Genomic DNA, 144179 nt, shown 5'->3' on the forward strand with positions numbered 1-144179 from the left:
TGCACTCCAAGTCAAAGACCTGCGGGGCAGATGCCACCTGAGCATCAGTAAGGAACCCACCAGGCCCTCTATCTACTTGGGCTTCCAAAAGACCCAGTAAATGCTGTGGACAAAAGAATATTGAGGATCTACTGCATGTTCCTTGGGTCGCAGGCCAACCAGCTTATCAATAAATATTATACATGCACCAGAAACCTGGACACGCAAACCATACCTGGACCCTAAACCACAATTGTCACCTGCCTGGACCTGCTACCTGATCTGACATTTAACAACCTGACCCATGAACCATGAAAGTTGCTGCAAACCAGAAGTGACATCATCACACACCACAAGTGACATCATCAGAAGGGACAGGAAAAAAAAGATAGAAATAAAATAGGAGACAGCGTAAAATCCCTGTTGCCCCACACCCACACAGTGCTACCAACAACGCACAAAAATAACTGCTTTTTGCTGGTAACATGACCCAATGCAGGACTTTACCATGTGACGTCATTTTAGCAGCAGGTAAATTGCATGGAAGTCATATATTGTACCCTGATACTCCCTAGAAAAAGAGTGAGCGACACAAGAACTGTGCTGCATGTGACGGGTCTGCAGCATGTGGATACTACACATTCCACTAATGCATACATGTTATGTCTGTAATGTCTGTAATCTAAAAGAGGGATAGAGCTGCTCTCCGGGTGTTCCCAAGCATTAGAAAATGATATTAGGCAATGATACAGTATATTCGAAACATGTTTTCCTATAGGGCTACAACACCGCATTCTACAATAACCATGTTCTTATTGTTACTTTCCACCAACAAGTTGTCCTGTTTGCAGAAACACATTGTCTTACATGCTCAGCCTGTTACATTCCTTAAATGACTTGGATCCTACAGTGAGAAGAGGATTAATGTATAACCACAAACCAGTTGCTTCCTTTTAAACCAGCAAATATTTCAAACCCCCCCACCAACATGAGGGTGAGCCATCTGTAATGTGTCTGGGATGATCTATGTCTAATTATTTGAGGACCTTCATTCCTCAGCTCGGAATCCTGCAGACAGTGTTAAGCTTGTGATCAAATTCCCAAACAGCATATATAGGATCAGAGATAAGAGAGTGAGAAATATTAAGCAACTGAGTGATCATATTATGGCCAGAGACAGACGTCACATTGCTGTCCCTGCAATAACGTGTCGGCTCCAATGCATGGTTAAAGATCAAATAGGAACAATCACTAGGAGAGAGAGATTATTTGTATGAACTTGAGTTAAAACATGGATGCCCAACCTTTTGTTGACCTTCAGGTTTTAGCCTCCACTAGGGGAGTAAAAAATAGCTGTTTGAATACTTGTGCATAATAAAGGGGCCACAAGAGGAGCATCATATGGTATTTGGACCAAGCTACAAATATGTGATCTTTAGGAACACCTAGTCCAAGGACTCAGAGGTAGGCTATTCAAGTTCAAATAAAGAAATCACAACTGGAGATGGTTCTAAGTCCAGGCCGAGACAACAAAGGACGTGGGCTTAAAACCAATACAAGTCCAAGACAATGAAATGTCAGGTCAACTTCATGACCATGTATGAGACTGTCTTACATAGGTTACATGGTCTTGTATTTACTACAAGTCTGACAAGACTGAATCCATCATAATATGGTGTTCATAATGGTACTGACATCAAGACGTGTATCCACCACAACTTCACTGCTTTAGCAAAGGAAGCCAGGCTCTTCCTTCTGGACAGGGATAACAATGTGATGAGACCATGGTGTTCCATGGAGCTTTGGTATCCAAGGCAAGGGAGGCTATCTGTGTCCGCTCCACCATGGTCCCACCGCACAATCGCCCTTGACAGGAAGAGTTGTGGGTGTACACAGATCTCTATCATGGAGATCAGCACAACAGACTTTTGGCACCCAAGGCAAGGGAGGCTATCTGTGCCCACCCCACCATGGCTTCACCGCATAATTACCTTTTCTGGAAGAGTTGTCGGTGGACACAGATTTCTATCATGGAGATCAGCACAAAAGAGCTTTGACACCCAAAGTAAGGGAGGCTATCTGTGCCCACCCCACCATGGTCCCACCACTCAATTACCCTTGTCTGGAAGAGTTGTGGGTGGACACAGGTCTGTTTCATGGAGATCAAAGCTTTGGCACCCAAGACAAGGATAGCTATTGGTGCACCCACCAAGGACACACCAAACAAAAACCAGGTCACACAGGAAGGGTTAGAAGAGACAAGAAGCAGTTCTAATGTTAAGCAGCTGTTCACAGCACAATTAAGAACTTATTTGGAACTGCAGCCCTTCCATTCTAGAAATGGACTTTAAAGTACATGGTCACAGAATAGTTTCCGATGGCAACAAATGAGTACTGTCAGAGCATGCTGGGAGCTGTGCCTCATATTCCTGCTCTCTCTTGTATGCAAAAAAAGAACAATACCATGACAAGAGATCTATGGCTTCTAGAAAGTTTAGGGACAAAAGAAACATTCTGTACGGTATCCTGGATAACTGAGTCAATCCCCATGGTCTCCTGAAATCTCAATAGCAGGGTCAGAGCAATAACTAAAAATGGACCGAGATGCACATTATATTCACTAGCAGTTAGCTCACACATGTGAATTAGTCACGGGCTACTCAGTCCAACTTGTACATGTATGTGAATGAGACATGGAGTAATCTGTACATACAGTATATGTGAATTTTGTGTAGACAGGTAACTACAGAGGAAGCAGATCCAGGAGGTATAGGGGCCCCATAAAGCCCACATTTCAAAATATCTTGCATGCCTCCCAACAGTTGAAAAAGGAAAGCGGGACAAAAACTTTTTGGCCATGCCCATTTTATAACTACACCCCCTAAATACCATGTCCCAAATTTGGCAGGTTATGAAAGCTTGAACACATGTCTGTGGTTTGTATTTGTTATTACAGTTTTACTAATGAAAGTGCATTGCCCTTTAAAGGGGTTGTTCATCTTTAAGTTATCTTTTAGTATGATGTAGAGAGTGATTTTCTAAGATAAAATGCAATTCGATTTAAGTTTTTATTATTGGTGGTTTTTGAATTATTTAGCATTTTATTCAGCAGCTCTCCAGTTTGCAATTTCAGCAGTCTGGTTGCTAGAGTCCAAATTACCCTAGCAACCATGCATTGCTTTAAATAAGAGACTGGAATATAAATAGGAGAGGCCCGAATAGAAAGATGAGTAATAAAAAGTAGCCATAACAATACAATTGTAGCCTTACAGAGCATTGGATTTTAGATGGGGTCAGTGACCCCTATTTGAAAGTTGGAAAGCATTAGAAAAAGAAGGCAAATAATTAAAAAAATAAATAAATAAATAATGAAGACCAATTGTAAAGTTGCATATAATTAGCCTTTCTATAACATACTAAAAGTTAACGTAAAGGTGAACCACTCCTTTAAGCTACTAGTCTCAGTTCTCCCAAGAGACCTGCTTATCTTAAATAGTTACAATTGTTTCTTTGCAGCTGCTGTGTGTTCTAGGCTCTCTGCCAAAAAAAACCTCTTATTTTAAGTTGCAGAAACTTTGTATTAGTGATGTGCGGGTCGGATCTAATGACGTCATAGATCTCTAAAGTTAGAAATATAATAGTCTGCATCACACAGAACTCTAATGATGTCATACAGAATCCTCAAGTCAGAAATATAATATTCTACATCAGACAGAATTCTTATGACATCATACAGAATCCTAAAGTCAGAAATATAATATTCTACATCAGACAGAACTCTAATGATGTCATACAGAATACTTAAGTCCGAAATGTAATATTCTACATCAGACAGAACTCTAATGATGTCATACAGAAAACTTAAGTCCGAAATGTAATATTCTACATCAGACAGAACTCTGATGTGATACAGAATCCTAAAGTCAGAAATATAATATTCTACATCAGACAGAACTCTAATGATGTCATAGAGAATACTAAAGTCAGAAATATAATATTCTACATCAGACAGAACTTTAATGATGTCATAGAGAATCGTAAAGTCAGAAATGTAAAATTCTACATTAGAAAGAACTCTAATAATGTAATAGAGAATCGTAAAGTCAAAAATATAAAATTCTACATGAGACAGAACTTTAATGATGTAATAGAGAACCGTAAAGTCAAAAATATAATATTCTACATCAGACAGAACTCTAATGATGTCATAGAGAATCCTTAAGTCAAAAATATTATATTCTACATCAGACAAAACTCTTATAATGTCATGCAGAATCCTTAAGTCAGACATACAATACTCTACATCAGATATAACCCTAATGATGTCTTAGAGAATCCTACAGTCAGAAATATAATGTTCTAGGTGACACATAACTTTAATGATGTCATAGAGAATCCTAAAGTCAGAAATATAATGTTCTAGGTGACACATAACTTTAATGATGTCATAGAGAATCCTAAAGAAAATAAAATTCTACATCAGACAGAACTCTAATAATATAAAACAGAACCCTAAAAGCTGGCAGCCAATCCAGCCCTGTAGATGCAGCAGGGAAGCATCACGTGTAGCCCATAGGGGGGATTGAGAAAGTGTGGGAGTGAGGGAAGGGTCCCTGCAGCAGCAGCAGGACAAAGGCTCAGCCCGGATTTCACAAGACCCCCCGACACCCAAAGCACAAAGTGAAGGCAGAAAGCGCCCAAAGCAGCGGAGTTTCAGTAAAGATCCGGGAAACTTACAGCAAAGCGCCGCAAAGTAGCCGAGAAAGATCGCACAGGCTGGAGACCGCATCCTCTGAGTCCGTTAGATGAGCGAATAAGCGCAGATGGATTCGCAGTCGCAGGCAGAAGAGTAATAATGAGAGGGGCAGGCACCTTGCTTTGTAACGGGGAGGTCTGGTCATGCTGAGGAATGTGCGCAGCTCTAGCGCCCCCTGTCTGCAGCGCTGCTAAATAACTCGCCCCCAACCACTACTTGCTGCTCATCCCATAATATCCCCTCCCTGGAATCGCTCCCATCTCAGCACTGGCTGAAGTGTGAAAGAACATGTATTTATAAACCTGCACTTCCATTCTTCTACATCGACTATTCTGCTCCAAAAACACTGGATACAAAACTGAGTTTGATATTGTGATTTGATCAACCTGTGGCCCTCCAGCTCTTAAACTACAAATCCCAGCATCCCCTGCTGTCCTCTTGATGTCTTTTAGTGGGAGTGCAGTGGTGCAGCAAACCAACAGAGATTATTTAGTACTGGCATCAAATCCCTGACCCAGGGAGCTTACAATCCCTATCATATTCACTATGGGCAATTAAACTGCCTATATATTTTTGTAGTGTGGGAAGAAACCTATGCAGACACATACAAACTCGTCTGGAATTTAATTGAGGACCCAGCACTGCCACTGAGCCACCATACTGCCCAATCAGGGTTGACTGGGGGGTTGGGCAGGCCCGGACTGGCAATTGGTAGGTTCTGGCAAATGCCAGAGGGGCTGCTGTAAGTAGAGTTTCCACCTGTAGGGTTGATCCCAATCTTATTAATAGTGAAAAAAGATAAATATATAGGAATGACGGTATTTTTTCCAGAAAATGTGGCAACCCTAGCTGTAAGATGCCATAGAAAGTGACTATTAAGTGGGCTGGTGGGGGACTGTTTTGGCCTCTTGAACTTGGAATGCCAGGGCCTATTTTGACTCCCAGTCCAGACCAGGTTCAGGGTCCAATGGGGCTGCCACCTCAGGGGCCCCTACAGGCCTTCAGGGGCCCCAGGCAATATCCAATGCTGCAACTCTCCCTCCCCCATACATACCTTTAACTTATGTCTTAACTCAGTGGCCAAGATTGGGGAGGTCAATGGGAGCATGGCAAGTGCCAGGGTGCAGGTAGGGTTGCCAACTGGCCGGTAAAAATGATGCTTGATGCCAATGTTATTAATAGGAAAAAACTGCAAGACTATAGGAAGGGCAGTATTTTTTTCCAAAAAAGTGTCAACCCTAGGTGCAGGTCTGGGTCGGCGGGAGCCCACTGGGTCTTTTCCCAGTGTCCTGGGACTCAGGGGCTTCAGGGCCCCCCCCAGCCGCAGGTTCCCCTCCCCCCCCGAACATACCTTTTTCCTGCTCCCGACTGGGGCCAGGGAGGAGAGGCCGGGGCAATGGCAATAGCAGGTCTGGGCCAGCGGAGCCCAGAGAGCCCACCAGGTTTTTCCCCAGTGTCCCGCCAGCCCAGTCCGACCCTGTTCCCAATTCTCCAAAAGATATGTTAGAAATCTGGATTTACATATTCAAATCTGCGCAAAATACATGACATTATCTAGATATAATATTGTCATCTTTAGCTGTCCTGAACATGACCAGTGTTCCCTTTAAGCCACAAACGTGTGTGTGTTGTCGACATAACAACCCGTGTGCCATTGCCCTTAAAGAATTTGCCCTCCCCACAATCCCCGCACACATTGCGTAACATATTTGACATTTTGGTGGGGGGGGAATCCCTTTCTGCCAATTTCACTTTCCTGAGCTCAGTTTTTGTCATTGCCACAGATTTATCTGTTTAGCAGGAAAAGAATTGCAGTGGCTTCAATGTGGGCTGCAGAGTGACTTTAAAAGTAATGCAGAATCGGAAGCGCCCAATATCCACTGGGACCTGTAGACTAGAGAGGAGCCCCCTAAATATGACTCGGGCACTAAACATGTTAAAGGAGCAGCTGCACAGAGATCCCAATACTGTTCCCCCACTGCTGATTCACATAAACACAATATAAATGGCAATGGTAGTTACTGTTCATCTCATTTATAGCTATTCGTTGAACTACCCATAAGCTTATAATTACACATATATATTTTCTTAATGTTATATGCTTCCCCTGCTCTTTTTCTGTTAATGTCAGTGGCTCACCCTTGTCCCACCCATCCCCCTCTCCCCCCAACAAATGTACAGGAGCTGGTGGAGCAGAGCTTTCCAAGGAGGGGCCTGTAATCCCAACAGTACAGGAGATGCCTTCCCCAACAGCCACGCTCCCCCACTGCTCATGATTACTAAAGTTCACTGAAGGGCAAAAGCCTTATCTCTCCCTCCCTCCCATATGGAAAGCAGTGGTACTAGCAGACACCCACCAATTCATTTCCACAGCACTGACTTCCAGTTATCCCCCAGTATACAGTCTAACAGAAAACAGACTTAAAGGGATACTGTCATGGGAAAAAAATGTTTTTTTTTTCAAAAACAATGCTCCTGCAGAATTCTGTACTGAAATCCGTTTCTCAAAAGAGCAAACAGATTTTTTTATATGTAATTTGAAATCTGACGTAGGGCTAGAGTTGCCACCCGGCCGGTATTTTACCGGCCTGGCCAGTAAAACACCTGCAATTTACCGGCAATGTAGCTGCCGATAAATTTGTAATACACCTATAAAAAACCCGTGGCCTGCCCCCAGCCTGGTCAAAACGACCTTTTTGCTGCCGGCTTTTGGCCAATTGTGCTCTGTGGCTCCGCCCCCTTTGACGTCATGGCCTGTCCAGCCAATCAAGTACTGTGGCCCGCCCCCTTTTCGTCACAACCCGCCCCCTTTGACGTCATGACCTGTCCTTTATTTCCACCCTCTCCACCGGCCAGTGGAAACTTTATTATTTATTGTCAGTTTTCCAGCTGCCCCCAGTCACGTGACTTGTGGTCTGATAAAGTCAGTCACTCTTTACTGATGTACCGCAAGCTGGAGTGCAGAGCCGGGCCAACCCGGCCAGGCGCCCTAGGCAACCTGGCTGGCCACGGCGCCAGCTTAGTGTTTGCTCAATTGCGCATGCGCGAACCTACGTGCCAGCGCGCATGCGCGAATGTACGCGCATGCGCACAAGCACATTTAAACGTAAATTACCAGGGGCAGCCAGGGAGACACAGGACCGGACATGGGGTAGGCGAAAGAGCAGGTACGTGCCTGGCGCCCCCTCAGCTTTGTGCCCTAGGCACGTGCCTACTCTGCCTACCCCTAGTTCCAGCCCTGCTGGAGTGATATCACCCCCCCTCCCTCCCCCCCCCCAGCAGCCTAACAACCGAATAGAGATGTCGCGAACTGTTCGCCGGCGAACTTGTTCGCGCGAACATCGGGTGTTCGCGCTCGCCGGAAGTTCGCGAACGTCGCGCGACGTTCGCCATTTTGGGTTCGCCATTGTTGGCGCTTTTTTTTGCCCTCTCACCCCAGACCAGCAGGTACATGGCAGCCAATCAGGAAGCTCTCCCCTGGACCACTCCCCTTCCCTATAAAAACCGAAGCCCTGCAGCGTTTTTTCACTCTGCCTGTGTGTGCTGAAGAGATAGTGTAGGGAGAGAGCTGCTGCCTGTTAGTGATTTCAGGGACAGTTGAAAGTTTGCTGGCTAGTAATCGTTTTGATACTGCTCTGTTATTGGAGGGACAGAAGTCTGCAGGGGTTTGAGGGACATTTAAGCTTAGGTAGCTTTGCTGGCTAGTAATCTACCTTCTACTGCAGTGCTCTGTATGTAGCTGCAGTGGGCAGCTGTCCTGCTTCTGATCTCATCTGCTGACTGCTGCAATAACAGTAGTCCTTGTAAGGACTGCTTTTATTTATTTTTTTGTTGTTTTACTACTACTACTACTACTACTACTATAAGAGCCCAGTGCTATTAGTCTAGCAGTGTTGGGGAGTGGGACTGGTGTGCTAATCTGCTGCTCCTAGTAGTTCAGCAGCACCAACTTTAATTTTTTTTTTTAATATTCATTTTTTTTTATTTTACTTTTTTTTATTTTACTACCGCTGTAGTAGTGTATAAGTTGACCTTTTAGGCATTATTTGCCCTGTAGGCATTATTTGCACACTGTTTTCTTCAACCCGCCATCGAGCTGTGTGACCTTGTTCACATTCTGTCTAAATATCCATAATATTACCGTCTCCAGAAAAAACACCGGAGTCACTTTTTTCAAGCAGCCATAATATATTTTACGTAATCCGTATCCACCGCTGTAGTAGTGTATACGTTGGCCTTGTAGGCATTATTTGCACACTGTTTTCTTCAACCCGCCATCGAGCTGTGTGACCTTGTTCCCATTCTGTCTAAATATCCATAATATTACCGTCTCCAGAAAAAACACCGGAGTCACTTTTTTCAAGCAGCATTCATATATTTTACGTAATCCGTATCCACCGCTGTAGTAGTGTATACGTTGGCCTTGTAGGCATTATTTGCACACTGTTTTCTTCAACCCGCCATCGAGCTGTGTGACCTTGTTCCCATTCTGTCTAAATATCCATAATATTACCGTCTCCAGAAAAAACACCGGAGTCACTTTTTTCAAGCAGCATTCATATATTTTACGTAATCCGTATCCACCGCTGTAGTAGTGTATACGTTGGCCTTGTAGGCATTATTTGCACACTGTTTTCTTCAACCCGCCATCGAGCTGTGTGACCTTGTTCCCATTCTTTCTAAATATCCATAATATTACCGTCTCCAGAAAAAACACCGGAGTCACTTTTTTCAAGCAGCATTCATATATTTTACGTAATCCGTATCCACCGCTGTAGTAGTGTATACGTTGGCCTTGTAGGCATTATTTGCACAGTGTTTTCTTCAACCCGCCATCGAGCTGTGTGAGCTTGTTCACATTTTGTCTAAATATTGATAATATTATCGTCTCTAGAAAAACCACTTGAGTTACTTTTTTTCAAGCAGCATTCATATATTTTACGTAATCCGTATCCACCGCTGTAGTAGTGTATACGTTGACCTTGTAGGCATTATTTGCACACTGTTTTCTTCAACCCGCCATCGAGCTGTGTGACCTTGTTCACATTTTGTCTAAATATTGATAATATTATCGTCTCTAGAAAAACCACTTGAGTTACTTTTTTTCAAGCAGCATTCATATATTTTACGTAATCCGTATCCACCGCTGTAGTAGTGTATACGTTGACCTTGTAGGCATTATTTGCACAGTGTTTTCTTCAACCCGCCATCGAGCTGTGTGAGCTTGTTCACATTTTGTCTAAATATTGATAATATTATCGTCTCTAGAAAAACCACTTGAGTTACTTTTTTCAAGCAGCATTCATATATTTTACGTAATCCGTATCCACCGCTGTAGTAGTGTATACGTTGACTTTGTAGGCATTATTTGCACAGTGTTTTCTTCAACCCGCCATCTAGCTGTGTGTATTATCGTTTCCAGAAAAACCAACTGAGTTTTTTGTTGTTGTTGTTGTTTTTTTAAAAATAATGCCAGGCAAAGGCAGGCCGCCACGCAGAGGCCGTGCTAGGGGCCGTGCTGCTATGCAATCCTGTGGCCCTAGCAAATTGCCCAGTTTTAAAAAGCCAATGACCCTGAACTCCCAAAATGCTGAAGAGGTAGTTGACTGGCTTACACAGCACACCCCATCCTCTACCGTTTCTAACTTTACCACAACATCCTCCTCATCCTCCACTGCTATGGCCACCCCACGTAACACTTCCTCCACCACCGGTGCCCCTTCTTCACTGGGGTCAGAGGAGTTATTTTCCAATGAGTTTCTTGAACTGAGTAATGCGCAACCATTATTGCCAGAAGAAGATGAAGGAGATGAGGACCTTACACCAGATTTAATTCTGGCAGAGAACACGATAGAGATGGACATAATGAGTGATGAGGAGGAGGTCCCCGCTGCTGCTTCCTTCTGTGATGTGTCAGAAGAAATTGATGCATCTGAGGAGAATGATGATGAGGAGATTGATGTTTTGTGGGTGCCTAGTAGAAGAGAGCAAGAGGAGGGTAGTTCAGATGGAGAGACGGAGAGTCAGAGAGGCAGTAGGAGAATAAGACTTAGAAGAAGCAGGGAGGACAGCCCGCAGGGATCAGCAGGGCAACAACATGTATCGGCACCTGTGTTCAGCCGGCCAACGCACCCGCCATTGCCGCCAATACCGCCAACTCCGCCAACTTCTACTGTTACCGCCAGATCGCACACTTCCAAAAAGTCAGCAGTGTGGGATTTTTTTAATGTGTGTGCCTCTGACAAAAGCATTGTAATTTGCAATGAGTGCAGTCAGAAACTGAGCCTTGGTAAGCCCAACAGCCACATAGGTACAACTTCTATGCGAAGGCACATGAGCGGCAAGCACAAAGCACTTTGGGAGCAACACCTCAAAGGCAACAGGCAAACTAAAAGCCACACTCCTTCTGGTCCAGCATCTTACTGCTCTACCTCTGCTCTCCTTGACCCGTCTGAACCACCCTCCACTCCGCCTTCCACCTTGACCACCTGTTCCCATTCCCAGTCATCTGCCACCAGCCAAGTTTCTGTGAAGGCCATGTTTGAGCGTAAGAAGCCAATGTCTGACTGTCACCCCCTTGCCCGGCGTCTGACAGCTGGCTTGTCTGCACTCTTAGCCCGCCAGCTTTTACCATACCAGCTGGTGGACTCTGAGGCCTTCCGCAAATTTGTAGCAATTGGGACACCGCAGTGGAAGGTACCCAGCCGCAATTTTTTTTCTAAAAAGGGAATACCACACCTGTACCAACATGTGCAGAGCCAAGTTACCGCATCTCTGTCACTTAGTGTTGGGCCAAAGGTCCATATGACTACTGACGCATGGTCCTCCAAGCATGGTCAGGGCAGGTATGTCACCTACACTGCCCACTGGGTGAACTTGGTAATGGCTGGGAAGCAGGGAATGGGTAGCTCAACAACAACAGTGGAGTTGGTGTCACCGCCACGGATTGCACGCGGTTCTGCCACCACCTCTACTCCTCCATCGCTCTCTACCTCGTCTTCTTCTTCTTCTTACTCTGCTGCTGGGTCCTCCTTCTCCTCCTCCACACCTGTGCACCCCCAGCTCCCCCTAGGCTATTCGACGTGCCAGGTACGCCGTTGTCACGCTGTCTTGGGGATGACGTGCCTGGAAAGCAAAAACCATACCGGATCTGTACTCCTGTCATCTCTGCAGTCACAGGCCGATCGGTGGCTGACCCCACACCAACTGCAGATCGGAAAAGTGGTGTGTGACAATGGAAGCAATCTGTTGGCAGCGTTGAGACTAGGCAATTTAACACATGTGCCCTGCATGGCACATGTGTTAAATTTAATAGTCCAACGTTTTGTCTCCAAGTACCCAGGATTCCAGGACGTTCTCACCCAGTCCAGAAAGGTGTCGGCCCATTTCAGACGTTCCTACACAGCCATGGCACGCCTTGCTGACATTCAGCAGCGCTACAACATGCCAGTCAGGCGTTTGATTTCTGACAGCCAGACTCGCTGGAATTCAACGCTCCTTATGTTGGAACGTCTGCTGCAACAACAAAGGGCCGTCAACGAGTACCTTTTTGAACTGGGTGGTAGGACTGGATCTGCACAGCTGGGGATTTTTTTCCCCCGTTACTGGGTGCTTATGCGCGATGCCTGCAGGCTCATGCGACCTTTTGAAGAGGTGACAAATATGGTCAGTCGCACCGAAGGCACCATCAGCGACCTAATACCCTTCGCTTTCTTCCTGGAGCGTGCCGTGCGACGAGTGACAGATGAGGCTGTAGACCAGCGTGACGAGGAGCTGGAAGCGCACGATTTCTGGTCGGAATCACCAGAACGAACCCAGGCACCTGCTGCAACGCAGGGAGAGGTGCCAGAAGTGGAGTCAGAGGAGGAAGGTGGCTTTGTGGAGGAGGAGGAGGAGGACCAACAGGAGCAGGCTTCCCAGGGGGCTAGTGGTGACCTTTTGGGGACCCCTGGTCTTGTACGTGGCTGGGGGGAGGAGACCGTGGATGATGCAGTCCTTGATAATGAGGAAGCGGAGATGGATAGCTCTGCATCCAACCTTGTGAGAATGGGGTCTTTCATGCTGTCATGCCTGTTGAAGGACCCCCGTATCAAGAGGCTTAAGGAGAAGGACCTGTACTGGGTCGCAACGCTACTAGACCCTCGGTACAAGCATAAAGTGTCAGAAATGTTACCAACATACCACAAGTCCGAAAAGATGCGGCATTTACAAACCAGCCTGCAAAACATGTTGTACAATGCTTTTAAGGGTGATGTCACTTCAGGAACTCATCAACATTCCAGGGGCAGAGGTGCCAGTAATCCTGCCACGAGCACACCTGCAAGGACAAAGCCCTTTGGCCAGTCTGTAACGTCAGACATGCAAATGTTTTTCTGTCCAAGGCAGCGCCACAACCCTTCTGGATCCACCCTCAAAGAACGCCTCGACCGGCAGGTAGCGGACTACCTGGCATTAACTGCAGATATCGACACTCTGAGGAGCGATGAACCCCTGGACTACTGGGTGCGCAGGCTTGATCTGTGGCCAGAGCTGTCACAATTTGCCATGAACCTCTTGTCTTGCCCAGCCTCAAGTGTGCTCTCAGAAAGGACCTTCAGTGCAGCAGGAGGGATTGTAACTGAGAAGAGAACTCGCCTAGGTCACAAAAGTGTCGATTACCTGACCTTTATTAAAATGAATGAGGGGTGGATCTCGGAGGGTTACTGCACGCCGGAAGACTTGTTCTGACTTCTATGCAGCTGTCCTTCTCTTCAAGCCTCATGACTCCACACACAGCTGTCCTTTAGCGTCCTCCTCCTCCCTCCGCCACCGTTACAAACTAGGGTGCAAACCCTACTGGTTTAATTTTTTCTGGCCTCTGTGCTTCAGTGGCTGCAACCAAAAAAACTGGGCAAACAATGTCTACAAGGTCAACGTATGGCAAAAAATGACTATTTTCAGCATTTATATGGCATATTTTTTCTGGCAACTGTGCTTCAGTGGCTGCATCCAAAAAAATGCATATTTTCTGCATTTATATGGCATAATTTTTCTGGCCTCTGTGCTTCAGTGGCTGCAACCAAAAAATGCATATTTTCTGCATTTATATGGCATAATTTTTCTGGCCTCTGTGCTTCAGTGGCTGCAACCAAAAAAATTTATATTTTCAGCATTTATATGGCATAATTTTTCTGGCAACTGTGCTTCAGTGGCTGCGACCAAAAAAATGACTATTTTCAGCATTTATATGGCATATTTTTTCTGGCCTCTGTGCTTCAGTGGCTGCGGCCAAAAAAACTGGGCAAACAATGCCTACAAGGTCAACGACGTTGACCTTGTAGGCATTGTTTGCCCAGTTTTTTTGGCCGCAGCCACTGAAGCACAGAGGCCAGAAAAAATATGCCATATAAATGCTGAAAATAGTCATTTTTTGCCATACGTTGACTCAACGTATATGGCAAAAAATGACTATTTTCAGCATTTATATGGCATATTTTTTCTGGCAACTGTGCTTCAGTGGCTGCGACCAAAAAAATGCATATTTTCTGCATTTATATGGCATAATTTTTCTGGCCTCTGTGCTTCAGTGGCTGCAACCAAAAAAATTTATATTTTCAGCATTTATATGGCATAATTTTTCTGTCAACTGTGCTTCAGTGGCTGCGACCAAAAAAATGCATGTTTTCTGCATTTATATGGCATAATTTTTCTGGCCTCTGTGCTTCAGTGGCTGCAACCAAAAAAGTTTATATTTTCAGCATTTATATGGCATAATTTTTCTGTCAACTGTGCTTCAGTGGCTGCGACCAAAAAAATGCATATTTTCTGCATTTATATGGCATAATTTTTCTGGCCTCTGTGCTTCAGTGGCTGCAACCAAAAAAATTTATATTTTCAGCATTTATATGGCATAATTTTTCTGGCAACTGTGCTTCAGTGGCTGCGTCCAAAAAAACTGGGCAAACAATGTCTACAAGGTCAACGTATGGCGAAAAATGACTATTTTCAGCATTTATATGGCATATTTTTTCTGGCAACTGTGCTTCAGTGGCTGCGTCCAAAAAAACTGGGCAAACAATGCCTACAAGGTCAACGTATGGCAGTTGTTTAAAGAGAACAGTAGATTACTAGCCAGCAAAGCTACCTAAGCTAAAATGTCCCTCAAATCCCTGCAGACTTCTGTCCCTCCAATACAGAGCAGTATCAAGCAGATTACTAGCCAGCAAACTTACTATCATCTGTCCCTGAAATCACTAACAGCTCTCCCCCTACACTATCTCTTCCAAGCACACACAGGCAGATTTTTCAGATACATTTTTGCCCTTGATCCCCCTCTGGCATGCCACTGTCCAGGTCGTTGCACCCTTTAAACAACTTTAAAATCATTTTTCTGGCCAGAAATGTCTTTTCTAGATGTTAAAGTTCGCCTTCCCATTGAAGTCTATGGGGTTCGCGAACCGTTCGCGAACCGCTCGCGTTTTTGCGCAAGTTCGCGAATATGTTCGCGAACTTTTTTTCCGACGTTCGCTACATCCCTACAACCGAACAATGGGAAGGTAACCAGATTGCAGCTCTCTAACACAAGATAACAGCTGCCTGGTAGATCTAAGAACAACACTCAATAGTAAAATCCACAGGGCTGGATTTATATAGTGGGCACCCCTAGGCCCACTGCCGTTCATCGCCCCTGTCCCCTCCCCTTTATTCATGCAAATTTTCATCATCTGGATGATGAGCAATGGGGATTGGCGCATGGGAAATTTAAAAAATGATTGTATCTCCAGCACATCCCCAGTGTTTTTGAACCAATGTGGGTGTGGTTGGACAGCATGCTGCCCCCCTAAAATTCTGCTCTTGGCCCGGGCCTAGGTGGCCTTTCCACAAATCCGGGCCTGAAAATCCAGGTCCCACTGTGATACATTCAGTCACATTGAGTAGGAGAAACAACAGCCTGCCAGAAAGCAGTTCCATCCTAAAGTCCTGGCTCTTTCTGAAAGCACATGGCCAGGCAAAATGACCTGAGATGCACCTACACACCAATATTACAACTAAAAACAATACACTTATCGGTTCAGAAATGAAATTTTATATGGTAGAGTGAATTATTTGCAGTGTAAACAGTGTCATTTAGACAGGGGTGATCCTGGCCCCTCCGCCACCTGAGGCAGCAGCAGTTGCTGCTGCCCCCCTCCCCCCGAAAATCCTTCTTAAAGTACCAGGAGCAGCATTTTTGCTGCCCCTGGTACCTAGTGGGGCGCTGCCGCCTGAGGCGACAGCCTCAACCAGCCTCATTGGCGAAGCACCCCTGCATTTAGAAATAAAAACGACATCATAAAAATCATGACAGAATCCCTTTGAAATATTTGCAACTTTTCAGCATTCAGGAGAAGACATAAAGACCTATTGTTTAGCAAAGCCAATCTCATTGTTTGGCTGTAGGGACAATAATCAGATAATAATGGGGATCTATGAAGACTTATCGGCAGTAAATTGCTAAAATATTCTGCCCCACGGATAAAGGGAATGTTCACCTTCGAGTTAATTTTTTTGTATGACATAGAGACCTGATTTGAATAAGAGACTGGAATATGAATAGGAGGGGCCTGAATAGCAAGATGAGTAATAAAAGCAATAACAATAAATGTGTAACCTAAGGGCAGAGACACACAGGAAGATTCGGGGGGAATTTAGTCGCCCGGCTACTAATCTACCCTTCTTCAGGCTACTAATCTCCCCAAAAAGCCTTCCCGCCGGCTAGAATCTAAATCGGCGGTGGGATGGCAATCGGCTTCCCGAAGTTGCCCGAAGTTTCCTTGTGAGGCAATTTCGGACGACTTCGGAAAATGAAGCGTTCCGAGTGCCATCCCGTCGGAGATTTACATTCTAGCCATCCAGAAGGCAGTTCGGGGAGATAAGTCACCCAAAGAAGAAGCGTTTTGTCGCTGGGCGAACTACCTCCTGAAATAGCAGCGTGTGTCTCTTTGTTTTTTAGATGGGGTCAATGACACCCCCATTTGAAAGCTGGAGTCAGAAGAAGAAGGCAAATAATTAATAACAAACTATGAAAAATAAATAATGAAGACCAATTGAAAAGTTGTTTAGAATGTGCCATTCTATAACATACTAAAAGTTAACTTAAAGGTGAACCACCCATTTAAGCTGGTCTGGAGGGGCTGAATTACTATTTACAGATAGATTTACACAGGCACAGAATTTCCCACTATAGCAGCAAAGCAAAGCCAGCACTGATTCCACACAGGAGAATTAACAATAGATTTTCTCTGCTTGTCAGACAGATTAGTCAATAGTGTATGATACAAAGGGGAGAGAGGAGCTTTCTTTTTAAATCCCACTGCTTAAAGGTCAGAATGGTGTGAAAAGTGGATATTTTGTTCCTGAAAATCCTCACTTTGCCCTTTTTACTAAATAAGATTTTTTTTGCAGCAGCACAAAATGTTGTTTTTTTTTTTTTTAAAGGGGTTGTTCACCTTAAAATTAACTTTTAGTATGATATAGAGAGGGATATTCTGAGACAATTTGCATTTGGTTTTCATTTTTTATTATTTGTGGTTTTTAAGACATTTGGCTTTTTATTCAGCAGCTCTCAGTTTGCAGTTTCAGCAGTCTCTTTGAATAAGAGAATGGGATATGAATCAGAGAGGGTTAGAAAGATGAGTAATACAAAGTAGCAAATCAACGAAAATAAGCACGCACAAGTGCCTATGAATACGTATCACCTGATACGAAACGCGTTAGGACGCATACTTTTTAACAAGATGGAATAAAAGTTACAAGTTTTAACCTCTAAGGCCATGGCTGCAGGAGTGCGTGCTTATTTTCGTTGATTTGTATCGCCTAAGCTACGGGTTCGGGGCACGGCACCTGGCCAATTTGGGTGACCAGCTCTGCTGTTTTTCTACTAGATTGAAACAAAATTATACTTCCTTTCAAGTGACGGGCCTGGGGTTTGGACACCCAGGTCATCCCTTTCCACTCGGTGAGAATTACCAAGTGGCTTGCTTTCTGCTTTTTGTTACTTAACATTTGATAAGCAAGATTAAAATTGAGGTTGTTCTGTTAATATTTAATTGGTCCAAAGAGGGACTGGAGCCAGCAATTTCTTTCTTTTTGCATGTGTAATACAAAGTAGCAATACTAAATCCCCACTAGTTACCAGGGGCAAAATGCAGCTGTAATTTTAAGAAGCGAATTTCATTTTTTTGTACCGGAAATTAGACTCTTCTAGCGCACAATAGCTAGCCTCTGGGACCCCCCTGGACCCTTCCACCGGCGTTGTGAACCCCCCCTCGACCTCTCCAGCGCATAAAGGTGAATGTGCGGGGGAGGGGGGCGGCATGAAGACCTATTGAAAAGTTGCTTAGAATTTGCTATTCTGTAACACACTAAAAGTTAACTTTAAAGGTGAACCACCCCTTTAATTTTAAACACTGTATATTCATGCAATGCTGTAGAAATAAAATTACAATTATATTTAATTAAGAGATAATTTTTAGTTAAATTTTTTTGCCTGCTTAGACCTGGCATAATCTTATTGCAGTCAATCCTGAGGCTATCAGTGCTCATTGTTCTCACTGCGTGCCCATAGCAGCACCTTTCATATTTGCCCAGTCCGTGCCCCCGTATCAGCTTTACTCTGTTCAGCCAGCATCATCTGGCAGCCATTCTATGGGTTGCTTTTGTGCTATATATAGGATCCGTTATTCAGAAACCCGTTATCCAGAAAGCTCTGAATTATGGAAAGATCATGTCCCATAGACTCCATTATAATGAAACAATTCACATTTTTTTCTATAATAATAAAACAGTATCTTGTACTTGATCCATACAAAGATATAATTAATCTTTATTGGAAGCAAAACCAGCCTATTGGGTTTATTTAATATCTAAATGATTTTTTAGTAGAAGTGCGGAGATCCAAATTACGTAAAGACCCATTATCTAGAAAACCCCAGGTCCAGAGGATTCTAGATAACAGGTCCCATACCTATATAAAGGATAACATACCCCACTCTTTAGTGAGAGCATAGGGTTTTGAGTTATCTCAGTTCCTCCCACGACGTTCCCTTCTTCCTTTGTTATCAGCTTAGTCTAGGTCCTCTTTTCACTTGGACATTCCCCATCAGACGTCTCTTCACTTTCCCTCACTGATGTTCTTCATCACCTCATTCAGCAAGAGTAGGAAGATGATTGGAAATAGAATGCATCCTTTGCTCACTTCAGATTTCACTGAGAATGGATAACTGACTTTCCCTCGTAGACAATTCAGCATGTGCATAGTTCTTCAGCATCTTCCACATGTTACTCTTGAGGGAGTCGGTAGCCTTTTCAAAGTCTAGAGATTTTGCCATGAATTGGTTGCACTGTTCAGCAATGATCCAAAGTGATCTTTCTATGAATGTGAGATTGTGTCACGATCGACACCCAGAATCCAGAACCAATGCTAGGCTCCCTGGTCTCGGCTCTTGCTTCTGCCTTTAACAGCCGCCTTTCACCTCGGGAGGAGCCCTCGGCTGATTGGATGCCGCCAGGTCTTATTAAGAGAGGAGCCAAGCTAAGGGTTCTGTACGAGCAGAGGGGCATGATCTTTAGCAAAGTCTTTTGGGCAGAAAGTCACAGTTCAAGGAGCAGACAGAAAGCGTAGTCATAACCAGGCCGGGTCAGTGCAGGCAGAAAACAGGCAGAGGTCAAAGCCGGGAGATCAATCAAGAATGGTCGAGACAGGAACGGGTCGAAATACAGATGTCAGAAGAGGAACACTCAGGCAGGCAGGGTCAAAACAGGAATCAGAACACAGGAATACTCAGAATAGCACCCAGGAACTCTCACAAGATGAAACTAACAATGGCAACCAACACAGAACTGAAATCCCTTTAAATATGTTTGAATTTGGCGCCATTGCACGCTGACGTCATCATGCCAGCACCAATGCGCCTATAAATAAAGGGGATGCGCACCGTGCACGCACTAAGGAACCGGCACAGAAGAGGAAGGAAGGCAACGTGGCGGGTGTCCCCGTCGGCCCACTAGACCACCAGGGTGAGTGTTTCTCACAGATTGCTCTTGAAACCAGCATGTTCCTTGTACAGTCACTTCTCAACTTAACCTTTGATATGATTCAGGTATCCCACAGGTAAGTACTTTGCTTGGCATCAAGAGTAAGTTCATGCCCCTCCAATTGTGACAGTTTCAAGTGTCTACTTTCTTGACAGTTTCATCCTTGTCTCATGTTTTTTGGCTTGCTCAGAGATTACATTACATTGGCACCTCATTTATCCTGTCATGTGGTTTGGGGTTTTATACATGTAGATGATGGTGGCTGGTTGGACACGGCTACAGTTAGTAGCTATTGTTAAGGTTCAATTATTTGTCTAGGTTGACAGATAAGCATATCTTTACCTAATGTGACGACCCAAGATGAGATGGATGATCCGATTGCTTGCCTCTTGGACCAATTTGATTACATTAGAGGTCTAGGCAGAAGTGTTGGAGGAGGGTCACCCATGGCTTCATGCAGTCTTATCAGAATTTGCAAAACTGCCAGATAGACATCTATTTGATCAATTTGGCCTTTGCATTTTCCCCATCAAACTGAATTTGTCCCAATTTCCTATCAAACTGAATTTGGTCCAACGTGTGCAAGATTTATCAGATGAACTGTGGCTTTGTTTCATTGGTCTTCAACTTCATATTGCAGCAAAATATGTACTTTAATATTTAATAGACGTGAATATTAATTTCCATGCCCTTAGGTGTATAATTAAGTCTGAGCACTGGTCCATAGAAATCTGTAATGGATTTTCGATTGAAGTAAGGATGTGTGCTAATTGTATAGAAGCAGAGGTGTGTGCAAACACTGGCTGATCCGAGAGTCAGTGCAAAAAGGATTTCCCTGCTTGCTTGGCCAATGAGATGCCCATTTGGGTATATTTAATAATGGGAGGTAAGGTCAGATGGCTCAGAGCTTTGCACTTTTGCCTGTGCTAGGGTTGTATTGTATGCATGTCAATGGGATTTTAGATTGTAAGTTCTATTGGGCAGGGAATGATGTAAACAATGTAAACAATGTATAATGTGGTGTTGAAATGTGTTGGCACTACATAAATAAAGGAGATGTGTATTGTTACCAAAAACATTGAAGTATCTTTCTCACTTAGCCTTTGTTTGTTTACACTGATTATTCAGCGTCTTTGTATAAAAAGAAACATTATACAATTGTCAGCAGGGTAAAGTGCAGCATAAATGTGTTTTGGCACTGTATAAATAAGGGATAATAATAGCTGCTAATAATATCTGCTCACAGACTCATCAACTTGGAGCCGGACAACCTTGAGACTCCAATGGGCACCCTAATAGCCCCTATTATAATTCACTTCCAGATATCTAACACCTCTAGGAACTGTACAATTAATGTAATGCACAGTAGCGACGCTGCCCCTTGACTCCCGTTGCCCCAAGTGCATTTTCGGGCCAGAATTTTCTTTATGTGCACACTGACAGGCAGATGCCATTTCTCCAAGAGCTTAGTATCTGGTGCAGTTTGAAGTGTGTAATACACAAGGTAATACACAGAATATGGAAGACTTTCTCTTAAACAGTTGTAGTTTATTGCTGTGACTCCTTCATAACAGGTAGACAGCGGCACAACCTTTTCTCCTCACCTCTCCTCACCTCTCCTGCTGTCCCCTCCTCTATCACTGCCAGAATGGCTACCATATTTCCTGTTCCTGTTTGCTTTATTCACTCTTCAATACCAACAACTTTCATTCAATTTATGACTCACCTGCCTAGTGACCAAACTCATTATACATTAACCATTACTTAACAATTCCCATTTCACCCCTTACAAGTGAATTGGTGTTTTCTCCATCGGTGGTGAGGAGATGATGTCGGGGAAGGAGAACAGTATCTAGTCAACAGAGTAAAGCACATTAAGAGAAAACAGAGGATGGCACAAATGGCACATAAGGAGTGAGAAAGAAAAAGATGGAGAAAACTGGCAGATAAGTGAGGGCAGAGATGCCATCCACACTCCATGCTCTGCCTGTTTTGGAGGATTTCAGAGTATTTTATATGTGTTTCAGTGCTTTCAGTTGTGGTGAGCTGGGCGGCTGCCAGGTGCCCTTTTGGCAGTTGGGGCCCCAAGAGATGTAAAAATGCCATTTGCTGTTTGCAGGGGGGGTGGGTGGAAATTACAGGAGTGGGCAGCATTTCATTTGGACATAGTTGTATGGCCCTCCTCCCAGGGGCCCAGGTGACCAACAGGTACAGGTATGGGATCCAATATCTGGAAATCCATTATCCAGAAAGCTCAGAATTATGGAAAAGGCTATCTCGCATAAACTCAATTTTATCTAAATTCTTAGAAAAGATTTCCTTTTTCTCTGTAATAATAAAACAGTACCTTGCACTTGATCCAAACTAAGATATAATTAATCCTTATTGGTAGCATTTCCTTATTAGAAACAAAAACAGTACCTCCCAACTGTCCTGTTTTCAGAGGGACAGTCCCTCTTTTGACAGCTCAACCCGCAGTCCCTCGTTTGTACTGGAAAGTCCCGAATTTCTCTACAGCGAACAGCCAGAAAAAGAAACAATGTTTCTAACTTGATTTCTTTTTGGCAGAGAGCCCAGAACAGCCACAGTTGCAGATAAGATTCTTTTGTAACAATTTTGAGATAAACAAATAAGTAATTGTAACAATAACAGTACAAGATAACAGGTCTCTTGGGAAACGTTAGACTCACAGCTTAAAGGGCAATTCACCTTCATTAGCAAAACTGCAATAACTGAAAAAAACACAGAAATATGTTCAAACTTTCATAACCTGCCAAATTTTAAAAAAAGAACATGGTAATTAGGAGGTGTGGCCAAAAAAACGGGCATGGTCAAAAAAACTTTTGCCGCGATACGTGCACCAACGTTTTTGTCCCTCTTTTTATTCCCAAAATGTTGGGAGGTATGGAAACACATTAGGGGTCCATTACACAGCAGCCTCGTGTTTTTTAAATCAGTGGTTTTTACTTGAAGTAGTGTGCCCTCCATTTTTCTCTTTTTGGTCTTGGATAATCGCAGCTCGAGGAGCTCTGCATGAGTGGGGGCTGAATCCTCTGCAGTCTGTCTGTGACACGGGGAGGCAGATTTTTAGAGGTCAAAATTTGAATTCATGTGAGTTTTTTTAAAACTCTATTAAATTCGAATATACAGTACTTGAAAGTCGACTGGGGGGTTATTTATAAAAAAAATCTAATATCTAAAACTCGAATGACTCGAAAACTTTGAAAATTTTGAATTAGAAGAGAATTCGACTTAACTCAATTCGAATGTCAGGAAGGCTACTAAGATGTCCAAGAGTTCCTGGACCTCTCCATTGACTTATACAAGAACTCGGCAGGTTTTAGGTGGCAAATAGTCTAATTCGAGTTTTTAAAGGACCAGAGTATGATAAATCTTTAAATTCAAATTCAAATTAAAACTCAATTTCACAATTCAAATTTGAGAGTTTTGACCATGAAAAAAATTTGAAAATTCGAAATTTCAGTTCAGTCCCTTAATAAATCTGCTCCTTAGTGAAGGGGGAGGGGGGGGGTAAGTCTGAATTGTTTTGCTGATATATGTTTACATGATTTTCTAGCAGACTTATGGTATAAAGATCCAAATTATGGAAAGCTCCATTTCCAGAAAACCCAGGTCCCGAGCATTCTGTATAACAGGTTCCATATCTATATAATAATTGGGGCCCTGTTAAATTTGCAGGATGGTTCCTCATGAAGCCCTGGCTGCTTGTAAGTACATTTTGGCTGCAATTTCTGACAGTGAGGACTGGACAGATCAGGGGAGAGAAAGGAAGCTGTATATATGGTGGGTGACAGGCTGGAGGCCTTTTAGGATCAGGGCACACAGGCAGATGACACACCCAGTGACTTCAGGGCGACTGATCTCCGAAGTTCCCTCACGAGAAAACTTCGGACGACTTCGGAAAATGAATCACGCTGAGTGCCATCCCGCCAGCGATTTACATTTTAGCCGGTGGGAAGGCAGGGGAGGCAGTTCAGGGAGATTAGTCACCCCACAAATATACCCAGTGCTTTGCAAGGTAACAGTGAGAATAACACAATTAGTAAGAGGTCGCTGCCCCAAAGAGCTTACAACCTATTATGAAGAGGAGACAGAAACAAAATGGAAAGGGGAACATAACGGATTGTAAGACAATTATTCTACCGAGGACATTTCCCTTTAATCATATTGAACTAATAGAAAGAACATGCGTTATGCTAGAGTGGGCTGCATTACAAAGTTACCTCGATGCAGAAGTGGAGTGTACCATTCACACCTTGATTGATGATGGCTTTTAGAGAAAAGTATTGATTTATAGACACAACGAATGCCTTGGGGAGAGTAAGTAAAGATTAAAGAGTAAAGTAAAGAACCAATTGTCTGGGGTGTCGCCTTTACTGTGGATCCATTAACAAGTTCTTTTATATTTGCAGGCTAATAAAACAGTTTACATGCCAAGATATCAAGACGTGAAGGGATTAGAAATAGATGTCAATCCTGCTGCCTTCCAGGTGGTGTTGCTATAAATTGCATCTCCTTAATGGCTGAGCTGCAGTCTCTTTAAGGCTGCTGACGACTGCTGGGAGTTGTAGTTCAAACTACAGCATATTGCATTAAAGGGGTTGTTCACCTTTGATTTAACTTTTATTATGATGTAGAGAGAGATATTTTCAGACAATTTGCAATGGGGTTTCAATTTTTATTATATGTGGTTTTTAAGTTATTTAGCTTTTTATCCAGCAGCTCTCCTGTTTGCAGTTTAAATAATGTGGGTTGCTAGGGTCCAAATTACCCTAGTAACCATACATTTATTTCAATAACGAGACACTGAATATGAATAGATAGACGAGTAATAAAAAGTAGAAATAACAATACATTTGTAGCCTTACAGAGCATTTGTTTTTAAGATGGGGTCAGTGACCCCCATTTGAGAGTTGGAAAGAGTCATCAGAAAAAGGCAAATAAATCAGAAACTATAAAAAAAAAAAAATTAAGGCCAATTGAACAGTTGCTTAGAATTAGACATACTAAAAGTTAACGTAAAGGTGACCTTTAAGCAATAAGTAATGCATCTCTATGTGAAACACATAGGGGCATATTTATCAAGGGTTGAATTTCGAATTGAAAAAACTTCTAAATTTGAATTCAAAAATGTTTTTTTGGTCGAATAGGTCTGTTTTTGATCGAGTAGGACCGTATTCAGCCGAATTCAAATAGTTCGAATCGAAGGAATAGCACATTCGATCGAATTTGGTTCAAAGTTTTTCCCAAAAAAAGCTTTGATTTTTCAAAGTCTACCAATTGAGTCCAAATAGGTCATAGGAGGTCCCCCATAGGCTAAAACAGCAATTCGGCAGGTTTTAGATTGCGAATGGTCGAAGCTGAATTTTTAAAGAGACAGTATATGATAAATTTCGATATTCTAATTTTTTTCCCTATTCCCTAGTCGAAGTACACAAAAAATAACTCGAAATTCAAATCCACCTCGACCTTTGATAAATCCAGGGCCGGAACTAGGGGTAGGCAGAGTAGGCGCCCGCCTAGGGCGCAATCATGGGGGGGCACACTTTTAAGGGGAATTTTTTTTTTTGAACCCTGATTTTTAATAGTTTTTCAATTTTATAAACCGCCTGTTCCAACCCCCTCTTGCCCGTGATTCATACTGCGGGAAGAAGCACTCCAAACCTCCCGCTTGGTCAGTTGCTGGAACAGGTACATATTTGTGGGCAATATCTTGGCTGCTACTTTCACAGGTAAACAGATGATTTGGGGCAATATGATGGATATTTGGCTGCTGCTGGCACAGGTACAGATTGGGGGCAATATGAAGGATTGGCTGCTGCTGGCTCAATTATAATATAGGGCAATATGGTGGCTACTGGCACAAGTACACAGATGTTTGGGACAATTTGATGGATTTTTGGCTCCTGCTGACACAAGTTCAAATAAGGGGCAATAAGATGGATTTTTTTGGCTGCCACTGGTATAGGTACAGATTGGGGGTAACAATATGATGAACAGGTACAGATTGGGGGCTTGGGGTCAATCTGAGTGATTGACTGCCATTAGCTCAGTTACAAATGGGGGCAATATGATGGCTGCTGGCACAGGTACAGGGGGCAATATGAATGGTAAGGTGGGAAATGGTAATGCAGGACGGGATGGGGGGGGCACTGATTGAAGCCTTTGCCTAGGGTGCCAAAATACCTTGGCCCGGTCCTGGATAAATCTGCCCCATACTTGTTAGGCAGCAGTTATCCTTGTTTCTACTATTTACACCATTTCTGACAACAGGGGAGTAACTAAAGAGTAAGCAGACCCTGCGGCTGCATGGGGGACCCAGGAGATATAGGGGGCCCCATGACACCCTAATTAATAATCAATTTCAACATATTTTAGTAAAACAGGACAACCATGACCTGGACTGGCAATCTGTGGGTTCTGGCAAATGCCAGAGGGGCTGCTGTAAGGTCCCATAGACAGTCACCATCTAGTGGGCTGGTGCTGGTGGTCTTGGTGGAGGACTATTTGGGCCTTTGTAACTTGGAATGCCAGGGCCTATTTTGACTCCCAGTCCAGACCTACCTCTGTATATGTTGGGGGGTCGTAAAATTACTTTGCTGTGGGCCCAATAACTTCAAGTTACTCCACTGTCCGACATATTAATTTCACATAAAAGAAAATACCTTTCTTATTATCGCTTTTCCCAACAACCTGTCATACATACATACAGAAAGAACAGATTATTGTGAGGACTGATGGGGTATGTATCATTATTTCTCAGAAGCACTTAATCATATGGAAATAATGTCTTGTGCTGAAGGAAGCTGCATTATAATGTTACTCTCTATCACATGTAACTGATGAGCTTTTAGAAGGAAATATTGATTTGCAGATAGAACTAATGTCCTGGGAGTTGTAGGGCTCATTTATCAAGGCAGGGCAACCTACAACAAAAGTGGTGCAAATTGGAAATTAATTTTTTGCATTCACCTTACCCCTGTTCTAAATTCATGTTGCACTCGCAACATGGTTTAAAGTGGACCTGTCACCTACACATAAACAGCTGCAAAATGAAAGTCCTTTGCAAATTAAACATGAAAAACAAATTATTTTTTTCATTAAAACATCCATACCTGTTAAAAAGGTGTTTAAATATCTGAGCTGTCAATCAAATATTATCTGCCCCGCCTCTATGCCTGAGGCATAGAGGTGGGGCAGTCAATTACTTTCACTTTCCATTCAGCACTTCCTACATTTCAATGCACTTCTTACATTGCCCCTTCCCTCCCCAGGCCCTATAATTATGTAGGACACTGCGCATGGGCTTGAGGTTCACCGTTCTCGTGCTTACACAAGATTTTGGGGTGATTATCTAAATAATAGTGTCCTCAAAATGGATGCTGCCTGCTTGGTGTGATAGTGTAATTCCAAGAGTGAAGAAAACTAAATTTGAATAATAAATATAGTGTAAATAAAGCTTATTTTGCTCAACTAACATGATAGAAAAGAATTTGGAATTGTTTCTTAGGACGAGAGGTCCCCTTTAAAGAGTTGTATTGTTCTTGATTAGTTGTGTTGTATTGGATTTTTAATATGGTGCAAGGGGTAGAGAGTAGCTTGTAGAGCTTGGCCTAGAGACCAGAAGGACCCACCTGAGGACCTGAACCCCAGGGCACCACCACCACGCCTCCTGCACCATAGACCACCCCTCCTTCTCCTGGTAGCCCAATCCAAAGCTGTACATTAGTTCTTTCTGTATGGGCTCTAAGGGGCACAATGTTGCATCTCTTAGCATTCCAACACTTCCGCCCCTAGCATTGAAACATGAGCCATTTGGATTGTTAGTTCTACCTCTCATTTACCTAAGTTTTGAAGTTTTATACATAAATTATGTGTTTTACTTAAAAGGATAGATTTAAAGGAGAACTAAGCTTAACTACGTAGGCTAGAAATGTTGTACATTATGTTTGGGGCTTCTGTACCAGCCCAAGGCAACCACAACCCTATAGCAGTAAAGATTTGTTTCTCCAAAGATGCCCCAGTAGCTCCCCATCTTCTTTTCTGCTGATTCACTGCACATGCTCTGTGCTGCTGTCACTTACTGAGCTTAGGGACCCACTCACAATATACAGTACACACAGAATAGAAATGTCACAATATAAGACTGATTAGTAATTAATACAGATAATTACTACATGACAGCACAGAAACCAGTGCAATTAGCATCAGAATTTAATAATCAGCCCTGTAGCATCAGTTTATATTACAGGCCAACCTCATTTTCTGCTTGATAATTAGTGACGAGCCCTAAGCTTAGCTTCTCAACAGCTGCTCAGAGCCCACTGAGCATGTGAGTGTCACAGACACTTTCCAAGATGGTGACCCCCTGTGACAAGTTTGAAGTCCTGGATCATTGCCGCTATTTACAAGCTGAAGATTAAGGCTGGTGCCATAAATTCATTATATAAAATATGGCATTTTTAGCCATATTCATTTTGAGGATTTCGTAAACAGCTAACTTCATCCAAGTGCAGTTTTAACAAGTTTACAGATATTTTGACATATTCAGTCCCTGCACCAGTGGAACTTACAACTGCAGGTTAAAGCTCCCCATAGACGCGACGATTCTTCTTGCCCAACGACCAATTTTAGGGAAGTCCGACCAATCCTTTAAAATTATCGTGCGGTTAGTGGGATTCGCCTAGGGCGCCTGGCTGGGTTGGCCCGGCTCTGGTTTGTTCTATAAAATTTGTTACTTTTGCCCAAAATTTACCAATCAGTGGGCAGGTCCAGAAAGCATGTATGAATGTACCTGGGTTGTCTCCGCATTTAAAACATAGGTCATTTGGCATAAGACCCAAAAGAGTGAAGTCTCACTGGTGTAAGGTAAATTCTCTGTATTGTGCAATATTGTTTCAACATATCATTACTACCAATCACAGAGGGTAAGTATGAATGGATAATGTCCTCCCAGTCTTCGAATTCTATCTGCGGCATGTCAGATGCTCATTTAGTATAACTTTGTGCAAAACGGTAACCCCTCTACCTGTTGAGTGTGGAATAGATACGGAAGATTAGGCCCTTCTGGGCTTGTTTTGATTTTTTTTATATTTAATTTTGAAATCTGACATGGGGCTAGACATATTGTCAGTTTCCCAGCTGCCCCCAATCATGTGACTTGTGCTCTGATAAACTTCAGTCACTCTTTACTGCTGTACTGCAAGTTGGAGTGGTATCACCCCCTCCCTTTCTCCCCAGCAGCCTAACAACAGAACAATGGGAAGGAACACTTGTTGGGTTAGGAATGAAATTTTACATGGCAATGTAAACTGTGCTATTTAGAACTAAAAAAATACATCATAAAAATCATGACAGAATCCCTTTAAGCATCCATTCATAAAGAGGCGATACACTGTTCCATATGTTTAAAAATTAAATAAACATTTCATTTGCATAAGCAAAGCCAAGTTATGTTTTTCAAGCACAAGGAACATGAAAGAAATGTGAAGTCTGTTTTACCTACAAACTTTTGAAGAATATATCATTTTGTAAAGTTTGATTTTGTATATACATTTAAAAAAAAAAACTCACAAGCAGGCTAAAAAACAAAGTGATCATTTATCAGAAAGAAAGAAGCAAAGCCCATAGTTTGTTTCATTAGCCCGGGTTACCATGGTGGACCTAATGTAGGGTCAAAATGTTTGGATTAGAGGCAGTGACATTACAGCAGTGATCAGCTCCAGGTCTGCCACAATCTAAAACACAACAGAATGATTCGATTATTGCTGTAGGGCAACACAACCCTATACGGTTTCAATGTGTACATTTTCAACATATAAAAGCTTTTAGACCCTGTTTATATTCTTAGAGACGCTCGTCAATCCATTTGTATGAGAGACTATGAATAGCGGCTGCTATATTTAGTGGAATATGGTTGTAGTCTGATACTAGTTTACGTTATTTCAAGCGCTCAAACCTCTAGGTCGTTTTCATCCTACTGCCTTTAGCAAGACTTATTTACCATAAATGTTTTGTACATCTAGAGGCACGTTTATCAAGGGTCGAATTTCGAATTCATGTGAGTTTTTGAGAACTCCCATGAATTCGAAATTCGGCCAATCTAAATTTTTTATTAAAATCATCGAATACAACGAATTGTAACAACTCTAAAAACTCTAATCGAATTTGATTCGAATTATAAAGACTCAATTCGAATTTAGAAAACTTGAAATTCTCCGAAAAAAAAACTTGAATGTCAGGAAGGCTGCAAACTTCACCAAATTGATCCCTGGTGCTCTCCCATTGACTTATACAGTTATTCGGCAGGTTTTAGGTGGCGAATACTCAAATTTGAGTTCTTAAAGGGCAAAGAACCCAAATAAATCTCGAAATTCGAATTCGTATTAAAACTTGAATCGAGTTTTGGATAATTCACAATTTGAATTATTTGAGTTTTGACCAAAAAAATAAATTTGAAAATTTGAATTAGAATGTTAACTTTGACCCTTAATAAATCTGCCCCCTAGAGAAATATAGTTTTTAGTAAGTAAGCAACAAACAGAAACAGCTCTAGAGTCCATGTTACCATTTATATTTAACTTTTCTTGTCCTTAACCCCCCCTCCCGAAGTCCATCAGTATTAACAAGTTTACAGATATTTTGACATATTCAGTCCCTGCACCAGTGGAACTTACAACTGCAGGTTAAAGCTCCCCATAGACGCGACGATTCTTCTTGCCCAACGACCGATTTTAGGGAAGCCCGACCAATCCTTTAAAATTATCGTGCGGTTAGTGGGATTCGAACGATCGTACATCTTACGATTTTTCGGCCGACATCTGTCAGGAAATTGATCGGCCAAGTCAAAAAATCTTTGTCGGCCCCAGTGCAATCTATCTATGTTTGCAGGGCCAAGCAGGCAGCTCCCCTTTGTTTTCCTGGCAAATTGGTCTTTTTAGTTGATCAATCAACAACGGTCAATTCGTACGATCGTTCCGAGAAAATCGATTAACTTGCCTGTATGGTTTTGGAGTGTTGGAGGAAACCAGAGTACATAAGGGAACATGCAGGGATGGGGGTGAGAACATTCCAATTCATTGCAGATAGTACCCTGGCTGGACTCAAACCTATGACCTCAGTGCTGCATTGAAATCCACTGGCAAATATGCTGCCCAGATTCTTAAGAAATTACCTGGAAGCTCGGACTCCCATAGGAAAGAACCACAGTTCTTACTTATATTCAGGCTGCTCTACCAGGAATATCTGGAAGAACAATATGACCCTCCACCCAAATCTCGTTCCCCTCTTGTAGAAAATGCTCCACCTAGTGGGGTCTGCCCCACAATACAGGAACCAATGATTTAGCAGGTTTTAGCTGGTCAAGCAGCTTTGGCACCCAAAACAAAAGTCTAATCATGTTATAAAGCTGATATATAATATTGCTGGCTGGATTGACCACTGCTCCTAGCTGCCTGCCTACAGCCCATCCTCCTTCCTGGTCTCTACTACCACCTTGCCTGCTAATCCTAATACTCACAAATCCCTCTTTATTCAGACAGTATTCTCAAGTGAGTATTCTCAAAGAATCCCTGCGTAACAGTGCCACTGAACTCATCTAAATCTAATGCTCTGTAAGGCTACACATTTAGGGGCAGATTTATCAAAGGTCGAAGTGAAAATTAGAATTTAAAAAATTAGAATTTCAAGCTCATTTTTGTGTACTCCGACTAGGGAATAGTCCAAATTCTAAAAAAATTTGAAAATGAGAATTTCGAAATTTATCATGTACTGTCTTTTTAAAAATGTGACCGACCATTCGCCATCTAAAACCTACCGAATTGCTGTTTTTTTTGGGAAAAACTTTGAATTGAATTTGATCGAATGCGCTATTACTTCGATTCGTATGATTCGAATTTGAATATGGATCTATTTGATTGAAAACTGACCTATTCGACCAAAAAAACCCTTCATATTAATTTCGGTTGGTCTTTTTGAATTCGAATTTCGATGTTTTTCAAATTCGAAATTCTTTCTATTCAGGCCTCTCCTATTTATATTCCAGTATCTTAGTCATATCAATGCATGGTTGCTATTGCAATTTGGACCCTAGCAACCAGAAATTGCAAACTGGAGAGATATGCTAAATAACTTAAAAACCACAAATTATAAAAAATGAAAACCAATTGCATAGAGAGAATATCACTCTACATCATACTAAAAGTTAACTCAAAGGTGAACAACCACATTTGATATTTTCCCTCTGTTTTCAACCCCATAAAGTCCTCTTTTACCTGTGTTTAGTTGAAACGTATGAACCGTTGCCTCAGTGATAGAGTAAATATGAAGTCTGAGATATTCAGTATCCCCAGAAGATTAGAGAACTACGATGTACTGGTAATTACAGGAGAAAGTCCAAACCTTTCTTGTGATGTGCATGAACTAAAATTACGTTCCTATATGGCTTTCCTACCATCAAAACAAAGTTCCCTCTGTTCTATAATTATGGAAGCGAGCGCTCTGCATCCATATCAATCAAAGTAAGCCCTTCCACTAGCTGCAGCATTTATCCAAGCTACATAAACATAGAATGAGCTTTACTGTATGCAATGTGACACAGAACAGGAATCTAGTTCTAATGTTTAAGTCATTTCTCAGAAGGAGACAGCCTATTTAACATATTAACACAAACATCAAGAAGCTTATTTAAAGACATGGAGTTGCAGCACTTCACCTATTGGCTATAAAACGTACGTAGCTCAGATGGCCATGCGAGATGAGCACAGAAGCTGAAGCTTCTAAAGTATCGGACAGGGGGGTGTTATCAGTGTGCAGCATAGTAATTCATATTGAGTAGTGAAGCTTTTAACAACTTAATGCATGGTGCAAATTAATCTCTGTATTGCGTCTTTATAGAAACAAAATAAACTCAGTTTTTGTGATGAGCACATAAGATAAGAGATGGTTCCCTCGAAAATCATCATAATCTTGGACAAGTGACGATAGCAAGCCAAAAAGAACAGGTATAGGATCCCTTATTCCGAAACCGAAACCCGTTAAGGAAAGGCCGTCTCCCATTTTATTCAAATAATCCAAATTTGGACCCTAGCAACCAGAGAGATGATGACATTGTAAACTGGAGAGTGGCTGAATAGATTAAGATACATCACTCTGGAGAACCATAGCCATCAAACAAGTGATCCTTTATTCAATTGCACCGTGTTTCGGATCTACAGTAACTGATCCTTCCTCGTGTGCAGTGTTCACAATGTGCATAACCCAACATTCCAATTTAACACAATTATCCTACCAACAAGCATGTCAGTTCCAAAATATGGCCAGACTTTCTATGTTACACTAAAAGAATCTTCAAGCAGTACTGCCCTCCAGGGGCCTACTCCAATAATACACCATGAATCAAGGCAGTAGCTACAATAGTTTCTGTATAAACATTGTTGCAAGTGTTTCCTACCTGCTTCATTATGACATTATATTCAATGTAGCAAAAGTCCATTTTCCTGTAATAAAAATGTGTTTCATTATAAAAAGCATTTCAGACTGTGCGTATCATTTAAACCAAATGGTTATAGTGTATTGAGCATATCTATCCATTTTGCTGCACATTGCAATAAGAGTTTCTTTTTTTTTCCGGTCATCTCCTCTATTGGGTAATTTAACCTCTTCAAGTACAAGCCACATTAGACTAGCACTAGTATGTTTGTTTTCAAAAAAGTGTTTTCCCACAGGTGTTTACGTTTTTCATTTGTTAGGATTAAAATTGGTTATCGATCTCTTATGCTCATTAATCCTTATTCTCACCTTTCTGGAGGTTTGGCCCACATACATTTTACCACAAGGGCATTTTTTAGACCATATATTACATAGTCGGTGTTACATGTACAGTATTCTTTTACTGATATTTTTGTACCATTTAGTGGATGGGTCACAAAATCCCCTTTTGTAACTGAATTGCAGCAACAGCAATTGAGGCATGGAAACTTACCCAATGGTGATTGATTGTTCTCTGTATGGTCTTACTATTGGGGCCAAATATAGTGATGGGCGAATCTGACCCGTTTTGCTTCCCTGAAGATTTTTGAAACTGTAAAAAATCACCGAAATGCATTAAAGTCTATGGGAAACAAAATTTTGTGACATGCAACAATTTTTTTCAGCCATTTGAGTTTATGGGCATCATTTTATGGCGAAACTTGGGAAAAATTTTCACTCACTACTAGTGATCGATACTGTAGTTACTTTTATCTAGGCACAGTTGGGGGAGGTATGCAGTAATCCCCAAATCTGCACACATGAGACCATACTCTACGGGTGGTAGTACACCCAGGACTCTAAAGGTAAGGGCACACGGGCAGATTCACGAAGATTAGTTGCCACAGCGAAAAATCGCCTTTTTCGGGGCAACAATCTCCCCGAACCACCTTCTCCTACCTTCCCGCGGGCTATAATGAAAAATTGTCAGCGGGATGGCACTCATGGTGCTTGGTTTTCCGAAGTTGCCTCACGAGGAAACTTTGGTGGACTTCGGAAAACGAAGAAGTGAAGATTTGTTGCCGGGCCAACTAATCTCCCCGAATCTGCCCATGTGCTCTTACCCTAAATCTTTTAATCCTCTTTTGTGGAGCATCAGACAGCTCTCTAGCTAATCTGAGCCTATCTCTCACTCCTGGAGTGAGCTATTACAGACCTATCTTCACACTAACTTCACCTACTGTGCCTACCTCCGCCCAGAACCTAACCTGCACCCACTGTCCAGGAAAATGGAATCCCAAGAAAGAGTATGGTTGCCACCTCTCACCCATGCTTACTCTGGCGGGGCCTTGATGTAACTGGGACGGGCTGATTACGTGGTCAACTGCCATGTCAATCTCTGGGAATCATGACCGATTTTCCTAATTTGGAAAACTGGGCACGCAGTTTTGACCCAGACAGCCCTTCAAACATCTGGGCTGTCTGGGTCAAAACCGGACAGGTGGCAACCATAAGAAAAAGGCAGAGAGCATGTTGGTGTCCCTTTTTATAGAACAATGATATCTCTTTGCTGATTGTGAAACTGTCAGAAAAAAAAAATCTTTAACCCAGGACAGGAAAACAGATGCTCCCCTAGCTGTAATTTAAGACCCATTTAGCTGTCTAAAAATGAGGGGACTGTCTGAACAAAGGGTAAAACTAAATCTTCAGCCACCCTATATATAGTTTATGCTTTGCATGGCTGTACAGTACATTATAGGATAACATAAACAATATGAGAAACAGAAGCAACTGTCCTGTTATAACTGATTCCCACAGTGAATTATTTCATGTATATAATAAATATAGTTTGGAAAGTTGCTGGGTGCTCGCCTGTGTTTCCCGCTCAGGAGGCAGCTTTATTCTCAGAATTTCTCCTGAATTGGCTTGAATGGTACCCAGTGGCCCCTTTTAGTAAATAACTCATCAAGTGGGCATGATGTTCCTCTAAGTACACAGCAGAAAGTAGCCCCAAGTCATTCAGAATCAATACCTCCCAATGTTTGAATTATCAAACGAAGGAGAATTTAGATCACGCCTTGTTACGCCCAGTTACACCCACGCCCGGGATCCACCCACATCCCTCTATGGGGCAAATTCACTAAAGGACGAAGCGCCTAACGCTAGCGTTAATTCGCTAGCGTATCGCGTTTTCGTTAATTCGCAGATTCACTAACGGACACTGGTGTAAAATCGCTATTGTTACTTCGCACCCTTACGCCTGGCGAATTTGCGCAATGGACGTAACTACGCAAATTCACAGATGCGTGCATTTTTCTGAACGCTACCTTGTACGCCAGACTTCCTTCGCCACCTCAAAGTCCAAAGTAGCTGTAGCACACGATTCAGTTTTGTCAATGCAAAAATGCTAAACAGCATACAAGGCCCCCTGCGAAGAGCCAGTAATATTGCAACAAAGTCCAAAGTAGCTGTAGCACACGATTCAGTTTTGTCAATGCAAAAAGTGACTTTTATTGGCTCATTGCAAACTTCAAAAACATGGCAATGTTTCGAGCCGCACAGGGCCCTTTCTCAAGCGCCTTGAGAGACTGTGAAGGGGTCGGCAAGGAATAATCTAAGAGACTGACATTTTTTCATTGGGCTGCATTTTGTAAGCTTTATTGTTTTTATTAGCACCAGATACCTGAAAAGGTTGATGGAGTAACAGGTGAGCGCTCTAATTTTTTGTGTGGAATTCCTTCGCCACCTCAGACCGGGCGAAGTGCAATAGAGTAGATAGGGATTGCTTCAAAAAAAGTTAAAACATTTTCTAAGTCCCAAAAAACGCTGGTGTTTTTTCTTTTTGTATGGGTGATAGGCTGAAAAAAATCGAAAAATTTTTTTGGGCTACCCTCCTGCCCCCCTACATTTCCTAACTCATGGCAACTTAACTATACAGCGGGCACATGTGTAGGGCAAAATAAAAATTTTATTTGCTGTTTTGAAGGTTTCCCAGGCTTGTGTAGTGCTGCTACATATACCTCCATTGTAACTTCAATTTGGCGCCGTATGCAAGTGAATTAACGCTAGTGCAACTACGAATCTTAGTGAATTTGCCCTATGTGTCATACAGACACAGACACAGTACAATTATTTTATTTAAAAAAAACCCTTTTCAGAATATATATGTAGGGGAGAAGAGAAATCCTTCCCCTGCTTTTCTGTCTGTGACATCATTCAGCCCAGTAACAGGCTGGAGAGCGACCTGATTGGCTGGAGACCGCAGTGCATCCTGGGAGGAGAGGGTGTGCCAGACTGTGAAGCTGTGTGTGTAGGCCCTGCTGGATCTGTGAGGTGTGTAGGAGTGCAGAAAGAGGCTGTCTGACCCTGCCACGCTGCTAAAGCTTCAGAGGAGGAAAGTGCCATTGGTGAGAGTGATTCTGGAGAAGAGTTATTTGTGATTCCAATGTGATCTGCCTCTGAGAGAAAGCGCTGAGTAAATCCCTTGAAGAGAGGATTTGCCACAGGAAGACAGGCCTTGTGTAATTTTGCCTGCTACGTGGGAAGCTGCTATTTTCCAAGGGAAAAGGTACTCTGGGGAAAGGTAGCGCTACCAGGGGAATAAGAGCTCTGGGGAAAGGGACATTGCAATTTGAACTGTGTGCTTTTAACCCTTCCAGACAAGTGGGACTGTGATACTATAAGAACTGTGTTTGAACAGATAGTTAAAACCTAATAAGGATTTAGGTGGTGTCCCTTATATTCCCATACAGGCGTGACTTGTGTATTAGTTACTACTTTACAGTTTATATAAAGTTAAATATTGTTATCCGCAAAGTGTGTGTTTATTATTTCCTAGGGGATTCCTCTGAGGTAAGTTCCTCAGTGCTCCCTAGGTGGAGGCACTGCGCTGTGATTCCTAGTTCCCAGTACTTTTCGACTTGCAAAAGGGACTCAGGGCCCCTGAATTGCCAAGGAAGCTATTATTTAAAGGGACAGTAACCAAAATAGCGTTACATATAGGTTATAAAGCACAATTACTAGACTATACATCGGCTGAACTGAGGAATACATTGAACGATTATAAAATATAATAAAACTATATAAACGAGAAAGGGCTGGTGTTTGTTTACTCGCAGCAGCAACTTTCCAGTACAGTATATTTCGATTCAAAATGTTGCCTCCCACGCTATATAACACAGGAATAGCCCAAATATACAGTCAACACTGGTTTAATTTAAATGCATTGACGAATAAAATGGTTATTGTAGATATTTGCCCTTACCAAAAATGGCCGCCAAATTGTGCGTGATTTGTCACGTGGTGCCGTTGGTTTACGAATGACAGGGGAAAGCGCGCCATCTGGTGTCTTTGCGCAGCGCTGCTGATAGGGAACCAATAGCGTGGTTTCCATTTCCCTGTTGGTGGGGGAAGGATTTGGCGGAGGACGCACGTGTCTATGAGAAGTACTCTGGCTCTGAATGTCACTTTGGTTGGAGGAAGATTGTTGTTGCTGAGAAGCGGGATGAGCCTGAATATGGCAGGAAGATGCGCTGTGCGTGCGGCTTGTGGCAGTAAGTGCGGGGCATCGGGGTGGTCTCCTACACTCTGCTCCCGGCTTAGTAATAACTGTCCCATATCAGTCACATAGAGCTGTTTATAAAGGCCATTAGTTGTGCGAGTCCCCAACACTCCATAGCTGTATATTTTTGTGTTATCAGTTGTTAGATGGTAATATATTGTAATGCCTGGTGCCCCTTGTCCTGATTATATTATAAACCCCAATAAATGTAAATGAAATAATGGTGAACATAGGGACCCCCTGGTTAAATTTGGCAATTTGGCCAACCTCCATTACAAGGTTTATTAGAAAAGGCAGCTTCTCAAACTTGATCCAATGTAGACTATCCCCTTGTGCCCCATTAACACACACTGGGGTCTGGGGTTCATTTACAGATTGCCCCTTGCCCACTAATTTTCACGTCTCAATGACACATAAGTAAGGGCAGTGTCGGACTTGGACACCAGGGGCCCACCAATAAAACCTTAGACCAGGGGCCCACTCTCGGTACTATTATTCTTCATCTCCTTACTCAACCTCTATTCTCCTAGTTTGTTTTCTTTACATTCTGTAATCTATTATTTCATCTATGTGGCCTCTTTGTTCTCATAGAATAGGAAATGGCCATGAAATAGACCAAAAGTTTAGCAGCATGAGGCCCACTGACACCTGGAGTTTTCCTGGTATTCCAGTGCGCCAGTCCGACATTGAGTAAGGGGGCAGAATGGCAGATAAGGTTGCCACCCAGCCGGTAAAACACCTGCCACAGCTGGGACCAGTATTACAAATTTACTGTCAGTGTCGGACTGGGACACCAGGGGCCCACCAAAAAACCTTTGACCAGGGGCCCACTAAGTAATCTTAGACCAGGGGCCCACTCTCAGTACTATTATTCTTCCTCTTCTCACTCAACCTCTATTCCCTAGTCTCTTTTCTTTACATACTATAACCTATCATTCCATCATTTTAGTCTATTTGTTCTCATAGAAATAGGCCAAATATTTAGCAGCATGAGGGCCCACCGGTGTTATCCTGGTGGGCCAGTCCGACCCCGCCTGCAATGTAGTTCGTCGTTCAATCTGTACTACTTTGAAGTTCAGCCCCTTGCTTGCCCCCTTAAGCCATCGAACCTGCCCCAAACTTCACATTCCTCTTTTTTTTCTCCTTCCCTGATCCTCCAGCAATGCCTGTGATGTCATAGTTCTGGTCACCTCCCCGCCCCTCCTACATCACAGACCACCCCTTTTGTTGCCACCCCCCAGCGCTGGCCAGTGAGTTTGTGCCTACATACCTCTCTCTCATGAATACAAAGCTGCCAAACACAGGGAACACTGTATTCGTGGGGATGCAGACAGGTTTTTATTGCAATTTTTCAATTAATTACCTTCACGTGTTTAAAGGGGTTGAGATAACTTTTAGTATGATGTAGTGACTGATATTCTGAGACAATTTGCAATTGATTTACATTTTTTGTTATTTAAGGTTTTAGAGTTATTTAGCTTTTTATTCAGCAGCTCTTCAATTTGCATTTTAGCCATTCCATAACATACCAAAAGTTACCTGAAAGGGGAACCACCCCTTTAACTGGGAATCACCTACTTTATATTGCAATTTTCCTATGGCCCTCCCTAAGATCCCTGTTGCTCACCCCCAGCCTTGCAGTGCCACCTTCACCTCCCATAGGGTGTCTATTAAATTCAGGCTGAACACGTGAATACTGTTTATATTTATAGTTCCATTTATATGCTTTTTCTAAAGGAGAAATAAAGCTCAACTAAACCTTTAGCAGTAAAGATGTGTCTCCAAAGATGCCCCAGTAGCTCCCCATCTACTTTTCTGCTGATTCACTGCACATGCTCTGTGCTGCTGTCACTTACTGAGCTTAGGGACCCACTCACAATATACAGTACACATAGAATAGAAATGTCACAATATAAGACTGATTAAATACAGATAATTACAACATGGCAGCACAGAAACCAGTGCAACTAGCATAAGAATTTAAAAATCAGTTTGTAGCATCAGCTTATATTACAGGCCAACTTAATTTTCTGCTTGATAATTTACGACGCCCCCTAATCTTAGCTTCTCAACAGCTGCTCAGAGCCCACTGAGCATGTGAGTGTCACAGACACTTTCCAAGATGGTGACCCCCTGTGATAAGTTTGAAGTCCTGGATCATTGCTGCTATTGACAAGCTGAAACTTTAGACTGGTGCAATAAGTTTAGTATATAAAATGTGGCATTTGTAGCCATATTCATTTTAAGGGTTTAGTTCTCCTTTAATTCAAGGAAGTGCATCTTTGTAAGTTCAGAATGCGTTTGCCCTTTCGTATTTCTCCTTGGCTAATGATTGGATCTCACCGGTGATACATTAAAATGAGTGCACACAAGTTCCCTACAAGAATGAGATAGTATTGTAGTTATGGTTTTTCACTTAATGAAAATCTAATGCAGTGTTTCTCCCCCGTTTCTAGGATTTTACTCCACAGTTCCGGCTGCCAGACTCTCTACCGCCGAAATCTCCAAGATGCGCTCGGAGCTGTTTAACAAGGAGAAGGAGCGCCAGCTGTCTTTGAACCCACGCGTTGAGAAGATAGAAGTGAAGCATGTTGGGAAGCGGGATCATGGAGCTGTGGGCCTTATGAACAAAGGGCAGTCAACGCCGTATCATTGTGCCATGCGTAAGTTATACAGACACCGGACTGACAGATTGTTGGTGCTGTTATAGTGATGAGGGCATGTAAATGCGGGGAGCTGAATGTGGCTCCAGTGTGGGTAATAACGGGCACAGGCACCTTAGTCAGACACGGAGTTGCCTCTATTTCAATTTGAGGCACTTAGCTAAATTCATTGTGCAGACGCTCTGTTTTCTCCTTATAGGTTATAGTCTGGGTTTAAAATTCTTAGATAATATGAATTTATGGGGGGAATTAAAGGCACAGTTCACCTTCCAAACATTTTTTTTAAAGTTCAGTTTTTTTAATATTTTTTTTTATAGGGGAACTATCTTGAAAAATTTATATAAGCTTCCTCACAACAAAATAAGAAACTTTCTAAATACAATCAATTAAAAATTCTGCATTTTTTCTGAAATAATCAAGTTTATCTTCACTATCCCTCTCTCAGCATCTGTTTCTGTTCATTCTGTCTTCATTCAGCAGTTGGGTGTCAGATATTCATTGACAGATCCAATATATTTTATAGGGGGGCTTCCTTTCCTAGCAGATGTATTAGAGCTCACTCAAATAACTGATTCCAGCACAAATCCTGCATGTAGACAGATTTTAATAAGAGTCTAATACATCTTCTAGGCAAAAGGAGCCCCCCTATAAGATATATTGGATCATTCATCTGACACCCAACTCCTGAATGAAGAGATAATGAAGAGAAACAGATGCTGAGAAAGGAATAGTGAAGATAAACTTGATTATTTTAGAAATGGTACAGAATTAATTGATTGTATTTAGATAGTTTCTTATTTCAGCATGCTGAAGCTAATATTACATTTTTTGCGATAGTTCCCCTTTAAGTTAAAGGACATGTCAACCCCTACAACAAAAAATTTATCAGTGAAATGCCTCATAACATTGTTCACATACCAAGTATTCCAGTCCTTGAAAAGAGATCCGCTAAGCAGCTCTGTTGATTTCGGCTTCCTGCTTGTTTCCTGCACTATCTGCGTCTCTCCCCCCTCCCTTCGGAATGTGCGCTGTAGTTTGGCGATACGCACATGCGCTTTTGTGTAAAATAATCTAGCACATGCGCAGTTGAGTTTAATCAGCTTCGGCAAAATCTCTGAAGACACGCCTGTGTCTTCAATCTGCCAATAGAAAAATAGCGTTGGTGGTTGCTATAGGGACCTGATTCTGGCATGCTTTAACTCTCCGCTCCCCCACTTCCAGCACATATTTCTTCATGCTGACTGCAGCGAGCAAGAGCGGAGACATTAACTATCTCACTGCCACCAGGATAACTATGTAAGTTATCAGCAAGTCCAATACAGCATACTGTGCTTAATGAAATCCTCCTTTTATTTTTGTACAATTATATGTTTATTTCATTTAAAATTAATTTGTAAAGCCCTCATAAGTTCATGTAAGTGCATGCGCAATGCTAACAGGAAGAGCGCAACCCAGAAAAAATGGCCGCCGGGTTAATGAATGTGCAGGGAGGTGAACATTGCATCGGTGCAGGGAAGTGGAAGCGTTTTTCAATGCGAAAATAATGCGGTTCAACTGGGGTTAAGGTAGGCTACACAGACATTATAAAATTAAAAAACGGCTTGACATTTCCTTTAAACCATTTTCACCTATTCATGCTTCCAAGGGGCAGGGAAGTGATAACATCTATTAACATCAGCAGCTTGAGCCCCTACCGATCATGCTCACTCATAAAGTCAGCTGTTATACCAAAGAAATGTATCAACTAATGTAGCAGATTGCTTGAGTTTAGAGAGCTGGCATTGTAACTTACTGAACTAAGACTGGGAAATACCAGAGGGAGGCAATTAAAGCAACTTCAGTACATTTTTTAAAACCCCCCCCAAAAAATTCAAAACAGACAGCAATTAAATGCTTCCTCCATATTTTTTCCTGCTTCAAGCAAATTTACTCATGCAGATTTACAGTTTAAGGTTTTTTTTATGCATCTGAATATATTTTAATGAGCATGCCTCTAAGCTCATGTCCTAACTGATCCAATTTTCCACCATCAATTTACACATGAGAATTCATATCTGTTTTACAGCTGAGTCTTGTTTCTGTGCATTGTTTCAAAGGCAACATGGGAAGCAAGTGATTTGGTTGTTTGTTTTATTGGGCAAAAGTTGAACTTGTGTCTTTTTCTATATCTTAAAGAGTTTAATGCAGTGGCACATTCTTGTTTTTTTTACATAATAGGTCTCCTTTAAAGGGGTGGTTCACTTTTAAGTTAACTTTTAGGGGGTTATTTACTAAACTCCGAATGCAAAAATCCCGAAAAATAATTGATTTTTTTTTTAGTATATAACCGGACTTTTAAAAAATCACAAGTTTTTCGGGATACCTCGAGGATGGAAAAAGTCTGAATCAGAAAATCCGGCATCTCGGACCTGTCTAGGTTGTATATAATTCAATGGGAGAAGTCCCAATGCTTTTTTCATGTGCGCTGGGTTTTGCACAGTACCCCCGAAGATTTCGGAGGTTTCTGGGAAAAAGACATACAATATCTGAGTTTTCAGGTGGAAAATCCATGAAATTCAGATTTTTTCCTGAAAACCACATTTTCGGGACAATGTAATAAGAAACCAGCAGAAAAAAAATGTGCAGATTTAACCGGAGTTTTTGGTAGAACATGTTGAGATAAATTTGTTTTTTGATAAATAACCCCCTTAGTATGTTATAGAAAGGCCAATTCTAACCAACTTTTCAGTTGGCCTTTCTTTTATCTTTTTATAGTTTTTAATTTATTTGGCTTCTTCTTCTTCGGATTCTTTCCAGCTTTCAAATGGGGGCTACAAATGTATTGTTATGGCTACTTTTTATTGCTCATCTTTCTATTCAGGCCTCTCCTATTCATATTCCAGTCTCTTATTCAAATGAGTGCATGGTTGCTAGGGGAATTTGGACCTCAGCAACCTGATTGCTGAAACTGTAGACTGGAGAGCTGCTGAATAAAAAACTAAATAACTCAACAGCCGCAAATATTAAAAGATGAAAGCCAATGGCAAATTGTCTCAGAATATCACTCTCTACGTCATTCTAAAAGTTAATCAAAGGGTGAATGCCTTTTTTAAATGACCTATGAACTTGATCGGGTTCTTAGATTGTAAGCTCCTCTGAGTGAAGTGTAGTGAATGTTAATTTACATTCCAAATCACCCTTCCATAAACTTTAAGGAACATTGACACCAAAAAAATTAAAGTGGTTAAACTTATTTCATAGGTACTGATTCCCTGCACTAATGTTTGCTTGAGAAACACTATTATAGTTTACTTGATCTGCTGTGCAGCCACAGGGGAAGCCAATCTAAGTGAAAACTGAGAACAATCCCTTGAGCACTGCACCACCCTCTCTGCCAAGGATCCTGTTTTCCCTTTCCTGGACCTGTGTAGTAAAGTTACAATTCTAAATCATGTCATCTAAGAAATATTTCTAAAATACAATTATCACCCAAGGTGCTTGAAAGACTCTAATTCAGTTTCTCACATTGATAACTGTAACTCTGTATTAACTGGCTTCACGAACTGTCACTTCTCCAGTCCATAATGAACACTTCTGTTAGACTTATGCACTCCCTGCACTGACTTCCACTACCTTTCAGAATAATATTCAAATTAATGACTCTGACATTCATAGCACTTCTTAAAGGGCATGTAAAGGCAAAAAAATAAAATCCCATTTTTACTTTCTTTAATGAAAACGAAACCTATCTCCAATACACTTACTTTAAAAAATGTGTAGCGTTTTTATATGAAACCTGACTGTATGCAGTGAAATTCTCCCTTCATTTACTGCTGTGGATAGGAATTGTCAGATGGTCCCTAACTGCTGAGCAGGGAAACAATCATACTTATGAACAGCAGGGGGAGCCCCCGCCTTACTTCCCAGCCATGCAGAACTCAAGCAGCTTTGCTGATGACGATCCCTAAGCAGCCCAGACCACACTGAGCATGTGCACAGTCTTAGTCTTGCAAAGATGTTTAACAAAGTTACAAGATGGTGACCCCCTGTAGCCAACTTTGAAAGCAAAAATGATTTGTTTGATTAGGCTTGCGGTGCAGTAAGTTCATGTTTATATTTAGTATACAAAATACAGCATTTCTAGCCTTATTCTATTTTAGACTTTACATGCCCTTTAACTATGCCCCGCCCCACATCTCTGAACTCACCTCTAGATACTCACCCAACCGCTTACTATGCTCCTCTATGACCTGTCTCTCAACTCTTCTCTCATTACCTCCTCACGTATTCACAGTCAAGACTTTGCTAGGGCTGCACCCAATTTCTGGAATTCTCTCAAATGTTTTCTCCGACTCAAAAAAATCTCTTAAAGGGGTGATGCACCTTTGAGTTAACTTTTAGTTATTATAGAATGGCCAATTCTGAACAACTTTTCATTTGGGCTTCATTATTTATTTATTTTGTATAGGTTTCTAATTATTTGACCCCTTCTTCTGACTCTTTCCAGCATTCAAATCGGGATCACTGACCCCATCTGAAAACAAATGTTCTGTAAACTACAACTGTATTATTATTGCTACTTTTTATTGCTCATCTTTCTATTCAGACCTCTCCTATTCATATTCCAGTCACTTAAAGGAGAACTAAAGCTTTTCTAAAGAAGTAGGTAGAAATGTTGTACATGAGGTTTTGTGCTTAAAGGGGAAGGAAACCTAGTTGGCGCAAAAACCCTCCCCCCTCCCGTGTGTTTCCCACCCTCCCTCCTCCCCCTGGCCTACCCGTCCCGCTGGGCAAATGCCCCTAACTTGTTACTTACCCTTCTGCGCAGGTCCAGTCCAGGGAATTCACAGACGACATCTTCTTCCACGCGATCTTCTTCCTGCTTTGAACGGCGTTTTGGCGCATGCGCAGTAGGATCATTTCGCCGGTACGGATCTACTGCACATGCGCCAAAAGTCACAATGTACTTTTGGCGCATGCGCAGTAGATCGTACTAGCGAAATGCTCCTACTGCGCATGCGCCGGTCAAAGCAGGATGGTTGGTTTCAGATAGTTCCCCAGAAATAAAGACTTTCTCCAATTACTTTCTATTTTCTATGTGTGACCGTTTCTTCCTAATATTGAAATGTAAAGTTTAATTTTCACCTTCTTTTGTCTTTCTAATCTAAAGCGGATATGAGTGTGGGGGGGGGGGGGTGGTCGCCGACTCTGTAACTGTTCTAAATCAATACATTTCTAATCTTTGTCCCTGCAAAGCAGAATCCCTGAGTTTCATTACAGGCAGCTGTTAGACTTGATACAATAGTTGCTAATACTTCAGAAGTACTGCTGAAAAATGGATCAAATAAATGTTGCATAATTGTAACAGTTTAACTGACTTACTGAGCTGTCAGACTCAAACACCAGAGTCAGGGACATTAAACTTTAAACTTAGATTTTGGATAAACTGTAAAAAAAAAAAAAAAAAAAAAAAAAAATTGAAAGTAATTGGGAAAAGTGTTTTTTTTTCTGGTGAACAATCAGAAAATAGTGGAACTGAAAGAGTATTTGGAAGGTGTACAACCCCTTTAATAATAAGACCGTGCTATTTAAGGGTGAGCAGCTCTAATGAGCTGGGCCCTTTTTTACTTCTTTCTGTTGTACAGCGCTGCAGATTATATCGCCACTTTATAAATGACTTGTTATCTGGAAACCCAATATCCAGAAAGCTTTATGCATATATCCTAGTTTGACCATAGATCCCGTCGTGTTTGTATGCTGCACATCATGTACATTCACTATTCTGTTCATTATCTAATGCAGAACATTTCCAGTAACGACAAGGAAATAACACTAGAGGGAGCTTGTCTTCCATGGGTTTTATATCAGCTGTGTGTGTCTTGGTGTAAAGCAAAATAAATAAAAAAAATAAAAAATACACTGAATATATTGAAATATACCAAAACAAAATCAAACAAAATACATAATCTTTTTTTTTTTTTTTTGCTTGTATTTTGATCTTAGTAGGGTTGGTCAAGCTGTGGCCCTCCTGTTGCTGTGTAACTATAAATGGCATGCTGGGAATTGTATTTTAACTGCAGTTGAAAGGGCTGCACATTAACATAGGTCATGGAAATAGAGGGGCCACATATCCTGGCCATTGCCTTAATGTATATTTATTTATATATCAAATAAAAACAATCCTATGGTTTGCTTTCCCTATGGGAGGCCAAGTACACAGGTGGATCTTTGCTGTAAGGACATGGGCATTATGATCTGATACCTTAAAGGGATCCTGTCATCGAAAAACATGTTTTTTTTTCCAAAACGCATCAGTTAATAGTGCTACTCCAGCAGAATTCTGCACTGAAATCCATTTCTCAAAAGAGCTAACAGATTTTTTTTATATCTAATTTTGAAATCTGATATGGGGCTAGACATTTTGCCAATTTCCCAGCTGCCCCTGGTCATGTGACTTGTGCCTGCACTTTAGGAGAGAAATGCTTTCTGGCAGGCTGCTGTTTTTCCTTCTCAATGTAACCGAATGGGTTTTTACTATTGGGTGTTGTTCTTTGATCTACCGGGCAGCTGTTATCTTGTGTTAGGGAGCTGCTATCTGGTTACCTTCCCATTGTTCTTTTGTTTGGCTGCTGGGGGGAAAAAGGGAGGGGATAATATCACTCCAACTTGCAGTACAGCAGTAAAGAGTGATTGAAGTTTATCAGAGCCCAAGTCACATGACTTGGGGCAACTGGGAAATTGACAATATGTCTAGCCCCATGTCAGATTTCAAAATTGAATATAAAAAAATCTGTTTGCTCTTTTGAGAAATGGATTTCAGTGCAGAATTCTGCGGGAGCAGCACTATTAACGGATTCATTTTGATTTTTTTTTCCCATGACGGTATCCCTTTAAGAAAGGACCATCAAAATGGGTCATATGTACCAGTGAGCATGATAAGCTTAGCTCCAGAGTTTGCAGGCTGTGCAGCCAGAATTAAACACTATTGCAATGTACCACAGCTGAAACAATTGTCACGTCTTTGTAAGGAGAAGTAAAGCTTTTGATTAAAGGAATTGTTCAGTATAAAAATAAAAACTGGCGCAAAATAAAAAAAAAAATTAAAAGGCTGGAGTGACTGGATGTCTAACAAAACAGAACACTGCTTCCTTCTTTGCGACTCTCTTGCTTTCCACTTACCAGGCAGTAACCAATCAGTGACTTGGGGGGGGCACATCGGTCATAATTGTTGCTTTTGAATCTGAGCTGAATGCTGAGGAACAATACAAACTCACTGAACAGTTATGTCCCATGTAACCCGCTTCAAGTCACTGACTAACTCAGAGTTAGAGAGCTGAAAAGCAGGTAGTAGTGTTCTGGCAATTATGTTAGGTATCCAGTTACTCCACATTTTTGGCTAACTAACTATATTAGAATTTTTTTTTATTTTGCACAGACTATCTATTAACCCAGTTTTTATATTTACACTGAACTGTTCCTTTAAAATATTCACCTGTCATTTAATAGAACTGCTGTGTATGGCAAGTGGTGCAGCTTCTTTCAATAAAAAAAGCACAATTTAGCAATACCCAATTTGCCACATCACTCAAGAGTACAGGTATGGGATCCATTATCCAGAAACCCGTTATTCAAAAAGTTCCAAATTACAGGAATGCTCCTATAGACTCCATCTTAAACAAAAAATTCAAAATTTAAAAAATGATTTCCTTTTTCTCTGTAGTAATGAAACAGTAGCTTGTACTTGATGCCAACTAAGTTATAATTAATCCTTATTGGAGGCAAAATAATTATATTGGTTTTATTTAAAGTTTAAATGATTTTTTAGCAGATGTTCTGTAAAGTATGGGAAAAGACCCCTTATCCGGAAAACCTCAGATCCTGAGTATTCTGGATAACCAGTCTCATACTTGTATCAGGTTGACCGTTTTGGCTGCTGCTGTTGGTGGCCCAGTACCTGAGCATCTCTGCTCCCATCCTGCAATTGATTATTTGTTGTTTGGTTCATTGGACATAATCTTGTAAGATTCCTGTCAATAACAGCAGAAAATGCTTGAATATCCATTTACTTTTAGTATCTTATAGAATGGCCAGTTTTAAGCAACTTTTTAATTGGTCTTCATTATTTAATTTTTATAGTTTTCTAATTATTTCTTCTTCTGATTCTTTCCAGCTTTCAAATGGGGGGTCACTGACCCCATCTAAAAAACAAATGCTCTGTACGGCTACACATGTATTGTTATTGCTACCATTTATTGCTCATCTTTCTATTCAGGCCACTCCTATTCATACTTCAATCTCTTATTCAAATTAATGCATGGTTGCTAGAGTAATTCTGACCCTAGCAACCAGATTGTTGAAACTGCAAACTGGAGAGCTGCTGAATAAAAAGTTAAATAACTCAAAAACCACAAATAATAAAAAATGAAAACCTATTGCAAATTGTCTCTTTAAAGGAACTGGGAATAAATTGTGGTCCCTCTAACCCGACCAGTGACTCGTGAACAACATGTTGCTCCCAGTGGCCTCAAAGCAGGTGCTTATTTTTCAATTCCTAGTTTGAAGGAAAACTTTAATTGCATAATAACCATGTGTACTGGCAAACAGAGCCTCCTGTAGGCTGCCAGGCTACCGATAACAGCCTATATTTGGCACCCCCAGAAACTTTTTGCACGCTTATGTTGCTCTCCAACTTTTTTATATGTGGCTCACTGGTAAAAAAAAAAAAGTTTGGGGACCCCTGGTCTAACTCTAAACAGAGTGTGATCCGCCAGGGCAGTAAATACAATCTGTGTGGATCGGCTGAAGCGCTGCCCATAGATGTGATGATATTGGGGCAGTTAGGTCATATCCACCAAACTGGAATACCATATGTTCATGTATTGCCAGCAAATTCATGATATCTGATATTTGAATTTGGCACAAACGGTGCTCTCTAAGGCTCCATTGGTGAGAACTGCCCTTTTGGGACTTTGATCAGATAACTGATAATCCCCATAAGAGGGTTATTTATCAAAGGTCAAATTTTAGAGGTTTGTGAGGTTTTTTTTTTTTTATACCTCGACAACTCACAACTTGAATGTTTTTCTAATTTAAGAAAAAAACTAGAATGGAAATAACTTGAATCAGCGAATTCAGGTGGAAGAACCGGAAAACTCAAATTAATTGAGTTTTCCACGGGGGGAAAAAAACCTCAATTTGCTTGAATTGATTGAGGTTTTGAGCGAAAGACACCGGAAAAACTTGAACATCATGAAGGCTTTAACATCTTCAAATGGTTCAAGGGACCTCTGCCATTGACTTGTACGTTACCCTGCCAGGTTTTAGCTGGAGTATTTTCAGATTCAAGCTATTTCCCGCTTCGGGGTATAATAAATCGCAAATAGTTTAGTTTTTTTTTGCAAAAAAAATTTGAGTTTTTTTTTTTTTAATCCAAAAATTCTCAAATTTTTTTGTTAAAACTCGACTCGACCTTTGATAAATAAACCCCCTAAGTGTTACCCCTCCCATCAGCCAGTTAAAGTCAGCGAATCAAGAATCTGACCTTGATTTACTCCCCTTTCCATAATTTCCTTGTGGTATATAGAGGAGTGAAAGCTCTTTATGCTCAGTATTCCATAAACGATTGTCTAGTGCTTATTATCCATGCCGCTCCGTCGGGTTCCTGACATTGTTTCCCTTTGTCGTGTTATCTTAACTATAGATACTCCTTTTTCTACATTTAATGGATGTTTCATGTATTCTTCCAAGGTTACCCATAATGGCAGCTGATTGCCAGTTTTGCATTGTTATAACTGAGGTTAATTGTGAGGCTTCGTAATAGAAAAAAGAATGTGTTTGGCGCAGAGAGATGGGAACATAATATTTGAACTTATTCTCTATTTATTTGCCCACACAAACCAGAACAATTTGATTTGTTATGAATGTGTTATATCTAATAAAAGTAATTCAAAAAACAACTGGACGTGCCAAGTTTTTTAAATTACTTAGATATACCATGACCTTGATGAATGAAAATCTTCATAGTCATGACTGTGTTATGACACTGATAAGTAATATATATACTTAAATGATATTGTGCCCTGTAGTGTCCAAATTAGCATTTTGAAACAAAATGACATCATTTAGTTGGCTTTAAAATGGGGCCGGTGCTTCTGGTTGCTGAGAACTGCACAGAACTGGGATACTTGTGAGAGACTACCACAGAGCCATCCTGTTCTTCCGCTGATTCTTTCTTCAGTGGCCTCTGGCAACCCATGCTTAAAGGACAAGGAAAGTCTAAAATAGAATAAGGCTAGAAATGCTGTATTTTGTATACTAAATATAAACATGAACTTACTGCACCACAAGTCTAATCAAACAAATAATTTATGCTTTCAAAGTTGGCCATAGGGGGTCACCATCTTGTAACTTTGTTAGACATCTTTGCAAGACTAAGACTGTGCACATGCTCAGTGTGGTCTGGGCTGCTTAGGGATCGTCATAAACAAAGCTGCTTGAGTTCTGCATGGCTGGGAAGTAAGGCGGGGGCTCTCCCTGCTGTTCATAAGTATGATTGTTTCCCTACTCAGCAGTTAGGGATCTTCTGACAATTCCTATCTACAGCAGTAAATGAAGGGAGAATTTCACTGCATACAGTCAGGTTTCTTATAAAAACGGTACACATTTTTTAATTAAAGTATATTGGAGATAGGTTTCTTTTTCATTAAAGAAAGTAAAATGGGATTTTATTTTTTTTTGCCTTTCCTTGTCCTTTAATAGCGTTTAATAGCATGTAAAGGCAAAAAAAATAAGATCCCATATACATTTATTAAAAAATGTGTACTGTTTTTGTAAGAAACCTGACTGTATGCAGTAAAATTCTCCCTTCATTTACTGCTGCGGATACGAATTGTCAGACGGTCCCTATCTGCTGTGTAGGGAAATAATTAGGGATGCACAGAATCCAGGATTCGGTTCGGGATTCGGCCAGGATTCGGTCTTTTTCAGCAGGATTCGGCCGAATCCTTCTGACCGGCCGGACCGAATCCGCATATGCAAATTAGGGGTGGGGAGGGAAATCATGTGACTTTTTGTCACAAAACAAGGAAGTAAAAATGTTTTCCCCTTCCCACCCCGGATTCTGTTCTGTATTCAGCTGAATCTTTCACAAAGGATTTGGGGGTTCAGCCGAATCCGAAATAGTGGATTCGGTGCATCCCTAGAAATAATCATACTTATGAACAGCAGGGGGAGCCCTCGCCTTACTTCCCAGCCATGCAGAACTCAAGCAGCTTTGTTTGTCTCACTGTTGAGCAGTTAACGACTGTGTAGATATCTGTATTGGATCCTATTTTTTCCTTTACATCTCGTTTACTGTTTCCAACTTCAGCTGCAGGGACAAAGATCATGTAACCAGATTTAAACAGATAAACTGGGATTCTATTTGGAGGATTATTTTGCTGTAGCCACTGGTTCTGTAGAGTTGGAGAAAGTTGGCATTAAACAATGCAAAAACTATAAAATCCACATTAGATTACATGACAACACAGGACTCGGATCAGTCTGCATATTCTGATTAGTAATCAGTCTTGCTGTATCGGCTTCTGGCAGATATTTTTTGACTTGTGCTGTTTTGATAATTTATGGCGATCCCTAAGCAGCCCAGACCACACTGAGCATGTGCACAGTCTTGGTCTTGCAAAGATGTATAACAAAGTTACAAGATGGTGACCCCCTGTGGCCAACTTTGAAAGAATAAGTTATTTGTTTGATTAGGCTTGTGGTGCAGTAAGTTCATGTTTATGTTTAGTATACAAAATACAGCATTTCTAGCTTTATTCTATTTTAGGCTTTACTTCCCCTTTAAAGGGAGGCTTTTTTTACTCAATTTAAAGGAAAACTATATCCCCCAAACAATGTAGGTCTCTCAAAATATAATGCGTAGAACCCTGCTTCATGTAAATAAACCATTTTCATAATAATATACTTTTTTAGTAGTATGTGCCTTTGGGTAATCATACATAGAAAACTGGCATTTTAAAAAACAAGGGCCGCCTCCTGGGGTCGTGCGATTCACGGTGCACACAAACAAACCAAACATGTTAGGTCACATGAGCCAATTCACAGACAGAGTTCTGTCTTTTGCTTCCACACTTCTTCCAGTTAGAGTTGTAGTATTTCTAGTCAGGTGATTTCTGAGGCAGCACAGAGAATATCATAAAATGTAGGCTCAAGGGAAAATATGAAAAAGGACAATATTTACTTAAACATATATAGCCATTTGTATTCTTTAATATGCCAATTAAGTTCATATAAACTATATTTTGCTTTAGTATTCATTTTGGGGGTATAGTTTTCCTTTAAGAAGAAAGGAGCAGGAAGGAGTTTGCTCCGTTGTGAAAACTGCCATTTTCAACTATCAGAGCAGTGACCCAGGGTTATAATAACTGCAGGTACTTAACATTTGGCGCCCCCCAATGAACTGTTCCTTCTCCTTTAGGAGGAACCAACTAGCCTGCGCTGTTGTTGGATTAAGCACTGTCTAATGTATTCCAAAAAAGCCTGACGCAACTTTCACATTATTATGGCCTTTTTTTTGGTTCTCTGCGTCCTGCATTGTAAATTACCCCTACAGGCTCCTGATAAAACTGACCATAGTGTGTGAATGTCCTTACACTGTAAGCTCCACTGGTTAGGGCACTGATATATGTACAGTAGAATCCCCATTTTACGTTTTTCAGGGGAACAAAATAAAATAGTGTAAAATCACGGAAAATGTAAAATCACGGAAATTTATAATGCTTAATATGTAGGTGGGATCACAAAAACGATGTAAAAATTAAAGAATACTTAAAGGCAAACTATACCCCTCAAAAAATGTAGGTCTTTATAAAAAGATATTGCATAAAGCACCTCATATGTAAAACCCCTCTTTATGTAAATAAACCATTTTCACAATAATTTATTTTTTTAGTAGTATGTGCCATTGGGTAATAATAAATAGAAAATTGCCATTTTAAAAAATACGGTCTGTCCCCTGTAATCGTAGGATTCACGGTGCACACAAACAAACTAAACTTCTAAGGTCACATGAGCCAATTAACAGACCGAGTTCTGTTTTTTTTGCTTTCACACCTCTTCCTGTTACAGTTAGAGCTGCAGTATTTCTGGTCAGGTGATCGCTGAGGCAAAACACAGACCATCCCAAAATGGTGGTTGAATGCAACATGTAAAAGGGCAATATTTACTTAACTACATATACAAGTTTGATAAGATTCTTTAATATGTCACTTAATTTGATATAAACTATCTGTTGCTAAAGTATTCATTTTGGGGGTATAGGTTTCCTTTAAAATTAGGGGATGCAAAAAGAGTTTTACTGTATATATAATCTCTGTGAAGCACTGCAGAATAGGTCAGTGACATATAAATAAAACATATGAATAATAAAACCCACAGGAGAAAATGAATGTAGTTACTTGATTTCCATATCAGTCTGCGGGGAGTTGGTCATTTAGTTTTGCACGGAGATAATTGCCTTTTCCCTAAGGGGGTGATGAGACAGCTGACGTGTACAGAGGTTGGGATACTGACAGCTTCTCCCCATCCCTTCTCACATCAAAGCGCCTTCTCTCCAGCAGCGCTACATGAATTTATATTATTGTTCCGTTTCATGTGACAGATTCCGGGAGAGCGTTTGCCTACGGGTCACGGGATAAAATAATTCCACCTGAAAAGAGCAATTAACTTTTATGTTCATTTAAATTGTTGCCCCAAAGCATTTAGGATTTTTTTTTTGTTTTGTTTTTGTTTCCGTCGCTGGGAAGCCATTAGAAGTAATGAGCAAGTTTTACTAATTACCCCAGTAACCTGCAGGCTTCTCCCAATTCCTGTGTTCCTACGACAAGCAGGAAATATTTGCTGGGAGAACACGGTAAATTATGTTTATAATAGTAAAGGGGCCACGCATGTGTGTGTTCTCTTTGGTTTATGTGCAAGGAATAATTGGATGCAGCGACTCCGTTAATTGAACCCAAACTATTTTTAGTCCCATTTACGCTAATCTTGCATATTGTCTCGGGACTTTCTCCTGATGTGACCTTTAGAGTGCAGAGATTGCGCGGAAGCATCGTAGATTCTGTGTTTCAGGCTTTTCTTTTCCTTGGAATGCCTTGCCTGTGGTTTTTTAGACTGGTTGGGGTGCAGGCCCCATAGCAATTTACGAAAATGGTGCAAAAAGCCAGTTTTAGCACTAACAAAAATAAATGCAAAAACAATAACAAACAAAAGTGAATACAATAAAGAGGAAAACCATACTCACAGTTCACCCAGTGTATGGGTGCAGGTATATAGGACAACAACAAAGATTGTGGGTTTTTTCAAAAATAATAAACCAAAAAGTGGTTAAAAGTTAAAGTACATTTATTAGGACAATACAGGTTAAGACTTAATGCGTTTCATGCCTGTTGGGGCACTTATTCAAAGGCTAATGGGCACACCCCTGTACATTTCATATAGGGGTTTGACCATTCACAACAACATGTATCTCAACCAATCACAATTGTGGAAACAAATTGCCAATCTACCTATTTACATACAGACTTAAGGATATAAGGAATAAGTAAATGATGGTTATTCATTTACTTATTCCTTATTTCTTTTTATAATTCTTATTTTTCACTTTTCTTTTTTTGCTAATTGTTTTGACTATGCAATATTTCTTTCATGATTTATTTTTGTATTTTTTGTTGACTCTGTGTGGGTTTATATTGTATTTCTAAAAGAAGGCTCCTCTCGTGCACCCTGGCCTACAAAAATGGATGCCTGGTGCAGGGTGATGGAGGGATCGGCACCCTCCAAATAGACGTAGAAACAGGAATCACTGGCACTCGAAGGCTGGTGCAAGCAGGGACAAGCCCATGCGTGTTTATTAGCAGAAAGTGCAAGTGCAATAACCCCGAAACATTGCACTTTCTGCTAATAAACACGCAAGGGCTTGTCCCTGCTTGCGCCAGCCTTCGAGTGCCAGGGATTCCTGTTTTTATATTGTATTTCACCATGAAAAAGTCTGTATGTATATAGGTGGATTGGCAATTTGTTTTCACAATTGTGATTGGTTGAGATACACATTGTTGTGATTGGTCTCAACCCCTATATAAGAAATTTACAGGGGTGTGCCCATTAGCCTTTGAGTAAGAAACGTGTTAGACCTTCAGCTGTATTGTCCTAATAAATGTATTTGAACATTTAACCACTTTATTTTTGAAAAAACTCACAATCTTTGTTGTTGTTCAGGCCTCATAACCTCATAACAAGGTTCCATATGAATAATATACGGTAATTGTTGTCTATCGCTAGAGTATACAGAACAGGAAGTGATCTTTGACTCCTGGGGCCGTAGGAGGGCCATCCACATGCTTCATCCATAGGTATCTCTCTGCTACAAGCCCTTGGGGCTTACGTATAGTTAGTGCTTTGCCATTCTTGATCTTGGCACATTTGTTGCTATCACGAGGGATACAGTCCTGGACGGGTTGGGTCGGCCAGACCTGGAGTCCTTGGACCCAAGAAACCGGAAGTAATGTCATCCAGCGCCATTTCAAAAGGGTAAGGAAGAAAAAAACTTGTGGATAGTGGGAGGGATCAGTCTTGCACTTTAGCTGGGGGTATCCAGGTGGCTTATCTGCAAAGTGCCGAAGGTCAGGGAGTCTGGAGCTTCCTGCCCGAAACCCAGAGCTTTGGGGATATTCCACAGGTGCCCAAGCCTGTGCAGGATTCTACTGGGGATGCCAAGTTGTTAGGTACCCCCTAGAGGTTCTACATCTACATGGTTACTCCAGACTGGTGCTTATCTTTTTCAACCACTATTCTTCAAAATTTCTGTGTTGGGCATGTGCCCTACTAGAAGTCGAGCAGGGTACACCTGAGAGAAGGTAGAAAGAAAATGGCGGCAGAAGTGTATCCTGGCCTTTTTAGAAGAAGAGGAGAACAAACCCAAATTAAAACGCAAGCAACTTGGGGGAATCTAAAATACTAAACAATTTGATTTTTCCTTTCCTACTCCTGTAAAAGGTACCGTGATAAAGTTACAGCAGTAGTCAAGATAGGATGTGAACATTCACCTCATCTGGCCCCTGCTTTGAGCCACCAGGGAAACGACCTGTAGGTATGGGATTCCATAACCCAGTGCTTTTCAGATATAGATATGGGATCCCTTATCCGGAAACCCATTATCCAGAAAGCTCCAAATTACAGAAAGACCGTTTCCCATAGAATCCATTTTATCCAAATAATCCAATTTTTAAAAATGATTTCCTTTTTCTCTGCAATAATAAAACAGTAGCTTGTACTTGATCCCATCTAAGATATAATTAATCCTGGGAGCAAAACCAGCCTATTGGGTTTATTTGATGTTTACTTGATTTTCTAATAGACTTAAGGTATGAAGATCCGACTTACAGAAAGATCCATTATCAGGAAAACCACAGGTCCTAAGCATTCTGGATAGCAGGTCCTATACCTGTACTATGCATTCAGTAGCCCCCTTTGTGGTCCAAAATGCATTCATGGCCTATTTTACCTTGCAACACAATGACAGATATATTAGCACGTCATCTTACTGCCGTTGCAGGATTTTTAGGGAGGCAAACAAGTGTTTTGGGTCTGTAAATCTTAGTTTATTTCACATTACTCCCATCTCATTATGAAACCAGTCCAATGCCCCTCTCCGAGCCTCCGGTACATTGGAATTCCATTGATTCATTGACCTGTAGAAATGCGACTGCAGCTGAACACATCACACCGGTGGTCCCCTTCATGTTACGTGATCAGAGTTCAATTAACCGGCCTTTTGATAATAATTCCAAATTAATTCGGTAGCAACGGTTAATTAAAAGAACATTAACAGAAAAAAAATGCAATTTAAATTGTAATTTAATTTTCGTTAACCATATAGCAAACCCGCTCTGCTCGCCAGTTATTTTTTTCTTTCTTTAATTGCAATCACTTCAATCAGTTGCGTGCGTCCAAGTCGTCCTGCCTTTGGGGATTATTTGCGAGATCTTTTTATGGAAAGGCACTAATAAATGCCTTCGCTCGGCAGGAAAGACGGTGATAAAGCAGCGTTTACGACTGATCTGTACAGCCGCAATATAAAACATTAAATCTCCGTAAATCAGCCGCTGATATTTTTATCATTATGTCTGAAATGTGAAAAGTAAGCCGAATTCCTACAGAGCCCGCCTGGTTAAATATGCGGACCTGCATTAATTATACATATTTATGTTTGGGTTGGGTATACCTGCCCTCTTACCAAAGGCTGTCAATTATTAGACCACGTGGGAGGCTGCGCTATTAAAGGAACTGTTCATTGTAGAAATAAAAACTGGGTAAATAGGCTGTGCAAAATAAAAAATGTTTCTTATATATTTAGTCAAAAATTTAATGTATAAAGGCTGGAGTGACTGGATGTCTAACAGAACAGAACACTACTTCCTGCTTTTCAGCTCTCTAACTATGAGTTAGTCAGCGAGTCTAAGGAGGGCCACATGGGACATACCTGTCCAGTGAGTTTGCAATTGATACTCAGCATTCAGCTGAGTTTCAAAATCAACAGTTATGACCGATGTGGCCTCCCTTCAAGTCACTAATTGGTTACTGCCTGGTAAAAAATTAAATTCTGATCATTAGGGTCGGCCTGTGGCGTTGTGGAATATGCTGGTAATTTAGAAGTGATGATGATGATGATGATGATAACGATAACACAAGCCTCAAGTTAAAAAAAAAAAAAAATCAAAAATGTTTTTTAATTCATTTGTTGCATTTTCGCTGCTCGTGTGCAAATTCCTTCCGTCCCGCTCTGTCTGTATCTTTCATTCTTGTGATAAATAAATGTCTATTAAATTCCCCTTTCTGCTATTCAGCCCTGAGGGGATTTTATGCTGAGATCTCCGCCATTCCCAGATGTGAGCTTCATTACTGTTTGGCACCCCTTCCTTCCATGTATGGATTTGCTCTCGGTTCCTGCTAAGCCCCCTCAGCGTTCGTTTGAAGGGGCCCGACACTACTCATTATAACCATCAGCAAAATAGTCTAATTACAAATTCTCTGACTTGTGTCTTTTTTCAGCTGGTAGTTTTTTTTTTTTAATTTTCCACAATAACATTTAAATTCCTGCTGCTTTAGTTCCTATTATTTGGCCTGTCAAAACAAACAGCCTGATGAGGCTGACGCTTTTCAGATTTCATTAAAGGAAGATGTAATTAAATCCGCGCCTGGAAATTTCAGGGAGAATCTATACCTTAAAATTAACTTTCAGCATGGCGTAGACTGTAATATTTTGATTTAACTTTTTTTCTCTTTGTTGCTTTGTAGCTCTTAGATTTGGAATTTCGTTGCTAGGGTCACTAACCCTACCAACCAGGGAGTAGTTTGACTGCAGCCTAGAAGATCATCAGAAAGGGGTCTGAAAAGACCTCTTGGTGCTACTGTCTGGTACAGAGGTGGTGGTAGCTTCAGGGTTCCTTATCATCAATAGTCGCAACTGCATGAAATGCAGAACAGGAGGCAGTTAGGGCTAAACGGTGGAGAGTGTAACTATACGGAAGTGCAAAGAGATCATGTTGACCCGAATACCTCAATTTAACATTCCTGCACTTCATTTGTGGTCATCGGTGACCCATAAAGACTTCTTTATTGGAACTGGCATACCGGATATTGATGATTTATTGCAGGGATTTTAGATATATTTAGATATATGATGTGACCCTAACCCACGGCATCACCACTAGCACCCTAACCCACGGCATCACCACCCGCACCCTAACCCGCCCCTTCACCACCCTAACCCGCCCCTTCACCACCTGCACCCTCTGCACCCTAACCCCCCCATCACCACCCGCACCCTAACCCACACCATCCGCACCCTAACCTGCCACTTCACCACCTGCACCCGACCCTTACCCATCGCTCCTCTGTTTTTATAGACCTAAATCAGCTGGCTCTGATGTCACAGAAGGGGTTGAGCATGCAGGACATGTCTATAAAAAGCGCCAACTGGAGACTGAAGCAGGGCATAGTAATGTTGCAGGCTGGGTGGGTACATGGTAAGGTTCAACCCGAACCGATCTGTGGCCCACAAAGATGGTGTGGAAGTGGGCCCAAACCTGTCCGACTATTAGGCTTTACATGTCCTTAATGAATGTATATCGCTTTGAATTACCTTTTTAATAGGCAAACTTGAATTTTTGAGTTCTTGTTGGATAGAACTTTAAATAAAATGGTCACAGTGCTGTAGGATATAAATGAGATGTTTATACATTTCCCCCCTCTGTACAGCTTTTCACGCAGTTTCTGGCTGCTTCTAAAAAAAAATTGATGTCTCTATGGTACTACATACTATAGTGGTGGCTCCTCTTGTTGTGTTTGTTTTACTTCTGGGAATCACGCCAGCCGCGCAGGAGTTGAAGGAGCGCAGATATCTGCCATTTATTACTGGAGGCTGATTTTTATATGGATGAATTTATAATGTTTATGGAGTGGGAGTGTTTGAGTCCATCTCTCTGTATTAGTGAGCACTGGGTCGCTGGATACTTTTTAGGATAAGCTGTTAATGGGAGTGAGATTTACTAGGAGAATTTGCTTTTATTTTGGGTGCTGCTGCTAGTGCAGGCTTTCCTGCTTGCCGTTAAAGGGCACCTATCACAGCCAAAATCAAACACATATTAACAATCTGACCAGTACAATCTAAAGACGTTTAATCATACTACATAGATACTTTGTCAAATGGGTTCTTTCACTGAGGGAGGCCATACTGTGACTATAACAGAGACTCTAATATGCAAATTTCTGGAGCATGCTCAGATTGTAGCACTGCCTTGAGTATTCTACCCAGAATGCTTTGTTTTAGTAAACTCCTCGACTAGAAGTATCAGGAGATTTCCCTATCTTGTCCCCCGCTGGTGATGTTATTATGCAAATGAACGGCACACACTAACTTCCAGCAGGTGGCAGCACTACTGAACAGCAGCTAACACACAGGTTTGGCTGATTTGATAATGGCTTAGAAGGGTTGCTAAGCAACCAAGGAATTTCAACTGAGCATGTGCGAGATTTCAGAGCTGTTGTTGGCTGGGAAGATATAGGTAGGAGGAGCCAATGAAATCCAAGATGTCTGCCTCAGCTAGAACTGCAGTGGAGATAGGGGAGATCTTGCAGAAGGAATAGTGAGCTGATGATTTACATTAAACAAACAAACAATTCTGTTTTAAAAATCAGATTTCTTGAACTTTCAAATAATGTATTTACTTAGTAAATGATTTTAGTTATGATTGGTGCCCTTATATTTGTATGCAAGGTGAGCAGACATGGCCTTCCGATTGGCTGACAGCACAAGCTATGAGTGTATTTAAACATGTCTCTTACTCTGGATAAAAAAGGGGAAATTATTTAAGAAACAGTAACACCAAGAAATAAAAGAATTTTAAAGTAATTCCAATTTAATGTACCGTTGTTATGCATTGGTAAAAATTCTGTTTGCTTTAGGGCAGAGACACGCTCAGATTCGGGGAGATTAGCCTCTACTTCGGGGCGACATCTCCCCAAACTGCCTCCCGCCGGCTAGAATGTAAATCGCCGGCGGGATGGCACTCGGATGGCTTTGTTTTCTGAAGTTGCCTCACCAGCAAACTATAAGTGCCATTCTATCCGGCGGGAAGGCAGTTCGGGGAGATAAGTCGCCCGTAGAACAGGAGATTTGTCGCCGGGTGACTAATCTCCCTGAATCTGAGTGTGTTTCTCTGCCCTTAGAAAGACTATTATTGTTTTTACAAATAGGCATCTGTGTAGCGAGGGGGCAGCCATTCAAAGCTTAAAAAGGTAAGAGAAAAGCTTTGTAATAGAATACAAAGTAATTCTACAGACTGCATCTGTTATTTGCAATGTAACCTCTGCTTGAATGGCTGCCCCCATGGCTACACAGCAACTTGTTTATATAAACTATAGTAGAGTTTCTAAAGCAAACACAGCAGTTGTACCAGTGCAGGGAAACACTGCATTATATTGTATCACTTTAAAACAGTTTAAAAATTTTTTGCGGTTACTGTTCCTTTAAGGAAATTTAAATCCCCCAAACAAATGTATGTAAAATTGCTCAGTGCTGTTCTAAGCACTCTTCTGAATTGGTGATAATTTTCTGGGTATAACGGCTTTGAAACGACCGTGCCACCTGTTGTTTATTTCGACTGACTGGGAAGCAGATGGTAGAAAGTTAAGTTAGTGAGAAACGGTGAGTCTTGTGATGCTGTTCTGCTGAGAACTGACCAGAGCAATCTCGAATGACTCTTCTCTGCTCATTAACTTCATGTTCTGAACAGAGAAACATGTCAAGTTTTTTTTCTCCTCCAGGTTTTTACTAACTAGTCTATGTGTAATTGGCTGAAACATTAGGTTCACATTATCTATGATTGAATTTCACAATAAATGGAACCAAGATTGTAATTTCCCTGCATTCTCCGTGTAAATACATTTTATATTTGTTTGTTTCCAATCTCCCCCTTGTGGGCTTTCTATGTATTGCAAGGATCTGTAGCTCTATAGTTGTTGCTAAGCAGTTACACATGTTGATGAGTCGATATCACAATGATCTGTGCCTGCAACTGAAATATTGCTTATGGTGTCCTCCATTTAGATATCATCCCTCTGCCGTGCAACTGTTTGTCATTGGCGGGCTCATTGTTTTTTCCTAGTTAGGACACAGTTGGCTGAAATGTTGGGATTTTTAACCTTTAAATTAACTTTTGGTTTGATGTAGAGAGTGATATTCTGAAACAATTTGCAATTGGTTTTCATGTATCATTATTTGTGGTTTTTGATTTATTTAGCTTTTTATTCAGCAGCTCTCCAGTCCAATCTGGTTGCTAGGGTCTGAATTACCCTAGCAACCATGCATTGATTTGAGTAAGAGACTGGAATATGAATAGGAGAGGATCTGAATAGAAGGACAAGAAATAAAAAGTGGCAGTGGCAATAACAATACATTTGTTGCCAAACAGAACATTTTTTTTAAGATGGGGTCAGTGACCCCCATTTGAAAGCTGGAAAAAGTCAGAAGAAGGCAAAAAAAACTATAAAAATATAAATAGTGAAGGACATTACAAAAGTGGCTTAAAATTAGCCATTCTATAACATACTAACAGTTAACTTAAAGGTGAACCACCACTTTAACCTACAGCATCAGCCAGCAAATAGCTTTATAATACTAATGCAGATGCAGTAACAAATCGGAATCACTGATTGGATGTTATTGATTAGGCAGTATGAAGAAATTACTTATTGTCTGACCACTCAGAGGTGCCCGGGGTGCATCAAAAGGGTGTGATAGACCCTATTTAAAATGATCATAAAATTGGTCTTTCTCAACGCTGTTGCTCAGATACCAGTGAAGTAGAATGTTTTAGTTCCAGGAGCTGCTAGGAATAAAATGCCTTTGGCATCAGTGCAGCTTTCCCTGCCTCTTTCTGCTATACTTTTTGCCTGATTCATGACACCCTCAGAGGAAATCAATTTTTAAGAATCGCTTGTTTCCCAATGACGCTTTCCCTTTAACAATCTGATTTACAACTCGTTCGACTGGCTGTAATTGTCATCAATGGGGAACTCAATAAAGGAGACGACATCAGATGCCTTATTTATAGACCAGGAGCATGTCATGGAAAGGATAGAACTCCCAGGCTGAGTAAATGAAAACATCCAGGGGAAAGTTTGTGTGGGTATCTATCACCAGAGCAGTCATTTGCCATGTGTGCCGGGGCTTTGGCTTGTTAAGGGATAACAGTTGAGGGGGAAGTAAAGTCTAAAATAGAATAAGTCTAGAAATGCTGTATTTTGTATATTAAACATAAAAATGAACTTACTGCACCGGAGGCCTAATCAAACAAATAAATAATTTATTCTTTCAAAGTTGGCCACAGGGGGTCACCATCTTGTAACTAGGTTAAACATCTTTGCAAGACCAAGACTGTGCACATGCTCAGTGTGGTCTGGGCTGCTTAGGGATCGTCATAAATTATCAAAAGAGCACAAGTCAAATAATATCTGCCAGAAGCCGATACAGCAGGACTGATTAATAATCAGAATATACAGACTGCACTGGGTCCTGTGTTGTCATGTAATCTAATGTGGATTTAATAGTTTTTGTATTGTTTAATACAAACTTTCTCCAACTCTACAGAACCAGTGGCTGCAGCAAAATAATCCTCCAAATAGAGTCCCAGTTTATCTGTTTAAATCTGGCTCCATGATCTTTGTCCCTGCAGCATGAGTTGGAAACAGTAAAGGGAAAAATAAAATCCAATACCAATCTCTACACAGTCGCTGACTGCTCTACAGGGAAACAAACAAAGCTGCTTGAGTTCTGCATGGCTGGGAAGTAAGGCTGGGGCTCCCCCTGCTGTTCATAACTTCGATTGTTTCCCTGCAGAGCAGTTAGGGACCGTCTGACAATTCCTATCCAAAGCAGTAAATGAAGGGAGAATTTTACTGCATACAGTCAGGTTTCTTATAAAAACGGTATATATTTTTTAATTGAAGTATATTGTAGATTAGGCTTAGGTTTCTTTTTCATTAAAGAAAGTTAAAATGTGATTTTTTTTTTTTTGCCTCTACATGCCCTTTAATAAGGATCCCAATTCTTGTATTTTATAGATCTGAGCGAGTGGTACTGTTCGAAATCAGTCTTGGCTCTTGTCGATGGAGAAGTCTGGGATATGTATAAGCCTTTGAATAAATCCTGCAATATCCAGTTTCTTACTTTCAAAGACGAAGACCCAGAAGAAGTAAATAAGGTAAGCGAGTCTTGGACTTGTGACTCGTAAGAGGTCTGGACTCAGAATCAAAATAGGCTCTGGCATTTCAGGTTCACAGAGGCCCACACATAGGCCGTCACAGTGGCCCACACAGTGGCCCACACAAAGGCCCACAGCAGCCCAATAAATAGTGACTGTCTATGGCATCTTACAGCAGTCACTCGGGTTTTGGAAATTGCTTTGTTTCAGTTTCCATCTTTTTTTCCCCTGTATAACCGATGAGATTGCACCATACTACAGTTGACTTACCCAGAGTGCATTGTTGCAAAGTTGTAACTATGGGGATTGCAAGAGTGCTAGGCTTGGGTGTGCTCACACAAAAAATGTTCAGCTCCTTTTTAGGCAACATACTTAAAGGGGACCCGTTGCCTAAACAAATCATATTTTATCATGTTAGTCAAGCAAAATTAACTTTAATTACACGGTATAAGTTATTTGAATCTTGTTTCCATCAGTCTTGGAACTCATAATTATAATAAGCAGGCAGGGGCCATTTTGTGGACACTGTTATTAAGACAAGCCTTGTATCATCTCAGAATCTTGTTTGTGCACCAGAATGGGGGACCTGATGTCCATCCCCATGCACTGGCTACACAGTTAAATGGTAAAGAGAACTTTGGGGTTATCAGTGACATCTAGAAAGTGCTGAATGGAAAGTGAAAGTAATTGTTTGCCCCGCCTCTAAGCCTAAGGCATAGAAGAGGGGCAGGCAATATTTAATTGACAGCTGCGATTTTTAAATGAGTTTACAACAGCTATGAATGCTTTAATAAAAAAAGAATTTGGATTTCATGTTTAATTTGAAAAGGACTTTTATTATACAGCTTTTAATGTCTGGGTGACAGGTCACACAATGGCCACATCCATCTGCTTAACGAAACACATATCCAATTGACAGGAATATCCTTTTTAAAGCCTTTATTCAAGGCTCACGGTCAGAACCAATAATTGAATAAAGACTTTTATATGGTAGTACTGTCAATTGTATGTAGGCTTGGGTGTGCTATCTATATGCCTGTACATTTGATTGGTTAACAGGCAATAATGGGTGCAGGCCGCCTACCTAGCTGACCAATGGCATTGTAGCATTCTATAGCACTGGGCAACTTCTCAGCAGTGCAGATGTTTTGCAATGCACAATCCATTTCCAGAAAACAATCCTGTTGGCTGGCTACATCAGTTACTAAAGTACTAATAGTAGAAAGTCCAAGGCTAATGCTCTTTTTACCTGTCCAGCACATCATATTTATGTTAAATATGTAAAATAAACCATCCCTGAAAACTGGTGCAAATCTTTGGCGCGGTTGTGAGGTATCAGAGGCAAACTGGCTTGGTCCAGTAACCCATAGCAACAAGTTAGCAGCCTCTAGCCAAGTGCAGTTTGAAATTAAACTTAATTCTCTGTATGGGTGGGGGGTAAACTTTCCCCTTGTTCCATCATAATGCCCTGCTGTGATCGTCTAGGCTTGGTTAGCTGATCAGTTCCAGTTAAGTGCATGTGCATTTATCAAAGATTGGATTTCGAATTCATGTGAGTTTTTAAAAAAACTCCCTCAAACTCCCATAAATTTGAAATTCAATTTTATTTTAAAAAATCTGATTTGTACAACTCGGATGGGTTGATTTAATTCATCCGAGTTGTACAAATCTCATTTTTTAGAAATAAAATTGGTAGAATTTCAAATTTATAGAACTTATTGAATTCGATTCGATGTCGGGAAGACTGCAAAAAACGCCAAATTGAACCCTGGACCTCTCCGATTGACTCAAACAGCAATTTGGCAGGATTTAGGTGACGAATAGTCAAATTCTTAAAGGGCCAGAGTATGCTAAATCTTGAAAATAGAATTTGATGTTTAAAAAAAAAAAAAAAAAAAAAGACTCAAATCATGTTTGAATAATTTCCTAGTCGTATTTGACAGTGTTGACCATAAAAAAATTAGAATGTAGAATTAGGTAATCTAGGGAGCAACTTTACTTTAGAATTCCAATTTTAAATCTTTACATCGCTTGCCTGAAATTGAAGTTGCCCGGTGCTTCGATGAAAAATGAAGCGTCCTGTTAAGAGTATTAAAAGAGCATTTTGGAAAATAGACTGAACGTGATTCTGCTGAAGGTCATAAAGGCTGCCGGAGAAACATCAATAGAGCCAAGAGGAGAGCATCCAAAGCTGCTGCATGCCATTTTCACGCCTTGCCTTGATCAATAGAGCAGACAAATGCACAAAGATCAATGGGACGGTGCAGTGTAAATCATCTCCGTGGGCCCAGGCCATGGCTGTTCTTTCTCTGTGAGTACAGGGAGCAGCGGCTGGAGCGTTTAATGCAGCATGCACTGCTTGTCACTGCTTTTTTGACTGTAAAGTGGCCAGAGATGTTGGCATTGCTTATTTTGTCTGCTGCAAAGCGGATAACATGGCTTCCTGGAAGGATTAACCACTTCAGTCGTACGGTTCATATTCCGATTTCCAGGTTCGCAGTCATTTCCACCTTTGCAGTTATTGGGATTTAGCAGCCAACCCTGCCCTCCATGCTGAACTCTCAGCTGTGGGCTCAGGCATCCCAGCAGTCAGAGCCTGACACTGCCTTCAGTCCAATGGTGGAGTAGTTGGCATCAATGAAATTGAAAGGTATGTGAATCAAGAGGCAAAAAGCAGAATACCTGCTAATTAGTGTTTATTGTGCATCCACATGACATGTTTCGGGCAGCAGGGGCCTTTTTTCAAGTGTACAAATCACAGTAAAAAATAGCTTTAAAGGATCACACAGGAAGTCCCACCTCTTAATTAGTGATGCGAAACACAGTTGATTATCCACTGTGGATTATACCACTGGAGTATCATAGTATGCTTTTAAATAACATTTCACCATTGACCCATAAAATTGTATAAACATTTATATGAACTCATTAAAAGTCCATAAAAAGTCCATAGGGAATCTCATAATTGTGAAGATGGCATATGGTGTCCTCCAAATCTGTTGTGCCAATACTTGTGGATGAACGAATGAAAGTGCGCTCACCTCCAGAAGTTCCCCATAATATAGTGAAGTCAAAACTACACATAAATATAGATAAAAACAATAAATAGTTACTTGAAGGAACTGCTCATTAAACAAGCCTTCCTATCCTATAGGTGAGCGCACTTTCATCCATCCACAAGTATTGGCACAATAGATGGATTTGGAGGACAGCATATGCCATCTTTACAATTATAAGATTCCCTATGGACTTTTTATGGACTTTTAATGAGTTCATATAAATGTTTATACAATTTTATGGGTCAATGGTGAAATTTTATTTAAAAGCATACTATGATAATCCACAGTGGTAAGGGTTAACGGTGTTTCGCATCACTAATTAAGACGTGGGACTTCCTGTGTGATCCTTTAAAGCAATTTTTTACTGTGATTTGTACACACTTGAAAAAGGGCCCCTGCTGCACCGAAACATGTCGTGTGGATGCACAATAAACCCTAATTAGCAGGTATTCTGCTTTTTGTCTCTTGATTCACATACCTTTCAATTGACCCAGTGGTTGCCAGTGACAGAGCACCAGTGTGAATCAAGGATACTCAATAACGCTTGGCTTTTGTGTGTGTCCTTCTAAATGTGAGTAGTTGGCATAGTAGCTGGGAGGACTCTGAAAAGAAGTTTAGTTTTTCACAGAATGTTTCAAAATGTCGAGCCATCACCCGTGGAAGAGGCTGTGAGCTCTCCGTTCACGAGGTGGGAACCAAGAAAAGCGGGGGGGGGGGGGACTAGCTTGTACAGGTATGGGAGCTGTTATCCAGAATGCTCGGGAGCTGGGGTTTTCCGGATAACAGACCTTTTCGTAATTTGGATCTTCATACCCTAAGTCTACTAGAAAATCATGTAAACATTAAATAAACCCAATAGGCTGGTTTTGCTTCCATTAAGAATTAATTATATCTTAGTTGGGATCAAGCACAAGCTACTGTTTTATTATTACAAAGAAAAATGCAATCCTTTTTAAAAACATTGGATCAAATGGTGTCGATGGAAGACAGCCTTTCTGTATTTCAGAGCTTTCTGCATAATGGGTTTCTAGATAACGGATCCCATACCTGTATATCTGCTGAGGAGCAGAAACCCCCCCCCCCCAGTGTGTAGTACTTTTTATTTAAAGGAGAACAAAAGTAATTTATACTTGGGGGTTCCAAAAGTTAGGCACCCCAAGAGGTTGTATTTACTTACCTGACACTCCGGGCCGGTGCTCCTATCTGCAGAAAACTGCACCCATTCTTCTATATCCTTTGGTTGGGATCAAGTACTAGCTACTATTTTATTATTACAGAGAAAAAGGAAATCATTTTTAAAAGTTTGGATTACTTGGATAAAATGAAGTCTATGGGAGGCGGGCTTTCTGTTATTTGGAGCTTTCTGGATAATGGGTTTCCATATAATGGATCCCATACCTGTAGAGCGAAATAGACAGCTTTTTGCGATAGTTTGGCTTTTTGCTCATGCACAGCCGTGAGTTGAAGAGGCTTTTTTTATTCTGTGGATACCTCTACTATGAACAGGATTAATAAGCAAAGTAATTAGCAAAGCAAAGGAAAACATGTAGTATTGTGAGCCATGAATGTATTTAATAAGAAAAAAAAACCCAACCATCACTAGTTAAATCTAAATAAAAATATAAATATGTTTTAAAAAAAAAAAAAAAGCAACTTTGGGCTGGTACTATCCTTATATTGTGCTTTAGTTGCCCTTTAATTACAGCTATGTGATCCTGCAGAGGGTACACTGAAAGCCCCAGTATGTGAAAGTTCACTGAAAAGAAGAAACAGCTGCTTCATAATTGGATATTGATTTTTTTTCTACTATTTTTAATTTTTTTTAATAAGATTGGAAACGTGTGAGCCCTTTATTTGTATGGAGCAGTTAAGAACTACAGGGGTCCCCATTTCCCAAGTTAATAGCTCGAGTGTTTGGGATTAGATTGGCGTTTAGTGTGTCGCTCCAGCCAATGACGTTTAAGGCTTTCTCTTTTTTTAAGAAAGAAAAATAATTAAAAGTCTCACACTCGGCAGAATTACCTCCATTCCCAGCATTCCGCCTCAAGGGGGGAAAAAAAGGGCTTTTCAGACCAAATCAATTGTTTTGTTGGAGATGTATCAAAATCTACTGAGAGCAGATGAACCAGAGGTTTTAATTGATCTCCGGCAAATAGCGAAATGAAAACAGGGCATTTTTATGCATATAACATTATCTCTCATTCATGTCTATGAAAGGGGAAGATGGCAGTATCACACGGCAAAGTGTCACTAATGTAACACATTGTCACAATGAATAAAACATTGCGCTTCCAAGCCATGCAGAAGAGTTCGGCGATGTTCAGATTAAAAGACCCGATTCAAGTGCTCGCAGTCGACTTTCTTTGTAAGCGGCCGTATCTGCACTCTTGTAGAGGCTAATCTTTCATAATTGCTATTTTATTTATATATAAATAGATATATACATATGATTACTGCTTTCAGTGCATTTGCTTGCATTAAGGGACATTTCCAGCTAAATGCTGCTGCTAGGGAGGTTTTTTAACATCTATAAATATGTATTTTAAAGCTCATGCCTTTGCAGGAAAAAAAAAATCCAATCTAATTGCGATTGCTAGTCTTGGACTCTGGGCTGCTCCCCAAATGCATCAGCCTGAGGGTATAGTCCTGCAACCTTCTTTCCTATGTCTTCCAAGCGGTTCCATTTTGGTTTCTTAAACCATGCACATGCTGTATGGAAAAATGTAGGACTTTGAAATGCCCTGAATTAATCTGTTCTAACTTAACACCGCAAAGCATGGGAAATAGTCTGCTTGTGGCAAACACAGGCAGTGACAGATGGACACCATTCAGAAAAGTACGGTGATTTTGACACTTTTGATGCTCTATGGCTTGAGCCATAAAGGCTTTTGCTTTTATAAGATGCTTGGATGCTTGATTAAATACTACACTTCATTTAAAGGAGGCCAAAAACGGGATGATAAAAGCTGCCAATCCAAGCCAACTAGACTGAGTCAGCTGCTTATTTTTGCTTGTATATGAGGCCCTCCCAACGGCTTGATATTTATCAGGCAAGTTGCAACATCCTCAGTTCACCTAAAGGAGGCTATAAATGAGGGGATATAAGCTGCTTATCCAACCCAACCAGCCTGAGTTGGCAGCTTCTTTGCTCATGTTTGGTGCCCTCCCAGCGGCCTGATATTTATTTTGGCAAGTTAGAACATCCCATAGTCAAACAAGACATTGGCGAGTTAATGCAGTGCTCTACCTTTGGGTCTCCAGTTCCATTGGGGGGGGGGGCAAACTATTGCATTTGGTTCCATACGTTAGAGGAGAAATATGGTTAAGATCTCTTTGTGTGTGAATCTAATGGTGTATGACCAGCATTAGACTTAAGGTGACCATAGTCGTTACAATTATGATCTTTCCTGGAAAAGATCTTAAGGTGGTCATACACGGGCCGATAAAAGCTGCCGACAGACCGAGTCGGCAGCTTATTGGCCCGTGTATGGGGGTCCCCGACGGGCTTCCCCGATCGAGATCTGCCCGAAAGTCCCATGATCGGATCAGCACAATATTGCCCACCTCAAGGTGGGCATATCGGAGAGAGATGCGCTTGTTTGGCGACATCGCCAAACGAGCGGATCTCTCCATGTATGGCCACCTTTACTCGCACTGAATATCATTCAAAATTTGTTTCAAATAATATTTTCGGTGTGTCTATGGCCACCTTTATACATGGGTTTGGTCAACTTGTGGCCCTGCACTGGGTTTCTACAATTGCCAGGTTACCGCTGACCGTTTGAAGGCTGACTGGCAATGTGGGTAATTGTACCTCAGCAGCACCTGGAAGTTGTCTATACTTTAAAGATAAGAGATTTTCGGTTACAAGAGTGCTTGATTGCACCACAATACTTAATGGCAGATGGGGCAGTCATTTTGAGCTCTTTCCCGCAAAGTCATCAGAGGCATGCCATCCTCCCAATCTCACAGCAACTGATTGCAGCAGTACGCCCAGGTAAGGTAACTGTGGGCAACCATGTTGGCTGTGTGGCCCCATCCTAGCAGTTGATTGTACACTGGACTCTCTAGCTACACATTGCTAAATAAACAAATACAGTACCAGATGTTGTCTCTTTCTCACTCTATCTCTCTCTCACTGCCACCCTCTGAGCAATGTTATAGGACAGGAATGCCAGTAAATGAATTTGGCAGATGATTTGCTGAACTAATTTACCAGCCTTTCCAACTGGAACCTGCTCCATTTGTGTTGTCCCTGTAAACATCCTGATTGCTTTGGTTGACTAACTCCCAAGAATAATAAAAGGTTTCAAATGAAATAAGGAATGTAGCAAAGGGGAAGCTAAAGCTTTTCAAGGGTACCAAACTTGTTTATACTGTCCATTTGCTTGACGGTGTTGGGCACCGGCCTGCATTCCTATATGACCAATGACATTAAGGCATTCTGTAGTATTGGAGAACTTCTCAGCAGCACATTTTTTGGGCAAATGCAAAACATGAACCCCAGCTTTATATCTGGACAGGCCAAGCCAAATGTTTTCCTACTACTGTAGCAGTGCTGGGAAATCTTTGAGTGGCCTTGTATTTCCTAGTCACTTGATTTGAAATTAATTGAAATGAAACTTGATTATGGGGGAGGCAGTCAGGTAAACCTATTTTTGGGTGTGATGTAACAACTTTAAAATATAAGGAACCCTGTTGTTTCTCTTGGAAATTTTCTTCTTCTCTTTCTGTAGAAGTATACTTTGTACAGTACTTTTAGCTGTAGTTCCCTTTAACACAGCGTGTTATTGCTCCCTGTAGATTCCTCGATATTGCCTTGTTTTCAGTAGTAAGCAAACTTTCCCTGACAATGCCGGCAATGCCATCTATAACCAAAATGAAAATTCTAGCAAGGAGATAATCCCTCCTGCAGGAGCTATCCACATGCTCTCTCAAATGAACCTGATCCCTGGGATAAAAGTAGGCTTTATTAAATGCACAAATTCGTGTAACAGCCTTCAATTGGATTACTTGGTCAGTTCAGGCCTCAAGACCAACACACACTGTAGGATTTAAATGGGAAATATATCCTGTTAGTTGACTTTATATTTTTTAAATGCTCTGTAAAACATATGAACCAAGTTTCTGCTGTGTAGGGAGCCTTATCAGTCTTTATTAATGAGTAGATGCTACTATAATGCTTGCGGATTGGGAGATGGTATCTCATCATTATCTTCTCATCAGAGCCTTGGCGATAACCTTGTGTTATTTGCTAGGGCCAGTGATTATAAATAATATGTGGTATCAAGTACTGTTATGCTTGCAGCACAAAACAGATACCCCTTCCACTTGTGCTTGTCCCATTTCTTCTCTTCCAGGCATACTGGCGTTCATGTGCCATGATACTTGGCTGTGTTTTGGAAAATGCTTTCAAAGAGGAGTATATGGTGAATCTGATAAGAGCCCCGAAAATACCAGGTAATGTATAGTCTTTATACTGTTTGTAGTTCTGCAGAACACATTAAAATTCAAATCCTGAAATGGACCAAATGACTTCAGCTGCGCAAATGTTTATGAAAAATAGAGAAATGCTTTTAGGTGTGATACGGCCAACTGACTGATCACTGGTCAGCCTGACTGATATCTGCACACTGTGAACAAATTTTGCCAAAAGCAGTTCAAGAAGTTGAGCATGATCCCATAGTGTAAGAAGAAACATCGACCCGATCAAAGTCATCTGTGCTGACTTATGGCCTTTCAGCTCTTTTTTTCCAACATACTACAGAGTTGACTTCGACACAATTCTGATCACTCAAAATTTTTGATAATATCAGGAATAATTTTCATGCTTGTGTTGCTCTCCAGCACTCATTACATCTGCATGTTGCTGAGGGGTAAAAAAAAAAAAAAGTTGGGGACCCCCAGGTTAAAGGTCTACTACAGCAAAGTCCATTTACACCCACCGGTAGCCAGATCCACCCAAATTCCAACCATACTTCTGCAAGCCATGTTCCTTTTTGGCCTGCATATCTAACTGTTCTCATTAAACTGGGGGCAGCTAAGATGTATGGGAACACCTTAATAAACATTTCTTCAAAAAAGTTTACCAAACGTGGCCATTCATTGGCAGATCCGCTTGTTTTGAGAGGTTGCCAAACAAGCGGATCTTGCATCGATATACCCACCTTGAGTAGGCCATATTAAGCTGATCCGATCGTGGGCCATATTGGGTTGATCCGGTCGTGGGCCATATTGGGCTGATCTGGTTGTGGGCCATATTGGGCTGATCTGGTTGTGGGCCATATTGGGCTGATCCGATCGTGGGCCATATTGGGCTGATCCGATCGTGGGCCATATTGGGCTGATCCGATCGTGGGCCATATTGGGCTGATCCGATCGTGGGCCATATTGGGCTGATCCGATCGTGGGCCATATTGGGCTGATCCGATCGTGGGCCATATTGGGCTGATCCGATCGTGGGCCATATTGGGCTGATCCGATCGTGGGCCATATTGGGCTGATCCGATTGTGGGCCCTAGGGACCTACGATTGGATCACAAGGCCAGAAATGCAGGCGGCAGGAGCAATGACCACGTAAATGTGTTTAAGCCTGCCCGATCGGCAAACTGCTCAATTTTTGGCCAGATATAGGTCGGGGAAGCCCATCAGAGGGCCCATACACTGGCCAATAAGCTGATACTGCAGATATTCCACGTTCTGTGCTGTTCTTGTCTCTGGCCGAAAAGAAACAGCGGTGAATTTATTTTTGGACAAATCACATTATCAGCAAATGGGACCTGAGCAATTCTTTTATATTTAACAGAAAGTAATATGTCAACATTAGATGGACAGAATCAATTAATTATCCATTTATGGTTACAGTGACATCTAAAATAGACAGATGAGTCAGAAGAAGAAAACTTCCAAACCTCCAAGGTTCCCGTCGTGCAAACTGCTCCGTATCCCTGTAATGAAAACAATAAACAGCATCTAATAAAGAATTGATGAGATCTCTGATGCAAAAGCAGAATTATGAAATGAAACGCCATGCATTTTTAATTAATGAAAGATTTACAGACTTGGAAAGGGGTTTTGCCACATTGCCAGGCTCATCTGGCATCCTTGAGCTTTTAGTCTGGAAGGGAAATGAATGTAGGCTGGATAGTGCTATGCAGAAATGCTTAATAAATTAGACATTTTCTAATGACTGCAATGTCTTATTTCCCCTCTCCTTAAAAATATTGCCTTGGGCAAGAGCACAGAGTAAAAATCAACAGCCCTCTGTAATTCAAGGTTGTGTTCACTCTGTGATTTCTTTTTCATCTCCACCTGAATTCCAAGGTTTCAGAATACGGAGACATTTTAAAAGTGAAATGGTCAATAACTCATTATGACGCCCATCGAATCATTTTTGGATTGGCTTTAAATTAGGATTTAGGGGGATTTAAAAGTGATTAAAAGCCTTTCACTGTACATTGTAAAATCCTTCATTGGTTTCTCAGTCATTTATAAGGAAAAATATACCTATTATTAACAGGGATTTCTATTCTTTTAATGGTATTTAAGCATCCACATACCTTGTAATGTCCAGGTAGGATTTCAGTGTAGGAGGCCTTTGGAACCATGCGAACAGTAAGTAGCCCATGTTATGCCAGCCAGTGATTGTGCTCTCTGAGAGACATTGCATGGGCTACTGATCACCCAACCAAAAAAAAAACAAAAACAGTCACAAAATTATATGACCGCATTTTGTGGTTGTTTTTATTTATTTATTTATATTTTTGTTACATGATCAGTCCTACAGGTGTTCAGTTGGATTGAAGTCAGGGTTCTGTGCAGACCAGTCAAATTCTTCTACTCCCATCTCGGCGATCCTGTACTATTTGTATGAGGCTGTAAAAGTTCTGAAACGGAAAAGGTTCTTTCACAAACTGTAGCAACAAAGTTGGAAGCACCAAAATGTCCAGAACCTCATTGTACAGTTTAGCTTTAGGGTTACCTCAGTGGAAACAGGTACCTAACCTAAACCATGGAAACCAGCCCCAGACCACTCTTCCTCCTCCACCAAACTTCACCAAACTTCACCATCTGAACTGATTCATTCTCCTGACATTTGACAAACCCTGACTTTGGGCTCGACTCCCAGACACCAGAGAATATTTCAATTTCTCAAGATCCGTAGTGCGGTAATGTTTACACCACTCCAGCTGACACTTGGCATAGGGAGGAAGAGTAACTGATCAGCCTTTGAAGTGTGTGGTGGGGGAGTTCCCATGTCACAGACCCTGGTCCCATGCCACAGACCCTGGTGAAGACCAACCAAAGCCCCTACAGTAATGTGCAATGTGCGTGGTGTCATTTTCTGCTCATGCACTAGCTCTTTGTCCTCAGCAGTTTCTTTGTGTCTGGTTAGGATGAACTAAATTCTGGATATGGACAAATCCAAGCCTTTTTTTTTTTTTTTTTTTTTGGCCAAATTAAATCCGAACCCTTAAAATCACATGATTAAGGCAATTGCAACATTTTTGCCCATTTTTCTCTGAGCATATGGCACATGTGTTGGTGGGCCTGGATACCCTTTCTTATTTAAGCAGGCATTTTCTTTGTGTTATAGGGGTAGCACTATAAGCCAGATGGTAAAATGCAGATGGAGGCTAGCTCCTAAGCACATACCCAGCTTCCAGTGTTGTAACTATTGTGGAAGCAGACCCTGCAGTTGCTGGGGGTCCAGAGCAGAAAGAACCATTGTCCCTTAGTCTAGGCATGTGGCACACTTTTTCAAGTCATCTGCAATAGCCACTCATGTATCTAGCTCCCTGGAACACTATAACCTTCATGGTACAACCAGTACAGTGTCAAAGCCCGATCATTTCGGGCGAGATGCGCGTCAGGCGCTTTTTTAAAATTGGATAGGCAGGGAGGTGCAAAAAGACCTTTGAATCCCTGGTTTAAATCCCTGTGGTGCAATCGGGAGGGGTGCAATGTGGGTGAAGGGGTGGTTTACTAATTGCACCGTCAAGGGATATCCTCAGACTATTGCGATAGTCGGTTTGAGTACTGGATAAATTGGTAGTAACCCATTTGGGCGGGGTCTTCTTATTCTTGCGAGTACAGTAACCCACCTTCAATCCACCTTCTTTCCATCTCCGTGATCTACCCTCATTTTAATGCCTTACCTGGACTTTCATTTTAGATCTATTTGTATAAGTTACGTTTAAATTATATTCACAGAGTTTTTGATTGTGGGATGGGGTGGTGCAACCATATGGGTCAGTTCTTTCTTTTTGTTCTCTTACCTGTGACTTCCAAATCAGACCCTGCACACCATCCACTGTCTCTCTAAGTGATGTTTGGTGCTCCCTAACCGATTCTGTTTGTACATTATAGTGTCAATCAGGTGAGGTCATAGGGCATGCTGATAAATATATAGTGCATAAAGTACCCCCACTTGTATAATATACTAAAACAAGAAGTTCCACGACCATATGTTTTATGGCCCTTCTGTATTATATAAATATACTCAATTATTCGAATATAAAACGGTTTTATTCTCGGCCTGAACTAAGAGAGCCATTCTTGGGAAGGGGGGAATGGAGAGAACATGTTCCTCATTATCTGTGCTTCCCCCCCACTGAATGGTTGGTGCCATTTCCGTAGTAACAGAGGTTAAAGGGAGTCGGACATGTAGAAAGCGATGTGCTAATTTTATAAGTGATTGTATGGAAAGCATAAAACACAGTAACCAAGCACATAAATATATATATATATAAAACTTATAATGGTAGTTATTCGGCAAATCTGCTATGATCAAGAATTGGGCTATGACAGCCATCCCAGCAGTCAAGCAGTATGAAAAAAACAAGTTTTCTCGATTAGTGTTTCATATTTTCTATGCAATCACTTGATTTCAGCACATCACTTTCTACGTTTCCAACTGCCTTTAACTCCGTTATTAACGAAATGGCAGCAACCATTCAGTGGTGGGGAAGCACAGATAATCAGGAACGTGCTCCCTCCACTCCCCCCATAGAATGGCTCTCTTAGTTCAGTCCGAGAATAAAGCAATTTCATATTCAATTAGATTAATTGAGTGTGTTTAGTAGGTCAGTGATGCAGTAAACCCTCCCATACAATCTAGTAAATCTCCCACCATAAATTACGTTTGCGCCATCCTAGATTTGTAGCTGTCCCCCGAGTGCTTTATTATATAATAACTGTATTTCACTTTAATGGCGTTGTTTTCTCCGGTACTTAGGAAGATGAGCGCAGTGTTCTGGAAAGCAAATGACAAAATGACTTACAGTATTTGACAAAAGTGTTTAACGTGCATATGAGACGAAAAGGGCTTCATATTTCCATGAGATGAGCTTTTAGTTGTAAATGCCATTTGTCTGAACCTGCTGCTGCCGGACTTCAGATGCCAGAGGAGATGCTGGGAATTGTAGTTCAGCAACAGGCAGGACACAAACATTTCAAAGTATTTGATCCGGCAAGTGCTTTTTGTACACTAATCTTCAAAGGCTGCTCAATTAGTCTTTGAAATAGAAAATGCATCCATTTAGTAAGAGCACTTTCCCTCCAGGATAGAGCTGGAATGGCAGGACCATACATGACCAGCAGGTGGCACTGTGCTATTACGATTAATCCATGTAACTTTCCCCCCACTGTTATCCTTTATTGGTATGGCAGTGACATTATACAGCAGTGTACTGTGTTCAGTAGTTCATTCCCTGCCATTGGGCCACTTATAGTCTTCATTCTTCTAACACACGCCTGGTCTGCTCTATTAGCAGCCACTTAACCTGTCTGTGAAGCCTCCTCCTTGCCCAAGTACTATTCAAGCCATATCCAAGCCATGATCACTGTACTACATTTGCCTGCATCAATGGCAGAGCAAATCTTTCAAGGGAGATAATATATATATATATGTTATTTTCTTGAACTAAATATATTGATATTTTGGTACAGGTATGGGACCTGTTATTCAGAATGCTTTCTGGATAACAGATCTTTCTGTAATTTGGATCTCCATACCTTAAATCAACTAGAAAATCATGTAAACATCAAATAAACCCAATAGGCTGGTTTTGCTTCCAACAAGGATTAATTATATCTTAGTTGGGATCAAGCACAAGCTACTGTTTTATTATTACAGAGAAAAAGGAAATCATTTTTAAAAATTTGGATTATTTAGGTAAAAAAGTTTATGGATACTATACCTGTATAATGCATTCTCTCTGGCACAGTGTTGCTGTATGGCAAATTGCAAAGCTAATGCTATTCATTATTTTGTTCCATACAGTGATCTCAGGAGCGTTCTGCTATGATGTAGTACTGGACAGTCAGCTGGATGACTGGCGCCCAACAGAGGTATAGTATTGTACGGTGTGGGAGTCAGTACATGAAATCATCCAGATATTCCCTCTGAAAAAGGGGTCGTTCACCTTCAAACAGCTAGTTGTTTTCAGATAGATCACCAGAAATGATGACTTTTTCCAATGACTTTCTATTTTCTATGTGTCACCGTTTTTCTAATATTGAAGTGTAAAGTGTCATCTTTCACCTTCTGAAGCAGCTCGGGGGGGGGGGGGGGGGGTCGCCGACCCTGTAAACTGTTCTAAATTGATACATTTAGTTGATACATTTCTTATCTTTGTGCCTGCTGAGCAGAATCCCTGGGTTTCATTACAGGCAGCTGTTAGAATTGATACAATAGTTGCTAATACTCCAGAGATGCTGCTGAGAAATGGATCAACTAAATGTTGCAAAATTGTAACAGTTTAACTGAATTACTGAGCTGTCAGATTCAAACGCCAGAGACAGGGACAAGGTAACTTTAAACTTAGCTTTTGGAAAAACAGTAAAAAAATAAATAATGGAAAGTAAATGAAAAAAGTCTTTATTTCTGGGATACAATCTAAAAACAACTAAAATTGAAAAAAGTGTTTTGAAGGTGAACGATCCCTTAAAGGGGTTGTACACCTTTAAATTAACTATTAGTGGCATATTTATCAAGGGTCGAATTTCAGACTGAAAAAACTTTGAAATTCAAATGAAGTCAAAGTTTTTCTTATTCGAATAGGTCCGTAATCGGCCGAATTCGGATCGAAGGAATAGTACATAACTTCAATTTTTCAAGTTCACCAATTAACTCCAAATAGGTTCTCGAAGGTCCCCCATAGGCTAAAATAGCAATTCGGCAGGTTTTAGATGGCGAATGGTTGAAGTTGAATTTTTAAAGAGACAGTACATGATATAATTAAATTTTCGATTTTTTTTAAATTCAAATCGAAAAGTACACAAAAAATAGCTCGTAATTTAAATTTCTTTCATTCGTAAAATTCACCTTGACCTTTGATAAATCTGCCCGCCCTTAGTACAGGGCCGGAACTAGGGGTAGGCAGAGTAGGCACGAGCCTAGGGCGCAAAGCTGAGGGTGCGCCAGGCACGTACCTGCTTTGTCGCATGCGCAGTCGAGTGCGCACAGAGCCGGCGCCTTGGCCCGTCAGGCTGCCTAGGGCGCCTGGCCGGGTTGGCCCGGCTCTGCCTTAGTATGAAATGTAGAGAGTGCAATTTGTTTCAGAATATCAATCGGATTTAATCGGATTTAATTTTTCATTATTTGTGGTTTTGAGTTATTTCGCTTTTTATTCAGCAGCTCTCCGGTTCGCAGTTTCTGCAATCTGGTTGCTAGTTGCCAAATTACCAAAGTGTTGCAATAGATGAGCCCCATTGTATATGGTAAATAAAGATGTTATATAGTCCTTCCCATTTTTCTCTTTGTATTCTCTGAAGGAGAATCTACGATCCCTAACTAAGGAAGCCCACAGCCTTATTCACAAGGACCTGCCGTTTGAGTCGATGGAAGTCGAAGAGAAAGTGGCCCGGGAAATATTTCAGCATAATGCGTAAGATTTAACTGTTTAAGCAACAATCATATGTTTTACACTTTAGTTGGCCGCAGGCACCAATAGGCAACTTTGTCCAGCTGTGCCAATAATATTCTCTCTTAGTGGGGCTCGTTTATTAACGCTGGGCAAATTTGCCTCAGGGCACTTACCTGCAGCAACCAATTGGCTTTTGATTAGCTTTTTAAAGCCAGTTGCAAGTAGAACAATGAATGCAGCAATTTAATTGATTGCCATGGGTTACTGCCCACGCCCAAATTTACCCAGTGTAGTATCAGACCTTGTTCTATCCCAATCTACTGGCAGATCCCCCTGACTCAACCTGCAGGCATATTCCTTAACATAAATCTGCATCAAATAGAATTCGTTATATATACATATTTTTAATAATAACGTATCCCTTATACAGTATGGGATCCCTTATCCAGAAACCTCCAAATTACGGAAAGGCTGTCTTCCATAGACTCCATTTTAATCAAAAATGAGAATTTGAAAAAAAAAATTATCTTTAATAAAAAAAACAGTAGCTCGTACTTGATCCCAACTAAGATATAATTAATCCTTATTGGAAGCAAAACCAGCCTATTGGGTTTATTTCATGTTTACATGTTTTATGAGCAGATTTAAGGTATGAAGATCCATGTTAGAGAAAGATCCATTATCCAGAAAACCCCAGGTCTCGAGCATTCTGGATTAAAGGTCCCATACTTGTATTAGCCTGGATACTATAAATTGATTCTAACAAGATTAACACACATGCTGTTACTGGCTTGCAAACCTAATCTTTCTGTCTCTAATGTTTATAGATTTAGAGTGTAAGCTCTATGGGGTAACGGACCTTTTTATTCTCTATTCACTTTTAATCTCTAATGTAACTCTAATGTGCTTTGTATTTATTAGTGTTATGATCCCTATTTGTTCTGTTATGGTTCAGCTGTACAGTGCTGCATACATAAGTAGCTCTATACAGGTATGGGATCCTTTATCCAGAAAGATCCGAATTACAAAAAGGGCATCTCCCATAGACTCTGTTTTATCTTTTTTCTCTGTAATAATAAAACAGTAGTTTGTACTTGATCCCAACTAAGATAGAATTAATCTTTATTGGAAGCAAAACCAGCCTATTGGGTTTATTTAATGTTTACATAATTTTCTGGTAGACTTAAGGTATAAAATTACGGAAATATCTGTTATCCAGAAAACCCCGGATTCCAAGCATTCTGGATAACAGATATTTCTGTATACAGTAGATATATATATTCCTTACTGGTCTTGATTTTAGTTTTTGGCCACTAGGAGGAGCTCTTTGCTATCTCAATTTTGAATGGAATCATTTTGGTTTTTAGTATGCGATCTTTTGAGATTCTCCCTATGAGATATGGGGAGGACTCGCTGACTCTTATCCTTTTATACTAATAGATTTCATGTGTTCTATTTCCATTATAGGTCTGGTTTCTGTGGCTCTGCCAGTGTTAAAGGAACAGTTCAGTGTAAAAATAAAAACTGGGTAAATAGATAGGCTGTGCAAAATAAAAAAAATGTTTCTAATATAGTTAGTTAGATAAAAATATAATGTATAAAGGCTGGAGTGACTGGATGTCTAACATAATACACAGAACACTACTTCCTGCTTTTCAGCTCTCTAACTCTGAGTTAGTCAATGACTTGAAGAGCCACATGGTACATAAATGCTGATCCTCAGCATTCAGCTCAGATTCAAAAGCAACAGTTATGACCCATGTGGCCAAATCCTCAAGTCAAGTGGTTACCAGACAGTAACCAATCAGTGGAAACCAAGAGCTGCAAAGCAGGAAGTAGTGTATTGGCTATTATGTTAGATATCCAGTCACTCCAGTCTTTTATTTTGGCTAAGTAACTATAATGAAAACATTTTTTATTTTGTACAGTCTATTTACTGAGTTGCAACTATGTAGATTAAGGGACAGTTGTGCAAAAAAAAAAAAAGCTTTAAAAGTACTTACAGACATCATCTTGACACTGATTGCCAAAAATGACGACATCCAATTACCAGGCCTGGATTTGTGGCAAAAATCTGGTGGTGGCATGCTGAGAATTTGAATCGCCTGCTCAGTCTCGGCAGTAGGGGTATAAGTGGTGGTGGGGGGGGGAGAACAGGTCGGTGTGGGGGAGAACAGGTCGGTGTGGGGGAGAACAGGTCGGTGTGGGGGAGAACAGGTCGGTGTGGGGGAGAACAGGTCAGTGTGGGGGAGAACAGGTCGGTGTGGGGGGAGGTAGGGGGTTGTGGGCAGTCTAGGGGTACTGCAGATTGAAATCCGGCCCTGCCAAACAATAAGGGTAAGGTCGCACTGTGAGATTCGGGGAGATTTAGTCGCCCGACGACTAATCGCCTCTTCTTTGGGGCGACTAATCTCCCCGAACTGCTTCCCTCTGTCTTCCACCTGCTAGATCTGACCTGTGGGCCCTGGCCACCAATTTTTTTCCCCCTATGTGGGGTCCTGGCCACCAATATTTTTTAATAAGGGGCCCTGACCACAAATGTTTTTTTCAATGGGGGGGGCCCTGACCACATGTGGGAACCATAGCAACCAATTTTTTAGTGTGTGATGGGGGTTGGACCTGTGGGGTGGGGCGGGCGGACCTGTGGGGTGGGGCTTGTGGTGGGCGCAGCCTAGGGGGTCCAGGAAATTTCTTCGTATGGGGCCCTGCGATTTCTGATGATGGCCCTGGTTGCTGTAGTCACTGACCCCATAGCCAGGTATAATTAAGAGTTTCCAGCGGGAGAGAGGCAGAATAGACAAATTGTCACTAGTCCCTAGTTGTCTGCATTTGATTTGCGGCCTCCCCTGTGCATGGTGCAGAGGCCTGACTACTTTTTGTATAAAATTGAAAAGGAAGGGAGTTGATTTTCTCATGAGCACTCCGGGAGCTTAACACAATATGTACCAAAAGAACCAAAGAGAATCGAACACAAAATGTATTTCTTTCCATATTAAATATTTATCTCTGTTCTGACTTTCCCCACAACCCCCTCTGATTTCTGTCTGCCTCAATTCAGCACAAGCCGTCGGACTGAAACTCTTGCGGCTCTTTAGCCGAGCGCCGGTGCAAATTTACCATGACAATCCTCTGCACGCTCCAACATACACATTTCAGCTCCTCTTACCCCCCTCCAAATATTCCCAGCTGCAGATGGTTTCTAATTTGTGTTATCAGCCATTTCTGAATGATTAGCCGTAATGGAAATATGCATGAATAGAACCAACCGATTTGCACCTAAACTACAAATTACTGCTAATGTTCTCACGATCTATAAGATTGGATTCTGCAAGGCTTCGGAATTAATCCTTAATCGGTTCCGGAGTTTGGGATATTGGAAACGGTTGTATTACTGCAACAAGTATATTTGCTATTTGGAAACATTAACTTGCTGCATGGGCGGAGACCAGAAAACTTCGGATTTTATTATGTACGGTAATGGGCAAGTTTTTCAGCTGAGCATTTGTTTAAAGGGGTACTTTAATTAAGATCTAACATCTCATAGACAGTAGTATTGTAAGACAATTTGCATTTAGTCTTTACTTTTTTTTTTTTTTAAATGTTGCACTTTCTAATTTTTTTTACTTATGCATGTAGGATTGATCGGCACTAAGCACAACTATAAGGAAGTGCAAACCCCTTTGTAGGCACATTTAAAGGGGTTCTTCACCTTTAAATTAACTTTTAGTATGATCTAAAGAGTAATGTTCTGAAAGGATTTGCAATTGGTTTTAATTTTTTATAATTTGTCATTTTTGAGTTATTTCGCTTTTTATTCCGCAGTGCTCCAGTTTGCCATTTTAGTGATCTGGATACTAGAGTCCAAATTCCCCTAGCAACCATGCATTTATTTGAATAAGAGACTGGAATATGAATAGGAGAGGCCTAAATAGAAGGATAAGTAATAAAAAATAGCAATCTCAATAGATTTGTAGCCTTACAGAGCTTTTTTTTTTTTATGGGGTCAGTGACCCCCATTTGAAAGCTGGAAAGAGTCAGAAGAAGAAGGCAAATAGTTCAAAAAAGAAAAAAATGAAGGCCACTGGAAAAGTTGCTTAGAATTAGCCATTGTATAACATACTAAAATGTAACTTAAAGGTGAATCACCTCAACTCCACCACAACATCATTTAGAACTGACCAGGGAAATGTCGAAAGGCTCGTCTCACAAATCTAATTTTCTAACTAAAGCAACATTCAGTTGGCAGATATAAACAGCAGGTAGCGCTGTTGTATCAAATGCTATATACAGGCATGGGACATGTTACCCAGAATGCTCAGGACCTGGGGTTTTCAGGATAATAAACTTTTACAAAATTTGGGTCTCCATACCTTATGTCTGCTAAAAAAAATCATGTAAACATTTTGCCTCCAATAAGGAATAATTATATCTTAGTTGGGATCAAGTACAAGCGACTGTTTTATTATTACAGAGAAAAAGGAAATCATTTTTAAAAAATTATAATTAACGGGATAAAGGATTCTATACCTGTGTAAAAAACAAACAAAAAAATAAAAAACGGCTAATTCTAGGTATGGGATCCATTATCCAGAAAACTCAGAATTATGGGAAGGCTGTCACCTATAGACTCCATTTTATCCAAATAATCCAACTTTTTAAAAATTATTTCCTTTTTTCCTTTATAATTAATCATTATTGGAAGCAAAACCAGCCTGTTGGGTTTATTTCATTTTTACATGATTTTCTAGAGGACTTAAGGAAAGTAGGGATGCACCGAATCCAATATTCGGATTCGGCCGAATCCTTCTGCCCAGCCGAACCGAATCCTAATTTTCATATGCAAATTGGGGGCTGGCAGGGAAAACACGTGACTTTTTGTCAGAAAACAAGGAAGTAAAAAATGTTTTCCCCTTCCCACACCTAATTTGCATATGCAAATTAGGGTTTGGATTCATTTCGGTATTCGTCCGAATCTTTTGCAAAGGACTCGGGGGTTTGGCCAAAATAGTGGATTCGGTGCATCCCTACTGGAAAGATACGTTATCTGGAAAACCCCAGGTCCCAAACATTCTGGATACCAGTCCTATACCTATTCATACCTATACTATGACTATACCTAGTCATAACTAGAAATAAATAATGTCAATTGTGAAAGTGCTTTCCAAAGTGCTCTGAGCATTTATTCACGTTCATTTGTGTCCTTTACCTGCTAACTGCAGGCCAGGGTTAAATAACCATAGCAACCAGCCAGCAGTTTGGAATTCAGAAAGGAAGAATAGTAAAGGGTGTAAAAAAAATCATAAATGAAGTAGCATTTATAATTCCAGGTTGGAATGGGGCAGAATAGAAGTTTAAGGTAGTTTAAAGGAGAACTAAAGCGTAACTAAAGAAGTAGTTAGAAATGTTGTACATTATGTTTTTGGCTTCTGTACCAGCCCAAGGCAACCACAAACCTTTAGCAGTAAAGATCTGTGTCTCCAAAGATGCCCCAGTAGCTCCCCATCTTCTTTTCTGCTGATTCACTGCACATGCTCTGTGCTGCTGTCACTTACTGAGCTTAGGGACCCACTCACAATATACAGTACACATAGAATTGAAATGTCACAATATAAGGCTGATTAGTAATTAATACAGACAATTACTACATGGCAGCACAGATACCAGTGCAATTAGCATCAGAATTTAATAATCAGCCCTGTAGCATCAGCTTATATTACAGACCAACCTCATTTTCTGCTGGATAATTAGTGACGAGCCCTAAGCTTAGCTTCTCAACAGCTGCTCAGAGCCCACTGAGCATGTGAGTGTCACAGACACTTTTCAAGATGGTGACCCCCTGTGACAAGTTTGAAGTCCTGGATCATTGCTGCTATTGACAAGCTGAAATTCAATGCCGGTGCAATAAGTTCAGTATATAAAATATGGCATTCTTAAGCCATGTTAATTTTTAGGGTTTAGTTCTCCTTTAAGGGTGTATTTCCTCCTTATGTGTATGTAGGGAGTGTAGTTTTGGTTTTTATTCTAGTGACAATGTGCTTTTTCCATGTAGTTACAAACTGATCCTTGTTGAAGAAAAAGCAGCGCAGAGCCCCCAGGGACTAGTGACGGTGCACAGGTCAGTATTTTTCCTTTATATCAGCGGCGTCTCTATGGTATCAGTGGAGAGCACACACGTTGCTATTAAAGCTACTGCCATGCTAATTCCTCTGGGGTTTTTACTGGAAAAAGCTTCAGTAATGGGGGATAACAGGGAAAATTGTCACACACAAGAGGAAGCCGCCTTTATTTGTACATTAACAGCAGATAAGTTAATTCCAAGCGGTGCGTTCTCCTTCTCTCTCAGCAATATGGTCCCGGAAAGGATTAATAAATCACAATACTAAGCCACTTATTTCTAAGTCTTTTTCTTCTTAGCCTTTTGTCAATATTAAAGGAAAACTATAGCCCCCAAACAATGTAGGTCTCTATAAAAATTAGGGTTGCACCGAATCCACTATCCTGGATTCGGCCGAAACTCCGAATCCTTCACGAAAGATTCGGCTGAATACCGAACTGAATCCTAATTTGCGTATGCAAATTAGGGATGGGAAAGGGAAAATATTTTTTACTTGTTTTGTGACAAAAAGCCATGAGATTTCCCTCCTCGTCCCTAATTTGCATATGCAAATTAGGATCCGGATTCCGTTTGGGCCGGGCAGAAGGATTCAGCCGAATCCTGCTGAAAAAAGGCAGAATCCTGAATTCGGTGCATCCCTTATAAAGAAAATAATGCATAAAACAGCTCATATGTAAAACCCTGCTTCATGTAAATAAGCCATTCATATACTTTTAATATAAGATTAATAATATACTTTTTTAGTAGTATGTGCCATTGGGTAATCATAAATAGAAAATTGCCATTTTAAAAAACAAGGGCCGTCTTCTGGGGTCGTAGGATTCATGGTGCACACAAACAAAACAAACATGTTAGGTCACATGAGCCAATTAACAGACAGAGTTGTGTCTTTTGCTTCAACACTTCTTCCTGTTACAGTTAGAGCTGCAGTATTTCTGGTCAGGTGATCTCTGAGGCAGCACACAGACCATCACAAAATGGTGGTTCAAGGCAAGAGATGTAAAAGGGCAATATTTACTTAAATATATATTCCAATTTGGTAAGATTCTTTATTATGAAACTTGATTTGATATAAACTATCTGTCGCTTAAGTATTTATTTTGGGGTTATAGTTTTCCTTTAGTTTTATTTATAAAAATCTGAACATATCGAAATCTTTTCTGAAATATACTCCAATCGTATCCCCAGGGGTTATATTCCCTTATTTATCAATACATTTTCCCGAAAAATTCCATTGCGGAGAAAAAACTCAAAACAAATTTGAAAATTGTATGAAAATTCAAATCGTACAAATTTTTAGGATTTTCCACCCTGAAAACCACAAAATCTACGGATTATTGCCTGAAACCCAGCGCAGATCAGGATATCTTCAGGACCTCTCCCATTGACTTACAGTATATACAACCTTGGCAGATCTGAGATGCCGGATTTAAACTTTTTCCATCCTTGGGGTTTAATAAATCCCGAAAAATTAAAGTTTTTTTTTTTTATTCACTAAAAATTTGGATTTTATAGTAAAAAAAAAAAAACTAGTATTTTTCGAGTTTTTGGCATTCAAACTTTAATAAATAATCCCCTAAATGTGCCGCCCAATCAGTTTTACATTTCTTACAATTCATAAGTTGTTTTTTTTTCTTGGAGAAAAGCAGCTGCCATACAGAAGGTGTAATCTCCAAGTCATACATTTTTGTAACCTTTGAGGAAAGTTCTGCGACCCAGTGTTTGAGTACAATCCTCTTTGTTTTTTAAAAATGTCAAGGCCAGCGCTGTTTTTCTAAGTATCCACTTTAACATTCCCAGCCACATAAAACTATTGTATAAATATCTATGTGACACATTCATGATGTTCTTTAGATTTGGTGATTTCGTGGACCTCACTGACGGACCTCACATTCCAAGAACAAGTTTCTGTCAGCAGTACGAGGTGACAGCAGGTCATTCCCTTCCAAATATTCCATCAGAACATGTGCGCAGATTCCAAGGACTGTCTTTGCCATGGCATTTAAAGGTAAGAAATATACCTGCTATCCCACAGTCACACTCTCTTCCCAGAGACTATTATCCCACTGTTACTATAGGCACCATCTCTCCCTACTATACCTGCTATCCCACAGTCACACTCCCTTCCCAGAGACTATTATTCCACTGTTACTATAGGCACCATCTCTCCCTACTATACCTGCTATCCCACAGTCACACTCCCTTCCCAGAGACTATTATCCCACTGTTACTATAGGCACCATCTCTCCCTACTATACCTGCTATCCCACAGTCACACTCCCTTCCCAGAGACTATTATCCACTGTTACTATAGGCACCATCTCTCCCTACTATACCTGCTATCCCACAGTCACACTCCCTTCCCAGAGACTATTATCCCACTGTTACTATAGGCACCATATCTCCCTACTATACCTGCTATCCCACAGTCACACTCCCTTCCCAGAGACTATTATCCACTGTTACTATAGACACCATCTCTCCCTACTATACCTGCTATCCCACAGTCACACTCCCTTCCCAGAGACTATTATCCCACTGTTACTATAGGCACCATCTCTCCCTACTATACCTGCTATCCCACAGTCACACTCCCTTCCCAGAGACTATTATCCCACTGTTACTATAGACACCATCTCTCCCTACTATACCTGCTATCCCACAGTCACACTCCCTTCCCAGAGACTATTATCCACTGTTACTAAATGCACCATCTCTCCCTACTATACCTGCTATCCCACAGTCACACTCCCTTCCCAGAGACTATTATCCACTGTTACTATAGGCACCATCTCTCCCTACTATACCTGCTATCCCACAGTCACACTCCCTTCCCAGAGACTATTATCCACTGTTACTATAGGCACCATCTCTCCCTACTATACCTGCTATCCCACAGTCACACTCCCTTCCCAGAGACTATTATCCACTGTTACTATAGGCACCATCTCTCCCTACTATACCTGCTATCCCACAGTCACACTCCCTTCCCAGAGACTATTATCCACTGTTACTATAGACACCATCTCTCCCTACTATACCTGCTATCCCACAGTCACACTCCCTTCCCAGAGACTATTATCCACTGTTACTATAGGCACCATCTCTACCTACTATACCTGCTATCCCACAGTCACACTCCCTTCCCAGAGACTATTATCCACTGTTACTATAGGCACCATCTCTCCCTACTATACCTGCTATCCCACAGTCACACTCCCTTCCCAGAGACTATTATCCACTGTTACTATAGGCACCATCTCTCCCTACTATACCTGCTATCCCACAGCCACACTCCCTTCCCAGAGACTATTATCCCACTGCTACTAAAGGCATCTCTCCCTACAATACTGTCACTACTATACATGCTATCCCATATTCCCTTCCCAAATGCAACCATTAATAGTTTGTTGTACCATTTAATTGGCACCAACTATTGTTCCTCATAGTTGCAGTAAATGAGTTGCTCAGGACTATTCCCCATGGTCGGTCCCACCTCCCATAACAGCTGCTCTGATAATTGGTATCATCAATGTCCTCTATTGTATTTTGTCTGCAAGCACCACAAAGTTGGTGGCAGAAAGAGGTGCATGTCCCTCTATGTAACAGTAAATGAAATAACAGTCATTAATAGAAGAAAGAGAAAGCCCTGCTATATATTTACATGGCTAACTGAATTGAGCGACAGACATTTAAAACCTTCATCGAACAGTTTAATACCCAGTTGGTTGCATTGATTTTTGTTTGGCACCTTCAAGTGGTGCTCGTTAATATGAACAAAGTGGGGTTCCTGCAAATATCGGTTATCTGCTTTGTGCACCGTCCGGTGTAATTACAAAGGCCCATTGTTTACATACACTCGAGATATATAAAAAGTGCTGTTTTCTACTCCGCTGCCACCAGATGCTTTTATATAGGATTATACAATTACTGAATTATTCAATTCTGTGTTTCTTTGCCTCTACGCTGGAATCCAGCAAACTAACGTTTTGTCTTTTTGCAACAGAGAATTGCACTGTGACATTGTGTTAACCCCCAAATAGAACATGTATTTAACTGTGTGTTGTGCATGATTAAACATTCACTGGGGTAGTAAATACATTGGCATCTTGGTTAGGGCACTGCCTGATGCACCGGTGCAGCTTCCTATAGCCCGAGTTCCTTTTAATAGGATCTAAACCAAACTTTTCTCTTAGGTTCTGTATATCTGTGAATAGAGTTCTATTCTTCTATCCAGAACTGTTTCACTTAACTTGCTTTGACTTTACTTATACCAATAATGTGGCTTCTCGGGATGGTGCCTAATTGTCATGCATTACTGTGGCAAGTGAAACACGACTCCTTTTTAACTATAAAATGTTTTGTGCAGGCTCATCACACTGTCTGGAACAGGTTGCGGAAAAGATCACAGAAACTGGTAAGATGATCTATGTCAGGGTTGTTCAACTGACTGATCGGGATCTACCAGTAAACCTTTAGCTGGTGACTAAATCACCCGCCTGTTTCATTCTTTTCATTCAGATATTTATGTTAAGGCTACATAAGAAATAGTTGTTTTAAAAATATAGTAATATACATTCTCTGATAAATCAATATGATATTTAATATTTTCCATGGAACACAATGCTAACAGTGATATTATGGATGTAGATCATAATGGGACAACATCACTATGGGGCAAATTCACTAACCAACGGAAATTAGCCAGCGCCGGCTATGCTCACATCGCAACACTTCGCCTGGCGTAGATTCGCCAGGACAACGCTAATTCACTAAAATCCGAAGTTGCGTCCAGGGCGCTGAACTCTGGCGAAGTTGCGCTAGTGTTACTACGCCAAGCGAAGTTGCGCTAGCGTTACTACGCCAAGCGAAGTTGCGCTAGCGTTACTGCGCCAAGCCAAGCAAAGTTGCGCTAGCGTTACTGCGCCAAGCCAAGCGAAGTTGCGCTAGCGTTACTGCGCCAAGCCAAGCGAAGTTGCGCTAGCGTTACTGCGCCAAGCCAAGCGAAGTTGCACTAGCATTGGCTAATTTGCATACGGTGGGAAGTTAAAGTTGAATGGACATATGTTGCAGCAAATAAATTACATTACACAAGCCCAGGGAACCTTAATAAAATAAAATAAAGTTGTTATATTGCCCTAAACATGAGCCCAGTGTATATTTTATGAGCCATATGGTAGGAAATATATGGGGGAGGCCAGGAACCCAAAAAATATTTTACGGAATTTTGCAGCCTGTCACCCTGATAGACACCAGCATTTTTTTGGGACTTTTTGAAGAAGCCCTATAAATTCCATTGCACTTCGCCTGGTCTGAGCTGGTGAAGGCAAGTCTGGCAGAACAGGTAACGCTGAGTAAAAGGCGCATCTTAGTACATTTGTGTAGTTACGACCATTCGTCAGAGCGAAGTAGAGCTAGAGTCTATCTCCTTCGCTAGCGATGTTACGCCTGCGCCCGTTAGTAAATCGGTGAAGTCCCGAAATGACATCACGCTTGTGAATTTTCGCGAACGTTAGTCACTTCACCCTTTAGTGAATTTCCCCCTAAAAGTAGACCTAACATTACTAAAGTATGGGAACTTCTGATCTATGTTATTTCTTATACATAGGATGTAAGTGTGTCATATATACTCATATCTGCACAGTGTGCTTTTTCAAACAGTCTTTCTAGGGTTTTATAGCTGCACTGACTGTTGGGCTGTAAAGCTTATATCGGAGGTCCACAACCTTTTTTTTTTTTTTTTCCCCCTTCCTCACACATTCAAATGTAAAAATGTTTGGGGAGCAACACAAGCATGAAAAAGTTCCTAGAGGTGCCAAGTAAGTGCTGTGACTCGCTATTGGTAGCCCCTTTATGGACTGGCAACCAACAAGAGCCTCTGTTTGGCAGTACACATGGTTTTTATGCAACTAAAACTTGCCTCCAAACCTGGAATTCAAAAATAAGCACCTGCTTTGAGACCACTGGGAGCAACATCCAAGGGGTTGAGGGGAACATGTTGCTCATGAGCCTCTGGTTGGGGTTCACCGGGTTATAAGGTCCAGAGCCTGCAACGTCACAATATGGGATAGAATCACCTGCAGCACCCTCTCTCCAGCCTGCACCCATGACATCAGTATTATTTGCCAACTTTAGTTGTAAATCCATAAATGTGGTTGCTGGTAGTTTGCTTTTATTTAGTATTGGATGCACAAGCAGCACATATACCTGTACATTAGTTACTCTAGTCACATATATTTTTAGGAACTCGAGCAATGGATAAATTCAGTAGGCAGATTGCACTTACAAAGATGGCCAAGGGGCTATTATATTCAAACATACAATAGTTTCCATAAGTGGTGCATAAGTTATATGTCCAAGCAGAACATACAGTAGGTACATAAATGGTGCCTCCTTTAGGAATCCAAGCAGCCGATAGGTTTGGAAGGGTAGCTACAAAATGGCTCATGCTGTACATTAGGTACATACAATCTTACATGTGGCTGAAAGTTCTTGTAATACTTGAAGGAACAGTAACACCAAGATAGAAGGCTTAAACATCAAAGGCCATTCCTCTCTCTCTCTGTGGGCATTATCAAGAAGCCGTAGGTGATTTTTCAGAGCACCATGTTTGTGCTAGTCACACGCAGGGACCAGCTGGAATTCCTCAACTTTTATATGTCTTGAAATAACTTCAAACTCCTTCTGTAGAACTTTGGTTCTCTTTAGTGCAAGGCATGGTTTGGGGGGAAAAGGTGCAGAGGGGAGAAGAGGAGAAGTGCAATAATTTTATATATTTTTATTAGTCCATCAGAGAACCAGTCCTGGAATGAGGAAACGCAAAGATAAAAGTCATAAATAAATTCTAACAATTGAGCATAATGAGCTGTGAACTTTCTCTTCTGATGTCTCAGCTTTGCAGCTCCTAAAATAATCTCCAAGCAAACGTGACGATTACATTTGCACAAATATAGGACGTACCCATAACGTCTGGATTTCCATATAACTAACAATATGCACTAAATCTAGTATAAGAAATTCTAAAACAACTGGACTTGCTGAGTAATCATTGAAGACGTTTCACTGCTCATCCGGGGCAGCTTCTAACTGCAATGTGCAGGTCGGCCTGAAACCAGTGGTTGGAGCGGGTTGGTCCGAAATGGATGGGTGGGCAGGTTCAGGCTGACCTATTATGTGGTAGAGTTTTGCATTGGGTTGAGTACCCACGGAATATCAGCAAGGTGGTAGGGTTTGGGCAGAAATATCGGAATAGGCTCCGGTGTGACGTGGCTTCCAGTTCACAGTGACACCACTTCCGGCATGGTGGGTGCCTGGTCGGTGGTAAGAGAGTTATTTGAAGGCTGGGTCTGGTAGTGGGTCTAAGTGGGGGAGCTTAGTGGATGGCGGGTCCAGGTCAGGTATGGGTCTGCCCAACTGGACTAAGACAGGATGTCACCACACAGATCCCACCCTCTTCAGTAACGTGTTTACTAATGCCCCGTATACTAGTGATGTGCAGGTTGACCCGAAACCCGGGGTGACCTGTGGGCTGACTACCAGTTGGGTGGGTTTGGGTTGAAATTTGGTGTGGGTCAGACTGAGAAAGTACAAGCCTCTGCTGCTCCCAAAGATTCTGTGTCTTGGAGTCGCACGCACAGAATACAGAGTCAGATGATAAGGGTATGGGTTGGGTGGGGTTTCTTCAATGGCAAAAGTTTGTGGGTTAGGGTCAGGTGCTAGTTAAGGTTTTTTCTGACTTGCATATCACTACTGTAAGGTCAAAGGGTGTGGGTCAGGATTGGGTATCAATAGTGCTGTGAAAGGTTTAGCTGGGTGGGTTAGGGTAGGCACAGGTTAAACAATTCCAATCCACAACTCACTACTATAAACCCTTCATTCATGAGCTGAATTTTATTCTCTCAGCCTTATAAAGTCACAACAAAATGGTCATGGGCACCCCATAGTGTTACATAATGTGGGTGCTTAGTGGAGTCCAAAAGGCCATAGTGCTCCCATATGTGGCATGGCTGTGGACAAGTTTATATCTGGTTTTTTTGGTCTCATATTGAAGGAATCATATTTTTTATGGCTTATATCACTATGAAAGCCATCTCTCTAAAGGACTGGCTGGGGGCTAGGGCATGTGTTGTCACAGACAGATTGTTCCAAATTCTGAATAAGAAGCTCGGCAGCAGTTTGAATATAAAATATTTAATGGCTAGAATTATATAGGAAGAAAATGCATCTATATTGCAAAAAAATACATCTAAATTATAAATGTTGTAAACCGAGCAGGGCAGTAATTTGGATATAAAATATTCAGCGTGTAGAATTATGCAGAAAAATAGCTCCACACTTTAAATAGAGCCGGATAAACACTGGAGAAGAACAGCCTTGCCCGAAAGTGAGACTTCCCCTTTAAGTCATTTAGAAGCCTTTCTTTTATAGCTTTTTACATAATTACATTTTAAATATGCAGGGGAAAGTATCCAGGGGAAAAAACGCTTCATTCCGTTTGTGTGATAATTGGCGCTGTGAATTGAGCAGAAATGAAGGCGCCTAGACGGGAGCAAATTCTTGTTGAATTGACATATCTATCAGACCCTTGTGAGTTATTCAACTCCGGGTGCAGTTTTTGGCAGGGAGCTGGAGCGCACGCTTCACGGCAGCAGCGTAATTAGATATTTGTCATTTTTACTTGTTAAAGTATGTTTTTTTTTTTACTCGTAGGTCACGGAAGAACAACATCAGGAGGCAGAACAACAACAACCAAGTCCTGCATAAATTCTCTTATGTTTTTGTATGAATGTTAATAAAACAATTAAATATTGGGAGGCATGTTTTTCTTTTCAGTAATACTATTGCTATTATAGTGTTATTAACCCATCCACCTTATATACTATAGATTTTCTGCTTGAGGATTTAAACTGATCACATGTTCAATTTGTTGGCCTTGAGCTGCAGAGCTTAAAGCCTGGGATGCTTATGCCCCAGACCTTCTACATCTGTGGTGCCTAGACTTTCAGAGATGGGATGGTGGCCCACAGTCATTCGTAGTCCACTTTAAATATTTATTTGTTTGGTTATCTTATGGATCATGGCCCTGATGATCTAGGGGGGAGGATGCTTGCTAATTAGGTTTCTACCCCTGTCCCTACTGGTGGCACAATCCTTTGTAGAACCCATGGGTTGAAGACTTGCCTGTCCCCTTATGGCTGTAAAGGGACCATCCCTTGCTTTGTGGAGAAGGAGGGTCTGAAAAGCTTTGCCCCTGCAGGCCTTCTGGATGGGAGGGATTGAGGACAAAATGGGCTCTCCCTTGGCTTATGGTGAAGTTCCTGAAGGCCCTTGCTCCTACAGGCCTTCTGGCTAGGGGGTTGAAGACCAAAGAGCCCTCCATTTGGCTTAAGATTATTATTAACATGTATTTATATAGCGCCAACATATTGCGTAGCACTGTATTGATCGAATTCCTGAAGAACCTTGCCTCTGCAGGCTGCCTGGCTGATGGTTTAGGGTTTTTTTTAATTTCAGGACTCTTTATTATTATTAACATGTATTTTTAGAGCGCCAACATATTGCGCAGCGCTGTAAAATGAATGTGTGTACAAAGAAATCACATGAATAACAATCGTAGAAAATACAGAGTTACTTGCATAACAACCAGTACCGGTACAAAAGGTGAGGAAGGCCCTATTTAAAAGAGCTTACAATCTAAAGGGGAAAGGAATGAGAAACAATGTGGGGTAGTGGCTAAAATAAGAAGGTGAGGGATGTGGGTTTGTTTTTTTTTTTTTGTTGTTTTTTACTCGTAGGTCATGGAAGAACAACATCAGGAGGCAGAACAACAAAGTCCTGCATAAATCTCTTATGTTTTTGTATGAATGTACAAAATGTGAGGAAGGACCTATGCAAAAGAGCTTACAATCTAAAGGGTAAAGGAATGAGACACAAGGTGGGGTAGTGGCTAAAATCAAAAATAAGCAGGTGAGGGATATGGTATTGCATTTGGTAGCTAAACAGTGAGGTTGGGCTTCTCTAAGTGTGTTTAAGAGATGTTTTGAAAGCAGAAAGGTTGGGAGAAAGTCAGACTGGGAGGGAATTCCAGAGGAGGGGTGCATTGAGTGTTTGGATTGCACCATAAAGCACTTTTTTTGTGCACTTGGGTGACTTGCAGCTCAAGCTTTAAAAATAATGGCCCCTGAGCCCCCACTAATGTTTGGGGGTGTTAAAAAAGGCCCCTAGCAACAAGATTTAACAAGGACAGCTTCCCTTACCACTTCTTGTGCTTTAATCACTCAGCCAGTGAGTAGATCAGTTTAGTCTGTGTGGTTCAGTGATTCTGTGACCTTTTCCTATGGTTCCCTGGCCAGTAGACTTTTTCCCAAATCTGTTGGCCCAAGTATGAACAATCCAAACCCCCTTGTTGTGTCTACTTTGCATGGTGGTTTATAAGAAAGATAAAGGCAATATAGAACATATTGATGGCGTCTTCTAAAGGCTTAGATCGGACTTATCCAACTGGTACATTGGCCAGATACTGTCCTCAAGTACATTTTAATGGCTCTCTAGTCTAGCCAAGGGCTCCATAGACTTTTTTATCTTTGACATTATTTAATATAATCTGGCCTGCGAGCAATAGGGTATTTTGAATTTGGTCTGGTAGATTTGCAATGAATGGGTTTTTTTTTCTTTTGCCCCGATTTACTGGAGGCATGTGAAAAACAAAAATCCTATTGGTTGCTATGAGTTACTAGACTGGGCACCTGATATTATAACCTTATTATAAGCTAAGGAGCCAAACAAGTTTGGGACATCTGCTCAATCATTAACTTCTGTCTTAGGCTCAAGGCCTCAGAATCAAACTTTATTAGAAGGTGGAGGGCACACAAGGGCCACAACAAATAATTCCAAGAAAACCCCTTTATAAAGGGTCATCCCTGTAGCCTTGAGACCCGTGCAATGGCACGTTGTTTGCTGCACCCTCTAGTACTGCCTGTATTTATTATCAATCCATAGATGGAAACCTGTGGCTAGGGATGCGTGAATTTGACCCATTTTGCTTTGGCAAAAATTCACCGCAGACAAAAATTTGCCGAAACGCAAGTCTATGGGCGACATTTTTTCCCCCTTCTATTGGAGTCTATGGGTTATATTTATCAAAGAATGAAGTTAATAGTGAAGTTCTGCCACTAGAGTGAAATTCCGCCACTCTCCATTCATTTCTATGGGATTTTTATAGGCGTATTTATCAAAGGGTGAACTTTCACTTCACCCACTGATAAATACGCATTTCAAAATCCCATAGAAATGAATGGAGAGTGGCGGAATTTCACTCTAGTGGCGGAACTTCACTCTTTGATAAATTTACCCCTAAGGGCGTCATTCCGCAGCAAAACTCAGCGAAAAGATTTGCTCATCCCTACCCGTGGCCTTTATAGCTGTTCTGTGGCAGCTGTTGAAATTACTCAAAAAGCAAGAATTTGAGATTTCCAAATTGTCTCCTTAGTCTGAACTCCATGCCAGCGGTTTGTAGCAGCGACGAGCTCCAGGCCAGAGACAATTCTATTTACTACCTGTTATAAAGTGAAGTTGCTCGTTTTTTTTTTTTGTTTTTTTTTACTGCTTGAAGGAAAAGAAAGGTAAATGGTGCCGTGTAAGCCATCAAATCCATACACTTTACAGCCTGTTCTCCCAATGAGCCAGAACACCTTCGGAAGTTTTACTGGAATGTTACAGCAAATTGCTATGTTTAAACACAGCAGCATTTTCTTTCTTGGCTAATGACACGTACAACTGGTCCATCACTCCGGCCGCAGCAATTGTTGGGTCGGGGGTGTTATTTTCTCTCTGTGCCTCAGCCGTCTGTTCAGCGTGACCCTCCGCTTTTAATGGAAACCGTTTTGCCATAAACTGTAGCCACTTATTGTCATTTTATGTGTCGCTGGCTGTCCCAGACCCACACCTGCATTTATGTTTGGCAGCCATTGCTTTGTGTGTAATTATTTCCCCTCAGATACAGGTCTTTGGCTTAATCGGATGTTAACTAGCATGCCTCTGTAATTCAGTGAAAGGTACTGTACTTACAACACAAATATGGATAATACAGAGGAACTTAATATATATTGTAAGGGATTAGGGAGCTGGGATCAGTTTTCTGGGGATAGGGGTTAAATAACCCACGGCACAATCACAATTTATGAGAGTCTCTTTTAGGCAGTTTATTTTCACTTGCAGCCAAATAAACCAAAGAAACAGTTCAAAATAAAAGCCTTGCCACTTAATGGGCTTCTAACTAATACAGGTAAGTTTTTCTAACTACTCAGGAAGAGGCCTACCTCCTGTCTCCCCAATAAAGCAGAGAACATTCAGGAATATACGAAATCCCAACTGGAACTCAACACTCTGGCTTGAGCTGCCCTTTTTAATTATCCACCTGAGATGCCTTAGGACAACCCAAAACACCAAGACTGGACTAGCAGTCCCGGGACCACTCTGTTAGGAACCTGGGGCATAAATAAGCTCCGTCCTGGACTTTCCCAGGTATCCTAGGGGTGATCTCAACAATATGGAGATATTTAAACACTATTTATCCCACCGGAATGTAAGAAATGTACAAGAATCACGAGGAATTTCATTGATGATGTGTCCCTCTATGAAATTCAATTCTTGCACCTGTACATAATCAAAACTCCTGCCATTGGGGACCATTGCTCTACTGCTCATTGGTAGCCTGTGCTCAGGGTCTGTCCACCTTCTTCAGTTCCACTAGTGATCCGTGTGGGTGATGTGCCCACTGAAGCCATATAAGTCAATGAGTTGAGTGCTACTCTATGGCTCATGCAGCCCTCCTACACCTCTTCCACTCTGACCACTTTCCCCTAACATCAGAAACTGCCTACTTTAATCTATAGGGAATCATGTTTGCTGGATGTAAATATAAGGATGGCAGAGGTCATCGTTTTATGTTTAGGACCATATCAACCAATGAGGCCGCAGACTAAGAGCTTTTATAGAGGTTATTTTGGCTTCTAATACCTACCCTTCTGTTTTAAAGTATGGAAACATTAAGGGGCAGATTTACTAAGGGTCGAATATCGAGGGTTAATTAACCCTCGATATTCGACCAGGAACTAAAATCGTTCGACTTCGAATATCGAAGTCGAACGATTTAGCGCAAATCCTGCGATCGAACGATCGAAGGATTATTCGTTCGATCGAACGATTAAATCCTTCGAATCGAACGATTCGAAGGATTTTAATCCAACGATCGAACGAATATCCTTCGATCAAAAAAACGCAGGCATCCTCTCCTATCCAATGTCATGCAGATATGGGATAAATGCCGTACAAAATACTTGCTTACCTCTTACCCGTCTCCCCTCCTACCTTTAATTAACAACCCTGCCTTCCCTCCCGGAATGCAATCTAATAATCTACAGAGATGGTTGATAGAAGGAAACCTCCAGCTCCTTCACTTCATAGAAAATAAAGCCCTTGTCTCCAAAGACAAATTACAAAACTTAACACCGTTCACGCAGTTGGACCACTTGAAATTCGCACAGATTTCCCACTATTACCACAGTTTGGGAGGGTCACAAACACTGGGGCGGGACCTTACCAAATTTGAAACAGCATGTACGTTGCTTGACCCACCGACACACGCAATCTCCCTCTTATACAAATTACTTCAACTACCAACGAATTGGGGGTCGGTGTCCTTCATCAATAGATGGTCTAGAGAACTAAGCACTCAGTTAGAAGATATCCAGATTGAAAATATGCTATCCAAATTACTCAAGAGCTCGAGATGCTGCCGTATTCAAGAATTAAACTATAAGATAGTTACTAGATGGTACTATACACCCTCTAAGATACAACACATATACAAAACTTCGAACGGCAATTGTTGGCGATGCAACAGAGAAAAAGGAACTTTACTCCATATATTCTGGACGTGCTCCCTCATAAAACCTTTCTGGGAAGAGGTCTGTCTACTCTCAGGTCAAATTTTGGGAGTTGCTCTACCAGCGAACCCTCTAAAAGTACTACTATTCCACAACCCTCAGCCAGTAGTGACCTTCAACACGGGTTTAGAACCACACTTACTGAACGCAGCCAAACTCCTGATACCTTTACATTGGAAAACCACATACGTCCCCACCATTAAAGATTGGTACAAAAAAATTTCGGAAATATGCAGATTCGAGGAACTGTCCTCTTCAAATCCAGACCAGATCTCTCAATTCACCGCGGTCTGGACTCGGTGGTTCCTTTTCAAGGACACTGACTCTTATAAAACAACACAGTAGGGATAATTATGGTCGTTACATTCCTGTTGCACTTACCCATCCACCCCCTTGCTCTATCTCTTTTCCCCCCAATTCTATCCCATTTCATTCTCCACAATACCGCAGCTTTTCTCCTAGCTAATGGCTATCCGACAGGCCAGGTGTGCCTCGACAGCTCATCTTCACGGGTACATACTCTTGGAAGATGGTTATAATCTCTATGCAGTAATTCGTACAAAATACTGAATGTTTATACAAGCTGTAACCGTCTCCAGCCATTTCTACCTGTATTCATAAAGCTTTGTATTGCTGGAAGTTTATAATAAAGTTTTTCAAAAAAAAAAAAAAAAAAACGCAGGCAAGCCTATGGGGACCTTCCCCATAGGCTAACATTGAGTTCGGTAGCTTTTAGCTGCCGAACTAGGGGGTCGAAATTTTTTTTAAAGAGACAGTACTTCGATTATCGAATGGTCGAATAGTCGAACGATTTTTAGTTCGAATCGTTCGATTCGAAGTCGAAGTAGTAGTCGAAGGTCGAACTAGCCCATTCGATGGTCGAAGTAGCCAAAAAAACACTTCGAGCTTTGTAAATGTGCCCCTAGGGGTCAAATGCAACTAGGAAGAAAGTGTGACATTGCCAAAATGGAGCGCCCACCCATTTCGGTCATTACACTTCAACCCATCACATGGCCCCCTGAAATGGAGCACAGTGACCGGTGGCCCCCTCCATGAAAACAGCACCTCCAACATTTGGTGGTGTGGGAAGCATTGCCCCTACCTGCCCCTTAACTTGCATGTCATTGAGATGCACTAATAGGAGTCAGGCAATGTATGCAATGGGGCCTCTAGGTACAGGTATAGGATCTGTTATCCGGAAACCTGTTATCCAGAAAGCTCCAAATTATGGGAAGGCCATCTCCCTCAAGCAAATAACTCTAATTTAGAAAAGTGATTTCCTTTTTCTCTGTAATAATAAAACAGTACCTTATACTTGATCCAAATGAACATATACATAATCCTTATTGGAAAGAAAACCAGCTTATTGGGTTTATGTAATATGTACATGATTTTCTAGTAAACTTAAGGTATGGAGATCCAAATTACAGAAATATCCCTTATCCAGAATACCCCAGGTACCAAGCATTCTTTATAATAGATCCTATACCTGTACTGCCTGACTTATGGTAGTTCGGAAGGACAGGAGTGGCATGCACCCAATGATGTTGCGCCCTGTTAAAGCTCTGTCCATTTCTGTCAAGATGTGGAGTGAAGCCAGACCCTGGACATGACAAGTGCTCTGTGCATGAACAATAAGGGGGTTATTTACTAAAACTTGAATTCATCACATATTTTTATTAAACCAAGCTCGACCAAAGTGCCATCCACGAATTTTATCATAGTTATCAATAAAATAACTCAAAAAAGTCAGGTAGGGGAAAAAAAATTTCGTGCTATTTTTTTGTGTACATTGACTAGGGAATAGTCCAAAATTCGATTCGAATTTGAAAAAAATTTGAATATCGAAATTTATCATGTACTGTCTCTTTAAAACTTCGATTTCACCATCTAATACCTGCCGAATTGCTGTTTTTAGCCTATGGGGGACCTCCTAGAACCTATTCGGAGTCAGTTTTAGAAAAAACTTTAAATTGAATATGATGTAACTTTGATTCGTACCATTCGAATTCAAATAAAAATGGTTTATTCACCCGAAAAAAAAAACCTATTTTTTTTAAATAAATTTTGGTTGGTCTTTTTTTTATTTGAATTTTGAAGTTTTTTTTCGACATTCAACAATTGACAAATCTGCCCCTTAGTGTCCTTGCACTTCTGCCGTGGGTCTAGATAAATGACCCCTTTATTCGTGGATCTTTTATATTACATAGTTACATAGTTACATAGTTAAGTCGGGTTTGAAAAAAGACCAAAGTCCATCAAGTTCAACACCTCAAAGTCACCTTGGCTGTATAGAAGCACTTGGCCTTTGTATAGTCATGGAAAGCCAATAGAATGCTGAGAGCGTCTAATTGTCAAAGACGTAAGTAACAACAGGGGCTGCGTAAACCGGGCTTTATTGATGCAGCAATTGCTCATGATACAGATATAAAGTATTTACACTGGAGATTTAGATTTCTGCACCTTCTACACCTTTCCTTTTCTCCTTGTGCCCGAGCCTCCTGGTGAACTTTCTGTAAATCTCGTGTTGGATCCTCATGAAAGTGAAATGCGCAAATCGCAGTCTCCCGTCTTGACGGTCACCAGGCACAGGTAGTGTTTAATGTGCTGCATCTCTAATTAGACTTTCTCAGTAACAAGGCCCCTCTGTTTTATTCTTCAATACAATATTGATCCTTTATTCCTGAAAAACACTGCATTAGCCAAGATAAGAACAACTGAATTAACAAAACTTTGAAAGTGAGGAATATATTACCCTTCAGGATCACCTCAAAGCCCGACGTCTGCAACCAAGACATTGTTTATGAAATTGCTGGCCCCTTAAGGGCAAGGCCAGAAGTGGCGTTTTTACTCAGTCGGGCGTAAATACGCCACTGAAACCACACTCAACATGCGTTTTTCAGCACGTACGTTTCTTTTCCAAACAGGGTCGGACTGGACATTGGGGGGCCCACCGGGTTACTAACCACCAAGCCCCCCCTGCGTTTATGCGCACATGCCGGCGTGCACGACACGAGTGCACAAACGCAAATGTCGAAGCGTGAACGTACATGCATGGATGCCGATGCATATATACTACTGGTGCCACAATTCAATTTATTTGGGGGCCCGGAGATCGGTTGGAGGGGGGCCGGGCCCACCGGGTTTTTTCCCGGTGTCCCGCCGGCCCAGTCCGACGATGTTTCCCAACATGCAATTCACCTTGTTCTCGTTCTCTATAATTCTGCTGGCTAGAAATAGATATGCTATTTAAAAAATCGAAAAAGCTAATTACATGCAAAATGGAGCAGGAATGATCGTCAACGTAATTACGTCACCCGACTAATACGCCATAAAAATGTATATACACCATTTATCTCGCGAGAATTTGAACGCCGTATTTAAAGTACACTGCGTATTTACGTAAAGTGTGGTTTCAAACGTGCAGATCCCATGGAGTCTATTGATCTGGTAGTTTCTTGACGTATTGGCGTTTCTGCTGAAAAACACCAATACTGGCGCCCCCTGGTGGATTTCGGCTTGCAAGCGCGCGGTGAGAATTGCCATAGTGCGTATTCCATTTGTTTCGGTGGTGGTGCAGTTTATGCGTATTTACGCCCAGAGCAGAGCTTTTTTAAAAACGTAACGTAAATACGCCACATCTGGCCTTGCACTTACAGACATATGTTTGGCCGGTATTGGGTAATAGTAGTGGTGTGTTTTTATTTACGTGTTTTACTGTTTCCAAGGTTGCAAAATTGGACAAAATTTCATCCAGTTGCAGGACATGTACCCACGTGTACACAACCCCCTGCAGGACTCTACTTTGGATCTGTATTTTAGCCCCAAAAGTCTTTCCGAAGACGATGCGACAGCCTTTGATTTTATGTGCCGTTCTGATAACTTTAAATCATATGACTAGAAAAATGACAATTTTGTCCATTGTTGAGGATTTCAAGTCAAATTTTTTTAGACAGTTCACACTAAGGCGAAATACAAGCGTAAACCCTCTAAATGGAAATGCGAGTGACTGGCCAGGAACAGCTTGCCAGAGCTTAAAACCTAGAGGGAGCCTTGAGCAGAAACATACGAAATCATTTGAAGGAAAGAAAAATCCTAAGCCTCCAAACAGCTGCGTGGAGACAGGCGGCGGGATTAGGTGAACCCTCTGCCATCGCTGAAATGTAAAGTGAAAAAAATTCAAATGTAAAATCATGAAAGTTTAGAGTCGAAGGAAATTGCATTCACAGGGGCCAGTGAGTAGAGTTAACCGGAGGGGGGGATGTTAAAAAAAAGACAAATAGAAACCTCCGGTCGCTTCTGGGCCAGCGGCAAAACAGAAATATCAAACTGTGGCAACTGCGGGGGCTGAAATGAATGCACAGAAAGGTCGGGGAGTTGCAGTCAGAAATACAGCAGGAAAACGGCAGAATATCTTAGGGAACTAGCGAGTGTATTTGAAAATAAAACAAATAATTTAGTACATACCAAACACAGTGTCCCCAAAATAAAACAACAGCACTCATGGTTGTAAGGCATTTTGGATGTTTGGTTAATCCCCTTGACAAAGGAGATGGTGTCCGGAACTTTGGGGTATTCTCCCACACACCAACTTGTCTGCCTTACAAGCCTGAGTGCAGGCCGCTTAAGGGGCAGATTTATCAAGGGTCGAAGTGAAAATTCAAAGTAAAAAAATTCAAATTTCGAGCTATTTTTTGTGTACTTCGACTAGGGAATAGTCCAAATTCGATTTGAATTTGAAAAAAATAAATAAAAAATTGGAATATTGAAATTTATCATGTACTGTCTCTTGTACTCTACTGATGTGCTGTATCAGGGGCTGCACGTGGGGTGGTGGGGGACATGTGGATTCAGCCGGATGGGGGAAGCAGTAGGACATTAACATAATCCCCACAGTCAAGGTTCTCTCCTCCTGCGATGAAGGGATTGACTGACTTGGATGGCAGTTTCATAGTTGTGTAAACTTATATGTGATGCCAGTCTGGCCACAACCTTTTATTTTATAAGGTGTCAGCAAAGAGGCTGGACGTCTTGTAAGGGTCTGATAGGTTTACTTTGCTAATTTAGTGTATTCTTGCACCAAGGACAACTTGAAGGCTTTGCGCTAAGTGCAGAAGTTGGAGTAGACAAAGGGCCCTGCCCTGAAACGTTGCACTTCCGCAATTAAAACCTTTGCAATAGGTTTAATAACAGTGTCCACAAAATGGCAGCTGCCTGCTTGCTGTGATTGTGTTATTCCAAAACAGAAGGAAACAAAATTTAAATAATAAATACAGTGTAAGTAAAGTTTATTTTGCTCAACTAACATGAAAGAAAATAATTTGAAATTATTTCTTAGGGTGACAGGTCCCCTTTAAGGGTGTGCGAGATCTTCATTTTCTATTAGGAGTAGACAACTGCCCAGGGTCCATGTACATGGAATCCTTAGGAAATAAGGCTAGTTTTCCCCTAGATTTCCCTAAATATCCCCGTATCAATTCTTCCCGATCATAAAATGGTAGTGGGCTCATTCCCTGAACCAACATGATTCCAATAGGTATCATTACCTTTGGATTAGTGATATGTGGGTGCCATAAGCACAAATGATGTAGAGAGGAACTCGCTCAGCACATTTAAGTGAGGGGACGTGGACCCTGACTAGGGGTAGGTAGGTACGTGCCTTGTGTCCCCCCCCAAGCTTTGTCTATCCATAGTTCCGGCCCTGCCCAACTATAACCTGCAATTATTGTCCAAATTTCAACCCGAACCCTCCAAACCAATGGTCAACCCTACAGGTCACTATGGGTGTTGGGTCAATCAACACATCATTACTTTGGATGACTTGCAAGTGATCTGATGAAACCCAACTTGACCAGCCAAACTGTTACATTCCCTTTATAAATTCAGTTGCCCTTTTCTGCATCACCCGTATTTCCATTATGTTGTTTTGTTGAGTTAGAACCCACAGTGATTGATGAAAGGTCTGTTATGGTATGAGCAGACATTTTATCGGATCCAATATAATTGCCACTGGCAATGGACTGTTTAATTCCCACAATTTCATGTTAATGGCCGCTATGCTTTGGCTGGGTGCCCTCATTGGGAGATAATGTGGGTTGGCATTTGAATGAAGACTGGGCAGAAAGTCTTTTTCAGATTCGTTGAAGATCACTAAGGTGCACTCAACAGTACAATGTTTAACAGGGGGTAAAGGAACGTAGCAATGGCAACCTGTGGTGCAGCAGGCAGGGTTAAGTTCTGAGCTCTCACTAGGGAGGCAATGACTATGCAGATACAGATGGAGCAGATTTTATTGATGCATCTGGTGAGCACTATTCATTCAAATGGAAAAAAAGGCATGACTGTGAGCACCAGACGTTTCAATTATGACTTAACCATCTGTATTTCTGCCTGCGGCCCCTGACTACATTAATCATTATGTGTTCTCGCCCCACACAAGGTCAGAAGGTTACGCAGGCCATATCACACTTTATAATCAGCTCTGGTTGAGTTCTTTCTGAGGATTCTGGGAGTTGTAGTTTGCGGCAGCTGAAAGGCTACGGATCTGGATGATCTGCAAATGTGCCTGCAGTCGTAGTGACTTAGAGAAATATAATGTTAATGAATGCATGACATCAAGCCAAAAATGGAATTACTGTGACAAATGCGAGGAGCACACACTGAGGATGTAGACAGATGGGTCACATTAGATGTCAACATAAAAAGGCAGGACAAAAAAACAAAACAAAACAAGCAATTACAGTACTGTAAAAACGGGGATAATTTTGCCTAAAACTTTAAAATAAACCCACAGAGAGTGATCTCGCAGTAAATGACTGTTTGGGTTGAAAGCACTGAAAAAAAAGGAATTTTCTGTTATAAAAAGGAACTGAGGAATGTGCAGGATTTTAGCTTGCAGTGTGACATTCATGAACACGAACCAATTTTCACTTTTCATTTTGTATTGAGGTTTATGAAGAGGTGAGTGTGGGGTGATGCTCCTGTTGCCGGGCTTTCCTTTGTTTATGCAAAAGTTCTTAGGTACCATGCAGACTTCATATGGTGGCTTATTGGTGAAGATGATGCAACTTGTTGATTTAGCTCCTTGTTTTTCCCAACATGCGGTTGTAGGTAAGTAACAGATGTAGAGAAGCTCAAGATCAAGTTCTTCATCTCCCATCTCTACAAACCATTTCTGTATGGACCTCACTTTGAACATAGGGACATTATGGTCCTGAAACAAAGAAGAACCTTACCCAAACAGTTGCCACGAAGTAGTCACAGAGTTGTCAATCATGTCATCACATGATGTGCTGGTACTGGTATTGGCAATGATGGGTGTGACTTCAATGCTGATTTCAATGATTAGAAGGTCACTTTACATACTTTTGGCCACCTTCAGCAGGCACCTAGTCAGTAATTTATTACTAAAACTTGAGAAGACCTTTCAGTAGTATAGTAGTCCAACATCAATTAGTAACACACCAGGTAATGGAAGAATCCCAGGTGCAGTACCCTGAGCCTTCAGCAAGGGGAATGATTAGTCATAGGTGTGACTAAGGGGCAAATTCACTAAAGCGCAAAGCGCCTAATGTTAGCGCAAATTCGCCGATTTACTAACGGGCGCTGGCGCAAATTCACTAGCGAAGTGGACCTACTCTAGAGCTACTTCGCACCTTTACGCCAGGTGAAGTTGCACTTTGGCGAAGGGTCAATGTAATTACGCTAATTCACTAACTTGCGCATTTTACTGAACGTTACCTCTTGCGCCAGACTTGCCTTCGCCACCTCAGACCAGGCGAAGTGCGATAGAGTAGATAGGGCTTGCTTCAAAAATAGTTGAAATTTTTTCTAAGCCCCAAAAAACGCTGACGTTTTTTCCTTTTTCAAGGGTGATAGGCTGAAAAAGATCGTAATTTTTTTTGGGGGTACCCTCCTTCCCCCCTACATTTCCTAACATATGGCACCTAAACTATACAGTGGGCACATGTGTAGGGCAATATAACAACTCTATTTTATGTTATGAAGGTTTCCCAGGCTTGTGTAGTGTAATGTATTTGCTGCTACATATACGTCCATTGTACTTTAACTTGGCGCTGTATGCAAATTAGGCATCGCTAGCGTAACTTCGCTTTGCTTGACGAATTAACGCTTGCGCAAATTCACTACCGTTCGCCTCCTTGAGCGCAACTTCGGATTTAGTGAATTAGCGGCGCCCTGGCAAAAATTTGCCTAGCGCATTTTCGCTGCTTAGTGAATTTGCCCCTATGTGTTTGTAACATGAAACGCATAAGGCTATATACGTGACATAAATAAATTATTTTATTTTATTGCCTCGTGGAAGATTGCCTTCATTTGAGTGCCTGCTCTACACATTCCTATTGTGAGAAAGATGTAAAGTTTTTAATTCAAAACTTTTTCGACTCCTTCTGTTTCTGAATTCATCCTAATTTAACCTTGAGATGGTGTTTTAATTCCAGACCTAGTCTGCCTGCAAAACCTGCTGAGTTAATGCAGACGGCAGTCTCCGAAAACATGTGAAATTTGTGAAATGTTTTTATGCAAATCTGCGCTCTATGAACTGGCGCGACGTCTCCTCCTGTGACTGAGTGACAGCGCCGTGTTACCCCTCCATGAGACGAGCCTAAAAACTCAAAGTGATGATTGGGCGGCTGCCTTCAGGGACAGTTTCTATTCTGGGCTGCTGAGCTGGATCAGAAAAGCAGAATATTAATAGATCTCTACAATGAGCTTAGTAATGGCACATTCCATTCAGTTCTTTAGGTGCAGAAGGAAACATGTCCTGTCCAGTTCCATGCATCTGCTTTGTATTACTATTAGAAGATAATAAAGAAAAGGCCGATCCCTAGTTCCATCTACTGGAAGAGGATTCATAACAATGAAGAAGCCGTCTGTCCGGCTGTTACACTGAGCTAAGATCATGAGTGTGGGTGTCAGCCTATATATTCCTTGCTCAATGAGCTTCCTTGAAGAAGTGAACCCACACTCAGTTGTACAATATATCCACATGATTTAAGTCTTCCATCACATTTAGCCATTATCTTTACCTTAGTTGTTCTGTTAGGAGCTTGTTAATTGACCTGGTGGCGCATGGAACCTGATTAGCTTGGGCTGCCATTGTAGAGCACAACGTTGTGCCTGGAGGGTCAGAGACTGGATGTGGCCCTTTTATGCTCTTTGCCTGGTTAAAGGGACCCATACACAAAAACATCCGCTTGCATGGTGAGGTCACCATCTCTCCCCGATATGCCAGCCCTTGAGGTCCCGAAATGAGCAGATCTCTCCCCAATATGCACACTTTAAAGGACATGTAAAGCCTACTTTTTTTCTACCATGTATATAAGTTGGGCATATCTTCTCCACCCAAGCCACATCATTTCTACTGCATATACCCCTTCCATTTCCTATCACATGTCCTAAAACAAATAGCAGCTTGCACCCAGCGGCCATTTTCCCTCATCAGTAACATTAACATCTGCAAACAGGACATGTATGCTGAAAAGTTCATACAATGCAGAATGCAGGTTTACTAAGCACACCATACTTTTGATAAAAAGTTCTGCTTGGGTTTAGCACTGTAATGGTTAAGCTGTGCTCAGGAGAGGTGGTTCAGATAAAATTAGGATCAGACAGCTATAGTTTCTATGGGAACCAGCAATGCTATCTCTTTATTGGCTGTTAGACTGAGGAGTGTGTTTAGTAATAAGATTTTTTGGTGGGCCCCTGGTGTTCCAGTCCCACACTGTCCTCGGTCCTCCCTCCTCAGATTTCGGCCATCAGCTCTTCCTCCTCAGCCCTCAGTATAAACGTTCTCCTTCCTTAGCCCTCCCTCCTCAGCCATCAGCCTGGCTTAGGAGCTGAGGTCTGAAGCAGGAGGGCTGAGGACAGAGAGCATTTGTATTGAGGGATGAGGAGGGAGGGCTGAGGAATGTGAGCAGCACGGAGGTGTGAGTGAGTAAAATAAGAGGCGAGTTTGCAAACTTCTTCATTAGGAGAGTGCACGCAGGAGCTTGTGTTCTGATGATGTCCTAAAATTGTTCTGTACTGTGAGCCTAAAGGGGGTTTGGAAATGGTTCAGAAACAGACTATCATGGTTGTGGGGAAGGCTATAGAGCCAATAAACAGCATGCAGGTGACCCCAGAAGAACCATTAGTTATTGTACATTACTGGAATAAGCAAACATTGAAGATCACGGGTAATTTACTTTTTCAGGTCTTACTGGTTGTAGGCAGGACCACCATCAAAAATCGCGGGCCCCATACGTCAAAATTTCCTGGGCCCCCTGGGCTGCGCCCACCGCAAGCCCCACCTACAGTTCCGCCCCCCACCACACAGTAAAAAAACAAAAAAATATTGGTGGCTAGGGTTCCCACATGTTAATAAAAAATAAAAAGATATTGGTGGTCAGGGGCCCCCATAAAAAAACATTTATGACCAGGGCCCCCCATTAAAAAATATTGGTGGCTAGGACCCCAAATGAGAAAAAAAATTGGTGGCCAAAGTTGGTGGCCAGGGCCCCCCACACATTATAAGAAAATTGGTGGCCAGGGCCCCTTAAACGTCCATGCCTTCCCGAAGTCAGCAGCTCTAATCAAGTAAGTGTGGCGTGGCTGGGCCCCCCTTACCCACGGGGCCCCCTACAACTCTCCCCCCTGTCCCCGCCTGATGGCTGCCCTGGTTGTAGGCCCATTCTAAATGTATGGCAAATGGAACTGGATGTTCCTATTAAAGGAGGTGGACTGGGGGAAGAATTTTTGTTTAAATATTTTCACTAGATATATTGATGCTTATCTTGGCAGTGCATGCAACATATTTGGTACTTTAAAGGAAAGAAATCAGCTTTTGCTTTAGGCGTTTCCTCTGGAAAAGAGTTCAACATCTATGGGATCCATCATAAAGATTATGACACACTAAACAGAACTAAAGAGACCAATGACAAGCCCCCCTACAGTTGCACCATCTGTACCCCGCAATGGCTGTCCTGCTGTCACATTATATCTGTTCAAACTGTCAGCAAAATAGTGTGACAATGGTCACCTGTAACTAATTTCTCTGTAGCAAAGACAATGATCAAGTCCATTAAGGAATGACAGTAGATATATTTCTCACTGGGATAGAAGAATATTTACAGGACAAGTACAGCTCACACATAGACTCAACCTGTTTAGGATAAACAAGAATCTTCTTTCAGTCTGATGCTAATGGCAGAGGATGGTAAAGCTGCTCATACGTTTAGCCAACATTGTACTGGCTTTATTGGTGTGATTGTAAAGGCCAGAACACAGACATTCAACAATGAGGCCAACCAATAAATCAGAGGAATGGGGCACTGAGTGAAAATTAGGGTGCAATATGTTATTTGCTGTCCTGGGTACCCCTGGAACTAAAGCAGGTTGACTGTTACCCCAATGCTTCTATATATCTGTAACCTTGTTATGAGCTAAGGGGGCCCAGTCTGAAGGTCAGTTAGGGGGAGATTTGGGGTGAGTGCTTATTTGTACCCTGGGTACCCCTGGAACTATAGCAGGGTGACTGTTACCCCAATGCTTCTATATATCTGTAACCTTGTTATGAGCTAAGGGGGCCCAGTCTGAAGGTCAGTTAGGGGGAGATTTGGGGTGAGTGCTTATTTGTACCCTGGGTACCCCTGGAACTATAGCAGGGTGACTGTTACCCCAATGCTTCTATATATCTGTAACCTTGTTATGAGCTAAGGGGGCCCAGCCTGAAGAACAGTTAGGGGGAGATTTGGGGTGAGTGCTTATTTGTGCCCTGGGTACCCCTGGAACTATTGCAGAGTGACTGTTACCCCAATGTTTCTATATATCTGTAACCTTGTTATGAGCTAAGGAGGCCCAGCCTGAAGGCCAGTTAGGGGGAGATTTGGGGGAGTGCTATTGCTCTGAGTGCCCCTAGAACTATAGAAGGGTAACTGCTTTATCTGCAGATGTCAATATGTAGCTTTAACATATATTGAGCTAAGAGCCTTTGGGTTCCAGTTTTATTAAGCTTTTTCTACAGAACTGCATCTGTATTGCAAAACTCCCATTAGCATTTGGGCACCTTTTTGTCTCTTTCTGATATACCGATCAGCTTGCAGCAACAAGATGCTCTGAAGGACTTTAAAGTCTTTGCAGCATAATGTCAGCCACAGCTGCACGCTCCTAAATGTACAACCCACGAGATGCATATTTATTGATCATAAAGTTATACCCTGTGCCATCAGAAATAAATCCAGGCGACACCTTAATGCTACATCAGCATTTACATCTGTTCATTCCTCACCTGCTATGTGCCACTGTATCATCAAGCAGCTGTCTATTCATGTCAGATAAAGACGATATACAAATGGTGGTTTTTTTTATTTGTTAAAAAATAATATCATCAGTGATGGATCCTGTTTTGAAATAGGTCACTATTCTCAATGAAAGTCAAGCAGTTGTTAGATAGAACGCTGCAGGGAGCACTTAGGCAACAATCAGACACCTCTATTTCAAGTGTCATAGAAGGGAAACGTATTTGATTTTAGGTGTTTGCCACCCTAATTTAATAAAATAGTTATTGTCATTTCTGTTTACTCTGCTGGTCATTTGAAAGTGGAATTGGAATTAAGACACCTTAATAAATCATCTCCTGGGCATCAGCTATAAACACTGTACAAATGAACCAGCTCTTTACTTTTCTATAATAATAATAATAATACAGGCATGGGATCCGTTATCTGGAAAATCATTATCTAGAAAGCTCCAAATTACAGAAAGGCTGTCTCCCATAGACTCCATTTTATTCAAATAATCCACATCCACATGATTTCCTTTTTATCTTCAATTATAAAACAGTAGCTTGTCTTTGATCCCGACTAAGATATAATTAATCCTTATTGGAAGAAAAACCAGCCTATTGGGTTTATTTAATGTTTACATGATTTTCTAGTACAGGTATAGGATCCCTTATCCGGAAACCCGATATCCAGAAAGCTCCGAATTACGGAATGCCTGTGTCCCATAGACTCCATTTTAACCAAATAATCCAAATTTTTAAAAATGATTTCCTTTTTCTCTGTAATAATAAAACAGTAGCTTGTACTTGATCCCAACTAAGATATAATTAATCCTTATTGGAAGCAAAACCAGCCTATTGGGTTTATTTAATGTTTGAATGAATTTCTAGTAGATTTAAGGCATGAAGACCCAAATTACAGAAAGATCCGTAATCCGAAAAACCCCAGGTCCCGAGCATTCTGGATAACAGGTCCCATACCTGTAGACTTAAGGTATGAAGATTAAAATTACAGAAAGATCTGTTATCCAGAAAACCCCAGGTCCCAAACATTCTGGATTGCAGGTTTCATAACTGTTTTAGTACGAGAATAAATCCTTATTTTCAATCTATCTGGTGTGTGTAGGTTTTACCTTCTCAGCTTCAGCTTTAAATAAGAGTTTATTCCCTTCCTTATCGCCTCCTGTAACTGACATTCCCCTTACAGGAAGACATTATTTGAGGCAGACCGCAACAGTGGGGCTTTTTTGGGGTGTTGGCCAGCTGCAAATAGTTGGCAAGAGATATCCTTACTCATAGATTCTGCAGTAACAATAGTCAAAGCCTGTTCTTTGTCAGTACGGAGATTTATCATGCGGCAATATCAGCATACTGAGATTCAGCTCAATACAATAAGACATTTTTATTGTATAGAAGCCCATTTAAAGTACAGGTATAGGATCCATTATCCGGAAACCCATTATCCAGAAAGTTCCGAATTACGTAAAGGCCATCTCCCATAGACTCCATTATAATCAAATAATCCAAAATTTTAAAAATGATTTCCTTTTTCTCTGTAGTAAGAAAACAGTAACTTGTACTTGACCCCAACTAAGATATAATTAATCCTTATTGGAAGTAAAACCAGCCTATTGGTTTATTTCATGTTTACATGATTTTCTAGTAGTCTTAAGGTGTGAAGATCCAAATTATGGAAAAACCCGTTATCCGGAAAGCCCCAGGTCCCGATGATTCCGGATAATAGGTCCAATACCTGTATCATTTTCTGTAACATTTACATTCTGATGGTTATTGTTGTGAGTTCCGAATCCAATATTTTGTCCAATATTTTGTCAAATTAAAAATGTCCATATTCTTACTGAATATGTAGAGAATTGCATTTGCACCAAGTATCAAACTGGACCAGCGGGAAACCGGGAAAAAACCCAGTGGATCCCAGCCCTCACAGACCCTGCTGGCCCAGGGCCCGCTCCCCTGGTTGGACCCAGTCTCACTCCCCTGTCTGGACCCAGTCTCACTCCCCTGTCTGGACCCAGTCTTGCTCCCCTGCCCGAACCCAATCTTGATCCCCTGCCCGGACCCAGGTTCGCTCCCCAGCCCGGAGCCAGCCTTGCTTCCCTGCCTAAGAAAGTTAAGGAGGCGTGAGGTAAAGGTTATGCTGTGGGCACAGGGGGTATGAAGGATGCCACAAAAAGGGCCCTTGAGTTCACAAGGTGGGCCTCAGACACCCAGTCCAAACCTGTTTGCACCTGTATAAGACAGTGGTCTGCAAGCTCACCTGCTGGTTTCATCTGCCCATGTGTACCCAGTTGGAAGAAGGTTAGGTCAGTATGTGCCAGGTGATTCAATAAAATCTAATGAATTTTGCTCATTAGAAGCAGATGAACCATCATGGTTGGGTGAGAAGGACTCACAGGCATGACATGCAGGATAATCTTCTTAGAACAGAAGGCCTTCAACCCAACAGTGGGGGACATCATGGGCTGTAACCTTCATTAAAGGGATTATAGGTGCATCCAGAGCCACTGGTTGAATAGAACAGATAAAGCCTACATTTGCAGACAGGCTGTTTCAATATTCTTAGATCTATTGAACAATTTAGATTGTTAGCTCTTCAGGCAGGGACCTCCATACGCTTGACTCTTGACACTTCAGTGATAAACTCCAGACTTACTTTTTTTGCTTCACTTGTACTGTTACTAGTGTTTATCCCCTGTAAATGTATAGCAAGCAATTTCGGCGCTGCCTACCCACATAGCAATATGTAATAAAATATACATACATGCATCCAAGATAAGCGTGAAGTCCATTAAATGCTCAATTAATCACATTTCTTTAATTAGCTGTGAGATTACAATGCTAACAAGGTCTGGCAAGGGAGGTGCATTTATATCCCATGAATATAAAGTACCAAATCAATCAGAGAGGATCAGCAGGTCTGGAGAGAAGGGAAGATCTAGATGTGATAACTTAAGCAAGAAACTAAAGAAGTACAGTGAGTGATGGTTAATTAGAGCACTATTCAAGGTGACCTGGGGATTAATGGAAGCACTTCAGTGGATAACATAGTGCGGGCTAATAATGAGGGGTTTTTGCACACAGTCCTCTGGCACTGAATGTACTACTCTAGCCCTATTGCGCTACTCATCTAGGTAACCATAGAACTCTCTGAACATCAAGTGGAGCAGCACTTACAGTCGGCTCATAGGAGCAGCAAAAGTCACAGAACAGGCAAGATCAAATTGCTGCTTTTAAAAGGCACTCTATTGCTCAACATGGATTTTAAAGCTTCATCGTGTCTAGGACTGGACTGTAAACATCAGCAAAGTAAGATATCTAAGCAGAGACTGCGTAAAATGGGAAAAAAAGAGCAACAGTGATGCTGGGAATACATGTGTTACAATCTGTATGGGCAGTATTGGATCTTTCCTTGGCTTGGCCAGGACCCTTTTTCAACCAAATAGGTAGTGCCATGTATGGACCAAAATAATTGACTTGCCAATTCAAATATTAACCAGCCTGGATAGATGCTCCCATCCGTGGACAGCTACATTGGAAGTAGGATGTGGTTCATACCCGTGAGCAGCTATAAAAAGAGTTGGGGAGCAACACAAGCATGAAAAAAAGTATCTGGGGCACCAAGTATAGTCTGTGATTAGCTATTTGGTAGCCCCATGTGGACTGGCAGCCTACAGAAGAATCTGTTTGGCAGTACATCTGATTTTTATGCAACCAAAACTCGCTTCCAAGCCTGAAATTCAAAAATAAGTATCTATTTTAAGTGCAACATCCAAGGGGCTGGTGAGCAACATGTTGCTGATGAGCTACTGGTTGGGGACCACTGCACTACAGCTATGCAAGACCCCTCATGCGTCCCATTAATAGGCTCCAGGGATAAACATTTGATTCTGCCCAAACTAAAGATGGCCATACACAGATCAATAAAAGCTGCTGACAGTCGGCAGCTTATTGTCCCATCTATGGGGCCCTACGACAGGCTTCCTTGATCAATATCACATCGAAAATCAGGCAGACATCAATTGGACTGGTTTAAAAATCCCATTGGAGTCAGGACCACATTGGTTCATTAATGCAGCTCTAGCGATGACCATCTGTTTTACCGTCGTTGTGATCTGATCGTTGGGCACTAGGACCCAACAATTGGATGAGCTTGATATCATCCACCTCAAGGTGGGCATATCAGAGAAAGTTCTGCTCATTTGGAGACCTCACCAAACAAGCAGATCTACAAATGTCTGGCCAGATTTAAGCTGGTTAGAGGCAGATTTTAAAAGTCATTTTGGGATCTTCAGACCTAGTTGGCAGCTTATCTGCCCGGGTATGGGCACTATTCAACAGTAACATGGCCAGATACCTACCAGACAGGTATCAGATAGGTTTGAAAAGTCGCATCTAGGATCTAGGGGTCTTTGTTGATAACACATTGTCTAATTCTGGGCAGTGTGATTCTGTGGCTACTAAAGCAAATAAAGTTCTGTCTTGCATAAAAAGGGGCATTAACTCAAGGGATGAAAACATAATTCTGCCTCTTTATAGGTCCCTGGTGAGGCCTCATCTGGAGTATGGGGGCAGTTTTGGACTCTAGTCCTTAAGAGGGATATAAATGAGCTGGAGAGAGTGCAGAGACTAAGTGCAACTAAACTGGTTAGAGGGAGGGAAGACTTAAATTATGAGGGGAGACTGTCAAGGTTGGGGTTGTTTTCTCTGGAAAAAAGGCGCTTGCGTGGGGACATGATTACACTTTACAAGTACATTAGAGGACATTATAGACAAATAGCAGGGGACCTTTTTACCCATAAAGAGGATCACCGTACCAGAGGCCTCCCCTTTAGACTAGAAGAAAAGAACTTTCATTTGAAGCAACGTAGGGGGTTCTTCACAGTGAGGACAGTGAGGTTGTGATGGCTGATGCCTTTAAGAGTGGCTTGGATGATTTTTTGGACAGACATAATATCAAAGGCTATTGTGATACTAAGCTCTATAGTTAGTATAGGTATGGGTATATAGAATTTAATTAAAAGTAGGGAGGGGTGTATGTATGGATGCTGGGTTTTCATTTGGAGGGGTTGAACTTGATGGACTTTGTCTTTTTTCAACCCAATTTAACTATGTAACTATGTATTTCTACCTTATACCATGTGGGTTGCTAGATCAAGCTAATAGCATTTGACATATAAGACCCATGAGTCTATGGGGGGGAATGTAATTAAAGTCGCAAAGAGAAAAACAATTCGCACCAATAGGAATAAACATCCACATCTCGCAATGTAATATTGTTCCTTAAAGGCCATGTAAAGTCTAAAATAGAATAAGGCTATAAATGCTATATTTTATATACTAAACATTAACATGAACTTACTGCACCACAAGCCTAATCAAACAAATGATTTTTGCTTTCAAAGTTGGCCACAGGGGGTCACCATCTTGTAACTTTGTTAAACATCTTTGCAAGACTAAGACTGTGCACATGCTCAGTGTGGTCTGGGCTGCTTAGGGATCGTCATAAACAAAGCTGCTTGAGTTCTGCATGGCTGGGAAGTAAGGCGGGGGCTCCCCCTGCTGTTCATAAGTATGATTGTTTCCCTGCTCAGCATTTAGGGACCATCTGTTTTTGTCTTTACATGCCCTTTAAACTGTTATTACATTGCAAATTTTAATTGCGCACTTAAGAAGTGCTTGAAGGTGTCGTATTCTTTTGGAGCAAACATAACAACGTTTTCAGTAAGAAGTTTTATTGCATTTACTGCGCACTGGTGCAAACTATAAAATTCGCAAACGGTCTTCCACTGTCGGAAGTTGTCGCTAAACAGTCTCCGGGTTCGCAAAAGCTATATTAAATTCGTGCAAAGCAAAGTTTGTTGGCGCAAAGGCATAACTTTTCGCATTGCGAATAGTTTTTCTGTTACCGACTTTTATTACATTCCCCCATATGAGTCTTATCACCTTCCGTAGCCCTGCTGTAGTGCCACAATTCCCCTGCAAGAGGTCTGGTGATCTCAATGTGTGGCCATCTGTAAACAGGCTAAAATGGAATTATACAGTCTTATCAAAATTCTCCAGCAATACCATACAAAATATGTGAACCTAAATATTTACTACACAAATATAATTGAATATGAGTCCTTTAAAAGCCCTATCATGTTTGAAAAAAATGTTATGTGTCCTTTTACTTTATTACTATGCCATTGAAAGCACAATGGAAGGGCCTTCAGATATTATTATATATATAGAAATAAGCAAACCAGCATGCACATATCTAATATACAATATAAATATAATAATATAAAAAAGAATACAGGAAATATTTAGAATTGTGTTGCCGGGATAAAGGTCATAACTTGTGTATTGTTACCACTGTCATCAGCAATAAATGTGCATGGTGGGTATTGTCAGAGGTGCCTCGTGGCCATTAAGCTGTTGCTAATGAGACCGCTCGGCATGCTGGGAATTCAGGCACACAACTGCTGATGGCTCAGGATTTTGACAACCTTGCTGTTTCATTCGCTCTGCTGTGTCTAGATACTTTACATTTATTCTCTTCCATCACCTGCTCAATTCACAGCATCGGTAATTTAATGAGAAAAATATATACCTTGTTTATTAAAGTCTTTACACGCCCTGATAAATGTTTCAGTACAACACAATGGCAGTGAATATTCTGTACAAGGAAGACTCATTTGTCTGTATATTTGGGCTCGTGTAACCCACCACCATTGCTGCGTTGAGATACAAAGGAGAAGGGAAGAATACACACAGGCACAAATGCTTTCTGTTCTCATATTTTATTGAAGAGGATAAGTTTGGCTTAGTTTTTTATCCTATACTGTGCAAGTCGACGTATATCAGGTACCTTCTGAAAGTGGTAACACTGTCACGTTGGGGTCTGCTTTATATATGAACCCCAGTCATAGACAGCATTAACATTTTTCAGAGGAAAGAAAAGGGCACAGTATAGACGATTAGACATAATGCTACAAGTTATTGTATTCATGGTCACAGAGAGAGAAGTTTATCTAATGTATCTATCTATCTATCTATCTATCTATCTATCTATCTATCATCTATCTATCTATCTATCTATCTATCTATCTATCTATCTATCTATCTATCTATCATCTATCTATCTATCTATCTATCTATCTATCTATCTATCTATCTATCTAATATCATCTCTCTCTCTCTCTCTCTCTCTCTCTCTCTCTCTCTCTCTCTCTATCATCTTTCTTTCTTTCTTTCTTTCTTTCTTTCTTTCTTTCTTTCTTTCTTTCTTTCTTTCTTTCTTTTTATCTATCTATCATCTCTCTCTCTCTCTTTTTCTTTCTTTCTTTCTTTCTTTCTTTCTTTCTTTCTTTCTTTCTTTCTTTCTTCTATCCTCTACTATCTCTCTCTCTCTCTTTCGTTCTTTCTTTCTTTCTATCCTCTACTATCTCTCTCTTGCGCTTTCTCTTTCTTTCTTTCTTTCTTTCTTTCTTTCTTTCTTTCTTTCTTTCTTTCTTTCTTTCTTTCTTTCTTTCTTTCTTTCTATATCTCTTTCTTTCTTTCATCTATCTATCATCTCCCCCCCCTCTCTCTCTCTCTCTCTCGTCTTTTTTTCTTTTTTTCTATCTATCCTCTTTCTTTCTTTCTTTCTTTCTTTCTTTCTTTCTTTCTTTCTTTCTTTCTTTCTTTCTTTCTATCTATCTATCTATCTATCTATCTATCTATCTATCTATCTATCTATCTATCTATCATCTCTCTCTCTCTCTCTCTCTCTCTCTCTCTCTCTCGCTATGGTTCCTTTGTTATTTATACAATATATATCCAACTCAGTCAGTCTAATACAATGTTCTCTGTACTCTGTACTTACGGTATATTTATATCATGGATGTCCACTTTATAGCCGTCAGCTGATATTTTAGGATTCATACCCTTCCTCGTTTTCTTTTTTTCTTAGTCACCTTGTTGTGAAATATAATGGTAATTATATCGAACAAAGGATTTACACCATCCTATCAAGTAATTGCTATAGGGCATGTACTTCAAATATCCTTACATCTGTGGGGGTTCTCTTGGCTTGGCTGCTTGTTTTACGTCCTCAAAGATATCTTTATATGCAGATGGGTGTTTTGCCTTCTTTGAAAGTTATGAATTTAATGATCTAATGCTTTTAAAATAATGACTTCTGCCAAGAAACAATTAAACAGGTCATAAAACAAATACATTTTAACATTCGCGCCTTGAGTTATTAGTATTAGTTTATCAGGACAAAGATGATCAGAAACATTACCCCATTTGACTTAAAAATCCACAGATCCCCCCTCCCCCTTTATATATATTTATTGAATATTACACTGTCATTTCTTAGAACAAAAAGTTCAGACGCGGCTCATAAAGTTCCGGCAATGATACGGCAGGTGGCAGATTTTGACAAGCAGCCAAACTACATAATGAGAAGCTATGAATGTGAATTGCTGAGTGCATGGCTTTTAGGGAGAAAGATAACAGCACAACCTCACAATTCTAGCTGCAAAAAAACATACAATGCTAATGCTATGTATAATAATGCAGGCACTTTGCTTTATTGTCTTGAAACGCAGACATAATTCTTGCTCATACAAAAATAACATTCTTTCTCTACTGACACTTGTCTACACAAATCCCACAAATACACAAATGTTGGAGGATGACCCACCATGGTTCTTACCTCAGGTCAACTCATGGTAACCTCTATCTGCCTTGGCTTTTATTTACTCATGAAGCATCTTCCATTGGGGCCTACTATCCCAAGGCTCTTAACAAACTTTATAGAAGGATACCCAAGACTTTCAAAGAAACCTATTATAGATATTAAGAAAACCAGGCAAAGAGTTATAGGGAATAGAACCCAAATGCAGCATTACACCATGTGCTGACAAATTATATGCTGTCTGGACACACTTTCCCCCAGCAATAATGAGTCTCCATGATAAAGATCTAGACACCTCCTCTGATTTGAATACATTGAGGTGGGTCAGATAATCCTGGATGTCACACGGGGAACTAGACACTCACAAGCAAGTTCGGATATTACAGTTTGGCTATTGTAATATGGACCCTCTAAACTCTATGGGGCAGATTAACTAAAGGGCGAAGTGAATAACGTTAGCGTAAATTTATTTTAGGGTACCCGGCTTCCCCCTACATTTCCTAACATGTGGCACATAAACTATACACTGGGCTCATGTGTAGGGCAATATAACAACTCTATTTTATTTTATTAAGGTTCCCTGGGCTTGTGTAATGTAATGTATTTGCTGCAACATATACGTCCATTCAACTTTAACTCACCGCCGTATGCAAATTAACCAACACTAATGCAAATTCGCTTTGTGCAGTAATGCCAGTGTTCGGCTCCCTGGTCGCAACTTTGGATTATAGTGAATTAGCGTTTTTTCTGCGAATTTACGCCTGACGAAGTGTTGCGATGTGAGCGAAGCGGACACTAGCACAAATTTGACGCTTAGTGAATCTGCCCCTATGAGTGGGACATACGTGTATAAACCCATAGCAAACCAAACAGTGATTAGCTATGTTTAGGTAGCTGCAGGCAGAACGATGAAAACAAAGACTTAATTGGCTGCCCTGGGTCACTGTCTACATGCAAATTTGCCTAGTGTTGGCAAACAAGCTCTATTCGGGGAAATACTTATCCTAGAAGTTAGCTTCCTCTTTTTATTCACTAGTTTACGGGCAGGGATTTCCAGTTTAATGTATCTCCACAAATACATATATATATATATATATAGTTAATTATTTAGACATAGTGATGAACGAATTTGTCCCGTTTTGCAGAAAAATGTGCGATGTTACAGCAAAAAAATGTGTGAAATCCATTGAAATCAATGGGCGTAAAAATAATTTTGACACATGTCAATTTTGTCATCTGAGACAATTTTTATACGCGCACCTATTTTGACCAAATGCATTAAAGTCAATGGGCGTCTGAATAATTTTTCCGCACAGCAATTTTTTATGCGCATGGCTATTCTGAGGCACAACCCAATTTTTTGCACATGCCGGATCTTTTGCCGGGAATTTGCACCTGCTGAATTTATTGACCCATCACTACTTAGACATTAAGGGGCAGATTTACCAAAGGTCAAGGTGAAAAAAATTCAGATTTCGAGCTATTTTTCTGTACTTCGACTAGGGAATAGTCCAAATTCGATTTGAATTTGCAAAAAATTTAAAAATTCGGCTTCAACCATTCGCCATCTAAAACCTGTCGAATAGCTGTTTTTGCCTTCTGGAGTCTTTTGGTGGGAAAAACGTCCTATTTGATCGAAAAAGGACCTATTCGACCCCCAGAAAAACGTCTAATTAATTTCGGTCATTCTTTCTGAATTCGAATTTCGAATTTTTTTCAATTCAAAGATTCGACCCTTGATAAATATGCCCCTCAATAAGTAAAAGTTTGCAATTATTGGGTTTGATGTCTAGTGCTGGTCTTAGGACCTCAAGTGTCTCTGACCCAATAAACTGAATCCTTGCTGCAGCCATAATGATACACTATAAGGTGCCTATGTAGACTTTCTCTCCAGATTCAAAGGACAACGGTCTCTTTGTTTTTTTATAATAGTGTTTTTTGAGTCACATTCCTATACTGGCATATTTTAAAGGTGTTCCCCTGTACAGGCTATGAAAAAATTATGGGAGTTTTCAGACAATGCCCCTAGATTTGTAGCACAGCCAGTGGCTTCTTGTAACACAACATGGAAGTGAAGGAAGATTGAGGCCATTCAATGTGAGAAATACTACAAGCTGAGACAGATATGGCTTGATGGAAGCTTGGGGATACAAAGTGAAATAAAAATAATAATGCAGTCACACCTTAAAGGGATTCTGTCATGGGAAACATGCTTTTTTACAAAATGCATCAATTAATTGGGCTCCTCCAGCAGAATCCTGCATTGAAATACATTTTTCAAAAGAGCAAACAGCGTTTTTATATTTCATTTTAAAATCTGGCATTGGACTAGACATGTTGTCAGTTTTCCGGGTGCTGCCAGTCATGTGACTTATGCTCTGAATTCAGTCACTTTTTATGCTGCACTGCAAGTTGGAGTGATATCACCTCAAAGTTGTCCTTTCATATTGGTGTGAAAGTCTCCTTCTGGAATCAAGGATGTTTTTTTTTTAAACTTTTTTTAGTTACATGATGAAATGAGCAGAGTTTTGATGCAACTTAAAACAAATGGCATCTCGGCAATCATAATGTGAAAAAAATATGTGTTCAAAGTGCCCTTGCCCTGTGTGCATTTGGGTTAATGGCAATATAAGGAATGCTTTATTGTGTAGCAATTACAATCCTAAACAAGAATCTTTACGGCAGCTCCCTTGGTAGAAAACATGTTTACGGGTTGAACTTCTGATAGCGGCAAAGAACGGGAAGACACGTGAAATCACTGAGAAAATATTTGATATAAATTATAACATCCTATTCCCACATTTGATTTGAGGTTTCTTCCCAGAACCGTGATTCATAACAACTTCTTTATGGCTCAACCACAGCTGCATTTTCATCTTCTGGTTTTCCTTGGAAAGTGAAACGACATGATAATAATGCTAACATGTAGGAGTCAATAGCGAATTAAAACCCCTATCACGATTAGCATTAATACCGTGCAGCCCATGTTTTAACCTGGGTTAGGGGTAAATGCTGGCGTCTGAACCCTTAGCCTGGTGCCTAGGAAGAGAAAACATTTATAAGAATTACAGAATACTTCTAATTAAGCTATGATTCAGATTGTCAGATTTGCTTTTCTAAAGAAACCACACACTACAAGCACTGCAAAACGGGCCAAAGGTACAGTTGCCTTTGTGGCCAACCATAGGGTTCTCCAGTGTTAAAGAAGAAACTAAAGGAATAGCCTCTTAATGTTGTATATTATGTTTTGGGCTTCTGTACCAGCCCAAGGCAACCACAGCCCTTTAGCAGTAAAGATCTGTGTCTCCAAAGATGCCCCAGTAGCCCCAGTAGCTCCCCATCTTCTTTTCTGCTGATTCACTGCACATGCTCTGTGCTGCTGTCACTTACTGAGCTTAGGGACCCACTCGCAATATACAGTACACATAGAATAGAAATGTCACAAAATAAGGCTGATTAGTAATTAATACAGATAATTACTACATGGCAGCACATAAACCAGTGCAATTAGCATCAGAATTTAATAATCAGCAAACCTGTAGCATCAGCTTATATTACAGCTTCATTTTCTGCTGGATAATTAGTGACGAGCCCTAAGCTTAACTTCTCAACAGCTGCTCAGAGCCCACTGAGCATGTGAGTGTCACAGACACTTTCCAAGATGGTGACCCCCTGTGACAAGTTTGAAGTCCTGGATCATTGCTGCTATTGAGATACTGAAAATTTAGGCTGGTGCAATAAGTTCAGTATGTAAAATATGGCATTTTTAACCTTATTCATTTTTAGGGTTTAGTTCTACTTGAAGAAAACTTAAAGAAGAACCATGATCTTATCTTCATACATTTATTCAAGTTGTTTTTTTCCAATATTCATGGATTCATGGATTTAAGACATATGGTATCTCCTTGTTTGGAACACAAAAACAAGCACCACTTGTTTCTTGTTTTTCCCATGCTGAAGTTCAAAGTATCTTTGTGGGTAGCTCTTTCCCGATAAAGCAAACAAATGATTATAAGTCATATGGATCAAAGGATGTAACCAAATAAAGGAGAATCTATGACAACTCACACAATCAGCAGAACCACCCTCACAACCGCACTCCAGAGAACAATCAAGATTTTTTTTTTATCAACAGGATTTTCTTGTAAATAGCTAATAATATGATTTCTTCCTACTTGAATAAAAGGGATAAAGCATGAGGTGCTTCAGAAGTGGTCAAGACGTTGGTGACAATGGTGGGTGGCAATGACGTAGTGAGCAGCCCTCAATTTGTATGAATTTAAGGTAAATGCTTGGAGTTTCGATTCGTACTGCTAAGTCATGGCGATAAATCCATTCTATGCCATAGGTGTATTTAAAACACAAGCAGTGATGTCGCTAGTTATGCCCTATGGTTCAAGCCTCACAGGGCCAAGGCTCCTCCATACTGTGTAACTAGAGTACAGATATATGAAACAGAATTGTGTCAGTCATCCTTCTATAAATATCCAAGAACAAGTAAAAAAAACAAATAAGCATGTATGCCACATCTCACCATATTTGACTTGGATCTCAGGAAATATATCTGCAACCAAGTAAGCACTTTAACTGGTCTTCATGGATGGGACTTTAGGCAATATCTAGATAACCAAATAATCACTTTCACCAAATATTTCTATAACTGGCTGCATAGTGTACTCAAATATCTCTATAACTGGTCTTCATAATGGGACTTTACTGAATATCTAGACGACCATACATGCACTTTCACAGAATATCCCTATAACTGGTCTTCATGATGGGAATTTAAGGACTATCTAGCTAACATATATGCACTTTAACCATATACCTCTATAATCGGTCTTCGTAATGGGATTTTAGGGAATATCTAGGCAACCATACATGCACCTTCACCAAGCACTGTAGTGAAATATCTCTATAACTGGTCATCATGAGGGGACTTTAGGGAATCTCAAAGTGACCATCTCAACTATCTCTATTACTGTCCTTCATAATGGGATTTAGAGAATATCTAGACAACCAAAATAAGCACTTCACCAAATATCTCTATAACTAGTCTTCACGATGGGCTTCAGGGAATATCTAGGCAACCAAATACGCACTTCCCCAAATATCTCTATAACTAGTCTTCAAGATGGGCTTCAGGGAACATCTAGGCAACCAAATGATGAGTCAAACATAGCTTGAAAACTTTGACTCCAGGGGCTCTTCTTACCAGCCAATCCCATGTTCTGATTTAACAGCATCTCTTTAATCCTATCAAATCTGTCCTGGGTTACTTTTGTATTCTTCACTTAACTTTATGGTTAAAGGGGAACTATGTCGAAAATGAAAATTTAATATTAGCTTCAGAATACTGAAATAAGAAACTTCCTAAATACAATCAACTGAAAATTCTGTACCGTTTCTGAACTAATCAAGTTTATCTTCACTATTCCTCTCTCCGCATATCTTTCTCTTCATTCTGTCTTCATTCAGTAATTGGGTGTCAGATGAATGATCCAATATATCTTTTAGGGGGACTCCTTTTGCCTAGAAGATGTATTAGAGCTCACTCTATTAAAATCATTAGAAATCCTGTCTCTCTACATGCAGAATTTGTGCAAAAGGCAGTTATTTCGTTAGATTTCGTTTGTACTGGAATCAGTTATTTGAGTGAGCTCTGATTCATCTGCTAGGAAAGGAAGCCCCCCTATAAGATATATTGGATCATTTATCTGACACCCAACTGCTGCATGAAGACAGCATGACGAGAAACAGATGATGGTGAACATTAACTTTTTAGAAACAATGCAGATTTTTTTATTGATTGTATTTATAAAGTTTCTTATTTCAGTATGAGGAAGCTTATTTTATTTTTATTTTCATGATAGTTCCCCTTTAACTAAAGCTAAAATATTTATATCTTATATTGAGGTAATGAAGAAGAAAAAGGCAGCCTTGCAGTATACATTCTGCAATCACCACTGTATGTGTATGTTCAGTTATTTACTGTATGTATAGGTCCTTTGCACACACACCTACATAAATATAACACAGGTTGCTGTTTCTTTTAATATCAGCTGATATATAAATTACACTAGCACCATGGAAATCAAGCTAAATCTGAAAGCTATTTGTCAGCAGCAAATATAAAAATCCCTGTTTAATGAAATGAGCACAAACCTTATGGCATTACATATTGGCCAGTTTAGTGATAACTATTGCATGTGATTTATGATAACCCAGGGGGAAAAAAATAAAGTCAACACTTATGTCAAATCTTCGTGGGCTTTATGGCTGAGCAGTTCTACTATTAAAAGGAAGTAAATATTCTGCCGTCTCCTGGGCATAAACATTAAAGTGGAGCGAGGGGAAGTTTTTTCTTAGGGACCTGACAAGAACTCTATATTTCTTACATTTATATGTATTTGTAGCAAAGCCGGAGCATATTTGATTTATAGAAATGGATCATTTGAAATTGTTATTGTTAGTTCACCATAGCAAAAGTGCTCTAAAGATACTTTCTAAGAGCCTTCAGCAAATCAGCCGGGTACTGCAAAATATCACAAGGCTCGTAAGTTAATTGGAGCCCTAAAAAGCAAATGTACCATGGAAGAAAAAATGATAACTCATAAGCAGCGCGTCTGTAAACAGGTACAGTAAATCACATGCATCTTTCAGCAGGGACTGAATTACAGGAGGAAATTCCACTCAATTCTCTGACAATGTTTACTCTGGGCTGAACAATTGCTTCTCTCCAATTTCAATGCATACACATTTTGTGCAACACTTGAAAAATGATTAAAGTTACGTTATCAACTGCTATCTATCAGGTGGCAACAGCTCAGCAAAACTACATTTGTTCCCCACAAAATTCTATGTACTCAAAACTAATTGGTTTTGCTTCACGTCACAAAAAAACTGAGAGAGTGGAACCACTTTGCTGCTCTGTAAAATACATAATACGCCCTCATGGGATTAGGTAAAACAACAGACATCAAGCTTTGCCTTTCAGATTTCTTGGCTCATGTTTCCATTGCAGCTTGTTATGAAAGCCTATTGTGATCTTTATTTGTCTTATGTGCATCAACTACTTTGCAAGTTGTCTTAATATTTTATATGTAATATATTGCGGCATGTTGACATGCTATTCAGATCGGTGCTGCAAATGTCGTTTTTGTGATGGAAAAGCATTGAAAGCTAGTAAAAACTTAAGGTTATTTGTTGCTAACTTTGGGGCAGATTTACTAAAGGGCAAAGTGGCTTTAACGCTAGTGACTTTTCGCCAGAAATCACATCCGCGGGACATCGCAATTCACTAACAGATGCTATTGAAAGAGACCGTTGTTAGCATTTGTTCGTACTCTATCGCCAGGCAACTTTTCACTCGTTGCTCCGCATATTCACTAAAGTGCGGATTTTACTGAGCGTTACCTCTTTCACCAGAGTTGTCTCCGCCACCTCAGACCAGGCGACTGCTAAAATGAAGCTTCATCTTCCTCAATCTTCTGTCACTTACATCGTATCCTGTGTGCCGAAAATGCATTAAAGTTGAAAAAACGCTGGCGAGGTTTCCTTTTTTTAAGTGTGATTGCGTGCAAAAGTCCGAACATTTTTCCCCAGACATTTGAGGGCCATGGAACATTTATTTTACAGTGGGCTCATGTGTAGGGCATTATATGATCTCTTTTGTTTTTATTAAGGTTCCCTGGACATTTGTAATAAAAAGTGGCCACTTCAAGCATTTGCACCAACATCTCTACTAAAGACGTCCATACGACGTTAATGTACCCGCCCTATTCAAATTGACCTAAGCGTAAGATCACTAGCGACTGTTTGCTTGGCATAAACGAATGCTAGCAAATCTTCACTATGAAATGCTCTCACTGCAGAAGTATCGCTAGTGAAAATTCGCCAACGTTTGGTGCCCAGGACTTACCTTTACATTTTAGTGAATTAGCGAAATTGTTCCTGGCGAAGTGGTGCAAAGTGTGTGAAGCAGTCGCTAGTGACAATTCGTCCTTTAGTAAATCTGCCTCTTTGACTTGAACCAAACTTTAGTACAATATAACGAGCATTTAAATGTCCTTGTGATAGACCAACCTGTAGCCAGAACATCAGAATATTTTTAGACATAGACCATCTTATCTAGAATATTGGAACATTTACAGGGATAAACCAATTGGTGCATTAGAACTTTTAAAGTAAATAGCCATCTTGTAGCAGATTATACACAGACATAGGCCAATTTTTAGACCAAGGGTACACATAGCAGATTGTCTGTTTTCCTGCCTCTCAATGGAGTTATGGGGGGTGAGCTCATGAAAGTGGATTTACTTTTCTCTGCCTGTGGACAAAATGCAGATGGAGGACAATCCGCTATGTGTGCCCTTGTCATTAGCCAGAACATTAGAACATTCAGAGGATCAGACTAACCTGTAGCCAATAAGGACATTAGGTGAGTGGTTCCCAAACAGTGGGGAAGCCCCCTAGGGGCGCCTGGATCAGTAAAAGGGGTACAGCCTGAACACTAATGAATGAGATTTAGGGAGAACTCTCCTAAATATTCCTGAAACCTAACCTGAAGGACATTTGGGGTTGAGATTAGTGGTGAATATTTATGTGTTGCCCTAGATCAATGTTTTCCAACCAGTGGCTCACAAGCAACATGTTACTCACCAACCCCTTGGATGTTGCTCCCAGTGGCCTCAAAGCAGGTGCTTATTTTTAAATTCCTGGCTTGGAGAAAAGTTTTGATTGCATAAAAACTATGTGTACTGCCAAACGGAGTCTCCTGTAGGCTGCCACTCCACATAGGAGTCCCCCTTGGACTTTTTGCATGCTTGTTTCTTTAAGTTTGAATGTGGCTCATGGCAACAAAAGGTTGAAGACCACTATCCTAGATATTCTTGTAATTATAGTTATGAGTCTGATTCAATCTCTAATATTTGTCATTTTGGCATGGGCTAATAGGGGTCTAGAATAAATGGTGGATTAGGGATTTGATCCCGAAACGCGTTAGGTTTAGCAGGTTGCTGGAAAAACTAGGGATTTGATCCCGAAACGCGTTAGGTTTAGCAGGTTGCTGGAAAAACTAGGGATTTGATCCCGAAATGCGTTAGGATTTTCCAGCAACCTGCTTCATTAAACTGTCCAGAAGTGCCGTCTATTCTGATTTTTCTGTCATTTCTTTCCTTAGGCAAATTTCGATTTTGGGTTTACCTCCCCTTTTAAGGCCACCCCTGTAACGCTGTTTATGACATGGGCATGATTTACTAACATGTGCCAGTTGTCACTCAGTATTTTCCATTTTTTGTAACTGATTATGATTGCAATGCCGTTTCTGGCTTATCTATATTCAGTTTTTTTTTCAGCTGTTCGTACAAGAGCACGAAAGTTCCTCAGATAAAACAGTGAGGAAGTGGTAAGTGTGACACGCGCTTCCTCCCTCTCAGAACAGTATAACTGCCTTCTTGCTTGTCAGTTCCATTACGTCAGGCGCGGTGTTAGGTTTCATCGGGGCAGAAGTCTTTGCTGCATCATCAGGTAAAGGGCAACTACTCTTCTCACTCCTACACTCCAATTATCTGTCTATGCAAATCCGAATCTAAGGAAGCCATGGGGATTTTTTAGAATAAGTCAGTTCTTTTTTTTTTTTGACCCACTGAAATTTTTTTTATATAGTCATTTAAGGGAAGGAATGCAATGACTACTGTATTTCAGATGGTGGAGGGAAAATCCAATCAGATCATATTCAACAGGGAGGTCATTAAAATTTTTCTTATGCAAATCATCTTTAGTCATTGCACTTGGGATTTGTTAAACCCATTATTTAGGATGCTAAATATGGCAATGCATTTTCCCATATCATTCCCAATCGTCCATTTGGTGACTGGTTGGCATATTTTCTGTACAGGTGTGGGACCTGCTAACCAGAATACCTGGGACTTGGGGTTTTCCAGATAACAGATTTGTCCATAATTTCCATCTTCATACATTAATACTAGAAAATCATTAAATAAACCCAATAGGCTGGTTTTGCTTCCAATAAGGATTAATTATATCTTAGTTGGGATCAAGTACAAGCTGCTGTTTTATTATTACAGAGAAAAAGGAAATCATTTTTAAAAATAAAATGGAGTCTATGGGAGATGTTTTATTAATACGGATACCATACTCGTATTAATAATGCAATCCTTAGTACTTGACATCAAGTAATCTAGCATGAATTCTATAAAAACACATTGAAATGTGTAAATATTTGTAGTCACATTTGAGGATATTGCTCCCCCAAGGGAGGTACAGTTTTGGTGAATACACACTTAGGGGATCTGGAAGTAATAAGTCATTCATTTTCAGTTTTTTTTATCTTGTGTTTTACATCTCGTGTCCCTTATTTATACCTAAAATAAGAACTGAAATGCAGAAACCTGGGTGGTGCATAAACAAAAATGGTATGTCTTACACATGTACAGGCATTAGTTACACAAATATCCCATCTCCCACAGATTTCATTTTATCCAAATAATCCACATTTTTATAAAGTACTGTATTTTCTTTTTCTCTGTAATAATGAAATAGTGGCCTGTACTTGAACCAAACTAAGATATAATTAATCCTTATTGGAAGCAAAACCAGCCTATTTGGTTTATTTAATGTTTACTTGATATTCTAGTAGACTAAAGGTATAAAGATCCAAATTATGGAAAGATACGTTATCCGGAAAACCCCTGGTCCGGAGCATTCTGGATAACAGGTCCCATACCTTTACAGCTTTATGTAATGTCCATCCTTAAATCAGCTCAGGGTCCTGCCATTTTTGTTGTTGCTTAACTTCTATCACCATTCTGAAGGCAGTTTCGATTGATAAACAGCTAAAAAACCATTGTACACTAGAATGGCTACTTCATATTTTGTTATGTATTTACAGATGCAGACAGTATAACAGCTAAATAAGGAAGTCTATAAAGAGGAAGAGGCAATATTCTAAATACTCCCTAGACCATAAGCCTAAGAAAAAGCAAGTAGCAAGTTTCGTTTTGCCATTAGTCAATATTAACTCAGAGGACAATACATTTTTTTTTAACCAATCACCCAACAGCAACCTATTACTCAAAAACTCCTGGATCATAAGCAAAAAATACTTATGAACCCCCCCAAAAACATCTAATGATGAACTGCTCCAAATAGACCTCTGTCCCTAATATCTAGTAGGATTTAGTCTTCATTAAGGGGCACATTTACTTAGCTCGAGTCAAGGATTAGAATGAAAAATACTTCGAATTTCAAAGTATTTTTTTGGCTACTTTGACAATCGAATTGGCTACTTCGACCTTCGACTACGACTTCGACTCGAACTATTCTAACTAAAAATCGTTCGACTATTCGACCATTCGATAGTCAAAGTACTGTCTCTTTAAAAAAAACTTCGACCACCTACTTCACCACCTAAAACCTACCGAGCACCAATGTTAGCCTATGGGGACCTTCCCCATAGACTTTCTGAGTAATTTCTGATCGAAGGAAAATCGTTCGATCGATGGATTAAAATCCTTCGAATCGTTCAATCGAACTAAATGCGGTAAATTGTTTGACTTCGATATTCAAAGGATTTAACTTCGATGGTCGAATATCGAGGGTTAATTAACCCTCGATATTCGCCCCATAGTAAATGTGCCCCTAAGTATTACAGAGGGATATAACAATATAGAACAATGCCATGCTAAGTCATAAAAACACCTGTAAATACCCTCAAAAAATCGAATATGATAGAAGACTGCCTGTTCATTCTGTGGAATCAGCTGATGAATATCTGATGTACGCCACAGATGGAAGGTGGAAAAGTTATAATTAGAACTGCTAAACAAGCTGAGATTGCAGTTGCAGGCCACTTAGAGAAGTCGATACTCCTCTTTGGCTCATTGATTAAACCTTAATCTCCTTACCCCTCCAATTGTCCCTTCAAAAGAAAACAACATATTAACTTTAATTTTAATATATTTAAAATCTATAAGTAGCCAAATGTGTTTCTGACAGATCAGAAGCCAACAAATCATTCCATTCGAGAAGGTTGGAAAAGAATAGGCCACATCAACCACCTTGCTGGTTCTCATTGTTATCTGCAATGTTTCTTTTCCAAAAATTTGCAAAAAGTGTCCTTCTTTCTCTGCCTAGAGAACCCAAGAGTAAGCACCACTATTGTTTCTTAACCTCAGACACTGGTTTTAATTTAAGTGTGAGTAAATAATGATAGAAATCATCTTCTGTAGGCTTGAGCTATCAACCATGACTTTTAGATCCAGATACAATGGATTTTGTGTAAACCAGTAAACATATTTTAAAAATATATACATGAGCATTTTACTATCTGTCTTCTATATTGCAACTCAAAGAACAGAGACTATATACCCGTTTTTATTTAACCTCCATGGTAAATTCACCTTCAGTAGAAAAAAATCTTCATGGGACCCACCATGACATGAAGTTTACCGTTTTAGATTTTTCATTTATTTATCTTCAAAAAGTACAGCCTATCGCTTCACCTCAGGAGGCCCAGCATACGTTTATGACTTAGCTTTGCAGTCTAAAAGAATTTGTTTAGAATTAATTATGCTCCTTGGATTATTATTATTGACTATTGTAGCAGAACATTTCACTTTTCTAAAGAGGGTCATAGAGACCTTTCTGACCCATAGGTTAACAATCACTATTGTTCATGTAGTATTCAAGACAAATGTAACGTTTTAATATTAATTCAATTTAAATGCAATGTTCACAATGCTTGCATGGTCATCTCCCAAGGTTCTCGTTATCTTGTAAAGAAGATCAACAAACTGTAGCTTGCTTCATGCATTATTTTGTTTCTGCTTCATTTTACAGATTGTATTCTGGAGACAACACAGTACAGAGCTGGGATATCTTATTAGTTCCAATGACTATACTGACCGCTGTTGAACTGAACTTCAAACCGCATGTTTTATAATATTTTTTCTACTGTCCTTTTGACAGTAGAAAAAGGTAATAAAAAAACTTACCTAAAAGCAGATGGTCTCCTCCGGAGAGGATATGTAAGCGTAGTGTATGAATGTAGGCCACAGACTTCCTCTTCTTCCTGCCTCAAACAAGCAACCCAGCACATGTTTGTGGCTTTTCTTAATAATAATATTTAACAGAAAGAAAATATTATCCGCGTAAGTAGGTTCCCCCACAGACGGTGTGCTTTCCTATAAGAAGTCAAAAAGAGTCAGCTTCTCAGTGCTGAAGACCCTTTTATAAATCAGATGGAGGTGACTCATTGACTGTAATTTCCCACCCGTTCTCTTTCTTCTCGTAAGAGAGAGAGAGAAAAAAAAAGAGAAAAAACGTGGAAAAGCTCTGATTCAGCTCACAGATAGAAAATCAGAGATGTACTTTCCTCTTGTACATAAATGAAGTAAAACAAAAACAAAACATGAAAAAACACCCGATTCCAGGGCACTCATGGTTGATTGTGTTGGTTTTTTTTGAACATTATTTCCCTGGCTATGCATGGGGATTTCTTGGGGAATATTTTATTTTTACAGGACTTGATCAACTGACACTACAATAGATTAATCTGATGCGGAATTCATGTTTGTGATACAAAGATTACAAGGACACGCTTGATTGTAATAGGTAATATAAAAATACTCTACTAATGACTGATGAACTGATACCTAGATGGGTTTTTTTAAAAAAAAAACAAACTATGTTGAAGTTTCTTTCTTTCTCCATAAAATATGTTTGTGCTATTTCTGTGCCAGCGGGGTGCCAACTATCTATGATCTTCAAATTAAAAAAATATCTGTTCCTAGAATCTATTGCTCCCGGTATGACCAGTTGGCCAAAACATTATGCTATAGTTAACATAAACTAGAGTTACTGAAAGACTACATTAGCAATAACTGTAGATAGTGGTGGGTGTGGTCCACAAAACTAAGGGCGTAATTTATTAAAATCTGAAAATATCCCATTATTTTCTGAAATATACTCTGACTAAATCTTCTCGTTTTATCAATACATTTTCTTGAAAAATTCCAGTGTGGGAAATACCTCGAAAAAAATTCATACTAAAATTGGAATCGTACCAATTTTTTGGATTTTCCACCCAATCTTCGAATTATTGCACAAAACCAATCCTAGATTACGATATCTTCGGGACTTCTGCCACTGGGGCAAATTCACTAAGATTCGAAGTTGCACCAGTGTCAGTTTCGCCGCACTTAGCCAGGCGTAGTTTTGCCAGTGCTACGCAAATTCACTAAAATGCGAAGTTGGGCTCAGGGAGGCGAATGGTAGCGAAGTTGCGCTAGCGTTAATTCATCAAACACAGCGAAGTTACGCTAGCGATGCCTAATTTGCATACGGCGCCAGGTTAAAGTACAATGGATGTATATTTAGCAGCAAATACATCACACTACACAAGCCTCGGAAACCTTCATAAAATAAAATAGAGTTGTTATTTTGCCATATACATGTGCCCACTGTATAGTTTAGGTGCCATATCTTAGGAAATGTAGAGGGGAAGGAGGGTACCCCCAAAAAGATTTACTATCTTTTTCAGCCTATCACCCTTAAAAAAGTAAAAGATGCCATTGTTTTTTGGGACTTGAAGCAAGCCCTATCTACTCTATTGCACTTTGCCTGGTCTGAGGCGGCGAAGGCAAGTCTGGCGCAAAAGGTAACGTTCATTAAAATGCGCAAGTTAGTGAAGTAGCGGAGTTAAGTCCCTTCGCCATAGCGCAACTTCGCCTAGCATAAGGGTGTGAAGTACCGGTAGAGTAGGTCCACTTCGCTAGCGAATTTACACCAGCGCCCGTTAGAAAATCGGCAAAGTAACAAAACGACGTCACGCTGGCAAATTTGCGTTAACGTTAGGCGTTTCGAGCTTTAGTGAATTTGCCCCACTGACTTATATACAACCTCCGGTAAGAATACACTGGCACACGAGGTACAATGCAATGCAGGGTTACCCCTTGCTTATTTATTTGTGCGGACGTGCAACGTTTCGGGGCGAGCCCCTTTCTCAAGCATAACAACGTGATCAAGTGCACACCATATAACAAGGAAACAATTAAAATAATTAACATACACAATAGAGAGCACCACCCTTAAGCCCTCCCATCATCTGAGTGATCAGAATCCACCTTCACGTTGCTTTTAACACTTTTTACCGTTGGACTTTGGCTTGACATTTTTTAAGATAGCCATATGAAGGTGGATTCTGATCACTCAGATGATGGGAGGGCTTAAGGGTGATGCTCTCTATTGTGTATGTTAATTATTTTAATTGTTTCCTTGTTATATGGTGTGCACTTGGTCACGTTGTTATGCTTGAGAAAGGGGCTCGCCCCGAAACGTTGCACGTCCGCACAAATAAATAAGCAAGGGGTAACCCTGCATTGCATTGTACCTCGTGTGCCAGTGTATTCTTACCTGAAGTATTCGTCTGGGGATTGCCGCACCCTCTACGCTGTGCACCGGGGCTTCTTTTACAGAATTGAAGAGTGTGCTCTGCTTCATCCTTGTTCCAGTCTTATATACAACCTCGTCAGGTCTGAGATGTTGGATTTTCGCATTCTAACTTTTTCCATCCTCAGGGTATAATAATAAATAATATATATTATAATATAAATAATAAGTGTTCTGTGATTCATCTTATATTCAATTGTATTTTGTTATTGTATTGTTCAATGTCTGTTCTATTAATGTAATTTTATTAGTTAACCTATAAAAAAATACAACTATCTCCCAGAATGCTCTATGATAAAGAGCAAAAGTAAAGAATAACAGTAACTGTGTTCATTGAGGCTGAAAAAGTCAGTACAGGTGTTAGAATTGACGAGTCATCCCCTGTGGAAAAGAGGGGGCTGTGTGTGATCTAAGGAGAACAGTTAAAAGTTAATTATTGGTAACTGTTCTGGATTTATTGGCCATAAATTATGACTAAAGCGCTGTCTAAAAGTGGGCATACACGGGCCGATAAAAGCTGCCGACAGACCGAGTCGGCAGCTTATTGGCCCGTGTATGGGGCCCCCCGATGGGCTTCCCCGATCGAGATCTGGCCGAAAGTCGGCCAGATTTCGATCGGATGGGACTAAAAATCCCGTTGGATTGCGGCCGCATCTGCTCGTTTATGAGGTCCCGCGATCCGACCTCCCATAAAGCCACAGTTAGGATCCGATGGTTGGGCAATAGGGCCCACGATCGGATCAGCCCGATATTGCCCACCTCAAGGTGGGCATATCGGGGAGAGATCCGCTTGTTTGGCGACATCGCCAAACGAGCGGATCTCTCTGTGTATGGCCACCTTAAGATATGTTGCACATACTGTGTTAAGTTGAAATGTGCCTTGTTTTGTGGAAAGCCCTGCTATAAATAAAACACAGGAAAATACCTTCTTGAAGTGATCCTGGTTGTTGTTGTCTCTTACTTTAAAAAAACATATAGGACCTGTCATGCAGAATGTTTGGGACCTGGGGTTTTCCAGATAATGAATCTTTTCGTAAATTCGATTTATAACTTGTCTACTAAAAAATTAGTTAAACACAAAATAAACATAATAGGAATGTTTTGCCTCCAATAAGGATTAATTATATCTTAGTTTGGATCAAGTACAAGCTACTGTTTTATTATTACTACCTGAGAACAAGGAAATCATTTTTAAAAATGTAAAGTATTTGGATAAAATGGAGTCTATGGGAGATGACCTTCCCGTATTTTCGCACTTTCTGGATAACGGGTTTCTGAATAACGGATCCCATACATGTACTGTACATAAACCTTTTTGGAGTATGGATGCCCACATAGAAAACAATGCAGTAAACAACATTTACAAAAAAGTTTTTCGTTTCAATGCTTTGCTATTATTTGAGGTCAATAGTGTTTTTATACTTTTTCAGTGTCTAAAATGTACAGTAAAAGAGTAATGCACATAAAAGTAAAAAAGTGCATTCATTTTATTATCTGTTATCGAAAGTCTACTACCCAAACCTGTTACTTCTCATAAGTCAAGATGTACCTGATTTTAAGATATAACCCTTGCCTGTATCCATCAGTGCTCTTGTCAGCTTTTCTGTATCATGCAGACTTCTTGTTAGAAGGAGTCCACCTCTGCAATGTGCCGAAACCAAAGGATGTCTTTAGAAAGAATTTGTTATTAATTCTAGCATCTAGCAGTCAATGCCTCAAGTGCCAAAGAGTTTGGTCAGGAACCAAACTCAGATCTTCTCCATGACCAGTTCCAGTTCTCCATGACTTATCCACCACTCCATGACTTCCTGCTTTGGAGAAGAACAAGAGCTGGACTGTGGTGCTTCTGCCTTGATAGTAGAACCTTAGATCTTCTTAGAAATAATAACCTAGACCGTGTGTACAAATTCACCATGGCACACTCAGCTTGTAGTGGTTGTTTTTTTCTGTAGGGACCTATATAAAAAGAACATCACATTAGACTATGCTGATAAGTGAGTTTAGTGATACAGACAAGGGGCAATTCTTAACACTATTCAAAAATATTCTGTAGATCTATTGTAATGTTTTTGAAGATTTTTTTCTAATGGGTAATGGCTGGGTACTGGATGTTATTAACGAACCTGAGGGCTGGGTGAAAAATGTTTGTCAAACAGAGCAATAGAGAAAGTCTATGAAGATAGTGGGCAGGTATGACTTGCTAACTGTAATGTGACTCTAAAGCATTATGGATGAGAAACGAAACAATATTTTAGTCATTGTGAGAATAATGGCTAAAATTCATGAGCTCATTATACAATAGCTGACTCAAATCAGTTTCATTGGTTTCTAGTCAATGTGTGTTTTCTCTAGTAGGCAGTGTATGCTATTGATCTAAGGTTAACAAAGAGAAGTAAAATGTGGCAAATTGGTGACGTGAATCAGAAAGAATGGGGAAGAAGCACGATCTGAGAGATGGAATGGAAACTGGTAGAAAAACTGTAAAACTGGATAATGCAAAACTTTGTATTTTTTAAAATTCGTAATAAGCTACTCATCAAGATGAGAAGTGACCCATGGAAATGACCCATGAATAAGGCGTTTCAATGCATCTTAGTATTTACTAAGAGAAAAGGGAGGTGGGTGGACAATAGAACGGAAAGAAAATGTAGACGATTCCAAGGGGCTCAGCAGAATGCATTGGGAAAGAATCATCAAATATTCCAAAGATTAGCTAGCTTTCTCACTAGGCAAAAAATGTGAGAGTGCGGGGGAAACTGCAGAATGTAATAGACTGTACGACTTTAGTGAGGTGGGTACTCCAGAATCAAGGAGCAATGCTCATTGTTAATGTCAGATTTAAATGGGGCAGCAATATGTATTGTCTTTCTCCATTGGAAGAGAAATATGGATCTGTGTGATGGAGATGGAATCAAATGTTTAGTGCAAGTATCAGGGCCATGGCGCCAAATAACCCAAATGGATTTTATATTCTTGGTGGTTAGGTTTTAGTGATTTGCATGCCAACCCAAAACCAGCGCGACCCACGAGTTGGGTGGGTTTGGGCCAACTTCCTCACAACTGCTGTGGACCACAGGAGGGTGTGAGCTGAAATTTACCATGCACCCACCCCGCTACCTTACCATGCCCCACTTCTGCCTCCAGTCTTTCCTTTTTATAGACTCACACCAGCGTGCCTCGCCTCTTCTGTAATTTCAGAGTGGGGTAGGTTACGGTGCAGGTCTATAAATAAGGAGGAAATGAAGGGATGGGTTAGGGTAGGGTGTGGGTGGTGTAGGGGTGGGTTAGGGTTGGGTGTGGGTGGTGTAGGGGTGGGTTAGGGATGGGTGTGGGTGGTAAAGGCGTGGGTCAGGGTCGGGTGTGGATTGACTTTTTGGCAACCCACACTTTACTATTAGATGTATCTAAAGCACTAATATTCATGTCAGCTTTTAATTGGTACTTGCAGGTATGTTTTTCATTAGGCTAATGACACATGGGGTGTTTTGGCTACCACTTGTGAAAAGATGGTCTAGAGGGGGTACAAAGGGGACACCCGCTGCACCCAGTATCTTTGGCGCCTATGCACATGCTGAAAGGAAAGACGCACCGATCGCTTCCGGGTTTGAAGAGTGGCTTGGATTACGTCATTGCGCAGTGGCGAAATTTAAATATTTAAAGGGCTCTTTGTCAATTTTCAAATCCCCAATGTAAAGGTTCCTTCCAAGTTCCTGGGTGTTTTCTAGTTGGTGTTCTGAGTGTGTTACCTGTGTATTGACCCTTGCCTGTCCTTGATTATCCATTCCTGCTGCCTGAACTGACCCGCGTCTGGCTTGACTACTCTTCTGATTCTGTTTTGATACTGTGTTTATTTCTCTTTCTTTCTGTGTATGACCTTGGCCTGTGACCCTGATCTTGCTTTGGTAACCTGTATTGTACTGCATTGCCTGTTTTGGTTCGACCCGGCCTGTTCTTGGACTCCGCTTACTGCTCCTTCATCCTATCAGTAAACGTTCAGTTCCGGTGCTCGTCCAGAACTCTCTCACTAGTTCTCCCGTATTGTCGGCATCTGAGTCGCGGAGAGCTCCACCTGAAGCCAAAGGTGGCTGCTAAAGGCAGAAGAGCGTGCTTACTAAGCAACCAAATCATGGAGCACCAGGCAGCATTTGGGGTCATATAAAAAGTCCAAATTTATTGAGAATAATCATAAAATCATGTTGAGCAACCAAGTGAACATAGCCCCACGCTTAACGCGTTTCGTGGCTTCTGAAGAAGTGGCGTGAGGCCACGAAACGCGTTAAGCGTGGGGCTATGTTCACTTGGTTGCTCAACATGATTTTATGATTATTCTCAATAAATTTGGACTTTTTATATGACCCCAAATGCTGCCTGGTGCTCCATGATTTGGTTGCTTAGTGGATAAAGTATTCAACGTGTTCTTCCGGAAACGCGTGCATGTGTCAGCACAGACGGCAAGGTCGGCATACAGCGTGTTCGGGTGAGTGCTCTCTATTATCTGTTTCTTAGAAGAGCGTGCTTAAACTGGAACATTGGAGTTAGTTTTGGGTTAGGGATACTGTACGTTACACCACTGCTGATACTGAATGCTCGGTGTGATGCATTTGGAGTGGTGACAGGCAGATCACACATAAAAGTCCAGGAATAGGGCAGCATGGTTTTAGGAGTTTAGGGGTGGCATGGTACTGCTCAGTCATATCTACTTCTTAATTCCTATGGAGAACAAAGGACTGGGCACAAGGGATATTTTGACAGTTGTTTAAATCTCCAGCCTTCAAAGTTCCCAGTGCCATGAGCGCCAATGGAGCCAAAGCAAGTGTGCGTGCATGTGTACTCGAGAGGAACGACAAATCTGGCCCCGAGTAGAGTAGATTAAACATACTGTATTGTGTAGCCATGTCCATGCCAACACAACACAATACTGTTGAATGGCCAGCACACATGATTACATTTCCAAATTATTCTGTACAACTAAATCAGCTAAAGGAATGACAGCAGTGCAGAGACAAAGCTGTACAATATCTGAATATGTTGCATCAGTTGAGATGAAAAATATCCAAATCATTGTGTTCTCTTAGTTAGAGGATTTCTGAACAGAAAAGAAACAATCTGAAGGGGAAAATACAGAAAAACTCTTTGAAACAAGCCCTTATTCATATAATGGAAACATTTTCTCTCCCTAATGCCATCTGACATATCCATATAACACAAAGAGGGAGATATAAAGCAGCCTATTAGCACTTTAATCCTCTTCACAATAACAGAGGAGGTAGAAATAAAATGTAAATCTAACAGTGTCTCGCTGAAAAGATTTATGTAAATAAAACACTCCGAATAAATATTACTCTATTGAAAAACATACATTTGGGCAGTAATGGATTCAGCAAATCAAACACCGAACTTCAGAAATCACAATGACATGGAACAAAGGAAAGGAGAGAAGCTCCTCCAAGGCCCATAATTAGCACTTCCCCAACTAACCGATAACAGACGCAGGTATGAATAAAAGATAAGCATTAAAAAGCGAGTGTGATATAGATGAACCAAAAAGTTTAAATCGCAGCTATTAAGCATATGTTAAAAATGAATACCATGGAGGAAAAAAAAAAGAACTAAATACATGAAAGTGAATTGGGGATTAGTAGCGTGAAAATTAATTAATTCATTGTGACGGAACGCCCTCCCTGTATTTTGCCCGGATAGTCTGTTTGGATGAATTGTGTTCAAGTGTATCTATGGATGCTGGAGAATGCTAGAGGTTCCCGGAGTTACCAATGGGGGTTGTGTTAATAAGCCCATCCCATTTGCACCGAACGATTAACATGCAAACGACATTTAGACGTTGACCATCAGAACTGACATCAAACCGGCAATTTTGAGCTCAATTCCATCCAAATTATAATAAAATGAAAGCAAAATTGACTGCAGTGTGATTCATTGGATGTGTATGTGCCAAACTCAATACGGCACAAGGCCACATTAATGCTGCAATAGAAAACATGTGGGTAAGAAACATGTCCAGTTGGAGTGGAAATTAAAATGCCCTTGATGAAGATGATGATGATGTTATCACAAAAAATACACAACTAAACTTCAGTGTGAAAAAAGGAACACAAAGACCACCTTCACAGACATAGCGAAAAAGGAACAAAACAAGAATGAAAAAAAAAGAGCAAAACAAAACTGATTTTTGATTTGACGATTTAGATGCCTTTAAACTGAAACTAACGCAGATAAAATTGCCTGGCCGACAACTTACTTATCTTTTAATTATTTCATAACAAACTTACTATCGTTTTAAATTCTTTGTAAAGTTATGTTCTTTAAAACAGTGACTAAATGTACCATTTTTTGTGAGCTCCGTGATTTAAACCATACTATAAGGGGTACAAGTAAGGGATCCATTATCCAGAAACCCATCATAAAGAAAGCTCTCAATTACGGAAAGGCCGTGTCCCATAGACTCCATTTTATCTGAAAAATCCACATTTTTAAAAAGATTTTCTTTTTGTAATAATAAAACAGTAGCTTGTACTTGATCCAAACTAAATATAATTAATCCTTATTGGAAGCAAAATCAGTCTATTGGATTTATTTAATGTTTACCTGATTTTCCAGTAGTCTTAAGGTATGGAGATCCAAATTTTGGAAAGATCCATTATCTGGAAAACCCCAGGTCCCATGCATTCTGGATAACAGGTCCCATACCTGTATAATTTTTAAACCCCAAACCCCAAAGGGCGAAGTGGCTAACAGTGACGTCATAACGGCACTTTGCCGATTTACTAACGTTCGCTGGCGTAATTTCACTAGCGAAGGAGATAGACTCTGGCGAAACTTCGCACTCTAACGCCAGGCGAATTTTCGCTCTGGTGAAAGAGTGTTACTACACAAATTCACTACGTTTTTTATTTTTACCTTTATTGCCAGACTTGCCTTCGCCACCTCAGACCACCGTCTTTTCCTTTTTTCAGGGTGATAGCCTGCAAAAGTGCGTACATTTTTTTTAGGGTACCCGGCTTCCCCCCTACATTTCCTAACATATGGCACATAAACTATACAGTGGGCACATGTGTAGGGCAATATAACAACTCTATTTTATTGTATGAAGGTTCCCTGGGCTTGTGTAGTATAATGTATTTGCTGCAACATATACGTCCATTGTACTTTAACTGCACGCTGTATGCAAATTAGCCAACGCTAGCGTAACTTCGAACTGCTGATCGTATTATCGCTGGCGCAACTTCGCAAGCGTGCGGTACCCTGTGCGCAACTTCAGATCTTCGTGAATTAGCGTTGTCCAGTTGAATTTATGCCTGGCTAAGTGTTGCGCTGTGCGCAAAGCCATCGCTGGCGGATTTTTGGAGGTAAGTAAATTTACCCTCATGTCTCTAACTCTGTCCCCACTAATAAGCCCCAGTTGTTCTTTAAATCACAGCACTGTTCCACCCAACAAC

General features: G+C 40.8%; 2 protein-coding genes and 1 long non-coding RNA gene across 7 annotated transcripts in view; 2 read left to right on the top strand and 1 right to left on the bottom strand.

The window, feature by feature from the left end:
- The window catches only part of jam2.L (junctional adhesion molecule 2 L homeolog), a 70598-nt gene extending 65731 nt beyond the window's left edge, over positions 1–4867 (bottom strand). For 2 of the 5 annotated variants that reach the window (XR_005965286.1, XM_018245962.2), the window contains exon 1: positions 4717–4865. Coding sequence is in view for 4 of the 5 variants with exons in the window: in XM_018245962.2 (XP_018101451.1) it covers positions 4717–4768 (52 nt within the window). In the remaining variant the exon portion in view is untranslated. Of the gene's footprint in view, positions 1–4716 lie in introns of all 5 variants that reach the window. The other 3 variants (XM_018245964.2, XM_018245965.2, XM_018245963.2) reach the window with 3 other exon arrangements.
- Positions 4868–37635: 32768 nt separating this feature from the next.
- mrpl39.L (mitochondrial ribosomal protein L39 L homeolog) lies at positions 37636–95152 on the top strand. Its single transcript, XM_018245967.2, has 10 exons — positions 37636–37830; positions 40295–40501; positions 64160–64299; positions 72719–72818; positions 78643–78710; positions 80136–80248; positions 86277–86342; positions 88197–88350; positions 90712–90759; positions 95052–95152. Exons 1-10 carry the CDS (start codon positions 37716–37718, stop codon positions 95103–95105), a joined length of 1065 nt encoding a protein of 354 aa, XP_018101456.1. The 5' UTR covers positions 37636–37715; the 3' UTR covers positions 95106–95152.
- A 35550-nt stretch (positions 95153–130702) lies between these two features.
- On the top strand, positions 130703–134577 carry LOC121399819. The gene is made up of 2 exons (XR_005965287.1): positions 130703–130782; positions 134116–134577. It is a non-coding gene; the product is annotated as an uncharacterized LOC121399819 (long non-coding RNA).
- The last annotated feature ends 9602 nt before the right edge of the window (positions 134578–144179 follow it).

Source organism: Xenopus laevis, chromosome 2L (genome assembly GCF_017654675.1).
Source record: "Xenopus laevis strain J_2021 chromosome 2L, Xenopus_laevis_v10.1, whole genome shotgun sequence".
NCBI classification, from domain to species: domain Eukaryota; kingdom Metazoa; phylum Chordata; class Amphibia; order Anura; family Pipidae; genus Xenopus; species Xenopus laevis.

Coding starts and splice junctions, on each gene's coding strand:
- mrpl39.L (XM_018245967.2), top strand. CDS start 37,716: ATGAGAAGTACTCTGGCTCTGAATGTCACTTTGGTTGGAGGAAGATTG. Junction 78,711..80,135: donor ATGACTGGCGCCCAACAGAG/GTATAGTATTGT, acceptor TATTCTCTGAAG/GAGAATCTACGATCCCTAAC. Junction 88,351..90,711: donor CTTTGCCATGGCATTTAAAG/GTAAGAAATATA, acceptor TGTTTTGTGCAG/GCTCATCACACTGTCTGGAA.